Raw genomic sequence first — 144,179 nt, forward strand, 5'->3', positions numbered from 1 at the left:
AGAATGTCACTTGCAGATTGTCTGCCATAACGATTAACATGAAGTCCACGTTGTTCTTCAGAGCCTCATGATTTTCCAGCTTGAAATCACAGGATTAGGGAAGCTGCTCAAGATGTTTTGCTCACAATTAACTGAAGGTATTGTCTGTGGCTGCAGCTCTCTCCATAGAGAGCAGCAGGCACAACTTTGCCAGGCATTGTCCTGGGGAAGGATGTTAGAAGATCAGAGAAAATAATGAGAAACAATTCTTATCTTCACTTGCTGCACCTGTTGTTGTGAACATGTGGAATGTGGTATGGAGATTTGTTTACAAAAGGGTAATTTCTTAATTGGCCACTGGTGATGGTGTTTGGATTCAATTGACCAATCTGGTCTGTCTGTATCAGACTGTCTGTAAGGGCGATGAGTTTCTGTATAGTATAGTATAGTATAGTATAGTATAGTATAGTATAGTATAGTATAGTATAGTATAGTATAGTATAATAAAGTGATTGATCAGCCTTCTGGAATCACGGAGTCAATGCTAATTATTTCCTCGACAGGGATGCCATGCTGCGATAATTAACACCACCAGGTCCTCATTTGTTTTTATTTTCCAGGGTGAAATCTCCCTCTGATGGACACCTCCTACACTGTGCAAAAGCCCAGGTCACGTCACCTCCAGCTGTGGAAGAAACGGAGCTGCTCCAGAAGCTTTACCATCTCCTGGAAGCCAAGGGGTTTCAGACAAGGATGGAAGGAGTGGAACTCCTCCTAGACCTGTGCAAAACCAGCCCCCAGCTCATCTCCACTAACATTGCCCAAGTATGTAGGGTATCTTCACTGCTCCTTTCCTTTAGCTCCTTTCCTGAGCCTGTAGCAGCAAAGTCAATTCAGTGTGTCTTGGCACTCCATCCTGGCTGTTTGTGACACTCTGGTCCCTCTTACCCAGAAAAAATTTAATTCAGGTCCAGGCTTCCGGACAAGTTGTTTCAGTCCAGCTGTATTTGTCTGGCGGGTGCCTATTGATGCTGCTCATCAGATGATGGCAGAATTTTCTGCTGGTGTAACTGCTGCTCTCTCCTACTCCCAGCTGGGTGAAGTGAAGGGAATCCAGCCCCTGAAAGCATGGCAATTGTTCTCTAGACCAAAAATGGGTTTGCATAGGGAAGAGAAGTATCAGGCTGGGTTGGTTTAAACCCAGTTGCTTTTTTTAAGAACACTTCTATATACTCCATTTTGCCTTACACAGGCACAGCTCTGGCTACTCATTTCCCTCCTTGTTCCTATTCCTCTTGGTAAAGACAGTGCTCACCCTTCTTGGGGGTCTGTTTTTCTCTTTGGAAAAGGAGGAAAACAGCCAAAGACTCATCTCTGCCTTCTCCTCCCAGTAGCTGCTTTTTCCCTTTTTCCAGGAAAAGGTGCCTGATAATGAGGCTGTCAAGGGACTGAACCTGCTCCAATGAGAGCTGTGCAGCACATGACATTTCAGAAGTCTACTTGTTACTTAGAGAAATGGTCCGGATCCTGGAAGAGTTGATCATAGCCCTGCACTGCTCCAGACACTGGCTCTGAGACAAACAAAAGAACACTTAGATCTCCTCCAGCCATAGTTTTGGCAAAATCATAATTGCCCTCAGTACTTGAGGCAACTGTATAGAAAACCGGGCATTGTAAATATCTGCTTCCATTCAAAGCAAAGGTACTCTTTAGCATTAATAAATTGAATTAATTTAATGATTTATAGATGGAGAGAAATACCATAGGAACTATTCTGTCCCCAGCCAAACCTCTTAAAGACAGAAGAAAATCTTTCAACCAGCATGAGGTTGTGCCACCATTCCAGTGAGTGGCCCACAGGAAAACAGTGAAATTGTGCAAGCGAGTGCTGACCTGACAGAAAGAATCACTTTTATCTTTGACATTGCTGACTGCTACAGCCACTCTTCAAACAAGGACATTTGAATCCAGCTTTCACGTTGCTTGTTCTCTTCACAGATTTTTGAATATTTTGTCCTGAGAATATCTGACAGCCACAAGAAAGTGAAGCAGAAGGCACTGGACGTGCTGGCTGAAATCACAGGAGCCCTGAAAGATGCCTTGAACCCGGTGATCATTGGTTTGGTGGAAGGAATAACAAAGAACCTGAACTCAAAGGATCCCAGGGTTCGTGGGGCAGCTGTGAAAGCACTGGAAGAATCCATTGCTCATTTGGGTAAGGCTGAGCCCTGGCAGGGACTCTCCTCAGCTTCATCTCTGTCTCTCCTGCACAAGAGAGCACTGAGTGCCTTGACAGCTGCTCTTGTCTGTGGAACACTCCAGCTGACACCCACCAGAGGCTGTGCGGGTGCAGTCCTTATGCACCATCCCCAACAGGCTGGAATGGGATCAGCATTTCCCAACAGTCCCAGGAGCCCTTGGCTCTGTGCTGCTTGTCTGAAGGGCAAGTCCTGGACTGCAGCTCTGCTACAGTTCAGAGGCAAAGGGGGTTTGGAGTTTGCTTGGGCCCTGTCTGACTTCCCAAATGAACAGCTTTGCTGTTGGCATGAAGGGACACTGACCCACCAGAGCTTCTGCAGAGCAGCCACCTGCAAGGCTCTACATTAGAGGCATTAGCTGCCTATTTTCCACTTTTCTTCTTTTCTTCTATTTTCAAAGGGGAACTTGTGATTCACCAAGTTCATTTCTTTAGAACAAAGAGGTATAAACCCAGCTGTCAATGATGCCTTGTTCCACATGTTGTTTTGCATGGGGCAAGGTGGCCACAGCAATTAACTGCATAGGCAAGGGCTGGTCCAAATTCCTTTGCCACACACATTTATGTCAGCTCTGAAAATTCCGTACTGGTGGAATATGCCTGAACAAAGGAGTGTTGAAGAGGCAGGTCTTCAAGAGGAGTTTCCACTTTCTCCTCCCCAGCTGCTTTGTGATCTCAGGAACTGCCTGACTCAGTGCCTTTCTGTGACCCAAGTATGGGGCTCTTCCTTTTTGCTCTGGGATGCAAAACCTTTCCACTGCTTCCATGTGACTGAACTCTTGAGGTCCCTGATGTGAAATGTTTTAACACAGCTCCTGCTACAGCAGACAAGTTTGGATTTACAAAAGTGAAAGGAGAGCTTTTCTTTTGGAATTTAAAACCCTGCCAAGTATGCTGGAAGGAAAGAAGAATAGGATTCAAACATCTGCAGAAATGTGCTTGATTTTATTAAATGGGGTTGGCCCTGCCCTTTCTCCTATGACCTGAGGAAAGTGAGCAGAAACGTGTGTTTCCCTTGTAGATAAAAGTGTCACTGTTGAAAGAGTCCAGCCACCAATGGAATCACCTGAGTGGCCAAGCCCTGCTGGATGTCACCGAGCGCATCACAGGTATGGCCTCCCCTTCTGAGCCAAGAGCTCTTCCCAGGGAGCATTTACAGGGAATGCCTGTGAGCAGACAGCAGAGCAGCTCCTCCAAACCAGGAGGTGCTGAGCGTGTCCCTGCTGCCCCATAGCCAAGGCAGGTGGGTTTGGCAGGTTTTCCCTGGCTGCTGCAGATCTGGGCAGCACCTGAGATGGGGGCAGCGCTCGGCCTGGGGCTGAGCTCTCACTGGGGCATCTCAGAACCACCTCCAGCAAAGGGAGGGCTAAAAATGCCCCAGCTGGCTCCTCTCTGGGGAGCCCAGGGACGTCTGTGATCTTTGAGGGGAAATGGTGGCAAATGCTGTTTCAGGGCATCAGTTTGTTTTGTCCTCACAGAATTTCTGTTTTTCTCTTGGAAAGTTTTGAGGCTGAACCGTGCAGAGCCTGGGGGTCACAGCTTAGGCCAGAACTCAACAGAGGTATCAGAGGCACAGGTTTAGTGCAAGGCAGCCTCTGGGGCACAGGGACAGAAGCAGAGTGCTGAGGCTCCCTGCCTGTGCTGTCAGAGTGGCCTTGGACTGAGCCTTTCCGGGTGTGCAAACAGTGTCTGCCTGTGTCAGCACTGCCCAAACTGCTACAAATGCAGCTGATAATTGATTCCTTAGAGGAGCTTGCTATGTCAGCAAGAGCCAAGGAATGGAAAAAGGATAATCTCAATATATAGTAGAGAAGATGATTGATAGCCTTGTTTTAACTGGGGCTAAATCCACTGCTAATTATGCCAACATCTTTAAATTTAAAGGTTTAATACACTTTGTGTCTTCATTAGGAATCTGAAAAGGGCATGTTCAGCGATTGGGAATGTCAAAGGCCCTTTAAAGAGCATTTGAAAAATATAGATCTCCAGCAATAGGGCATTTAGTTTAGCAGTTCTTTTGATCTCTTTTTCAAATAAAGGAATTAACCATAAATTAGGACTACTTTAGGAAAAGCAGATGTTCTCTCTGAGATTTAGCAGGACCAGACAGCTGTTCCTCACATTCAGTAGTCACTGATGTCTTTAATTGCATTTAAATTCAAATGAATTCCCATTTTAAAATGGGTACCATAACCCTTTCCTGCTTAGCAGAATTGGTTTTGGGTACTTGCAGGAGCTCTTTCAATGTTGATGTCTGCTGGTGGATTAACAGCATAGAGAAAATGAAGTCTCTTCCGCCACAGAATATTAAATGGCTGCGAGATAACATTTTGTCCGATCAGAAAATAAGAATGGTCTCCAGAGCATTTCAGGTTTTCATCTCTTAGCCAAATGTGCCTGTTGCAAGGAGCCTGTTGCTACTAAACCTTTGTCCGTGTTTGATACAGTTCAGTTCAGAAAATGGGCAGAGAGATTTCAGAGACAATATGAGAAAACACTTGTGTTTTGGTTACATTTCAGTCCCCTGTGTAGCATTTTTCTTTCTCTATGCCCCTATTTCAGTGGACATATAAGAAAAAATGCCATTAACATTGGGAGGGGAAATGGCAATAAAATGTAGAGATGCCCAAATGCCAAGGCAATGGGGTATGGGTAATTCTCTAGAGATGCCCTGAGGTTTGAAACAGCTCTTTGTAGGAAGCCCCAAAAGCATTCTGCCAAAGACACCAGCTCGTCACTGATGTTTCTCATCCAGCTGTCAGGCAGCAGCCATCTCTGGTGGGCTGGAGTTTTGAGGTGAGTTCTAATCCTGCCCTTTGCTGTGTGCCACTGAGCACAGGGAAGAGCCAGATTAGGCATCTGGCACTTGACATCAAAGTTACAAAAATGGAATCATCCCTTTTATTAGAAATCTCTCCATTTCCTCTCTATGGTACATTTCCAAATCTTCAGTGTGGGTTTAGACAACTTCTTAATGGAAATCAAAGGCAATTGGACATTTCATTCATTGTTCATGCGGAGATTGTGAAATAATTTAGGAAAGGTAGGAAGTCTGCCACAGGGCCAAGGCTCTGGTTGGAGCAATTAGTGCTGAGGGGTTGGTGGTTCTGTTTCCAGGATGATCAGCTGCTTTGCCCGTTTCTGGATCAAGGGGCTCTGGGCGCTATTTTACTGCTCTTGGCCAGAGAGGCTGTCAAGAAGCAGAAGCAGAGGCGGATCCTTGTTTGCAGTGAGGCTGGTGGGTAAGGAGCTGTGTCTCTGTCCCGGCAGTGCTTGTGCAGGGGGTTCATGCCAGGAGCCCTGAAGTCGTCCAGCGCGACGCCCTGCCCGTGCTCTGGTCCTGCCTGGGGAACAAGGCGCTGCCTGTGCGGAGCGCCAACGTCCGCACTGTGGCCACCAAGCTCGCCTCTGCCCTCTGCAAGGTGATGGGCACCCAGCTGAAGAAATGTGCTGCCAGCAAGCTTCCACATGTGCGGGAAAACCTCTCCAAAATGTTGGGGTGGTGAAGGCGAGATGTTCTCCAGAAGGCTGAGGAAGCGCTGAGTTGGACACCTCTGGATTTGCCTTTTGTGCTGTGCCAAAAATGACAAAATCCTAAGGAAGGGTGTGCATCTGCCCCTGCTCTCTCCATCACATTTCCTAGTCATGGCATGGGGGGCCTGAAGCAGCTCCAGATGGAGGACAAGATGAAGGGCAGTCATGGCTCAGCCTCACACAGAGGTGAGGGGGGAGTTGGGCCAATCCCTGCTGGCAGGAAGGGTCTTGTGGCAGCCCAGAGAGGCTGTGCACATTGCCAGGGAACAGCTGTGCCCTGCATGTGCCCCTGCAATGAGCTGTGCTGCTGCCAGTGCCCCTGGAGCTGTAGGGCTGCTGAGCTGTGGGGCAGGCAGAGGAGCAGGAGGGTGCGTGTGCAGCTGAGCCATTCCTGGAGAGCACAGGGCTCTGGGCTCCCTGCTGTCCCAGGGCAGCCCAGAGGCCAGGCTGTGCCTGTGCCAGCTCTGGGCAAGTGGCTCAGGGTTTGCCCCGGCCTGCATCAGTGTCTGCCAGCAGGAGCATGTTTCCCTGTGCAGCTGTTTAGACATTTCCAGGAAATGTGTCCCAGGAATTATGGAGCTTCAGATTGCTTTAGGTTTACATGGTGGCCTCTGTTAAACTTTGCCTCTCTGTTAAACTTTGTGTCTCAGTTTTGCAGATCTGGCTGGTTACAGTCCTACCGAGAAGTTTTCTCCGGACACTTCCCAAGTTCCCTCACCCACAAAGTCCTCGCCTCCCGTCCAGAAGAGCTCTCTTTCCTCCAAGCTCAGGAAGAAGCTGCCGCCTGTGTGAAGAGTGTTTGAAGAATAGGACTGATGCGTTAGGCTTGATAGTTACAGCTGTACATATGTTCTGATCTTTAGATGTAGTTTTGAATTATTGTGTTTTGATTGTATCTTTAAAATTTGGTGACATATTTTTAATTGGATATATTTTATTTTGATGATGAAAAAAAAAATTAAAAAAATAAAATTTAAATAAACCAAGAGGAGAATGTGAGACCAGGACCTGCTAGCCTAGAGATTATGGGAGTGCAGCTCACTCAATGTGCCAGCGTCTCACCACATCCTTTCCTCATTGGGCCTCTCCTCTTCCTCTTTGGCCATGGTTTCTTTGTGTCATTTGTGCTGCTCTTTGTTACTTGGCATTACAACAGAGTCACCTGTTGACCTGTTTGGGGGACAATGGATCCAAAAGATCCTATCTAGTCAAAGGTTTTCTACCTAGGTGTGTTCTGTGCTCACCAAAGGCCTGAGCAAAGAAACCAAGAGAAGTGTGCCCAAATCCCAAAGCTTTGCTCCTTTGCAATCTCCCACGGCTCTGGCTCACAGGTGTCTTCAGTCACAATTCCATACGTAAGAAGAGGTAATGTATTTCACTGGGAAACGATGCACTGCTTTGGCAACATCACCTGTATGTATATTTGCCCGGGACAGCAGTGCAGCTGTGTTGTTTGCACCTTGTTTGCAGAAGGATGAGTGCACTGGGAGGCCAATAACAAGTGACAAGGGTTCCTCAAATCTGCACTGCAGCCTGGGTGCCATTCAGCCCAGAGCTAGGGGATCATTTGTTCCCATGGACCAGTGCTTGCCAGTGGAATTAATTCCTGCACAGCTGGAAGAAGCAATTCTGGATTCAGCTCCAGCTCTTGGTGGGCTGCATGATCATTGACAATGCTGCCCTTCCAGAAATTATTCTGCAGTTTCCTTTCATAGTCATTTGAAGCTTTGAAACTTCACATTTCAATTTGCTTTGCCTTAGGGAAAAACACTTCTGGGCCCAGTGCAAACTGTAACCTTTTGTCAGCAAAGTGCTCATGATTGCCAGCTTCTGATGTTACAGAATGTCACCTGGCTGCATGAGTTTGCTTAGCTCTGAGTCTAGTCCCGGCCTAGTAAAACAGTTGGTAGCTCTATACCTTCCTTTCTCTTCCTCCCTCTTTTTCCTTATTTTTCCCTTTTCCCCCAGTTCCTCCTCAATGCATTTTGCTGTGGTTATTCAATAAAGGTACATTTGTTTTGGTTATAGCAGCAACTCTCTGTACCGTGTCGGTGTTTTTTGCACTCTGAGATCAACCCACAAACTACCACAAAATCCGTTCGTAAGGATGGATCGTGACACTTGTATACATACTATAGAAACCTTCTATCAAACCTTAAAAATTCTTTACAAATTCATTTCCAACTTTGCTGGGTCTGGCACCGCCCAGTCTGGTGTTTGCTGCCACCACCAGTGCCCAGATCTGGAAATTCCCTTGTTCTGGCAGAGCCAAATCCAGCAATTTTCTGGTAAAGAAAGCCAAAATCTGGCAATTTCTGCTGCCGGCACCAGCAATGCCAAGATCTGGTGTTTGCTGCCACTGCCCGTACCCCAGTCTGGACATTTCTTATTCCAACACAGCCCAAGTGCAGCAATTCTTTGGAAAAAGAAGACAAAAGGCAGCAATTTCCTGGTGCCAAGACTGTCACCACCCAGACCTGGTGTTTGATGGCACCGCCCATGCCCAGATCTGGACATTTCCCTGTGCCGCCACAGCCCAAGTGCAGCAATTTGCTGGCAAAGAAAGCAAAACCAGGCAAATACCTGGTGCCCACACTACTCTGATCTCGTGTTTGCTGACACCGTCAGTGCCCAGATCCGGAATTTTTCAGATGCCTGTACAGCATAATTCTAGCAATTTCCGGGCACAGAAAGTTAATATTTGGCAATTTCTCAGTGCCAGCACAACCCAAATGCAGCAATTTTCTGGCAAAGAAAGGCAGAACCCAGCAGCTTCCCAGTGCTGCCACCAGCACCACCCAGGTCTGGTGTTTGCTGCGCAAGTGCCCAGATCTGGAAATTTCCCAGTGCTGGGAAATTGCCCAAGTGCAGCAATTTGCTGGCACAGAAAGCCAAAACCCGGCAACTTTCTGCTACTGGGTCTGGCACCGACCACATCTTGTGTTTGCTGCCCCAGTACCCAGATTTGGAAAATACCTGGTGCCAGCACAGCCCAAGTCCAGTAATTTGCTGGCACAGAAAGCCATAATTTTGAACTTTGCAGGTTCTGGCTCCAGCATCATCCAGCTCTGGTGTTTGCTGGGACCGCCAGTGCCCAGATTTGGAAATTTCCCAATGCCTTCACAGCCCAGGTCTAGCAATTTGGTTTTAGCTAGCTTAGGCAGAGAAGTTCCTTTGGACTGTGACTTTCCTTTTTCTTGGAACTGTTTAAACCTGCTCTGGACTGAAAACCCAGAAAAACACCGGCAGCAGCTCACACCTGTGGCCCACCAAGCTCTGGGACGCTGCATTCCAGCACCAGAAGGACTCAGGAGAGACCGAGTGAGCCAACTACAACCCACAAAAAGGACTTTCTGAATTTGCCATCTCTTCACCACTGTCAGAGGTTTGAGTTAATATTGTTCATTTTTCATGCTTGTGAATACTTTACTTGTGAAATAAACTGGGGTTTTTTCACTTTTCTCAAGGCAAATCTTTTCCTGAACTAGTAGGGGGAGAGGCCGCTTGAACTTGCTTTCTAGACGGACCCCTTTTGGAGGTTTCCTCCCAAAATTTGCCCTAAACCAGCACAAACAGTCACAATGAAAATTTCACCAGTGGTGTAATTTCCTGGTGGAAAGTCTTGTGACCGAAGCTCGACCTTGCTCTCCATGAGAGATTCTTGGGAAGAGCAGACAGGAGAAGATTCCTGGAAAACTGAAACAGCTTTCCAGAAGGGAAATGAAAATGAAGGAAACAATCCAAGATGTTTTCCTCTGTTAATTTCTATGCTCTCCTTTTCCATGTTGCACTACTTCTCCATCCCAGTAATTCCAGCTGCACCTCACCTCTCAGATCAGTGACTTATTGATTTTTAGGTGGTCGAAAATACCATGAGCCACACACAGTTTTCCTTCCCCTGTTTTTACTGGAAAGCAACACTGGAGATGTAAGTGCAGTGCTTGGGTCAGGTAGGAATCCTACCCCAAGGGAAGGTGCCCCGACAGTGTTCGACCCTCAGCAAGGACAATGCACAGCAGCAGGCGAGGGGATCGCTGTGCCAGAGTGCAGGAGTCAGGGCTCTGCATCCGGGCTCAAGGCTGCAAAGTTCCCGTGTTTGGGCAGACGGAGGGGCTGTCCCCGGGGCGCGCGGGGCTCGAACGTGGGGCTCGTGGGGCGAGCGGGGAACGGACACGGGGACGAACGGCCCCGGTGCTTCAGTTGCAGCGGCGGCAGCGGCAGCAGCGGCGGCAGCGGCGGCAGCAGCAGCGGAAGAAGCAGCAAAAAACAGATTCGTTTTCTCTCTTTCTTTCTCTTATTCTCTTTCTTTCTCTCTCTTTCCCTTTCCCGCTATCGGGCACCCTTCTCTCGGGGTCCCTTGCCCGGCGTCCCTCTCCCCTCCCCGCCTCCCCCCTCCCCGTGATGGGCCGGGCCATGCCCCCGGCCCGCCCCCGGCCCCGGGCGGGGCTGCCCCGAGCCCGGCCCCGGCCGTCCCGCCGCGGTCTCGCCTCCGCCCGGCTCTGGCTGTGGTGGCGGTTGCGCTGCCGGGCGGGCATCGGTGCCGGGGGCCGGGGCGGCATCGCCGCCCTTCGGCTCCGCCTGGCCCGAGCCCGGCCCCGGCCCCGAGGAAGGCTCCAGTCCCGGCCCCGGCTCCTCCCGGGGCCCGCGGAGGACACACCCGGCGCAGCCGCTCCCGCCGCCTCCGCTGCGGCTTCCCCGGCCCGAGCTCCGCCGCTCGGCAGCGCGGCCGCCGGCCCCGAGCCTCCCGTGCCGCGTTCCGAAGATGGAACGCCTGGGCATGGCCGGCCCGGGGCGGGTGAGGGGCGCTCGGGGGCCGTTGCTGGCCCCGGGCCGAGCGCTGACCGCCGCGTCCCGCCCGCAGGTGAGGCGCAGGAGGCCCTGCAGGAGCGGCACCGGCTGGGCTCGCTGCTGGGGCGTGCTCCAACAACAGCCATGGAGCAGAGAGCCCCGAGAGTGCCCAAGCTGGTCGGCGTGGAGGACGAGGAAGAAGGCCCTGGTGCTGCCCCAGTACAGGAGACCGAAGAGGTGGTGCCGTTCCAACCACCGCAGGAGGGTGAGTAGCAGAGCTGGGCTGCAGGGCTGGAGCCTGCAGCTAACTTGGCCCTATGCCATGCCATGCCATCCCATCTCATCCCATCCCCTGGGGACATGCCCATGGACAGGACGGAAGAGGGGCCAGGCAGACACCCCGTAGGAGCCGTGCTCCATCCCCCTGGAGCATCCCGGGGCTCTCCCTGCCTGGGGAGCGCAGGGCTGGGCTGTGTTCTCCGGCCTCTCCCGCAGCCCCTCAGCTCTGGCTGCGCTCACTCTTTGCCAGATGCAGCCCTGGAGCGCACACAGCAGCAGGAGCGCAGACGTGGCTGCTTCCGAAGAACAGCGCAGGTACCTGCAGCCACCCCACCTGGGCTGGGCCTGCTGTCCCTGCTCAGCCCAGCACCATGTGTGGAGCACTCCATGCAACATCCCCGGCTTCTTGCCCATCTGCTACAGATGGTGTGCAAATTCATGAAGAGGATTCGGGAGGAAGAGACCAGCGTCATGGGCACTGTGGTCAAAGTGTACCCTCCCATCTTCAAAACCAACACCAGTGCTGCCCTGCTGGATATGCTTGTGGAGGAGGGTCCTTCCAGTCCAAAGCAAGTAAGCAGCCTGTGGCCTGGCATCCATCCTCACAGCAATTGCTTGGCCTCCCAAGCCACGCCTGCTGCTCACTGTAAGCCTTGAGGCCATGGCGGTGTGCTGGCAAGGGAAGCACTTCTCTGGGGCAGCTGGGCACATGACTCCCTCTGGAAGCTTTCCAAGTCTCCCCTGCCTCTCCAGGTGCCTGCCATGATCAGGTACATCCACCAGTGGTTCGTGGCAAATGAGTTTCCTGAGTACAACCTGTACAGGCCCCTTCTGGATCTGACAGAGGCACAGCCCGCTGATGTGGTGATGGCTCTCCTGCATGTGGCCCCATCATGTGACAGGTACAGGGCCCACGGGCCCACAAGGCTCAGGGCTCAGCAGCTCATCACCCTGTAGAGCCTGTCCCAGTGGTCTGACACACAGAGAATTCCAGGGCCCTCTGGCTCCTCCCTTTGCCAGTCCCCAGTGTTCTGCCATGCTTCTTCCCTGCTCCTCAGGGGCCAGTCCCCATGGGGCTGGGCTGCCTGCGTGCTGAGGGCCAGTGGGCAGAGGCAGAGCTGGCAGCCAGCTCAGCTCCCCACTACGGCCCAGGCCACAGTGCTGTGTCCCAAACCCCCTGAGACAGAGCTCTAACCCCACAGAGCTGCTTTGACCATGTGGAAGACCATCATGTGCTCGTGCAGGACTGCAGAGACGGCCATGCTCGTACTCCTTGACGTTCTGGCCTACTGGCCAGAGCACAGCACGTGCACCTCCGATGGGGACCACACGGCTGTCCTTGCCCTGGCTGTGAGTTTCTGCAACTGGCCTTTGCTCAGCCCAAGCTCACCTCTCCATCAGGTCTCCATCCTCCCTCCACCACGGTGTCTTGCTGCCTCTCCCTGCTGGGCTGAAACCTGGCCCAGGGGCAGCTTCAGAGCCACCAGGCCCCGTGCTTCCCCTGTGTCTCCACTGGCCTCTCCCTGCCACATGGACACCTCGGCACTGAGCTCGGGCTGCTCTGTCCTTTGCAGGCAACTGTGGTGATGTGGAAGATCCTCCAGATGCCCTGTGTCCCACATGTGGTGACCATTCATTTCCCTCGCCTCTTTGTGTATCTGCTCTTCCAAGTGCTCTTCAGCACCTTGGATATGCCAGAGGCAGCCGATACCTTCTGGAAGGGATGCCAGCAGCAACACGGCCTTGCCACCAGCCCCAACAGGTGCTCCATCCCAGTCCTCCTGTCCCTGTCACGTGCCCAGGAGCCAGTGCTCCCAGCGTGACCTGGGCTTTTCTCTGCACCCAGCTTTGCAGAGCAGACCCTGAAGGCCCTGCTCTGCCGACTGCACTATGAGGATGTGGTGGTGGCAATGGAAGACAAGCATGGCTGGGACACACTGCTCTGTGCTGACACCCACCACTGTGCTGTGGGCATGCTGGCCAGGTGAGACGCCCTGCTCCCCAACTGCCCCTGGCATTTGTGCCCTGTTCCCGGGGTGCCCCACACAGTGGGGCCCCTTGGTCGTGGGCCACAAGGCCTTGTCACCAAGGGACAGCCAAGGAGACTGCAGAAGGCCGGGAGAGGGGCTCGGCTCCCCCTTGCTGGGTGCTGGAGAAAGGCCAGACCTCTGTGAGTCAGTCCTGGGAGAGCTTTAGCCCTGCTACCTCAGGGTTTTGCTTCCTGTTTCCTCCTACCAGAGAAATGCACCATGCATCTGAAGCCTTGTGTTCCACAATTGCATTCCACCTGCTTGGGCTGCTCTGCAAAGACACGTCATGCCGGGATTTGGCTGCCATGGCGTTCCTTGTGGAGGTGAGGCTGAAGGCCAGCACTGCCTGGCTGAGCTGCCTCCCGGCTCTGTGCCCTCTCGTGGCCGCAGCTGCCCGGGACGGTGCCCGCGCCCTGTGCTGCTGCCTGGGCCTGGCCCTGTGCGGCTCCCCCATCACCAGCCTTGTGCCTTTCAGACCCTGGACTGCCTGGACTTGAGTGAATGCCGTGACAGCATCCTGGAGGTCATGTCCAAGAAGCTGCAGAGCGAATGCAGGGAGATGCGTCGCTTGGCACTCAGAGGCCTCCTGGTGCTCGGCACCAGTGTCTCGGTGAGAAGAGGGCAGCGGCTGAAGCCATGCTGCCAGCGTGGGGCTGAGCAAGGCAGTCGCTTGCCCTTGCCTGGCCTTGGGGTGCTGAGGCAGCTGCTCCCAGCTCTCCTGCCTCCCGCTTCAGCTGCTCCAGTGCTTTGGCACAGGCCTTTGGCCTCTGGGCCCTGTGGCAGCAGGATGGCCTTTCACACACTCATGTTCCACGCAGGCCGCAATAAGAATGTGGAGTTTGCGTGAAAGGCTCGTGGAGCTGGTGCAGGAAAATGACAGCAACATGCTTAGGATGACCGTGGTTCTCCTCAGCCATTTATTCCTGTGCAATGGTGCCCCGCTAGCCAGCCCCCTCGCCCTGCAGCTGGCTGGGGCGCTCCTGCCGCTCTTTGACAACGTAAGGCTCTGCGCCTCCAGCCATGGCCACTGGCTGCTGCCTGCAAACTTTGTGCCCTGTGCATTTTCAGGCCTGTGCCCAGATGGGTGTGAAGCAGCCGATGCTGAGGTCTCTTCTTTCTTTCATACAGAATGATAGCCAGGTGCAGGTGTGCTCCATGTTCATTTTCAGAGAGATGCTGTATTTTTGGCCAGAAGAGGAAAAAAAGGCCCTGAAGTCACATGTGCGCCAGAGCCTGCTCCCACTGTTCTTCCACTGCCATGACAAGAACCAGCTTGTGGCAGAGGTGAGGACTCAGCGGCTGCTGCCGGCCCCCTGGCAGGGGGGCTTGGCTACCTCCTGCTCTGTGGCCTCGTGGGCTGCAGCCTCCTCCTGGCATTGGTACAGGGACCTGTGCGGGTCCTGGGCCCTGGGCTCTGGTGCCATCTCCAGGTCTCTGCTGCTCTCCAGGACTCCCGGGAAACGCTGCATTGTTCAGCCACATTCCTGCACAGAAAGGATCTCCAACACATGCTGCAGCTGGGTCAGACCTGGAGGTTCGGCGAGGCCCTGGTAAGGACGGCCTGCAAGCCCCAGCCTCAGGCTGGAGAAGCCCCCTGACCGCACTGCTCAGTGAGTGCGGCCGGCAGCTGAGCCCCTGCCCAGTGCTGCAGCCAGGGCCGCCAGCCTGCGCCCCACATGCCGCTGCCTTCCCTGAGCCACGCGGGCTCTGCTCCCGGCTCCCGTGTGTGGGATCTCAGTCTCTCAGAACTGGGGTGCAGGGTGAGCAAGACCCCCCCTGGGGGGCTCGGGAGTCCTGGAATGCTGCCAGAGATGTCTGGTGGCTGGACTTTGATCCCACATGGGAGATGACATCAGTATGAGGACGGGAGGATTTCACTGGGGTGAATGGTGAAGGGACAAGTTAATTGGAGTGTGAGATACAGGGTTTAAGATCCCTGTACAGGGGGGTCTAGAGAGGCAAGATGGAGGGATTGGGGCGTGCCCTTCTCCTTCTTCTTCTTCCTCTAGGCCTCCATCTTCTGTGGTGATGTTGGCACTCCGGGATTGGACCTTACTAGGGGAACACTGGTTAATAAGGGTAGAGGGTATTGGAGAAAAATGATAAATATTGTATACGTAACTCCGGGTATAAAGATAGGTGACCGCCCCAGGGGCTTTCAGTGTGTGCCCATGGCTGACTGCTGAGCAGAACTCTGTCAGGCCAAGAGAAAATCTTTTAGATAAGCAATTAATAAACACCAAGACCAAGAACAAATCTGAAGCTTCCTCTCGTCCTTTCGAACCCGGGGGCCCAAGGCCATCTTTGGGCTTTTCCCCAGACCATCTGAACAGCTGAGAAATCCCACAATTGGCGTCCGCTGTGCGGGCTATCTCCCACCAAACCTTTCGGGGGGGGGAAAGCCCTGAAGAGCTGAAGAGCCAAGAGAACAGCACTGATAACTCCAGAGGAGGGAAGCCTGAAGAAAGAAAGAAGAAAAAGAAAAAACCGGCCGGGAGAAGCTGCAAAAATCAGCAGTCACTGAGAAATCCCATCTCTCAGCTTCTGCTGAAGACAGCTCGTAGCAGAGCGGCCTGGACTGGGACCAGAAAGGCGCCTCTGATCCATCCCTCGTAATCTGCTGGACGGAGAACAAGGGCCTCCAGACCACTCTGACGACAGATTCGGTAAGAAGGCCAAAATAATACTATGGGGGCAACACTCTCCCAAGAACAACGGGAAATCTTATCCACCTTACAAAGTGTAGCAGAATTATATACAGAAGGGATCCCAAAGAAAGAATTAAAACAGCTGTTATTATGGGCAAGGCTCAATTACCCACTTGCAGAAACATATCTTTTGTTCGAAGTCGGGTTTTGGCAAGAGATTAATAGGCATTTATATATTTTAGCAACAAAAAAAGATGAGACAGCGTTAAAGCTACTCTCACCGGCAAGAATCATGTTACAAGGTATTGCAGTCCAGTCTAAAAAACTGGAAAAGCAGCGAGAAGCTGCGGCACCCTCAGAGGAGGGGGCGGAGCGACAGAGCTCCGGGAAAAAAATTGCTCTGGCTTTGAAAGGCCAGGGGGAAAGGGCTCTCGAAAAAAGAGAGCAGGAAAAAATATTAAAACCCCCGATCAAAAAATGCAACAAACCCCAAGGGCGTCCTGAAACTCCAGAGAGTGTGGAGGAGTCAGGAGCAGAAGGGGGGGAGCAGGAAGATAAGGGATCGGGGGGGGGGCCTGCTCGCGGCGAAAGCGGCGACGCGGCGGCGGCGGCGGGCGCGAGCAGCGCGGGTGAGGATGAGGACACGCGCGCGGAGGGCGAAACTCGCAAAAACCGGGGGATAGACTCACATACCAGCGCGGGGGCGGCGAGCGCGCAAGGCGGGCTGAGGGAAAACGCGCAGCCTCGGAGGGCCGCCGCGGCGGGACGAAGGAGGCGCGCGGGTGTGACGTCAGAGCCGGTGCAACGGTCAGCTCGAATCGCGGGTAGAGCCGGGGGGCCGGCGGGGGAGGCGAACACAACATCAGAGGAGGAGGGGTCGGATTCCGGGACAGACCGAGGGGCGGGAACCTCGGAGGTGAAACAGGGGGGAGACGATGATGACGTTACCTTGGGGGACACCGGAAGTAGCTCAGAGAGCACGCACGCGCAGAGAGTAAGACGCGGGCGGGCCCGAGCCCGGTCCCCTGTGACGTCGCGGGTGAGGAGGGGCCGTGCTAGGGATTCTACGTCCCAGGGCTCCACTCCGTCTCCAGATCTGGCGCCTTTGGTCCCGAGCCTCGGAGTTTCAGTTCCTTCCCCTCATGGGAGACGCCGAGCAGGAAGAGGAAGTAGGGTAGTCGAGCTTGCTTCGTCATCCGAGCCAGGGAGGCCGGTGACAGCGCCACCTAGTGGCAGGAGGGCAGAAGTGCACGACATGCCGGGTCGGCTCGGCGGAGCCACAGCGCCATCTCGTGGCGAGACTGCAACAATGCAGCAATTTTTTCCAACAATATATAAAAAGAAAAGCACCTCGAAGAAAACAATGTTAACACGACAAAGGGATTATCCATCTGATCCACCGATCGTGAGATATTTTCTAAACAACACACAGGCAAAGCTAAAGGGAGATCCTTTGGTTTTGATCAGAAACCCAGAGAACGGACAAATAGAGGGTCCTTTCAGACTAATCACTTGGGGAAAGGGTTTCGCTTGTATCTCCACAGATCGAGGTCTGAAGTGGGTGTCGGCACGGCACGTGAAGCCATTCCGAACGCGAGAACACGAGAATGCTGATCCAAGAAACAAAGAGACGAGTACTCAGACAGAAGTCGAGACTCGGGCTGCGAAAAACGACCCAGAAGAGAAATGAAAAGAAACTGAGGACTTTGGGGGGTTTTCACATAAAAGCAAAAAAAGGTCTTTTGGTGCAAACAGAAGGGGGAGATGTGGGATCTCAGTCTCTCAGAACTGGGGTGCAGGGTGAGCAAGACCCCCCCTGGGGGGCTCGGGAGTCCTGGAATGCTGCCAGAGATGTCTGGTGGCTGGACTTTGATCCCACATGGGAGATGACATCAGTATGAGGACGGGAGGATTTCACTGGGGTGAATGGTGAAGGGACAAGTTAATTGGAGTGTGAGATACAGGGTTTAAGATCCCTGTACAGGGGGGTCTAGAGAGGCAAGATGGAGGGATTGGGGCGTGCCCTTCTCCTTCTTCTTCTTCCTCTAGGCCTCCATCTTCTGTGGTGATGTTGGCACTCCGGGATTGGACCTTACTAGGGGAACACTGGTTAATAAGGGTAGAGGGTATTGGAGAAAAATGATAAATATTGTATACGTAACTCCGGGTATAAAGATAGGTGACCGCCCCAGGGGCTTTCAGTGTGTGCCCATGGCTGACTGCTGAGCAGAACTCTGTCAGGCCAAGAGAAAATCTTTTAGATAAGCAATTAATAAACACCAAGACCAAGAACAAATCTGAAGCTTCCTCTCGTCCTTTCGAACCCGGGGGCCCAAGGCCATCTTTGGGCTTTTCCCCAGACCATCTGAACAGCTGAGAAATCCCACACCCGTGGGCCAGAGCCAGGTGCCCATGGAGCCCCGGCCCGGGGGGGCTGCGGGCCGGCACTGCGGCTCCCCGGGCAGCACCCGGCCCGCTGCCCCCTCCCCTCGGGAGCCCTTGGCCAGCGGCTGCTGGCCGTGCCTCAGGGCTCTGCGGCCAGGGGAGGCCGGGGCTGGGCACAGGCAGCGCCCAGCCCAGGGGCTGAGCCCACACCAACCCTTCCCTCCTGCCGCTCTCTGCAGCTGGCAGAGGACAGGAGCCGAGTGGCCGAGCACCTGCGCCGGGCCCTGTGCTACATGGAGAGCCCACAGAAGTCCCTGCGAGAGGCGGCCGTCAGGTTCATGGGTGAGTCCCGAGCCCGGGCTGCCCTTCCCCTCCCCGGCCCGCCGCATCTCGGCCCCGGCCCCGCCTGCTGCCCCGGCAGTGCCAGCCGGGCCCGGCGCCGTGGAGCCCCGCCTGGCCCAGGCATTGCTGCTGCCGCCCTCTGGCAGCCATGCCCTGGGGCGGCAGCGTGCGGCAAGGGCCGGGCTGAGCCCTGCCGGGCCAGCAGCCCGTGTGGCCACAGCGCCAGCAGCGCCGCTGGCAGGGAGCTGTGCCGCTGGGGCCGTGACAGGCTCTGTGTTCACAGGCATGGCCGGGCGGCACCTTAGGGGGCAGCAGCAAGAGCTGCAGCTGATCTGCACTGGTGAGTGAGGGCAGCGTGCTGACAGCGGGGGCTGCTGGGGGGAGCTGCAAGCCCTGCTCCAGCTGCGGAGGGCTCAGCTCCCGTGGGCAGAGCACATGGAGCTTTCAGGGTGACGTGGGCCATTCGTGGCCAGCAGCTTCGGGCTGATTCCCTTGCTCCCTGCTCCCTCCTGGCCATGGCAAGAGCCGGCTGGGATGGCCCTTGCAGGGGCTCTTCTTGGCTCCCCGCAGATCCAGCTCTGACCTCTCCTCTGTTCCTCTCTCTTGCAGCCCTGGAATGCCTGATGGAGGACAGGAGCAGTGCCGTGTCACAGCTGGCACTTGAAACACTGCATGTCGTCCTGGCAATACAGCATGGGCGATATTCCACCATCCAGAGGCTGCAAGATCAGCTGCGCAGGGCATGGAGGACTCGGCCTCGCCTGTCGGGGCTCGACTGCCTGCTCTGCCGCATGACTTAGGAAGAGAGCTGATCCCGGAGGCTGTCTTTGCTGGGGCAACCTGTGCGAGGGGTAATTTTCCTTTTCTTCATTTCCCAGCTAGGGTCTGGGCTTTGGCCTAGCTGTGTGCCCTGCTGATTGTGAAGTGTGCCATCAGCTGCAGGGCTTTCTGGGCTAAAAATATCATCAAGTCACTTGGACTTGCTCTTTTTGGCCTCTAAAATCTGGATCCAATTTCGGGGCAAATTTGGAGACCTCATCTATGGGTGGATGGAGCACCTAGGATTTTCCCAGTTGCTGGGAATGGTTCTCCAGGTCCCTGGAATATCCATGGCCCTGGTAAGTTCCAGCTGCACACATGCCTTGGCAATCAGAAGCAAAGGAACCCAGCCCTTTTTGTGCTGCCAGTGTCACTGCACCGGGCTCATGGGATAGGAACATGCAGCCCTTGGGCTGGAGCTGAGCTGCTCTGCCCAGCACTGGTGGCCGCCATCCCAGCTGGTTTTGCTTGTCCTGGTTCCCTGACAGCTGGGGCCCTGGGCAGAGCCCTGAGAGCCTGGTCTGCCCCCAGTGAAGGAGAAGGAGCCCCTGGAGAAGCTGTACCGGGTGGGGATGCTGCTGCTGCTGCTGCTGCTGCTGCTGCTGCTGGAGACAGCGAGGATGACATCAAGGATGACAAGCTCTTCCTCAGCCTGGCCACGGGAGGCTGAAGGTGATGGACTTTTATTCTGGCACCTTCTTCAAAGCCAAACTCCACAGGGAATTTGCGGGTGAGTCCCACCCAGGCAAATTCTGCCAGATTTGGGCATGGCCCAGCCTGGTGGGGAACCAAAGGCTCCCCCCTTGCTGGGGGGAGATGCAACTCATTCTTCAGTCACTGCCCAGCTGCTTTTGGCAGGGCTGGGGGATGGGCTGGGGTGGGTACGAAATGGGAGCGGGCTCCTGGCCCTGCCAACAGCCCCCAGCACCCACCGTGCCCGGGGCTGGGGCTGGGGCTGGGGCTGGGGCAGCCAGCCCGACACAAACAAAGCCCCATGGTGGGAGCAGAGGTGGGACTCCAGAACCTGTGCACAGCTGCTTTGCTGTGCAGGCAAGGAAAGGCTTGGGCTGCTCCACTGCCCTTGTTTGCTTTGGGGTCACTGTGATTTTGGGGGGCAGTGCAGAGGGGAAGAGAGAAAGTGTGGGCTTCCCTCACCCATGGCTGGGTTTTTCCCTGGCATGTGGGGGTTGGGCCTTCCTCAAGGCCCTGACACACATAAGAGTTTTTACCGTTTTTCTTGTTTTCCCTTTTTGCATCTAATCTCTTTTCAATAATGTGTTGTTTATTTTTCCAGAGGAAGCATTCAAGGTGGTCCAGTGTGGATGGGGAAGTGCTTGGGAGCAGCTGTGGTGTGGATGGGCCATGCCCTTGGAGAAGGCTGAGGCCGTGGTTTGGGAGCAGCTTTTCTTCCAGCTGTGGCTGGTGTGAGGTGGGTCCCTGTGTGCTTGGCAGGGTGGGATCAGAGCTTTTGGGAGCTGGCAGCGAGCACAGGAGCCTCCTGCTCTGGGCAGCTGCTGAGGGCTGGATGTGCCGTGGCTGGCTGCAGGCTGGGCACATGTGCTGCCCTCCTGCTCTGCTGCCAAAGGCAGCAGGGATGGGCAGCTCTGGGCACAGCTCTGGGCACAGCCAGCATGGCCTGGGCACCGCAGGACTTGGCACAAGGGCACAGGAGCCCTCAGCTGATGGGCGGTTTCTGCTTTCTCTCCTTGCAGCCGGGCTCTGCGGGTGCTGAGGCTGCTCTGGGCTCTGCCAGGGCTCTGCTGGGCTCAGCCCTGGGCCCAGCTGGGCTGGCTCTGCCCTCACATTGCTCTGACAGCTCTGCATCAGACCAGCCCGTTGCGAGCACAGCGCCTGAGCTTTCTGCTTTGGCAGGTGAGTGAGACTCTGCTGCAGGCCCAGAGATTGCAGCTGGGGACACACATCCAACTGGCAAGGACCCAAACTCTCCACAGTCCCAGCTGAATGCCTGGATCTGTACAGGGTGTTTTGTCTGTCCCATTCTTCCTTCTTGATTGGCTGGAATTGTGCAATTGCACTTTCTTCCTCCTCCAGAAGTGCCACGAGTGGGCCAAAGCTGGCGAGTGGGCCGTGCTCCTGAGGCAGTGCAGTGTGGAGCTGGTGGATGGAGAATTGCCCTTCTGCACTTCCAAACCTGAGCAAAAAGCCGTAAGTGAGACTTTATGTCTCTAAGAAATCCCTGACAGTTTCAAAAGGAATGGGCAGCTCATTCCCAGGCTGAGAAGGAAGGTGATCTTCTAAAGGATTTGGGCTTTGACAGAGTTTCCATTCCCAGTCCTGCTTGGAGCTGGAATGGCACAAAGCAATTTCCTCTTGCTTCGACCACAATTTCAAATACCAATATTGGAAACAAAGCCCAAAATCTTTTAAGAGGCTTTTGAGGTCACAAAGATGGATCCCCGCCATCAGCACATTTACAATGTAAATAACTGAGTTGTCTTTTTAAAAAGATCATTTACCTCTTAATGCAAAGAATGTAATTTGGCATTTATGTTTTGTTTTTTTCATTAACTGTATGGGTTTTTTTTCACTAACACTTGGATTTTATTCTTATCTTTTACAATTTTTTTTTCTTTTTTCCTTTTTTTTTCCTTTAAATAGAAAACATGTCCTATCAAAGGATGTCCTTTGCTCCTGGTTTCCATGTGGAGCAGCTCCCTTCCTGCTGGCTTAGCTGCTCAGGCAGAGCCTGGCAGCTCCTGGCCCAGCAGGGCTGAGGCTTTTCCCCGTTGCTGGGCACAGACTGATGGAGCAGCACTGCTGAACACGGGCACACAGAGGGACCAGCAGCAGCTGCCTTTGGCCACCTGAGGCTCCAAGGCCCAAACTCTGAGCAGCCAGGGCTGGAAGAGACTGGCAGGATCTGATCCCTGACTCTGGGCAGACAGGGCTGCACAAACGACGCCACAGCAGCAGCAGCAGCAGCAGCAGCAGCAGCGGATGGAGCTGATTTGAGGACAGCCCCTGCCCCTCTTCCCTCCCGTGTGCAGCGGTGTCACAGCAGCCTGAGGCACCTGGGAGCCCCCAGTGCCAGCAGGGACTGGAGATGGCAGCCCTGGGCTCCTGGAGGCTGTGCAGGGAACAGAGCTGGGCACTCCCTGTCCATGGGGAGCTTCCAGATGGAAAAGGCGGCTGTGCCCAGGCAGCTCCAAGGGCACAGAAAGGAGGCTCTGGAGCACTGGATCTGTGCCAGTGCCACAGTCCTGGGCAGCAGCCAGCGAGCCCTGGGGGAACAGAGGGCACAGCAAGAGGGACAGAACCAGGCAAGGGCAGAGACTGGAGAGAGCCCGGCCCGGGAGCAGGAGCAGCTGCTCCATTGCACTCTTGGAGAAAGCTCTTGGCTGGTTCAAAGCGCTGTAAGGCGTGAAGGGCAGAGAGGAGGCCACAGCAAACAATGCTCCTGTTTGCACAGCCTCCCCTCTCCGTCTCCCAGAAGGAATTGCATGGACTGTGTTCTTCTCTCTGATTCGTCTCGTTCAGCAGGAGCAGCTCAGCACCAGGAGCTGAAGGAGCTGAAGCCTCAGGCCACAGGAGCTGGGCAAGAGGGAACTTTTGGAGCAAAGTAATGCTGCTAAAATAGACCCAGCTGAATGCAGTGGATAGAATCATGGAATCACAGAATCCTTTCTGTTGGAAAAGCCCTCCGAGCTCATCCAGTGCAGCCGCTCACCCAGCCGTGCCAAGCCCAGCAGTAAACCACGTCCCTGAAGTGCCAAGGCCTGGACACCAGCCCTGAGTGAGGCCTGGACAGCAGGCCCTGAGCCAAAGGTGGCCTCTGGATGAACCTTCCAAGCAAAGGTTGTCTTTGTATCTGCTCCCTGATGAAATGTGCATGGTCATTAGCACTGAGATAGATGTAGCCACTCATTAGTGAAACATGGATTGACCTTTGTGTATTTAGAAGCCAGACAAGGCCATGAAATCTGACATCTGGCCTTGTTTGGGGCTGTATGGTCAAAGTCACCTCCCTTGGTTCCTCCTTGAGCCCTGGCCAGGCTTTGGGAGGGACCCAAGAGGAGGATGAAAGCAGATGTTGCCACACTAGCAGTGCTGTCAGTTTGTTCATTCAGCACTGTCAGAGCTGGGCCCTCTCCCAGCGGGGTTGGAGCCTCACCTGGGGCTGGAGGCACCTGCAGGAATTCCCAGTGCCCAGGAGTGGCTCTGCAGCCCTTGGCTGTGACAGCTTCCCCAGCTGCTGTGTGGGTCTGGGGGATGGTAAAGGCTGAGGGTAAATGCTGCTGGATCTTTCTTAATCACTGCAGGTAGTCTTTGGTTGGGATGGTTGGGTGCATTGCTGAGCTGCTCCTGTTGTGATTCTTTGCTGCTATGAACTGCAGTGAATGATACTGATTCCTTCAGTTGGAGTCTGTGTCTCTGGTGCTGACTTTGGCCACTGCTAAAACAAAACTGGCACAGTCTGCTCAGATCCCAACAAAATGTCACTTGTTCAGTGTCAGTGTGAGGAATCAGTCCCATCAGAAATTCCCAGCTGGGAAGCCCTTCCCTGGAGTTCCCTTGCTCTGGAGTGGGCTGAGGTTGGAGCCCCGTGTGAGCAGTGAGACTGTTGGGTAAAAGAAGCTGCACCCCTGGATGGCTTCAAATGCATCCAAAAATTGTACATGGAAAAGGAAAAGACCTTGTGGATTTGGGCAGACAAAGATGAATTTGTTGAGAGTACATAGGAAACAGCACCTTCAGAAGGAACAATCATTGTTGGAATGCTCCCACATGGAGCAACAAAAGAAGGTTTTCATCTTGAGCTCAGATGCCCTTGTGCAAGTGAAATATCAATATAACAAATAACTATATACATATTTATAGTATAATAAGACCTTCCTGTTTATATTTATAGATTTTTATGTATATATGTCTATATCTACATGTCTATATCTGTATTTATATATAAATATGTACATATAATAATAATGTGAAATAGTGCTGACAATACTAATTTGGTATCTTTGGCTGCTCAGGGATGTAACACTAAATACCCTACAGAACAGGATTAGCCAGGACCCTCATGTCAGTGGTCAACTTTGTGAGATTGTATACAATGGAAAAAGGAGGAAGGGAGGAAATTGGTGATTTTTACAGGGTGTGCTGATACTGTGATGCAGAGTGCTTTGCCTGTTCCTGTGAAAAATACAGTGATTTTTCCTGCAGGGTTTTTCATGTACCAGACTATGCACAAGCTGCAGGATTGGTTGAAAGGGTGAAGGGGTTCTTAAAAGAGCAGTTGGAAAGATGAGGAGATGGGAACCGTTGCCCATGGAGAACCCATCTCCCAGATGTGCTCCATGCCCTTCACAATGGCCCACAGGGGAAATGAAACCCCCTGGCTGTGCACGGCTGCCCTCAATTTGCAAATCCAGCCATGGGCAGTGAGACTTGGGCTGCCTGGGAAATTGTTCTGGCTGTGATGGCCCCTGGCAGGGCCAGCCCAGAGGCTGCAGGGCTGGGCCTTCATGCATTGGAATTAATTAGGATAAATTCAAAGCAAATGAGAGCTATCAATACTGAAACAGGAATTCAGATTCCTTCAGGACACTTTGCTTTGGTAACTGCTGCCTTGGAGCTTGGCCTTGCAAAGTGTTCCTGTCATGGCTGGAGGAATTGATGCAGAATATCCAGGAAAAATTACAGTAATTCTGTTAAACAATAATGAACAAGATTGGATTATTCAACCCCATGACAGGGTAGCACAATTATTGATCTTGCAATTTTAAGAATGATTTTGAAAAAAAGAGATCCAGCTCCAATCACCACCGTTTGTGGAGATAAAGGGTTTGGATCCAGCAGCCCTAATAATGGAGCCAGTGTTGGTCCAGAGGCCAAATGGCCCTCCTAAGGCAGCTGAAGGAGCAGCTCCTGGGAAAGACAACTCTGAGTCCTGAAACCTGGGCAGGAACAATGGGAATGTGTCCCTGCAGCCAAGGATTCTGTGTGAGAACAAGTAGATCTGCCAGGATATTGTTTTACACATCCTGCCAGACCAGATCTCCCTGTTTGCCCCAAGGGCCCCTTTGGAAAATGCTCTGATCCACGGGGCTCCATGGGAAGGCTGCTGTGACACTGAGGGACTTGCACAGGAATTCCATCCAGGAGCCTGGGTGCCCCTCAGGGACTGGGGCCCGGCCCCTTCCAGCCAGAGGGGAAAGGGCCGCCCAAGCCTTGTTAGCCACAGACAGCATGGTAAAGCTGAACAGCAAAGAGCCTCGGGGCATTATTCTGGAATTAACATGGTGGCAGCTTCATGGACAACAGAATTCTTGTTCCTAATTGGAATGAGATTGAGAAAAAAGAATGAAGAACAGTGTCACTAAAGTACAGCTGATGTCTGTAAGGTGTACCTTGATAGTCAGCCAGAATCTTTGTCTGCCACAAACACCTCTGGTGTTTCACCAAGGGATTGGTCATCAAAATGTAATGATGGGTTATGATGGATTGCTGAGCTTCTTTTGTAATTCTTTGCTAATGATGATGTGCTTTGCTGAGCTTATCCTTTTGTAAATCTTGGCAGCTGTGCTCTATATAAATGACACAATTCCTTCAGTTGGTGTCTGTGTTTTTGGTAGTGACCCTGCCCACTGGTGAAACAGGGCCCCCTCTTGCCTAGGTGTTCCCTGGGAAGGCAAAAGCCCTCTCTCCCAAATTCCCCCCTTCCTCCCTGTTCCCCCGCTTCACACCCTGAGCATGATGTGCTCTGGTCTGGGCTATGCCTGGGGTCAGTTGGGCTCCTCTGTCCTTGCTGTGTCCCCTGCCCAGCTCCTCCGCAGCCCCAGCCCCTCCCCAGCGTGGCTGGACGAGGGGCAGGACAGGCCTTGGCTGTGCTGCGGCTCAGCAAGAACAAAACCATCTCTGTGTGCCCAGCCCTGTGCTCAGCACCCGGCCCAGCAGTGTCTCAGTGCCAGGGGCTGTGCCCTCAGTGCCTGCCAGGGGTTTCCATGGCAACTGCCAGGCCAGGTGACCCAGGTGTCCCCCCCAGTGCCGGTTGCCATGGCAACAGTTCCCAGCCCTGCCCCTTTCTGTCTGGCTGGCCTGGCCTTTGGCCCTGGCAGTGCCGTTGGCTGCTGGTTCCTGATGCCTGAGCGGCCAGCGCGGCACAGGGCAGGTGGCCATGGCACAGCCCCCAGCAAGGGATCCCCTCTGGCTCTGGGCACTGACACCAGCCCTGAGCAAGGGCCCAGGGCAGCTTTCCATGGCCACCAACCATCACAAGGGGGCCGGGCATTGGTTGCCATGGCACCAAACCAAGGAATGGTTCCTCATGGCCATTGCCATGGCACCTGGTGGCACCAAGGAGTGTGACTGCAATTGTACCTGGAACAGCCCTGGCACCGCTTTGTCCCAGGGTTGCCATGGCAACCGAGGGCAGCAACAGCTCTGCAGGCAAGTGGCCATGGAACCTGGCTGCAGAAATGGCTCCTTGAGCTGGTTTCCAAGGAAACCTGAACTGATGGGGGTTGCCATGGCACCCAGACACGGCATTGGGGTCCCTGAAGTGTCCGTGGAACAGTCCCTTGCAATGGCACCATTGCATGTTGGGATGATGATGCACCCTCACAGCTGGCCCGGGACAGGTCTGGAGTGCTCTGGGTGGCACCTTGGGCTTGGCACACACTTGAGGAGGATGTCTGTTTGCAGTGGGGAAACTCAGGAGTTTTAGATTGCTTCAAAAAGAAATGAAGAAAAATCCCTCTTTGGCTGTGTGCAGCCAGTTCTTCAAGCAAAGCAGGTCCCAGGTGAGTGAGGAGGGACACGATGGGCTTGAGGAATGTGGAGCAAGTTTGTCTACACTGGCTCAGAGCTCAAGACACAGCTTCTGTGAGCAGGCCAGACCTCCTTAGGAGAGTCCCTGCATCAATATCAGTCACTGAATGCTGCAATCATCTCTTGTGTAATAGGAACAGCAATAAAAGACACCCTTTAAAATAGGACTACATATTTCCTGGAAGCTCTTGGAACTATTTCTCCATAACTGTCAAAGGAAAACCTCCTAATGAACTACACTGGAGCAGAGGGAAATCAAGGCAGAGCCAGGGTTTGTCAGGACTTGCTTGATCCTCATGAGCCTCACTGTGCATTTGGAGCTGAGCCCTTGAACATCAGGGCCTGGGAGGAGATTGCACAAACCTTGCCAGGAGTCAAAGGCAGAGGAAACACCCAGAGTGTCTCCAGGCATTCATGGCTCCCACTGAGGTCCCTCTCCAACACAGGCTCCTCATGGACTCCTTGGAGGAAAGAATTGGTGGCCAGGATGGCACAGAAACCTCTCAGACACTCAGTGTGGGAAGGAAAATCCAAAGTACCTTCAACACATTGAAGTGTCTCAAAGCATTAATTGAGGCCACTGGGATGTGGGCTAGGGGGGGATGCTGAGGGCAGGACAAGGGGCTGCCAGTGCCCAGCCTGGCTGGGGCTGTGCCAGGAGGCCCCAGGGCCTCAGGACAAGGTGTCTCCTCACAGCCCTTGGTGGCACAGACCCTGCTGTGCCCCAGGGCACCAAGACTTGGCTTCTCTTTGTCCCCACCTGTTGTCACTTCCTCCAGTTCTCTGCTCTGCCTGGGGCCTGGGGACACTTTCTCAGTCGTGTCCCTGACAGGGATGTCTTCAAAGTACAAGAAACTTCAGTGTTTCAATGGAATTGAGTTCTTGAGGGTTCTTGAGGGTTCTGTGACATCACAGAGCTGGTGGTGACATCACAGAGCTGGCTGTGACATCACAGACCAGAGTGTGAGGCCATAGAGCAGAGTGTGCCATCATAGAGGGTGGCTCTGAGGCATCAGAGAATGGGTTGTGACATCACCTGGTGACTGTGTAACATCATAGAGGAGGCTATGACATCACAGAACAGATTGTGACATCACAGGATGACTTTGTGACATCAGTCTTCTGTGATGTCACAGCATTGCTGTATGAAATCACAGGGTGACATAGAGTTGGCCCTGTGACATCACAGGGTCAGTGTGACATCACAGGGGCAGTGTGACATCACAGAGATGGCTGTGTGATATCAAAGGGGCAGTGTGACATCACAGGGGCATTGTGACATCAAAGGGCAGTGTGACATCCCAGGGGCAGTGTGACATCACAGAGGAAGCTGTGTGACATCACAGGGGCTGTGTGAGGTCACAGGGGAGGTCACTCTACCCCGGCCCCCCTCACAGTTCTCCTCAGAGCATTCCAACCCTGCTCATGCACAGTGGGGTCCCCTGTCCCCCCAGGTCCCCCCGCCCCCGGCCCCGCAGCCTCCCCCAGAGGATGTTCCACGAGATCGACCCCAGAACCTGACACGGGGATGGGGGGACAGGGCCCTGGGGGTGGCACAGGGGGACAGGGACCCCCCAGCAGTGTCCCCATGTCCCCCAGGGCCAGAGCCTGGGCCAGGGCTCCTTCACCCTATTACCAATGAGGCCTTGAGAGCGCTGAAAAAATCTATGGCAAGGGATCAGCAAAAACCAGATTTAATATTAAGGGACAGCAGCACAAAGTTCCTTGGCAAGAGTCACTCTGCTCCTGACTGGAAACTTGAGGCACACCAAGGAAACAAAGCAACAACACCAAACAAAATCCAGGCAATCAAACCAGAAATGAACTGAGAACTGTCCCTGTGTGTGTGTATGACACATGCACAGTGAGGGCAAGGATAAAAGGAATATAGCCTAAAGCTTAACAGGCCTTACGCTTAACAGGACTTAACTTACACCTTAAATGTACCGATACCTTAAACATCAAAGTTTAGCAAAACAACAGCACTAAACAGTATTTAAATTTACTTATAGCCTATGACTTAGCAATTTAACAGAGGAATAACACCTAACAATATTTAATTTAGCTAACAACTTAAATTAAACATAAAAATTTTGCAAAAGAACAACTCTTAATAGAATTGAAGTTAGCTTAGACCTCATGACTTTACATTACTTACAGCTATCTGGATATCTGACTGACTCAGCTATCCAAGGCACTCAAACCCCTCAGAGAGCAGCATTTCTGCCACATTTCCCCAGCACAGGCACTCCTGTGTGCACACAAAGAGTCAGTGCAAGGCACCTGGGAGAAATTCCCCTGAGGGCAGAAAATGCTCCCTGTGGATCCTTTGGCATCTCCCCAGTGGGTGAAGGGTTGAGCCTGGAGGAGTGGGGGGATCGGCACAGGCTCTTTCGTTGTTCAGGATCCCCGAGTGCAGCAAACGGGAGAGTTCCCGGCTGGGAGAGGCCCCACTCAGAGGGAGTCGCTGGACCAGGAGAGCTCCAAGGGCTCCTTTTGGAGCGCTGAGTGCAGGGCCCCAAGAGAGGGGCTTCAGTCCCAGCAATGGTTCATCCTGGCCGCACTTGGCATCAACAGCTTTCTTTGTCAGTGTGAGAACAGGGATGTTGTGCCACTGAGGGAACAAAAACAGTTCCCAGGGCTGCTGCTAAAGGAACCAGGAGCTGGTTGGGCAGCAGCAGTGGCTGGAGCAGACAATGTTTGTGATGAGCTGCAGGGGACTGTGGAGACCATTGTGACACTTTGGGGTGTCATGGAACCAAGGGACCATTGTGACACTGTGAGATCCCATGGAGCCAAAGGTCCATTGTGACATTGCAAGGCCTCATGGAACCATGGACAGACTATTAAGATACATCACAGCCTCATGGAACCAAGGGGCCTTTGTCACACTGTGGGGCACCATGGAATCATGGAGAGCTCTGTGACATTGCTGGGCCTCATGGAAACATGGAGACCATTGTGACACTAAGAGGCCCCGTGGAATAAGCAAACCATTGGGACACTGTGAGGCCTCATGGAACCAGTGAGACCATGAGGAAGTCCATTGTGATACTATGGACCTCCTCATGGTGGCCCTGGGAGGACCATTGTGATACTGTGGGGCCTCATGAAACCAAGAGGCCTTTGTGACACTGCAGGGCTGCATGGAACCAAAGCTCCAGGGCAACACAGAGTGGTCTCATGTCATCAGTGGTCCATTGTGACACTGTGAAGCCAGAGGAGACCATTGTGACACAGCAAAGCCCCAGGGTCCAAAGGTCCATTGTGATATTGCAGACCTCATGGAACAGAGGAGTCCCATGACATTGTGGGGCCTGGGGAGCTATGGAGACCATTGTGACACTGCAAGGGCTCATGGAATCCTTGGGACCATTGTGACACTGTGGGGCCTTATGACACCTGGGGGCCACTGTGACATTGTGGGACCCAAAGGAACCTAGGGGCCAGTGTGACACTGCAGGTCTTCTTGTAATCAAGGGGCCATTGTGACACTGCTGGAACCCATGGAATCAAGTCACCATGATGACACGGCGGGGCTGCATGGATCCAAGGCACCATTGTGACACTATGGAGCCGCACAAAACCAAGGGAACACAGAACAGCTCTGGCTGGTTTGGCCTCCCATGGACTGCCTGACTGGTCCAGCTGACCTGTGCATGTTGAGGGTCACTTCTCATCTGCTGCTGAAACACTGGGGCTCTGTGCTTTCCTTCCCAATGGAAAAGAACTGTCCTTCTGCTCCAGGCACCCATGGCCAGAATTGGGATTTCACCTCCAGATTTCCTTATATCCTGAGATTGTTCCCATAGGAATATTGCCAGAACAAGTCTGGCTGGCAGTGGTTTCACAATAGTCACTTCTCATCTGTCCCCAAAACACTGAGGAAGGGTCCATGCTCTCCTTCCCATGGGAAAGAACTGTCCTGCCTCTCCAGGTGCCCATGGCTGAGATTGGTTTTCCACCTCCAAAATTCCCTAAATTCAAAGACTGCTTCCAAAAAAATCTGCCATTCCTGACACGTCTGGCTGGCCTTGGCCTACTGAGGCTCTCACCTGCCTTCCAAACCTTGGAGCTCTGTGCTTTCCTTCCTGTGGAAAATAACTGTCCTTCTAATCCAGGTGCCCATGGCCACAAATGGGATTTCACCTCCAACATTCCCTGTAGTGACAGACTGGAGGAGATTGTTGGCTCGAAACATTTTGTGTGGGGGGGAGGAAGAGGCAGGTCCAGCCTTGCCCTGCCCTGGAACCCCTGCCCTGCCCTGCCCTGTGACCCCAGTACCCCCAGAGCCTCTATCCCAGCCCAGCAGTGTCTGCCAGTCCCTGGCACAGCACAGGCAATGCTCCACAGCCACCTCTGCAGCCCCCAGCCCAGCTCCTGAGGGACCAAATGACCCCAAGGCCCACCTGGGGGAAGGGCCCAGGGAGACCAAGGGGTATTGAAGGCTGACCACAAGGCAAGCACACATCTTGACCCTACCTCCTCTTGGAACTTCTATCTGAACACTGCAGGAATCCAGGAGTTGGTAGCTGTGTGTGTGCTTCTCTGTATCTTCTTTGTCTTTCTCTCTTTTTAATTCACGCTTCTTGTAGAATTTGAGTAACTTAAAATTGATGAAGCTAAGAGTTTGTGAAGGTGAATGGGCCAAGTCAGTGCTTTGAGAATTGGTTTCTGTTGATTGAACGTCATACTAAACCTTTTGCCAAAGTTTCTCTGATTTTTCTAAAGTTCCCAGTAAAGGCTGTTTTGTTCTTTTGAGCTCCCAGCCACATTCCACACTCCATTTCCCAGCTGCAGCCCCTGCTGCCTCTGAGTTGTGCTGCCCTAGCCCCAGGGACGCTCTCCTTGTCTGCCCATTCCCCCACGGTCTCTGGGCAGGGATGGCCTCAGTGGGGGCTGCTGACATCCTCAGGAACTTGGAGGCTGCTGCTGAATTTTCCTGCTCCAGAGGCTTGTTCAGCCTTCAGCTCTTCAGTGCAGGAATTCAGTGTCCCAGGGCTCATTAACATTCAGAACACTTTAACAAGCCAAGCCTCTGGGGATAATTTGATTTCAGTTTTCAAATCTTGTGTGGTTAATTAGGCAGATTTCAGAAGTGCATTCAAACTGAATATATTCTATTTTAAAAAACAGTGAGAAAAGATTTCTTAGGTCCCGTTTAGGTTTTTTTCCCTGTTAAGAAATTGATATGTGCAATCTTCAATTGACACTGAATCCAAGTACATCCTCATGCTATTTGAATAGATATGAAAATCAAGATCCTTCATGGCTGACAATCAATCAGACTCTGTCCCTACCCCCACCCCACCATTTCCCCCATCCCAGCCCTGGCACTCAGAGCAGCCTTGTGCAAATCTGATCTCCCTCCAGCCCAGGCTGCACCTGCAGCTTTCAGCTCCTTGGCTCCAACTCCCACCTGCTTTCCTTGGAGAAGGAGCTGCCCAAGACACAGAGGGATGTTCATTTCTTGTCAGCCAACAAAGCCAAGGGAAGGCACAGCTCCATCAAATGCAAAAGTCATCCTTCTGCTGGATATTAAGTCCACTTTCCACAGCAGGCAGCCTCAGAGCAATGGAAAACACTTTCTGTGCCCAGCACAGATCCCAAGGTCTCCCCAAACCCTCCCTGCCCCGATTCTGCCCAGATTTGCTCTTTGCACACACAAGTCACACACTGAAGTCAGGAGCTCCCTCCATGCCCAGAGGGAGGAAAAGAGAGAAAGGGGATGAAGAGCTCTCCTGTGCAGAGCCAAGGTCCACGTGCTCTGGGATGTCCCAGCACCATCTGACATGTCCACCATCCCCCAGAGATTTCCGTACAGTAACAGTTTCAGACAAAGACAAAAGAAAAGGTAATTCTGTGAGATATAAACACAATTAAGATGTTGACTAATATGCTATTTTTTTGAGCTTCAGAAATATTAGGCAATTCCCTGAAGCTCAAAGCATGAAACAAGTCAGCTGAAGGGCACTTGAATGACCAGAAAGCATTGGGAGGAGTGTTGAGGGTTTTTTGCAGGACAATGGACATATGCAACATATGCACAATCCAGCCTTCATAGAAACTGAGTAAGGTCTCTATGCCCTTGAAGGACACAAAAGGAGAAGAACATGCTCAGCAGCAGATGGTTCAGGATGCAAAGGCACACAAGAAAACCTGCAGCAAGATGCCTGAAGAAGAAAGATTAACTAAAATTAACTGAAATGTCAAAATGCGTGCGTAAAAAGGATTTAACCAATCACGTATTAGCTTGAGGTGTGAACAATAGAGAACAGTATAAAGATGGCTTGCTTTTTGTAATAAATTGGCTTCACTTGATCATATTGATCATGGTGTGATGTCCCGTTAATGATCCTCTGCACCTGGGGACCAGAAATGCATGCAAGCCTCCACCCCAAGAGACATTATGAATCCAAAAAACATGACCATTAACTGCTTGATACCAACACAGAGTAATGGCAACCAAAATGCAGTCAGCCAAGGGTTTTTTCCACTCTCTCTCAAGCCCCATGCATTGGGCGCCAAATTTTGTCCTGGTTTAGGGCAAATTTGGGAGAAAACCTCCAAAGGGGCCCCTCCAGAAAGGAAACCCACACAGCCCCTCTCCCCAACCGGGTCGGGAAGGATTCCCTGGAGAGAAGTGGAAAGAACCTGTTCATTTAACAGGCAAAGCACCCCCAGCACACAAAATGAACAATACCAGGTGACAACACTCTTTCACCACTCTGAAAAAGATGACAAATTCAGAAAGTCTCTCCTGGGGGTGGTCGCTCTGTTATCAGTCCCTCTGGTGCTGGGGCAGCTGCTACAGCCACAAGGTGCAAACTCTCGGTGTTTCCCAGGTCCCAGTCCAGAGCAGGTTTGAGTGGTTCCAAAAAAGAGAAAGGAAAACAGTCCAGGCAAAAATTCAGACTGCTTAGCTAAACTAACTAATGAGCAGAAACAAAAGCAAGAGCAAAGCATAAAGCCAAGCAAAAAGCAAAAGCAGCACCATGTACTGCCCCGTCTCTGTGTCCTGCCAGCCATGGGGGAGCGGCTGATAACAAAACCAAAACAAAACTTCACTCTTCAGAGCGAGTCTTGAAGGCACAGAACATAATATCCAGCATAAACAGAACAGACAGCTGGGGATACAAGCGTCCTAATGTCACCCTAGGACAGCACAGTTATTCCAAACTGCCCCCCAGCAGCCCCCTCCTCACCGATGCCATCTGCTGGGGCTGTGCCAGCTTCAGGAGATGCCTCCAGGACTAATTTCTTTAAGTAGTGTGTTAAATCTAGTTTTAGGTTATACCATAATGTTGAAATAGAAACTATGCTATGTAAGATACTTTTATAATTAGAGTATTAATAATTTGGACAATTTGAACTAGGACAATATGAGATAATAGAAACAAAGAATTACAGACGTCTGGGTAACTTCTTCTGGGCAGCATAAGCCTGAAAAAGGACACACTTTAACAGAGAATTAACCCTTAAAAACAATAGCCTGTTGCATATTCATACCCCTCATACACGATGCATAAATTCTATTCAAACACAGGATTCTGTCTTCTTCCTCTGAATCCTGACGGCGTCTTCATAGCTGAGCAGGCAGGAAGAAGTTAGTTTCTTCTGATAAGAGAGCAATAAATTCTCTTTCTCTGAAAGATTTAGGTGTCCTGTGGCCGCTATCTCGTTGCGAGTCCTTTCTTTAAAAAAAGTATTTTACATAGCATAGTTTTTATTTTAACATTATGTTATACCCTAAAACTAGATTTAACATACTACTTAAGAAAATTAATACAGCATAACTTTCTGACACAACATATATAATATTCATTTTAATATTTGCAAAAAGGCAATCATAAAATACGCATTTTTCCCACGGGAGGACTGCCCCCCCCCAGTTATTCCCTGTACCGGCGGTACCACCCCCCCCCTTCCCCTCCGAGCTCTCCCGCGCTGAGGGGCCGCTGCCGCTTCCCGCCCTTCGCGCCCGCCCTCAGCGGCCGCTGGGAACTGGGGCCGCCCCGCCCGCCCTTTTATCGGAGCCATGGAGAAGGAAAACCGCTTTAAATTGTTTATGCCGCCGCGCCTGAGCGCTGGGCAGGTGTCTGCGGGCAGATCCCAGGTGAGCGCTCGGCCGCGGGGCCGCTGAGGGCGGCCCATACCACACCCGCCCCCGACCCCGGCCGCCTCCTCGGGCTGTGCTGCTCTGGAGGCCGCGGCTGAGGAGGGGACAGGGGGAAAGCGCAGGGGCCCTTCCCGGGGACACGGGGACAGTGCTGGGCCCGGGGAGTGCTCCGGCAGAGCCCCGAGCTGGAGCACACACACACCTGCCCCTTGCCCCGGGCTGGAGCACACACCCACCTGCCCCTGCATAGGCCGGGACGGCTCCTGCACTCGACTCATTTCTGTGCGTATGCCTAGAGTGGCACATGCACAGACATCTTCAGTTTGAATTTCAAAGACTTTTGTTGTTGTGTTCTCTCAAAACTGAAGGGAGTCATCTTCTGGAGCATCCGCTCTGTGTTGTAAGTCCGCATTTGCTGTGGGTAATTCAGCCCAGAGAGCTAGCAGGGCTCCATCGCCGGCCGGGCTCTGTGTACAAATCACCAACAGGATGGGGCTGCTGAGGAACTGCCTTGAGCTGTTTTATTTTCCAGCATCAGTCTCATTACGTGGTTATGACAATGGGAAGATGCCAGCAGCTCACATCCCAGGCAGCAGACAAAGAACTTAATGTGACAACTTACTTTAAAAGTTTTTTGACCAATCACACCAAGCAAAAGCATATTGACAGCAGTTCTATCCAACCACTATAAGCACAGGTACCTTTGGTTAAAACAATGCTTGCCTTTTTTGAATACAATACCTGCTTGTAAGCCTTGAAACACAATGCACAGAGCTCCATTATTAAGCTTAGAACTTTCTAATATCTTGCTAGATAAACTTTTCTGTAGCTTAGGGAGTTATTCTAGCCAAGCATTAATACACAGACCATTGTTGTATTTGTCATTACTTTTCTACTTTTTGCATAATTTTTCTGCTGACCTATGTCATGGCTACTGCTTGGCACTAATCACAGTTCTGCTGTCTCTGAGGCCTGCCTTTTGCAGCTTTCTGAAACCCCTCTGATTTTATGGATTCCCACAGGCCCCACTCAGATGCTCGCACTGGCATTGGCGTCTTGGTCTCACCAGATCAGGTGTGCAGTGAAAATGTTCTGTCCCCACACTGAGTTATGGGAATTCAACAAGTTATTTTTTCATGTCAAAGCTCCTTATGAAATATGTTGAGATTCAAACAGGATATTCTGACAGCAGATGAGTTAGCTGTTTACAGGATGAACTTCTGTGACTTAAAAAACTTGTAAAAGGGTATTTTCATACTGAAACATAATCAGATATCGTTTAGAAGTGCCCTTGGAAGTAAAGCAAAAAAGAAATATCAACTACTGAAAAGTCTTCAGAAAAGTAATTTGTCTCCTTGAGTCCTTTGCCATGCACCAGTGCCCAGACAGGCAGGAGCTGCTGAGTTCCCTGCATTGAAAGCTCCCCTTTGGCCACAGTCTGTAAATCAAACTGCAGAACACCAACAGTTTGATCAACCACTGGGAAGTAAGAAGTGAGTTCCAAAGCCATTACCAATACCTTGGGCTTTGAAAATTGTAGGCAGCTGTTTAATTAATGACACATTCTATTTTCACATCATCTGTAGGGATTTTTTCTGGCTTTTATAATTCTTCTTTGCAAATCTACTCTTAAGGAACTAATTTTTAAATTTGTGCAGGGTATTAACAGACGCTCAGATGATGACTTTAAGCTGCCATTCGATGTGTTGAGCCATGGAGAAATCACTGATTCAGGTACGATTGGAATATTTGCCATGCACCTTCTTTAGATTTTTATATATTGTCAAGTTTTAATTTTCATGAGTAGTCTCACAGTTTCATGTCTGTAACTGTTAAATACAGTTTCACTGTTACTTTTTTTAGAAATACATTGATCAAAATCTCTTCATGTTTCAGATACAATTTCACAGCAAGTGAAACTTTGCTCTGAAGTAGGTGAAGAGGTCAGCTAAGTATCAACTCTGCACATCTCATTCCTTGGGGTCTTTTGAATTTGTTCCCAAACAGTGCCTAAAGCATTATTCAGTAAATATTTCAGGCCTAAAGGAAGTAGTCAAAAGGGAATAATGTTTTCTGTCTCGTGTTTAAAGCTGAATCACTTAGAGGAGATACTTGTGATTTAGTGAACACACCTGGAAATTAATCTTTAAAAATTAAGGTGATTGCAATATTGTTGTTGTTTTTTTCTTTGTTTGAAGTGTCTGCAAAGTCCATGAGCTTTAATTAGAGTAAGATTTAAACACTTAAGTATCCTTGTCGAACTGCTGCTGAATCTTCTGTTGAGGGGCAGAAGGGTTGAAGTCAGAGTATTCTTTGGAAAACTGAAGTAGATGATCCCAATTGTGTTGTCTGGCTTTAATTTATCTGTAAAACAATGAATTCAGTGGTTTCCTCAAGCACTGGATTCCTTTCACAGTGTCTTTACCAGCAGATCTCTGCTTTAGCACAACTCAGTACAGCTCAGCTTTTTTGCAATAGCTTCTCTACTTTGCAGCTACAAAACACTGTTTGCTACCACAAAAATAAAACACATTTCTTGTGCTCTCTCTGCTGTTTTTCATATCCCTGACAACTTTTTAGACTTTTTTAATCCTAAACTATTAAAGTACCATCAGGACTGTAACAAAACTGTGATGCAGCCAAAACAAGGGTGGTGTTTGGGGCTGTTGTAAGTGAACCAAAGTGCCCTTGGGACTCGTGTGTTGCTCTCCCTGCCTCAACCACTGGCCCAGCACTGCTTGTAGGGCACTTTCAAGGTGCTGTAAGGGCACAGGGGTGGTGGTTTTCCTTCCTGCTCTGTGTGTGAGCAGAGAACTGCTGGGACACTTGGATATTTATAAATCCCTGGTTCCAGATGGGATCCATGCCAGGGTGATGAGGGAGCTGGCAGATGAGCTTGCCAAGCCTCTCTCCATCATTTATCAGGAGTTGTGGCTCACTGTGAGGTTCCAGAGATTGGACACTGGCCAGTGTGACACCCATGTACAAAAAAAGTAGGAAGGAGGATCCTGGTAATTCCAGGCCAGTCAGCCTGGCCCCAGTGTCAGGTGAGATTATGGAGCAGTTCACACTGAGTGCTATCACACAGCACTCACAGCATGGCCAGGCTATCAGACCCAGCCAGCAGGGCTTTACCAAGGGTGGGTCATGTCTGACCAATCTGGGCTCCTTCTGTGAGCAGGTGACTGCCTGGTGCATGCAGAAAAGGCTGTGGGTGTTGTGTGTCTGGGCTCCAGCAAGGCCTTTGGCACTGTCTCCCACAGCACACTCCTGGAGAAGCTGCAGCCATGGCTGGGACAGGAGCTCTCTGTGCTGGGCTCAGAACTGGCTGCATGGCCGGGCCAGAGAGTGGTGGTGAATGGTGCTGCATCCAGCTGGCAGCCAGGCACCAGTGCTGTCCCTCAGGGCTCTGTACTGGGACCAGTCCTGTTTAATGTTTTTATAGACGACATGGGTGAGGGCATCGAGTCCTTCATCAGTAAATTTGCAAAGGACACTAAGCTGGGAGCTTGTGTTGATCTGTTGGGAGGAAGGAGGGCTCTGCAGAGAGACTTAGATCAATTGGATGGATGGGCAGAGTCCAGCAGCATGAAGTTTAATCAGTCCAAGTGCTGAGTTCCACATTTTGGCCACAAAAATCTCCTACAGCATTCCAAGCTGGGGACAGTGTGGCTGGACAGTGCTCAGGCAGAAAGGGCCCTGGGGGTGCTGGTGACAGCCGGTTGAACATGAGCCAGCAGTGTGCCCTGGTGGCCAAGAAGGCCAATGGCTCCTGGCCTGGGTCAGGAATGGTGTGGCCAGCAGGAGCAGGGAGCTCATTCTGCCCCTGTTCTGGGCACTACTGAGGCTGCACCTTGAGTGCTGTGTCCAGTTCTGGGCCCTCAGTTTAGGAAGGACGTTGAGATGCTGGAGCACATCCAGAGGAGGGCAGCAAGGCTGGTGAGGGGTTTGGAACACAAGCCCTGTGAGGAACGTTTGAAGGAGCTGGGGCTGTTTAGCCGGGAGAAGAGGAGGCTCAGGAGTGACCTTATTGCTCTCTACAGCTTCCTGCAGGGAGGTTGGAGCCAGGTGGGGTTGGTCTCTTCCACCGGGCAGCACTGACAGAACCAGAGGACACAGCCTCCAGCTACAGCAGGGAAGGGATAGGTTGGATATTAGGGAAAAAAATTTCACCAAAGGAATAATGAAGCACTGGAATGCTCTTCCCAGGGAGGTGGTAGAATCACCATCTCTGTATGTGTTTAAGAAAAGACTGGACATGGCACTTGGTGCTGCAGTTGAGGTGTCAGGGGATAGGTTGGACTCGATGATCTGAGAGGTCTCTTCCAGCCTCATTATTCTGTGATTCTGTGATTCTGTCTCCATGGCAATATCACAGGTACTCCTGGGCAAAGTCTCTGAAGCTGCTTTTACTTAACTCAGCAGTGTCTGTCAGAAGGAGAGGACAGAAATGAGGTGAAGAACCTGCTAGAAGGAAATTTGGCTTCACTGATAATTCTGTCAAAATTTTTATTGATTTTGGTGGATTGCAGTTATCCGTGTCTTTAAGCCCATCTATTTGGTGATGTCTGAAGGGGGTTTGGGATATTTCATTGTATTTGTATCTCCTATGTCCCTCTAATGCCTTTTGATACATACACAGAGGATGCACAAAGATTTAAACTTGGGCTCCTGATCATATATAAGCTTATATCACCATCTGTAGAAAAATATTACTCTTGTGATGTTTCTAAGAGATAAATACATTATCTACAACAGTATTAATTAGATATTATATACTATTAATTAGATAGCATTTGAGATTAACTTGTGGAACCTATTCTAATAGAATCCAGAAACAACGAATGAATTGTTCTCAAAACTCTACAAAGAGGCTGAGAAGATCAAGCAGTGGAAACTGACTGTGGAAACTGAACTAAACCAGAAAGAAAGAAAACTCCAAGAGAATAGAAAGATTATTGAAGCACAGAATAAAGCCATTCAAGAACTGCAGGCCAGTATTGTATAGTGTACATTGAATAGATGAAGTTCAGTGCTTCCTGATTCAGTATGACACTATTATTGATACAATAAATATTAAAGACTGTTGCAGTTTGGTTTGTGCCTTGAGAAAATGATTATTTTGAGAAGTTGCAGGCACCTGTCCTGTGTGAGGGTGGGTATGAAGAATATACCTGTAAGTGTCTCATTTGCTGGTAAATTATTGTTCATTAATTATTGTATATTTCATGCAAAAGATGACTCAGCATGTAATACCAGATAAAACAGACTTCTGTCTACTGATGCCCCAAGTGACTTTTTCATGAGGGATTTGAGAAGTTCAAGTGCATTTCTAATATATTTTTCAATAACAGTGTCTTTTTGCATCTGTTCCCCATGAAATCAGTTTGAAAATGAGAAACTCCATTTGAAACTGGAAGATGAGATATGTGAAAATAAAGATCTCTTGAAAGAGTAAGTAATAGAACCAAGGATATATTTTTGTGGTGGAAATAATCAGTTTCCATGTGGGCAGTTTTATGTAGCTGTTAAATTTTGAAGGTCATTTCCATTGTTACTCCTTAGGTGCACAAAGCACTGTGCACTCCTGTGCAAACATGATATTTTTCCCTCCTTTAGAGCTGCTGCTTCGAGGCATCTGTGTAATCTGCTCAAGGAAACCTGCACTCGCTTCACAGAGAAGACCAGCAAATGTAAATGCTTTTTTAGTTTTTATTTATCAGATAAATGTACTTCTAGCTTGCTCTGAATTCACAAACAGAAGCAAGAAGAAGAAATTTCTCGTGCTGTTCAGAAAAGTTCTACAGTTGAGATCCAATGGATGTGGCTCTCAGAATGAGAAGTGAATTTTAAGTGGCTCACAAAATTGGAAGTGAAGCCCCAGGTCTAACAGATTTGTGGTTTGTAATGCTGAATGCAGAGGGCTTTTGAAGGCAGTGAGATTGTTTGCTGCAAGGTTGCCAGCCTGGCAGCTCCTTGGGTGCCCAAACAGTGCTCCAGGTTTGAGGCAGTGCCCACAGCCCTGACTGGCACTGGAGCCACTGCAGAGCAGGGCAGGGCTCCCCAAGGCTGCTCAGCCCATTGAAGCTTTGCAGTCCCAGCCACACTCTGGGAATGTATTCAGACATGAGAAGTGACACTTCATGCCTGGTTTTAGGCAGTAGAATCTACTCTGAATTCCCAGCACTCTGTAACAAATTTCCAGAGCTGACCTTTCCTGTTTTCAGCCATCACACATTTGTGGGGAAAAAAGGTCTGAACCCCAAGGTATAATGAGCAACTGGAATTCTTCTCATGAAACTGAACAAGCCAAGACAGTTGGATAACTTAATGAAGTTTAAATTCTTGAGGTTTTAAAATATGTTATTGATTGGGAATTTTACTTTATATGCAATTTAGAATTGTTATTATAATCATTATAATTTTACTAACTTGATCCTGGATACTTAAGAAGTGTCTATCTCTTTTTAGCCTTAATTCTAGAAACACTTGTATATAGTTGTACTGTTCTTTTTTGATAGCTGTTTCTTTTACTGTTCTCTTTTTAATTGTTTTCTTAGGAAAAAATAGTATCAATTACAAAAGTGAAAGGAAAGAAGGAAAATATGGACATGGAGTGTTGCAATTTTATAATGACAGTTCAGATGCTCTATCAGCATCTGCTGATAGGAAGAAATTAAGTGCTAAATCCTAGATTACAGTTTATAAATACTAACAGTTTTGATACGTTATTATTCAACAGCATTAATACTATAATAATTAATATGGTCGCATAAACTGATCCAGAATTACACTTTTCACAGAAAAAAATATCTTGGGAAGGAAATTTAAAAGTTGAGCTTGCTTAATGTTTCAATGAAATACACATTTTCCCTAGATTCTGTAACTTTTGGCACCATGTTTCACAATGACTTATTTAGTAAGAATGGAGCTGATGATTCCTTTGTTAATTCATTATGCTGATTAAAAATTATGACTTGGGCAGCTGGCATTCTTGTTCAAAAGAAAAACTTTCTTATATGTGCTTGCTTTGATAGATGAACAGGAAAAGGAAGCAACAATACAATTGTATGAGGAACTTCACAGCAACGTAGAAGTAAGCGAGCAAGCTTGATGAAAGGAATGTGAGTTATGTGAGCTGAGCTGAGTTCCATGTTTATGTTGGGATACTGTTTGTGTCCATCATGTGTGGGTATCATGTCATGTGTGATGCATGAAGTTGGGTTTTCAATCCCTTTTCAAGAGTGATTTTTGTGTTCTATAAAGCACATTCAATGGAGAAGGTGCAGCAGTGTGTGGGATGTAGATCCCTGTGATCTGGGTGATGTGTGCTTAGTGCTGGGTCACTGCCACAGCTTCTGGCTTCTTTCTGGGCTCTGTTTCACCTCTCTGCTGGTTCCTCAGAATGGCTGAGGTGGGCAGCAGCCCCTGGAGAAGTTCCAGGGTTTCCAGTATTGAACTTCAAATATTAAATTTTGTTTTTAGAGAATGACGGTGGCATTTGAAGAGCTTCGTGTGCAAGCAGAGAACGACAGATTGGAAATGAGTTTCAAATGTGAGAATTCTGTTTATTGAGTTTATGCAGCTGGCTCATTTTTGTACTTCATAGCTTGTGTTACACATGCAGTGTCAGGGCAGCCAGATGTGAAGTGCTGGAATGGTGAGCAGCTCACACTGAGACACTGGGACCCTTCTTTTATTCATGCTGCCTTTGGTCACTGCCTGGCCCCTTCTGTTGCTGTTCCACTGGGCCAAAGCTGGAACTTTATTTCTCAAACAGTCACTCAAAATTGAAGTTTTGTCTGTGAAGTACAGTCTAGAGATCAGTACTTACTTCCCATAGTTTGTTTATTTAAATGATAATGCACGAGTGTATAGCTACAGAAACTTTAGCTAAATGCTCTCTCTCTGTATGTATAGCCTGCTATGTTCCTGTTTCATTCTCACATGCTCTTTTCTGTTTGTATTTTCATTATAAATCAAACATTGCCTCAGCAATTACTCTTGGGAAACAAATGGTACAGCTGTACAATTCCAGGCAACCTTAAACTGGAAGTTGTATTGAGCTTGGAGTTTATTTCAGCTAGAATGTTAACTATGGATGTTACTGTATCTCCAAAGTAAAAGAAGAAGCAGAAAAAGTGGACAAGTTTGAAAAAGAATGCAGACTGGAAGTCAGTCAAAAGGAAAAGCAGGTTTGCTCATTTTACCATCTAAGATGTAGAGCTTTATTTGGAACTAATGGGGCAATGCAAGAGCCAAGAAGTGTTTCTGGGTATTAGTAAAAATGACAAAATAACATCTGAAGCTGCATTTAAGTCAAATTCTGCTAAGTTCAGTGATGTTTCAGTACCTTTAGTCTACTGGAATTTATGGTTTGATTTTGAATTGGAGAACTTTTTTGTTTAGATTTATGTGACTTGATCAATATTTGGCTAAGATTATATCTAGACAAATATTATCTATCTATCTATCTATCTATCTAATCTTATCTATCTATCTAATCTAATCTATCTATCTAATCTAACTTGAATGACAGCAAAATGGCTGCTTAACATACCTAGAGTACAAATGAAAATTAATATCTGTCCCTTTTCCAGACTTCATGATGATATTTCTTGCATTTTTCTAGATTTTAGCTCTTACCATACAGAGAGATGAAAAAGATGATGTCATAAAAGACATCAAGGCTCAGCTGCAGATGTCACAAAATAAGATTGCTGACTTAATGGAAGCAAAATGTAAGAGTTCTGCCTGCTGTGTTTAAATGTAATTGTTTCTAGAATTGAAATGTAATTGTTTATGATTGTTTATTTATTATATGTAATTGTTTATAGAAGCATAGGAAACAGGGCCATGATAGTCTTATTCTGTTGCTGGTTGGCAGAATTTTGGGGCCTTGAAGGCCTTATTTTTGTTTGGAGCAGGAGCTGCTCATGTGGGAGCAGGACTGGCAGGGCAGTTTTTAGGGGGAGTCAAGCATTGAGAGCTCTTGAAAATTGCAAGGGGAAAATATGTTGCTTCAGTTTTGCAAATGTACAGTCAGGCAGATGTCACTGAGGACACTTTTCAGAACTTGATTTTCAATATTTTTAAGCCATCTATATTCAAATTTGATATATTACTTTATAGTATATGATGTCAGTACCATTGGTCTCTGTTAAATTCTTTAAATGTATGTAATTTTCCATTTTTAGCAGCATTTTTTAGTAAATATCCTATTTTAAAAATATAAACATCTTTTTTTGTTTAGTACATAATGAAGAAATGTTAAAGGAGTCCCAAGTCAGTAAAGAACATTTTAGGGCAGAGCTGGAAGAGGCTAAAATTTCATTGCAAAAGGCAGAGGTACCCCTTGCTTATAGTTTTACAGTACAAATAGACTAGATGAGTATTTGCATAAGTAATTATGGATACTTTGAACATGAAACAGCTGTAGCTCTTTGTTGCAAAACATGTTTAGAAATTATATCATGTCTTGAAGGCTACTCAAAAGAACTTGGAAACTGAATTCCAGACTACAGTGAAAACATTAATTCAGGTCACTGGAGAAAAGGAAGAGCAGGAGGAAGAATGAAGACTTTGCTTGCAGCCCTGACAGAGGAGTTTGAGACTTCTGTTGCCAATTTGAAAAGCTTGCTGCAAGAAGAACAAAATAGGTAAATTAATGAGTTTAAATTCCAAGAGTGATCTTACAGGTTGCAGTCTGAAATCAATACATGACGAAATCAATAACAATTGGAAATGAAGCTGGAATTTTTTTCACACAGTGGTCTAAATGCAGAGAATTTAATGTATTTTTTTTGTTTGTGATAGTTGATACTGTAAAAAAAGTAATCTTTTGCCCCCTCCAACTTTCATAATTCTGTCTTTAAGAAATACAGATTTCTGTAGGTATATATTTGTTTACTTTTATGTCTACTCTTCTGAGGTTTTAAAAGTGAAATTTGATGTGTGTTGCAGGCAGATCTATCACCTGCCTGTTGAAAGATAAATGTTCTTAAAGTGCTTGTGCTAAGACTTTGTCTTATTGTCCTGTAAGTTTCAAATGCAGTGCTTTGTACCCTACATTTGGGATTTTTCATTTACCATTTCCTTAGATTAAAGAAATCTGAAGATGATTCAAAGCTGCTTATCTTGGAGCTCCAGAATAAATCTGCTGAACTGGGTAAGGCTTGTAGAAAGGCAGAAAATGAGCTGGGCAGTAATAAAAATGTTTTCTGCTCTTTTCTGGAAATGGACTGTCTCTAGTAGCTGGAGAAATGATTTTACAGTGCCTGTACCTGTCAGGAATGCCTGGATTTATTTTTACTCAGTTGATCCCTTTTCTTTGGGGGTCATTGGTGCTGGCAGCAGCCAAAGGGCAGTGCTGTGCACAGCTCCAATAGTCAGACCATTCATGCATGAATTCTTCTGGAGGTAATTTTGGTTTGCAGCTCAGAGCAGCAGCACTGCAGGTGCCAGTAGTGACTTGTGCAGCAGAGACAAAACCTCCCATGGAGGTTTCTGTGACCCTCCCCATGCTGGAAGTGGAATGATGCTGGCAGGGGTTGTCTTTAAATATCATCAATTTGATATCCTGTGGTTTCTAGGGATGTGCTCCTTAGTCCCCGGAATAAGAGCTCTGCCTTGCTGTTGAGTACTTGCAAAAAATACCAGAATTGTGAAAGTGCACATAGAAACCATTTGGAAGTTAGTAACAACTGGTTTCCTTTCTCAGCATATCCATGTGATACCATATCCGGCAGTTCAGATTTTTTTTCTGGAACAATGCAGGTGCATCAATACTTGGACAATACTCTAGTCTTACAGTCCATGGTTTATTTGAAGTTGTAATTGTGGAAAACATAATAGGCTCTAAATTTTTTTGAACATAATATTTAGTTTCTCTTCAGATATAGATTTGCTAATGTCTGAATCATTTTTTCAAGTCTACATTTAGATTAAGTCATAAATGAGCTTTTCAGTTTTTTAACTTAATCCAACAAGTTTTGAGAACTGGGTATTGCAAAAGGGGAAATGTTTTATACTGCCTGCTAAATATGAAAAATCATTTCTGTTCCATTAATTTTACATTCCATGTGCTGTAGAAGAGATGACAAAAGTAAAATGTGATAAAGAAGTGCAACTTCAAGAGCTGTCAGAAACTCTGGTAAATGTTCATTTTATTAATCTCATGGCATTTGCTCTTCATATGAAATTCCTCTTGCTTTGTAAGTATCTTAAATGTCATAAGTAAACTCCATCTGGTCTACCTTAACATTTCTACTAAACTTTCTCACACACAATTTCAGTGTTTTCTTTGAAGAATTCTTTATTGCCTCTGTTTTTCTTCTCTCCTGTGCTTTTGGTTTTTCTTGTCTCCCATGGTTTTGGTTTTCCTTCTCAAGGTTTTTGGTTATTTCCTTCTTTGTTCATGCCCATTCAAATGCCACTCCCTCTGGATATAAAGTTTTCCCATTTTTTCTTCCTTCCAGGAAGGTAATTAGCTCTGGCCTCTGTGAACCCTGCTGTGCTGTGACACAGGCCCATTTTCTGTCACAGAAGTCTAAGCTATATGAAATACACTCTTAACAGAGGTTTATTTTCATTATGATTTTATATTTACAAGTCTAACAAGAATCCATATAAACTAAAGTTAAGATAGTGTGAAATCAGGTGTGCATTTTACTGTGTCTGCTTGTTGTTATAATCTGTGCATTGAGTGTTCTGAACTGAGTTTCACTCATTTTCTAAAATGGGTAAATTGGAGCACTTTTACTGAAGAAGGATCTTGAGGCTAGTTCAGAAAATTTGCAGAGAGAGAAACATTTGGAGAGAGAAATGAAAATGCTCTCCAAATGAGAGAGGTCTGAAGAAAGGCAACAGTTACATGTTTTTAGAAATAGTGAAGTTGCACATTATGACTTGGATTCAAGTTTATACATAAGAAACAGCACCCAGAGCAGGGTCCCACCCGAATTTTGCAGCCCAGGTAATGAAACTCACAGCAGAGGACAGACATGAACAGCACTGGTGTCACAGTTCACTATCTCACACCACTTCCAGATCCCAGCAGAGACTGGAAAGATCCAATCTTGATATTCCATGGCATGGATGTTGTTTGGTTCTTCTGAAAGCCTTGTGCTCTTAGTTCATGTCTGATAACCTCCAGCAGTTGGAGTTTGCGCATGGGAACTCAAAACTCTTCCTTTTCATTTTGCAGAAAGAATTCCATGGTTTGAAAGCACAGCTGACAAGAACAGCTAAGAAGGAACAAGATTATTTAAAGCAGCTTGTGACTCTGAAAACAGATCTTGAACAAGAGGCGTATGACCATTTTGAAAATGGGATATTTCATTAGTTTTGATGTAATATAGAAGTTGCTTTAATCCACAGTGAAATGAACTATGATTGTTTTCTAATGGAAATTTTGAACCACATATATGCCATTAATTATATACTTACATTTCTAAATTCCACTTTCTCTATTTATGTGTATTCTATGGCATATGTAGTTGTTCTTTCACTTATTTAACAAGAAGAGAAAGTTTCTGAATTCATTGTTAATCTTGCTGTAAAATACATAATCTTCACTAACCATTATATATATATAAAAGTTGGCTCTGATTTTCTTTCCTTCTTCTGTCACCTTCTTGCATCTCTCTGACTCTGCTGCAAAGCTTATATTTGTAGATAAAGGCCTGGACTTCTTTCAGCATGGAATAACACTTGATAATGGGTATTTTTAATTTAAAAGGAGATTTCAAAATGCATCTTCTTATTCCTCTTGGCCATTTGTTTTAAATTAGGTTAAAGAATGAACAGCTAACAGTGTATCTCAGTAAGCTTTCACTAGAGAAAGAACAAACAGCACAAGAGAAAAATGCTGTGGCTCCAGAACTCCAGAAGCTGCAAGAACAACAAGAGGCAAGTTGCAAACTTCCAGCTTTCTTGAAAGGACAATACTCAATTTGGCAAATGACTCAGTTTCACAAATTAGATGATGAGCTGCAACATGACTTGGATCTGAGCAATTTTTTTTTGTGTTTGAATTGGAAAGGAAGTGTATTTACACTTGTGAAATAGGCAGATCTGTGTGCTTTGGATGGCTTTGAATTTTTTAAGAAGTCACTTTGAATTTTATTTCTTTGCTGACACATGGGTCTTTATTTAGGATAGTAAGAAAAAAGAAGACAATACAAAGCAGTTAGTTGAGAATCTAGAAGAGGCAAATAGCCAGCTAAGGCAAGTAAAACCAAATATTAATAACTGATATTGTTAAAGGAAGTAGACTCAAATAGTTAGTTGTGTTCAAATGTTGCTTTCTGGGATTTTTTGATTAATGTTTTTTTAGATTACATAGCCAAACAGAAACTATTCAGAACTGCTGTTGGCCAAGTAGAAATTTTCTCAGATAGAAATACCAATTGCTGCAGGAACAATGTTTGCCATCATTTTGTATTCCATAGTAGGAGCTGTCTTGTTTTGCATTAGACATCTCAGGTGTGAAGGAAATTCAAATGGAAGCTGAAGGTTATGGATGAAATGTGACAAGGCAAAACTGGATCAGAGTTACTCTCTGTATCCCCAGTTCAACAGACAGGCAGCTCCCATGTTTCACAGCTGCACTGCAATAGTCCAGGTCAGGATGTATTTTCCTTGGGTTCCTGGAACATCTTTTCCTACTTACAAGAAGTATGGACAGTTCACATATTGACTTACTGGGCCTGTTGCTGCATTTTAAGAACATTTTCATTGAGCAGCTTATGTGAAGTTCCCATCAACATTAGCAGCTCTTTTCAGAAAATAAAATATGGGTTTATTAGAAGTACTGAAAATAAGTTAAAGGCAATAAGGAAATATTTACTAATGCTTGTTAATTTGGCACTTAGAAATGAACTGGAGTCTTTGAAGGAGAAAATGGCAAAGACAGGTGAAGAGATGAAAAGTACACTGGATGAAAGAGAAGAAAATGTATGTCCTGTGTCAGGAAGATATCTTACAGAACCTGCAGGGCAGCGTTCAATGTAAAATCTTTGTTAGGTTTTTTTTCTGCAGAGCTCTGCCTGGGGGATGTGATCTCTGCCAGAGGTTTCTTCTTTCCCAGCTGCTGCCAGCTGTGCCATTGTGTGTCCCCATGTGAGCCCCGGTATTTCAAAAGACAAGCACAGTCACTGGGATGTTCACTCTTTGCTGGAAGTTTAATATTAAAGATTTGTTTGTTTTCAGGCAAACAGAGAACCTGCTTTTCTGTTTTTCATATACCCACTCAGTGATGGATGGGCTCTGGATTAGCTTTTTATATGTAGTGTGAGTTTGAGCTGAAATAGATTCAAACATTTTTACTTTTCTTTCTATTGGTTCAAAGCAACCTGGGGTTTTTAGCAAATTTCAAAATTTCATTGTAAAAGTCAAAGATTTACAATTTAATTTCAGGTTAAGAGAACTGAAAATGAAATTTCAAGAAAGGAAAAGCCATTGAAGATTCTAGAAAATAATTGGGAAAATTCATTTTTTCATGGATGTAGGGAACTTCATACAAGTGCATTTTTTAAATTGTGAAGATCTTGGGGTTTTTTTCTTCTTCTTTCTTAACTCCATAACCACTAAGGAACTAGTTCACTGCTATTAATTAACATCTTGTGGTACTTTATGGCTAAAACTCTGATTATTCTGACATGGCAGCTGGTGTTTCAGTCCCATTGGAACAAACCAGACTGGTGCAAGGGCAGGTTTGAGAACATCTACAGGAATTGCTCGCATAGGGAGTCATTTGTAGAACTTACTAATTCATGTCTGAAATATCTCTTTCAGATGAATAATTTAAAGAAACAGATGGAAAATAAAACCAAATGCATTGAAGAGTTGCAGCAGGAGGTGTGTAGAGATTTTAAATGTCACAAATACATAAACACATTATACTCTGGGTTGCCTTTTCAGCAGGTTTTTGTCTGCTGTGATGTCTTTAGATACACCTATGTAACTTAAACATTTTCCTTTCTTATCCTAACCCTGAGCAAATTAGAGAGTCATCTTAGGGATCACTTGATTTGTTAAATGAGCCTTAATTTGAAAAGAGCAATTACAAAAATAATATCTTTAATAAACTTCTACTCTTTTTCATTTAGTGCATAGTGTTATTTATGTACGTGTATGAATATCTCAGTTACCACTAGTAGAAAAGAATTCGGCACTGGCACAAACTGTAGTAACTTCACTGTAAAAATAAATAACTTGTATTTTTGGTCATGACATCTTCACACCTTCTGTCAGCAGCATCTTAGTTTTAATTCCCATTCTGCACCTCATTTGTTATTCCCTGCTGCTGCTCAGGAGGAGCCTTTCTGAAGGTCATGAAGAAACAGTAATTATCACAGAAATTAGCTGAACATTCATTTGTTTGAAGAATTGTTCTGGAACCTGAGCTGCACAACAAAGAGTTATTTGCCTGATGAAAGCTGGAATATCTTGATGCAGTTAAACCATGACATAATTCTATTAACTTATTAAGGTACAGTGCTTGTTTTGTTTTATTTCAACAGAATAAGGTGCTGAAAAAGAAAATTACTGCAGAAAGCAAGAAAAGCAATACTTATGAAGGGAAGGTAGGTTTAAATAACATCGTGTAGAAGATGAGGTGAGTGTTTTTAACTTCCTGTGTAGGTAATGATAATACTTGTTATACATTCTGAGCTGGCTTATGGATCTAGGATCCAGACTTTGCAGGAATGAGCTCATAGTTCCTAGAAGATGATTACATTTTTAATCATTGGGCACTGACTACTGGACATTTAAGAGATGGATTCACATTGTAATTAATGATGTTTCCAATGTGTTCCTTTTTTTTTTTCTTTTGTTGATAGTGGACTGAACAGGGTTCAGCAACCTCATTGTAACAGAAAAGCATTTAAAAGAAATATATATATATATAAATATATTACTCTTTTTAGGCTGTTCTTTAAATGTGTTCTTCAGTGGCAATCCCTCTGATGGGAATATTGTGTCCAGCTTTGGGTACTGCACTTGAAGAAAAGTGGACTTTTTTGAGGATATTCATATGAAAAACTTAAAAGGAAAAACTGTAGTCAAAATGCACAGCTGGGAGAAAATGTACCATAAAACCTGTGAAAATCTGATACAGATTTACAAGAGAGGGAATAAAATCTCCATCTGTATTTGTTTTTTTTCCAAGGCATTCACAGCATTTAGGGTGACTGCTTAGGGCAGTCTTCCCCATTGTGCTGTTGCCATTGTTCCTTTGAATATTTTCTAACTCACTTCAGGCCAAAGTTCAACTCTTTATTAAAAAAAACCCTGAACTTTTAAATAGGAACAACTTGAATCATATACCTGAAAAGTAACAGAGTGTTTGTGCTCAAAAATAAGAGGTAAGAAAAAATAATCAACATAGTAATTCCTAAACAAATAACAGCAGCAATTCTGCTTTCTCCAAAGGTGAATAAATTGCAGTTAGAGATGGAAAATATGAACAAGCAACATAAGGAAGAAGTTGACATCTATCAAAAAGACATAGAAGCAAGAAAAGTAAATGAAAATAAACTTCGTGAAGAGGTGAGAGGTGTTAATTTTTACTACAATTTATTTTTTTTTAGTTTAAAATGTTGTTCTGAAGCTTTAATATCCAGAGTCCTTGCTCATATTTCAGTCTTATCAACATAAATGGAACTTGTTTTGTATGCCTGTGAGCAAAGCTTTAGTACATTAGGTGCTTAGGTTGAAATATTTGAATATGTCTTTGACAATGAGAACTCCATTAAAAATTCCTTCTTTCAAGATATAGTTTAAAGAAATTCCACCCTTGGTATAAAGTCAGCCCAATTAAATTAGATTATAACTTCTCCCATATTAGGATTTTTCCACCCACACGTCTTTGATGGCAATGCTAAGAAATGTTAGGGCAGAGGGCTTGAAATGGCCTTTTGGTTTGCAGTGAGCTTGCCTGCCATGGCTGTACCTTTGATCTTGCCCATTTTAACAATCTGCAGAAAAGATGAGGGATTTGAAAGGGATCTTAAAAGCAAATAAAGCCCAAGTGGGACTGCAAACTTTGCACCCACAGGGGGAAGAAGAAACTGAGATTTAAAAGAAATATATTTTTATGCTGATGAATGAAATGCAATTTATTACTGACAGGTAGAAAAGATGAGGTTGCTTTGTGATGAAACTGCAATGATACAGAGAGAAACTGATGCCAGATGTCAGCACAAGATAACTGAGATGATGGCACTGATGGAAAAACACAAGGTCAGAGATTTTCCTGCTTGCTGTGGTTTGCAATGGGTGATACCATGTCAATACCATGTTTATAACTTGTGACACCACGTTAATGACCTTTCAAAAGCAGAAACAGGCCTGAGTCTGGGAAAAGGAAGATGAACACATGCTGGACTTTGCATCATCTAAAATCAAATTCATTTGAAGAATATGAACACATTCCTATGGGCAGATACATTCCCTTCATCTAAACTTTTGGGATTTTTAGATTTTTTTTTCAATTCAGGCTTCCTTTGATACCATCTGAATGCAATATTTTTCAGTATCAGTTTGGCCTCTTTCTCAGAGGTTACCTAGTGACTGTCAGCAGTTTAGCCTGACACATTTTAGTTTACCTTTCTATTCCTCATTTTGCAATATCTTTAGCAGCTACATTAATAAAGATGGCACAGCTGGCTCTTAGTGCTGAGCACATATTGCTGCACAGAAATAAAGCACTCTCTGCCAGTCCACAAAATAATACTTGAATTGAGCATTTCCTGTTTTACAGTTTCTGCAGAAGCATCAATGAATCTTTTCTTTATGAATCTTAAGAGCCTGGTTTGAAAAAATGATGTTTTAAGACTGGATAACTCTATATTGCAACATTTAGTCACATGTTTTGAGTTTGTTGTTGGTTTGATTTTTTTACCACAGAATGAATATGATAAAATGGTTGAAGAAAAAGATGCAGAGTTAAAAGTATATAAAATGAAACAGCAAAAGCAGTTCTCATCAGAAAGGGCACTGGTAAGGAGCACTTTGCAATGGTCAATAATTCAGTGAAGGGGCTGATGTCCTTGTGTAGTGGTTTTATACTGGCTAAGTGCCAGGCACACACAAAAAAACATTCACTCATTTTTCTCTGCTATTGTTGAGCACAGGAGGGGAAAGAAAAATTCAAGGACTGAGTTGAGATAAAGATTAGGAGAAAAACACTTTGAGGGTAAAGCAGATTCAAACTTAAATAGTGTAAAAAAATTATTATTAATAGAATTAAAAGTGAGTAATGATAATTAAACGAAATCCTTAAAACACCTTTTTTCCCAATCCCTCCCTCTTGCCCACCGACAGCACAGAGAGACAAGAGATGTGATCTTCAGTCAGTTTGTGACTTCTAAAAATCTTTTTTCAGTTTGCTTAGAGAGTTTCTTTTTTCTGCTGTGCTCTGGGGTCTTTCCCACCAGAAACATTCTCTGGGAACTCTTCCAATGTGCTTTTAATTTTTACCCGCAGCAGTCCCACCCAACCTGCTGCAACAGATCTTATTCTGGGCGCTAAAAACTCCAAATGTTTCTAAAAATAAATTGGAGTGGCGGTGTGTTTGTGTCTGCTCCTCCAGGTAGTGGGTCGTGTTCTGACTTCCCACTTTGAATAGATAACTTTTGTTTTAAATATTTAGATTGTGCCCTCTCACCCCTGTTCTCCCAAGGGTTTTAAGGTATTACCTTGAACACTTCTGATCAAGTACCTGTTTCTTACAATGCTTCAGTCTTTGTTAAACAAGCTAAAGCAAAGCTTCAAGTATAGGGCTGAAAAGCAAATAGAATTATCTTGTGTATCTAATGAGTGTCCCTGTTAATTACTGCCTCACTTGGGACTGTTTTCCTTTTTCTGGGCTGTGCAGAGTTAACCCTGCCCTTTATTTAATGGTTTGTAGGAAAATGAGCTGTCATGTTTGAAAAGGGAACTGTCCTCCCTTAAGGAACAGCTGAGAGCAGAAATGGGAGAAAAGGTGGAGTTTTTTATTCCCTGAGCAGTGGGGGTGAGAGGTGTGGCCTGGGCTTGTGCTGTGGGAGGAGTTGGGTAAGAAATGAAACTGAACAGAAAAACAGTGACTTTGGAATGCTGGGGTTGTGCTAAATCTGGTCATGTATTTGTGTGAACGTTGTAACAGTCTGTGATTATAGATTACATATAAATAAACAAACAACAAAACAAAACTCTCCTTTATTTTAGTTAATTTTAACTAGCTAAAGCAAAAAAGTTCCCTAAACTGAAGGGGTTTTTCAGTGACTTTTGAAGGCTGGGGTTGTACCAAACCTGGTCATATTTTTGTGTGAACTTTGTAGCAGTCTGTGATTATAGACTGTGCTCTGTAATTAGACCAAGAAGATTTTTAACAACTGAATCTAAATCAATATTTCCTTCCTGTCACATAACTCTTTTGTAGGAGAATCTTGTAAAAGAGCACTCTGGCAGTGTGATTCCTGAAAGTGAAAAGAAACACAAGGTAACTTTAACTTTTTAATTGCTTTTAGAATTTGGTAGTATTTATATGTGTAGAATCAATTGAAGTGCCATGATAATTTATTTCCATTCAACAAAAGACATTAGAATGCTTTAGACTTAAAATTTTAAATTATAGAAAATACAAATTGATGTTCCTGGGACTCCTAAACCTTGTTTAGATCTATGCAGTGAATCTATTCATGTAAAAAATAGAAACTCTCCAAATTATATTCCCAGGGGAAAAAAAAAAAAAAAGTCTTCTTCAGTACAGGAAGCCCCTTGGGCAGTCCAACATTGAAGTTTTGTAACTCCTAACAGTGAATTTTTCTTGTTGCATTTTTCTGCCTGTATTTCTTACTTCTCTGTAGATGATTTTTTTTTTTCCTCCTGGGATAAGAAGGGATTTTAAAGGGTCACACCATTCCATGGAGATATTAGACAGCAGTTTCTGGAAGGGCTCCCAGTGTGTAATTTTTCTTGCTCAGTTGTTGATTTTTTTATGTCTCTAGAATTATTTTACATAGTCTTAAAAGTGTCCATTTGTAAAGGCACTTTTCCTCTATGGAAGAGAAAAAAGCTGATATAGCTGTAAAAATGATCAAAGTAGTCCTGACTGCAGAACTGACCCTTCTTCTGTGTCAGGAGTTCACTTGTGGTTTTCACATTGGAACAATGGAATCCAGCACCATTTTGATGTTATCTGTCTAAAAAAGGACTGCACTGGACCATTCAATGCTTCTCAGTTTCACTTCTAGTGAAAAGACTATTTTAAGAAACACCAATCTTGATGTAGCTACCAATCTTTCTTTGAAAGCCTTCTCCTGCAGTTTTGTTTGTTCCCATTTTCTTTGATGTTTGATAGAGTCCAATGTAGTGGCTAAAGTTCAGAATAACCTGAATTTCTGCAGATAAGCACGGAGAACTTAAATACAATGTGCCATGAAACTCAGCTCTTCCATAGCTTCCCCTTCATTCTCCTCATTTGGCAACAAAAATAATATAAAAAATGATATTTCCACCCCACCCCACTTTGTTTGGGTCTTTGCTCCATCTTTGGATGGAAAGATCAGAGTTCCACCATTTCTCTCAGGTGAATTCTTGGACACTCAGACTGTAAACTGAGTCCTGAGTTTGGCTTTAGATTCCATACTTACCCCATAAAATATAATCTAAAAATAGAAACATTTTCTTTCCCAGACATATGTTATAAAGACTCCTCCAAAGGATAAAATGCAGAGTGGAAGAAGCACTAACCTGCCTGCAGAGCAGAGCAGCAGGAAAAAGCAGAAAGTGCTTGTGCAGCTGGACACTCAGTCAGACAGCTCTGAGCACACTGACCTCCTGGTAAGAGCCAGAGAACAAATCGTGGGCTGAGCAGCTCTTTGTGCTCACTGCTGGGGCTGAGATTGGAAATAAAGAGTTTGGGCTTCCACATTCAAGCCAATATTTATGTATATTTTTAATTTATTGGTTCTTTCTGGAATTGTAGTTGTATGTACATAATTAACATTCTTTTTATTGAACTGTTATGCCTCATAATGACAACTTTTCTTTTTCATAATTTAATATCCTTAGGCAGAAAGAAAAAGTAATTTTAATATAGTGTGACTAAGTAACTTTTAATTTAACTTTCAACTTTTAATCATATAGAGCATAGTCTCGGAAGAAGAAACATTTAAAAATTTGTACAAAGATTATCCACAAGCTTCACAGTTACATTCCACAGCACCAAAAAAGGTATGTTAGCCTTTCCTAAGATTAAAGCAAGCAGTTAATCAGATTGTTTACAGAAACGAAAGGATGGCTTTATTTTCCTTCCCAGAGCCCAGCTCCATGCAGTGTGAAATCTCCAGGCTCTGCTCTGAAACTCAAAACCATGAGGAGGATGCGCGAGGCGGGCTGGACTGCGCTCTCCACAATGGACAGGAAAAGGAAAATTAAAGATGCTGTAAAGCTCTTTGCTTAAAATTCAGAAATGCCCAGTGCTGTGGCATTGCTTGCACGGTTGTTCTTCTCTCAGAGTTAGGAATTTGTTGCTTTTTTCTGTCATACTCAGTGTGTTCAATACTTCAAAATGTTGGGACAAAAATGAGCCAATTTTAAATTTTGAAATAAATAGAACTACATGGAAAGTTGTTTCAAAGCTGTTTCTGGCATTATAAACTCTGGTTTAAAAACTTCTGTTCTTTTACATTTGCTCTGTTTTTCTTAACACATAAATACTTAGTGGAAGAAATGTAGCTGTTAAATGAATGTTCTTTTACCTAAAGTCCTCTTGCTTTTTCCTGCATTTTAATGGCTGTTAGACCTGTCTTTTTAGACTGTTTTGTTTTCAGTATGTTAAAATGGTTTTGAAACTTTTAAAATTTCAGTAGAATTACTTGTATTTAAAAAGATTTCAGCTTCACAAGGAGTAAAATATGCACATTATAAGATTGTGAAAACAATGTTAAGATGCCATTAAATTCTTTATCTGAAATATAAAGTGTGGGACTATTTGTTGTTGCTTTAAATATTTGAACACAGACAGAAATCACCCACCAGCCTTCCTAGGACCAGCAGAAGTGCAAGGATAGATTAGAACATCTATTTCTGTATTAATCCCTGATTAATCTTTGTCAGGGTCTCTAGCTGGTCAGAGTGACCCCGAGAACAGTTCCAAAGTCTCTTTTCCCAGCCCAGCGCTTGAAGAAGGAGTCAGGGCTCTTCATTTCTCAGTCTCAAGGTTGTTTCATTTATCTTATCTGTAAAAAATTTTCTCATTTATCTTATCTGTAAAAAATTTTCTCCTGCCCTGCCAAGATCAGCTTAGCAGGACAGTCTGAGGCATTCTGCCTCCCCCGGGGCAGTGTTATGTCTTATTACTACAAACTACATGTACAATGTTTACAATTACTTTCCAATACCTATCATCTATGTTAGACAGTGAGCTTCTACTCTAAACCAATCTGTAAGTGCCACCATCACAGCAGAAGAAGAAGGAGAAAGCTGGACACACACAGTTCCCTCCATCTTGCCCCCTGAACCCCCATACCAGAAACCCCAAAATCTACTTTTTCACCCCATAATAGCTTCACTAATATGCTACCTAAACTGTTGTGGCTTGCTGATCTTCATAGAAGGTTGGTAACTTGCTCCATGGGTCATAATCAAAACCACAGGGGCATTCTGGGCTCTGTGCCAGGGTCTCTGAGCCCCCTGGCAGGGGTCTGGGCTGCTCAGGACAGCCAGAGAGATGTCCTGGGTCCTGACAAATCTTGGTTCCACAACAATGACAAACCCTCATTCAGAGCCCAGACATAAGAAAACTACAAGTACATCTTAATCCCCGAGCCCCCTGCCCATCGCTGGGGGCTCTGGGGGTTTCTCCCCCTGCCCCAGTGTAGGATTGATGGGGGTAGCACGATCAGGACGCATGGAGATGAGAGATCTCTGCAGCCAGGTCGTGGAACTTGGGGTTTATTGCAAAGGGCCTGTGTGCAGGGCCCTGCTGGGATTTGGGGTTTATTGCAAAAGGCGTGGGTGCAGGGCCCTGCTGGGATTTGGGGTTTATTGCAAAGGGCCTGTGTGCAGGGGCCCGCTGGGATTTGGGGTTTATTGCGAAGGGCCTGGGTGCAGGGCCCTGCTGGGATTTGGGGTTTATTGCGAAGGGCCTGGGTGCAGGGCCCTGCTGGGATTTGGGGTTTATTGCAAAGGGCCTGGGTGCAGGGCCCTACTGGGAGCTGCAGCCACAGCTCGGAGCAGGCCTAAGAGAAGAGAGGGGGAGAGAAGATGAGAAGGTAAGAGAGTAAAAGCATAAGAGAGTAAAAGGGGTAAGAGCATCAAAGGCAAGAGCTAAGAGACAAGAGGTAAGAGCAAGAGTTAGAGAGGTAAGAGCTAAGACAGCGAAGTTCCCGTTACAATACAATAAATCTTCTTCTGTGTTGAATATTCTGATTCTCACTAACCAATCTAGTACAATATAGAAATCCTACAGCATTTCCATACCACCTATAAGAATCATTACATTACCATACTGTGCTACATTTTAAACCCTAAAAACTCCTCTTTGGACCCCTTCAGTAGGGGCTGCTCTGACCCTGGGACCTGCCTGCAAGCAGAAGGAATTGTTCCATCAAAAGGGAGTTACTTTCAGCGGCCACACCGTTGTTTTCCTGTTGTTCAGTAACTAAGGGATCTCATAGCTTGCTTTCATTTCAATCTCGCTTATAGTTTCCATATTCTCAAAATCTTTTGCCAGACAATCATATTTGTAAGGCTTTCCTGTTTCATCTTCCCCAACATCCCAGAGCCGGCGCTGCTCCGGCCGTGGGGCAGAGAGGGTGCGAAAGGGGGATCCGGGCTTGGAGCGGGAGGAAGGGGAGGGAGAGGAGAAGGGGAGGAGCAGGAACAGGAGCAGCACGGAGGGAGCAGCCCGAGGAGGAGCAGCAGCCGGGCAAGGAGCATTGCGGGGTTCCACGGCGAGCCCGCAGCTCGGCTGGGCCCGGCAGCATCGCATTGCCCCGCGTCCCGCAGGTGAGCGCCGAGGGGAAGCGGCAGCTCCGGGAGGGTTTTTTGGGGGAAGAGGGGGATTCTGCTGCGGTTTGGACCTTGCCGATTCCGGAGTTGTGAAAAGTGCGTATTGTATGGGTCTATGCAGATATTTACTGTGGGAATCCATAGAATCAGAGTCTTTTGGGAAAGCTGCAAAAGGCAGGCCTCAGAGACAGCAGAACTGTGAGTAGAGCACAGCCATGAGATAGGTCAGCAGAAAAATTATTTAAACTGTAGAAAAAGCAAGGGCAAATAGAACAATGGCCGGTGTATTAACGCTTGTGTGAATAGCTCTCTAAGCTGCAGAAAGTTTATTTAGCAAGATATTAGAAAAGTTGAAGCTTAAGAATGGAGCTCTGTGCGTTGTGTTTTAAGGCTTACAAGCAGGTATTGTATTCGAAATAAGCAAGCATTGTTTTAAGCAAACATGGTGTGTGAAAAACGGCAATCACTTGTTTTTAAAATTTTAAAAGTTTAATAGTAATAAAATAGTTCTGCAAATAGTAATACAATTAGAGTAATAATAATTTGGACAATTTGAATTAGGACAATATGAGACAACAAATATAAAGAGTTACGGACATCTGGGTACCTTTTTCTGGGCAGCACGAGCGTGAAAAAGGACACCCGTTAGCAAAGGATTAACCCTTAAAAACAATAACCCGTTGCATATTCATGCACCTCATAGATGATGCATAAATTCCATTCAAACACAGGATTCTGTCTGGCCATCATCAACCTCTTCCCTCTAATCCTAACAGCCCCTTTGAGGTGGGAAGAAGTTCATTTCTTCTGATAAGAGAGCAATAAATTCTTTTCTCTGAAAGATTTAGGTGTCCTGTGGCTGCTATCTTGCTGCACAGGAGTTGAGTCCCAAATATATTTTGGTGTCGCTGAGAGAGGTATTTTTAATTCATTTGATGAGGGGATATTTTTGGATCTCTCAGAAATGCAAAGGGCAGCAGGGGAAGCATTGAGTGCCTGGAGTGGAGGGATGCTGGGGAAAGGGGACCCTGGAACACCTGATATAAAATTTCAATGTTCAATCCAAATTTTACTTCTATACCTTTTATTTTAAAGCAAGCAAGCGGCGCTGGGTGGCCAGGGAGTCACTGCTCCACTCACAGCACACATAGTTCAGTAAAGTATATATACTGTTTTTAAGCCTACAAAGCAGTTTCTAATGTGCTTGGTTAGTCCAAATTAGCAAATATCAATAAGCTGGGAGCAGTAATTTCATAATATTTCTAGGTTGTCCTTGATTCCTATCCTTGTGGTTGTCTGGAGGGAGGCCTTACACTGGTGTCTGCTACATGATTTTGTCAAGTGCATCAAGCTTTTTATTATACATAAGCTTTTAATTGCTTTGTTGCAGTATCTCTTAGCTTTACCCCAACTTCCTCTAATTTATTCTAAGCATCAGCCATCTTGCTACCTCATCTCTTTTGCTCTACTATACTTCTTTGATTTTGATGCTTTTTTTGGCTGTTTGGTCAGAAAGTTTCAAAACCTTTCTTTGTGTCTATTTTGGACACAGCAGATAGAAGCATTTGCTGATTCCATTGCCAATTGGCACAAATCACAAAAACAATTTCCACAGAATCAGGGGAGGGTGAGCCCTGGGACCCCCCCAAAACCCCCTCATCATGTCTGAGCAGGACCTGGGAGACGGGGGGATGCCCAGGACCCACGGGCCCTCCAGCAGCTCTGAGAAGAGGGACCCCCATAACCCCAAAGTGAGGACACTGGAAACAGGGAACTCCTGGAAGAGGTTTTTGGACTCCTTGATTTTTGGAGTTATTTCTGGCCACCAGACACGCGGTGACTTCTGGAGATGGACTTGGCCAGTGGGACCATCAAAGGCAGTGCACTCACATCTTGTTTTTTCCCCAAACCAGGATTTCCCATTCCCAAACCTCATCTGGATGGAGAAGGCTGTGAAGAAGAGGAAGATGCTCCAGGGCACTGAGGCAGGTGAGGAGGAAGTCAGTGTCCCTTTCCCCTCTGTCCTGCTCCATCTCCCAGCCCAGCACGGCCCCAGCTGCAGCACAGCCCCACTGCTGATGCTGTCCAGCCAGGGACGCACTGGGGGGATCTCCTTCCCCTTCCCTCTGGCATGGAGGCAAATCCCATCCTGTCCTTGTCCTTCCTCCCCCAGGGAAGGAGCTGAGGATGGAGACCAGGGAGGACAAATCCCCACAGCAGAACCTAGTGGAAGAGGCCGTTTTGAGTGGCTCCAGGGCACAGGAATCCACCGGGGAGGAAAAGCCCCAGAGATTCCTCAGGAGGAGGGGCTGCAAACCCAGCCCAGGGTGCTCCGAGGAGGAAAGACTCAGCCTGTGCCAGGAAGGCAGCCAGAGATGTGGCCAGAGCGCTGAGGTGGTGGTCCATGAGCAGCTTGATGATGGCAAGAAGCCCCACCAGTGCTTGGAATGTGGGAAGAGTTTCGGCAGGAGCGACCATCTGCTCATCCACCAGAGGACCCACACTGGGGAACAGCCCTATGAGTGTGGGGAATGTGGGAAGAGCTTCAAGTTCAGCTCCCACCTCATTGTCCACCAGAGGATCCACACCAATGAACGGCCCCACGAGTGTGGGGAATGTGGGAAGAGCTTCAGGATCAGCTCCAACCTCTTCACCCACCAGAGGATCCACACCAATGAATGGCCTTATAAATGTGGAGAATGTGGGAAAGGGTTCAGGAGGAGCTCCAGCCTGAAACTCCACCAGATGATCCACACTGGGATACGACCCTTTGTGTGTGGGGAGTGTGGGAAGGGCTTCCGTGACAGCTCCTGCCTGATCATCCACCAGACAGTGCACACTGGGGAGTGCCCCTACACGTGCTCAGAGTGTGGGAAGAGCTTCATTGAGAACTCCGGCCTGATTCTGCACCAGAGGATCCACACTGGAGAGAGGCCCTACAAGTGCAGGGAATGTGGGAAAAGCTTTAGGCAGAGCTGCCATCTGAATGCCCACCAGAGGATCCACACTGGGGAGAGGCCCTATGCTGGGAATGTGGGAAAAGCTTCATCGACCCCTCCGGCCTGAGTGTCCACCAGAGGATCCACACTGGGGAGAGGCCCTACAAGTGCAGGGAATGTGGGAAAAGCTTCAGTCAGAGCACTAGGCTGATTCTGCACCAGATGATCCACACTGGGGAGAGGCCTTACAGGTATGGCGAATGTGGGAAATGCTTCAGGCAGAACTCTAAGCTGATTGCCCACCCGAGAATCCACACTGGGGAGAGACCCTATGAGTGTTCTGAGTGTGGGGAGAGGTTTCAGAGCCGATACCATCTCCTCAAGCATCAGTGGATTCACACAGAATAGAGGCCCTTCTGGTGCCCTGACTGCAGGAAGGGCTTTTAGAAAAACTCCACCCTCGTCACCCACCAGTGGATCCACACTGGGGAGAGGCCCTGACAGTGTCCCAAGTGTGGGAAGAGCTTCTCCCAGAACTCTGCTGTGACCCAACACCAAGGGAGGCAGCAGTAAGGGATGCCCAACAAGTGCCCTGTGTGCAGGAAGAGTGTTACCTTGATTTTTAAAGATTTTCTGAGCCTTCTAATGTTTACATTCTTGTAGCAAACTTTCTCAAACACTTTCTGTAAATAACTTCTCATTTGGCATTCTTTTATGGAAGAAGAAAAATTTGATGGACTGTTGGTTTGTCCAGTGTCATTGGAGAGGTGGCACTCTCACCCTCCAATCCACGGTCGCTTTTAGAAAACTATAAATGTTGGAGTCAGGAAATAAACTTCCCTTTTCTTCCCCTTGAGAGCAGCAGTGTGTGCGCTCGTGTTGTTATGTGTCCTACAGTGACAGGAAGAGCTTTGAGCGCTGCTTCAACTCCATCCCCCATTGGGGACCCCCACTGGATGGTCCACAGTGATCCTCGCTGGGCAGAGACTTGGTCATCCATGATCCTGGTGATCCATGTTGGGAAGACACCTGGCTGGTGGTCTCCACGTCTTTCTGGCTCCCCTTGGGCACTTGGACACGGCCAGAGAAAAATCCATTGGGATGCAAACAGACATCAGAATTTCATAGTGGACAGCACAGTTTTTTACTTTCGACCCCAAAAAAGTCTCACCTTTTACATCCAATCATTGCTTCAAGTGGCATCCAGAATTCCAAATGGTGTTGGAGGTCTTTTCCAACCTGAATCATTCCATGATTCTAATTCTCTCTGGCCCACCAGCATCTTCCACAGCCAAATGGTGATTGACTGGGGCAAAACCCAGGATTTTGGAGACAATGGAGTGGAAATCTTTCTAGAAAAGGTCCTTTCTACCCGCCCAGGCACACGGATACTCAGCCAGCATGGACATGTAAATGCTTTTATTTTGGCCTTTATTTTCTTTAATTTTTCATTATCCTTCACCCAACATTGGGTTAAATATAAAGACATTTAACTCACACACACATGATGACATTGTGGGACATGGGTGGGGACATGGTAGGGATGGGGACAAGAACGTGGGTGGGGACATGGTGGGGATGGGGACAAGGACCTGGGTGGGGATGTGGTGGGGATGGGGACAAGGACATGGCTGTGGATGGTGATATTGGGCATGGGGGGTGTCACAGATAGAGATGGTGACATGGGGCTCTATGGCCATGGATGAGGAAATGGGGGACATGGCCATGGATGGTGACACAAGTGGCCTAGAGACAAGTCCATGGGTTGACGTGTCCATGCCATGGGGTGTCCCATGGCCAAGGACAACACATCCCCACCACCACCATGATACTGTCCCTTTCATGCTACCATTTATTCCCTGCTCCTCCCCATTGTCACCCCACTGTGAACCCAGCCAGGGACAGAGGTGACATTTGGGGACACTCCTGTCCCCACTTCAGCACATGCCTGGGGCCAGCAGAGAAGGGGATGAAGGACGACGGGGACCGTTCCTTGCTGTTCTCCAGACTGAACCTTAGAGGACTGAACACCTGGGGTGACACCGACACAGTCACACTGAGGGGACACAGCTGTCACCACCATGGTGACAGGGACACCTCATAGGGTGGCCTTACCTCAGGCTTGGGCCAGAGGTCTGGGTTGTGGTGGGTCCTGTAGATGCTCATCAGGCAGATGACCCCTGGTGGGATGGGAATGGCCACTTTAGGGACAGCAGATGAGGGTGGGTGGTGACACTGGGGACACCCTGGCCATGCCATACCCTTGGGGATGACACAGCCATCACACAGGGGGATGTCCTTGGTGCAGCGCCGGGACACAGCAGTGACAGGAGGGTGCAGCCGCAGGCTCTCTTTGATGCACATGGTGGTGAAGGGCAGCTGGGACAGGTCGTCCCTGGGGACAAGCGGGGGTGGCACCGTGTCCCCGAGCCACATGACTGGGGTGGCCCTGGGGACATCTCACCATTCAATGTCTGCAGTGTCCTGGCCAGCCAGGAGCTCCTGGACCTGCTGGTGGCATCGCTCCTGGTGCTCAGGATGGCCGGCCAGGTTGTAGAAGAGCCATGCCAGGCCACTGGCCATGGTGTCATGTCACTGGGTGAGTGAGGGGACGCTGGAGTGGCTCTTCCCCAATGGCACCTGTGAGCTCATGCTCACCCTCAAACATGAAGGTGTCAGCCTCAGCCGCGATGTCCTCGTCCGATAGGGTGTGGCCATTCTCGTCCTGCAGGGGCAAGATGAGCCACAGGCCACTGGGGCCACCAGTCTGTGGGCCACCTGGGGCCAAATCCCATCCATGGCCACCACCCTATGGCACCACCATCCCACTGGCCACCAGCTGTATGGTCAATGCTGCCCACGGCCACCACTGTTCTCCTGTGGCCACCAGTCTATGTCCAAGCCTCCCATGGCCACCAGCATCCTACTGGCCTCTGTGGCCAATCCTTCCATGGCCACCACCACTCTCTTGACCACTTTCATGCCCCATGGCCACCAGCCCCACCTTGGTGAGCAGCAGGATGTACTCGCTGGGCCGTCTGCACCAGGGACAATGGGGGGACACTGTGGCCACCAGCATGGATGATAGCAGGACCATTGGGGCCACCAGAATGGCCAACAGGGACAGTGATTGGACAGGATGGCCAGTGGGGACCATGGCAGAGCCAGCACAGCCACCAGGATGACCAGCAGGGATAATGGTAGGGTCACCAGGGCCACCAGGATGGTGTCATGATCCGCTCGTACAAGCGGGGATCATGATGGTTTGTTAACTGATCTCAGAGTGCAAAAGCAACACGGAAGGGGATTTTGGTATTAATCAAAACAAATGCACCTTTAATTGAGTGCCCACAGCAGATGTGATGGAAGGATTAGAAAGGAGAATAAAGGATAGAGAGAGAGAGAGGGGAGGAATAGCTGCCAATGGAGAGATGAAACCCTCGTGGTCCAGCCAATAGATCCGTCTTGTCACGTCAGGGAGAATCTCAAAGTCTTGGTTCTATTGTAGTCCTCCACCAAGGGGGGAACAAGTAAGTCTATTGAAACCACCAAGAGGGAACAGGTAAGTTTACAGACAGTCCATGTTCTCAGCAGTGAGCGAGACCAATTGTTTTCTTGGTCCAGGGAACACACCTGCAGGCAACACTTGGCAAACATCTCGCTTCCGTCCGGCCAGCCCCTGTGTTAGAGTTATAGGGGTGTCAGTCTCAGCCCTTGGGAGGGGGCTTCAGTCTCCGTCCATCACAGTGGTCGTGAGGCAGCTGAGGGAAACCTCAGAATGTCTCTTACAGATGATCAGTGGGGACAGGTGACAATCACTCCTGGCAGTGGCTCTCGTGGCTGAAGATGCACTTCTGGAGTGTGTCCAGGGTGAGGAGGCTCAGGGGCTGCAGCTCCTCCAACTCCACTGGCCCTCCACCAGCTGCCACTGCTGCTGCTGCCCACTTGTGGGCAAGGACTGGGTTGGGGAGGGAACAGGGAGGGGATCAGGGACAGGGGATAAATTTGGGGGTGGGACGGGGTGGGAGAGGGGGAGGAGTTGAAGAGAGGGTGTGGAACAGGAATGTGGTGATGAATGAGGGGTGGGGTTGGGGTTTGGGGGCAGCTTTGAGTTTGGGGTATGGGACAGTACAGAATTTGGGTACAGGACGGGGCTCGGGGTGCAGGACAGGACTCAGGATGCAGCAGTCGGTGCAGGACAGAATTTTGGGTGCAGGACTGTCCTACGGTGACATTATGATGCTTGTATCCCCATCTATGTGTTCTGTTTATGCTGGATATTATGTTCTGTGCCTTCAAGACTGGCTCTAAAGAGTGAATGTTTTGTTTTGGTTTTGTTATCAGCCGCTCCCCCACGGCTGGTGGGACAAACAGACAGGGCAGTACATGGTGCTGCTTTTGCTTTTTGCTTGGCTTTTTGCTTTGCTCTTGCTTTTGTTTCTGCTTATTAGTTAGTTTAGCTAAGCACTCTGAATTTTTCCCTGGACTGTTTTTCCTTTCCCTTTTTTGGAACCACTCAAACCTGCTCCAGACTGGGACCTGGGAAACACCGAGAGTTTGCACCTTGTGGCTGTAGCAGCTGCCCCAGCACCGGAGGGACTGATAACAGAGCGACCACCCCAAGAGAGACTTTCTGAATTTGTCATCTTTTTCAGAGTGGTGAAAGAGTGTTGTCACCTGGTATTGTTCATTTTGTGTGCTGGGGGGGCTGTGCCTGTTAAATGAACAGGTTCTTTCCACTTCTCTCCAGGGAATCCTTCCTGACCCAGTTGTGGGGAGGGGAAATGTGCGTTTGCTTTCTGGAGGAGCCCCTTTGGAGGTTTTCTCCCAAATTTGCCCTAAACCAGGACAAAATTCGGTGCCCAATGTGTGGGGCTTGAGAGAGAGTGGAAAAAACCCTGTTCTGACTGCATTTTGGTTGCCATTACTCTGTGTTGGTATCAAGCAGTTAATGGCCATGTTTTCTGAATTCATAATGTCTCTTGGGGTGGAGGCTTGCATGCATTTCTGGTCCCTAGGTGCAGAGGATCATTAACAGGACATCACACCATGATCAATATGATCAAGTGAAGCCAATTTATTACAAAAAGCAAGCCATCTTTATACTGTTCTCTATTGTTCACACCTCAAGCTAATACATGATTGGTTAAATCCTTTTTACGCACGCATTTTGATATTTCAGTTAAATTTAGTCAGTCTTTCTTCTTCATGCATCTTGCTGTGGTTTTCTTATGTTCCTTTGCATCCTGAACCATCTGCTGCTGAGCATGTTCTTCTTTTGTGTCCTTCAAGGGCATGTTGACCTTACTCAGTTTCTATGAAGGCTGGATTGTGAACATGTTGCATATGTCCATTGTCCTGCAAAAAACCCTCAACACTCCTCCCAATGCTTTTTGGTCATTCAAGTGCCCTTTAGCTGAGTGGTTTCATGCTTTGAGCTTCAGGGAATTGCCCAATCTTTCTGAAGTTCAAATAAATATCATATTAGTCAACATCTTAATTGTGTTTATATCTCACAGAATTGCCTTTTCTTTTGCCTTTGTCTAAAACTGCTCCTGTACAGAAATATCTGGGGCATGGTAGACATGTCAGATGGTGCTGGGACATCCCAGAGCACTTGGACCTTGGCTCTGCACAGGAGAGCTCTTCATCCCCTTTCTCTCTTTTCCTCCCTCTGGGCATGGAGGGAGCTCCTGACTTCAGCATGTGACTTGTGTGTGCAAAGAGCAAATCTGGGCAGAATCAGGGCAGGGAGGGTTTGGGGGGACCTTGGGATATGTACTGGGCACAGAAGGTGTTTTCCATTGCTCTGAGGCTTTCTGCTTTGCAAAGTGGATTTAATATCTAGCAGAGGAATGACTTTTGCATTTGATGGAGCTGTGCCTTCCCTTGGCTTTGCTGGCTGAAAAGATACAGAGAAGCACACACACAGCTACCAGCTCCTGGATTCCAGCAGTGTTCAGATAGAAATTCCAACAGGAGGTAGGGTCAAGATGTGTGCTTGCCTTGTGGTCAGCCTTCAATACCCCTTGGTCTTGCTGGGTCCTTCTGCCAGGTGGGGCTTGGGCTCATTTGGTCCCTCAGGAGCTGGGCTGGGGGCTGCAGAGGTGGCTGTGGAGCATTGCCTGTGCTGTGCCAGGGACTGGCAGCCACTGCTGGGCTGGGATAGAGGCTCTGGGGGGATTGGGGTTCCAGGGCAGGGCTGGGGTTCCAGGGCAGGGCCAGGCTGGATCTGCCCCCTCCTCCCTCACATACGAAATGTTTCTAGCCAACAATCTCCTCCAGTCTGTCACAACAGGGAATGCTGGAAGTGAAATCCCAATTGTGGCCATGGGCACCTGGCTGAGAAGGACAGTTCTTTTCCATAGGAAGGAAAGCACAGAGCCTTAGTGTTTGCAAGGCAGGTGAGAGTCTCACTAGGCAAGGCCAGCCAGACTTTTCAGAAATGGCAGATTTTTGTCTGGGAGCAGTCTTTGGATATAGGGAATTCTGGAGGTGGAACCCAATCTCAGCCATGCATGCCTGGAGAAGTAGGACAGTTCTTTCTCATAGGGAGGAAAGCACAGAGCCTTCCCCAGTGTTTTGGGGACAGATGGGAGGTGACTCTCCTGAAACCACTGCCTGCCACACTTGTCCTGGCAATATTCCTATGGGAAAAATTTGGAGTTGAAATCCCAGTTCTGACCATGTGTACTTAGAAGAGATTGACAGTTCTTTTCCAAAGACTGCATCCCAACATCAGCCAGAGCTGTCCGGTGGCCCCTGGGAGGCCAAGCAAGCCAGGCCTGTTCCATGTTCCCTCAGTTCCATGGGAGCCAATGGTCCCTTGCTTCCATGTGTCCCTGAGGTGCCATAATGCTCCCTTGCAACGAGGCCCTGAAGGGTCCCAATGGTCTCCATGGTTCCATCAGGCCCCACAGAGCCATAATGGTCTCTGGATTCCATGAAGCTCCGATGTGTCACCAAGGCCCCTTGGCTCCATGGGCTCCAGTGGTGCCACAATGATCCCCTTGGTTCCATGAGGTTCCCTAGTGTCACCACGGTGTCCTTGGACCCTCTGAGACTCTCAGTATGTTCCCAGTCACCCCCAGTATGGTTACAGACACTCCCAGTATATCCCAGTTGCCCTCAGCACACTCACAGTCATTCCCAGTCACATCCACTTGGCCCAGTAAGGTTCCACTTTCCACCAGTATGATCCCAGTCACTCCCAGTGAAGGGAGGGGACCGTGACAGACTGGGACAGGCTGGGATGGACTGGGACACTGGGATACACCAGGATAAACTGGGATACACTGGGATACACCGGGACACACCGGGATATACTCGGATACACCGGGACATACCAAGACACACCAGGATACTCCAGGATACACCAGGACACTCTGGGATTCACCGTGCCCAGCACTGGGACCCACTGGGAGCAGGATCAGAGCACACTGGGACTCAGCAGGGCCAGAACTGGGGCAACAGGGATCATAGTGGGACCAACTGGGATATACTGGGAGTGACTGTAACCATACTGGGGGTGACTGGGAACACACTGAGAGCGACTGGAGTAACTGAGTCTACACTGGGGGCAACTGGGATTGACTGGGACTATGCTGGGGAAGACTGGGATCACAGTGGCTTCCGACTGGGGTCATACTGGGAGTGACTGGGTCTGTGCTAGGGTGTCGTGGTTTTGGTTTGCTAATTTAAGATCTCTTTAATTTTGAGATTTTTTTGGCTAATGCACTAAAGAATGTGGTGGGTTTGGTGTTGGTTAATTACTAATACACTTATTTTTGGTTGTGAGATAGGATTAGGAGAAAGGTAAAGCAGGCTCAAAACTTTAAAAGGGTAGAAAGAAAAATTTTAATAATAGTAAGTAAAAAGAAAAAAAAAGGTAGTAAGAATCAAAGCAGACTTTTTAGAATACTTCTCCCCACAACTTTTTCTTTCTCACTGACAATGTAAAGAAACTAAGCTTAAGATTTCTAGTCAGTTTATTACCTCTCAAAGAGTCTTTTTTTAGTTCAGTTAGGGAGAGAAGTCCCTCTTGTTAAAGTTATGGAGACTTTTCTACAAAAGGAAAAAACAGTTTTCTCATAATTCTCAATTTTGTCATGAATAACAACTGCCAGGGGAACCTTGCTATCGTAAAATCTTTCTTATTTCTACCTTATTTCTACCTTCCCACAGCTTGGAGATGGGCTATGTTGATTGATGGGGTATTGTTTTAAAGATGAGCTGTTCAAAGGCAAAAGTTCTCATTATGTATCTCTAAAATCATCTTCATCTCTGGGAGCAGAGATCTTCATTTTTAGAAGCACAAGACTGCGCTCTTTCTTTGTGCAAACTTCTCATGAGATTACAGCTATTTCAACATCTGCTTACTTTAACATAGAAGCCTTTACCTAATATCAATTCAAATACTTTCATTTCCTTATAGTTTTATGTGTTATAAGGTAAAAGAGTAGTTTCTTTATAGCTTACAAGAGGATTTCAGCTCTAAAAACAAAGCATCTTCTCACCCCTCCCATCTGGGACTTACTTACCTTCTTCTTTATTACCTTTAATGTCTTCATCTTGTTTTTAATATACTTGCATGTTGTTCTTTTCTCTCACTCAAAAGAAGATTGAAGCACTGAAAAAGTTAACATCACACCTGAAGCCTACCCACCAATAACTTGTAACAGAAAGCTGTGGCTCAGTTGTGTTCAGATCAACTTTATAATTAGTGTTTAGTTTTCTACACCAGCCACAGAAGTCTCTGGTCTCAGCCACGCTAAGAAGAAGAAGAAGCAGCCTGACAGCGAGATCTTCACAGCCACAGCCAGCCCTGCTCTGCCTAAAGCTCCGCAGCCTCCCCTGTCTCCTTGCCCAGCAGCTGCTGAAGCCCAGCCCAGCCAAACCAGAGCCCATGGAGAGAGAAGCCAGCAAGCAGCCCAGAAAATAGAAAAGAAGTCCAGCCTGCAGCAAGACTGCCCAGCCTAGCCCAGCCCAGCCCAGCTCAGCCCAGCCGAGCCACAGAGCAGAAGCCAAAACCCAGCAGCTCCCTGCTGACCAACAAAGAAAAAAAAGTTTCTGAATTTTTTGGTCTTTACCATATGTGTTTCGCAAAAGCATGTCTTAGCTTTTCAGCAGCTCAACAGACTGTCAGATACACAAAAAACTTTGCATCACTTCCCTAAATTTCCTCCCATTCCAAAACATAACACAGGGGCCACTGGGAGCAACTGGGAGCAGACTGGGAGGAAATGGGAACAACTAGGACGAAGCTGGGAGCAACTGGGAGCAGCTAGGACCAAGCTGGGAGCAACTGTGATCATCATGGCATCAGAGTAGGATCATACTGGGAGGGACTGGGTCTGTGCTAGAGCCAACTGGGATCATACTGGGAGGAAATGGAACTATGCTGGGATAAATAGGATCATACTGGGAGCAACTGGCACCACACTGAGGGTGACTGGGATCCTTCTGGAATCATACTGGAAGTGACTAGGGGTAGGCTGAGGGCAACTGGGACCATGGTGGAGCAACTGGGATATACAGGAAGTGACTGGAATCATGCTGGAGGTGACTGGGAGTGGCTGTGAGCAAATGGAATCATACTGGAAGCTACTGGGAGCAACTGGGAGTGAGTGGAAACACATTAGGGACAACTGGGATGTACTGGAAGAGACCAGGAATGACTGGAATCACAAAAGAACCATAAAGGAAGTTACTGGAATAACACTGGGAGTATCTGGGAGTGACTGGAATCCTACTGGGAGTGACTGGAATCATACTGGGTGACTTGGAGTGACTGGGACCATCCTGGGGGCAAATGGCACCGTACTGAGAGTGACTGGGTTCATCTTGGAATCATACTGGGAAGGACTTGAACCATACTGGGAGTGCCTGGAACTATAGTAGGGGTGAATGGGAACACCTCGGATCATACTGGGATCATACTGGGATCATGGTGGGAGTGACTGGGATGATACTGGGAACACACTGAGTGTAACTGGAAGTGACTGGGAGCATCCTGGGGGTGACTGGGAGCCACAGGGCCCATGCTAGGAGTGACCTGGGGGGAACTGGGGGAACTGGCGCAGCTGGGGCTCAGGGTTGTTCTCCCCCAGGGCTGCCCCGGGTCCTGCTGCTGTCCCTGGCCCCACAGAGCCGAGGGACAGGGGACAGCTGAGGGACAGGAGACAGGGGCAGGGACGTGGAGAGGTAGAAGGGAGTTCCAGGGGGTCCTTGAGCCCAGGAAATGGGAGTCCAGGGTTTCCCAAAAAGGGGGGACCAGGGTGGGGAAACTCAGAATGTTCAGGAAGGGGCAGTTCAGCGGGTCTCTGGTTTTGCACAAAGCTGGGGCTGGGGGCTGGGAAAGGCAGGAAGGGGGGTCCAAGGCATTCCAGGGCGTCCCAGGGTCAAGCCAATGGCCAGTCTGGAGGCTGGGAGCCGTGGGACGGTCAGGAAAAGGGGAGCAGGGGGTCCTCATGTCCAGAAATGGGGTGTGAAAAATGCATGTATTTTATGATTGGCTTTTTGCAAATATTACAATGAATATTATATGTGTTGTGTTAGAAAATAATGCTGTATTAATTTTCTTCAGTACTGTGTTAAATATAGTTTTAGGTTATAAAAAATGTTAAAATAGAAACGATGCTATGTAAGATGCTTTGTTTAAAAGAAAGGACTTGCAGCAAGATAGCAGCCACAGGACACCTAGATCTTTCAGAGAAAAAGAATTTATGGCCTTCTTATTGGAAGAAACAAACTTCTTCCCACCTTGGAGGCACTATTAGGATTAGAGGGAAGAAGTTGACACTGATCAGACAGAATCCTGTGTTTGAATGGAATTTATGCATCATGTAAGAAGTGTATGAATATGCAACGGGCTATTGTTCTTAAGGGTTAATCCTTTGTTACTGGGGGTCCTTTTTCGGGCCCATGATGCCCAGAAAAAGGTACCTGCACGTCCGTAACTCTTTGTTTTTATTGTCTCATATTGTCTTAATTCAATTTGTCCAAATTGTTATTACTCTAATTGTGTTACTATATAACCATCTTATTACTATTAAACTTTAAAAAATTTAAAAACAAGTTATTGGCGTTTTTCACAATTTGGTAGCAGAGGATGGTTACTAACACATCGGTGCCGGTGCTTTGGGAGAGTCAGGGTGGAGAAAGCGCGCCCTGCCCCATTTGGCAGCCTCGCTCTATTTCCCTTGGGGTGACCGGCAGACGCAGGTTACGATCTGTGGACAAAAGGAGGCAATAAAACAAAGAGAAGGGAAAAAGGCTCCCTACAACCGCGGCAATTGGCCCTCTAAGACTAGTAGTGTGCACGAAGAACCCAGGAAGGAAAAAGGATTGGTAAGTACTTCTCGGAGGGCAGGTGTGGGGGGATGAATCTGTGTGAATGAGAGGTGGGCTGGTTGTCCCAGACCTGCCAAGTGAGTGCTGGAGTCTCCCATGCCGTGTTTTCGTCTTTTCGCAAGAAAAGCAGCCAGTAAAGAGACGAAGTGATTCATAAGAGAGTGAAAGAATCCCCCAGGGTAACTGGGACTGGGTCTCAGGGAGGGGTTGGACCCCTCGGAGGTAGGGAGCAAGGTTTCCTAGCCCAATCCACTAGAAAACGGGACAGGAGGGGCCCCTAAAACCTGCTGGGTTGAGGGATTTCTATTCCAAGAGCATCCAAGAGCAGGGTTGAGCAGAATTCTGTCGGAGTGAGGATATGCCCAAGAACACTCAGGGTGGGACAACACAGCTAGATTGGGGGATGAAAATTTTGCCCAACAGCATCCGGGGTTGGACAACACAGCTAGATTGAGGGATGAAAATTTTGCCTAACAGTATCCAGGGTTGGACAACACAGCTACATTGAGGGAAAAATTTTTGCCTAACAAGATCCAGGGTTGAACAACACAGCCGGATTGAGGGATAAAAAAATGCCCAAGAACATCCAGGGTTGGACAACACAGCAAAACAAATTAAATGCCCAAGAGCATCTGTAGTTGTACCACACCGCTGGGTTGAGGGACAGAAAATGCCCAAGAGCATCTGGGGTTGAACAGCACAGCTGGATTGAGGGAAAAATACTCAAAAGCATCTGGGGTTGGACAACACTGCAGGACTGAAGGAAAATTACCCAAGAGCATCTGGGGTTGGACAACACGGCAGGATTGAGGGAAAAATTGCCCAAGAGCATTTGGGGTTGGATAACACAGCTGGGTTGAGGGATATCCAATAGCACCGGGACTGGCCAGTAACACCTAAACTTGTAATAGGTGATGTGAAAGTGAAAGGTACCTTATTGTTGTTTTGTGGTGTGTGAGAGTGAGACACACACAAAGTCAGCCTCAGTTTCCTGGGCAGGTGGGAAGGGGGAGGCAGTGGAAAGAGGAGTGAGTGACCTGCACACCAGGCTGTAGCTCCCGGGTAGGTGGGGACTTCTGGGCCGAAGAGGAGTGAGTGACCTGCGAATCAAGCCAGTGTTCCCTGGGTGTGTGAGGGGCTGTAGCTGAAGAGTGTGAAAGACACGCAGACAGCCTCACAGGGGAACGGACACCAGAGGCAGCCAGAGTCAGGGCCCTTCTAGGGGGCCTGGTGACACTGAGACCTGGAGGTAAACCCCAAAGCGAAAGAGGGAACCACAAGGAGCCGTGATTTTCTAGCAATAAGGATCCACTTTGTGTCTTGGGAGTGTGAAGGAATATGTGAAAGTGAATGAGAAATAAAAGTGAGTGAATGTAGATGAATGAAAGTATAGGTCATGTCGATTGTGCATTTTAAGCCTTACCATATCTCCTTGGAGGGAGGTGGATTGTATTGAAAAGCAGTGTGAGAAAAAAAGATTTTTGGGTGTAAGTAGTTGAAAGAAAACTGGTATTTAAGTTGTTAGTAAAAAGTGAAAAATGGAAGCAGGGGAGGAATAGATAGAATATTGAAAAATGAGACAAAAATCCAGTAAGGTGGATACAGGAAAGAAAAGCAGGAGAAAAAAAAATTACCAACAGAAATACTCCAAGATAGCACTTTGGGAGTTATGTTAACAAACAGAAATACAACTCCTTGCAAAATACAGGGTATGCAGAAGTTGATGAGAAAAAACATGCAAACTTGTGAATTATATACTTAAAAAGAGCATTAGAAAATTTAACACAGAAGGAAGGAGTTATATATTGATTGAAGGTATGCCTTTGGAGTAGGACATACCTTAAGAAAAATTTAAAAAGGGAGATTACTTAATTAAAGAAGAAAAAGATTAGTACATGAGAAACTTATTTTCGAGGTTTTAGAGGCATTAAAATTATCTCAGAGAGATCGTAATAATACACATTAAAGGACACCAAAAGGTAAAAACCCAGAAATAAGAAAAAATAATTGGCAGATCAAGAAGCTAAAGATGCGGCAGAAAATAGAGCTGAAAGAGTTAATATTAACTCCAAATGAAGAAAAATTGGAAATTCCCAAGTTTAGAGAAGAAAAAAAAAAGGAGGAATTAAAACAAGATAGGTGGCGAACAAGAGAAATCGGGGAAATAGAAACATCTTGATGGAAGACAATTAGATAATAAAACCCTTACTAGGGAATAGCAGAGGACATGTTTCAAAAAGCCCGGTGGGATACTCAGGCTTTGGGTGATCATTTTTTTAAAAGAATTATGGGTGCACTGAGACTTTAAGAGTAGAAAAACAAGTACCTGAAACATGTATAATTTGTCAAAAGATAAATTAAAGGGTGATGAGAAAACCAATATGAGAAGGTCGTGAGTTAGCTCGTCAACCATTTCAAAGCATCCAAGCAGAAGTTTAGATTTAAGTTAAGTTAAGCTCTGGATTTATTTGTAAAAACCGATTAATCCAGAAGAAAAAGAGAAAACCACATGCTGGGGAGGGGGGAGGCTGTAAGAAAATAACATTTTTGAAAGGCAAAAAAAGCAAAACGGGGAAAGTATAAAGCTGAAAACAAATTACCTCATCCATTCCCGTTCGTTCCCCCACTCGTTGGCAGCTGCACCACCCCTCCCAGCCCCTGTGCCAGCTCCGGCAGAGTCCGTCTGTCCCGGTCCGTCTGTCCCGGTCCGTCTGCCCGGGTCCGTCTGTCCCAGTCCGGCCTCCTGGCCCGTGGTCTCTCCGCTGGCCGTGCCGGGGCTGGGGGTCTGTCCTGCCGTGTGCACCGTGGTTACCGCGCTGACCGCACCGAGGGGGGTCCCGTCTGTCCCGTCTGTCCCATCCCCGGCTGCCCTGGCTCTGTCGGCTCCCGCCGCTGCAGCCGGGGTCAGTCCCGGCTTTGTCTGTGCCGGATCAGCCACCGTGAGCCGCGTGGGGGCGATCCCCGCTCCAGCTCGGCCTGCACCGGAACGGCCCCGCGGGCTATCCCGGCTGCAGACCCCGCCTTTGGAGCCCCCAGACCCTGAGCTGGGCCGATCCCCTCGGGCCATCCCGGCTGCAGACCCCGCCTTTGGAGCACCCAGACCCTGAGCTGGGCCGATCCCCTCGGGCCATCCCGGCTGCAGACCCCGCCTTTGGAGCACCCAGACCCTGAGCTGTTCCGAGTTCTCCCGTCCTGCCCTGAGCTCCGTTCCCTCGGTAACCACAGCTCCGGCTGCTCAGGGAAACTCTCTAAAGGAATCACTTTATCGAAACACTAAAAGTTCAGTTAGAAGAAAGCCCTCTCCTGATTCTTCCTAAAAATACGGGAGAAAGGCTATAGAAGATAAAAATCCAAAAAGAATGGGATAAAGAGATTGGTCTATTTCCATTACGAAAGGTTCTCATAGGAGGGGATGGATCAGAGTTTGTAAATGCTCCTTTGACTTTGTCTGAGGTCTGAAATTTTAAGAAATAAATACAAGGGATATTTGGAGAATCCCATAGGCATAGCTGAACAATTAGACCAACTTTTAAGTCCAAACATTTATACTTGAGAAGAGATGTGGTCGGTAATGAAAATAATATTTTTCTTAGGAAGAAAAGCAATTAATCAGAGCAATTGAAATAAAAGCTTAAGAAAAAGATAATCCGCAGGGACCCCCAGAGAAGACAAAACGCCAACTGCACCTCCTGAGTGGGGTTAAAATAATGAGGAGGGGAGTAAACACATAAATAATGATCGTAATTGCATAACCAAGAGAATAAATGAGACAGCATATCAAAGGCGAAATGTGAAAACAAAAGGTTCTTAAGGGACAGCGTTTAGAGGGGAAAGAAGAAACTCCAACTAAATAGATGAAAAAACTTGAGACTAAAAAGGAAAATGGTCCTAAGTAAGCAGAAGATCTGAAAATCTTTAAAGAAATGAGCACATAAAAAAATAAAAAAGTCATAGGTTCTAATTTTTTGGGGGGGACAAACACCATTTAGAGCCTGTGATAACTTTAAAAATGGGTCCCCGAGAAGAAGAATTGGAATTTGTAATAGACACAGGGGGAGAGAGAACCTGCCTGTTAAATGTTCCAAAAGGTTATTGTGTGAGCAAACATATAGTGAAAGTAACAGGGGAAAAAGAGAAAGTTTTACATTTCTAGTCATTAAACATGTGGTAATTGAGGGAAGAAACTAATATTTAGATGGGAGATGTGTTATTGGTCCCAGGGCAGGTAGCAATTTATTAGGAAGAGTCTTAAAAGTGCAATTAAGAATAAGAGTTATATCAGAAAATGGGAAAATGACAGCTAGAGTGTTGAAATTAGGCCAAGAAGATGAAGAAAAAAAAAATCAACAAAGAAGTTTGGGTCAGAGAAGGAAATAGGGGAGGATTAAATAGCGACCCCATAAGGGTTACAATTGAGAGAGAAGAAAGAGAGAAGTTGAAGTAGAGAGGTAGTTAGGAAACTCTAAGATGTTGGAATGTGAAGTGATGACATCTTGGTGCTAGAAGAGAGCAGAAGTGTGAATGGAGTTTTTTGCATGAAAGGCAGGGAAGTGTCTTAACACATGGTTGTTAGGAGGTTATTCAATGCCACACTGGGGTCCAGAAAGGGTTTAGCAGAACAGGCCCTGCTTGAAGAGAAAAGACGATAAGTTGACTAGAGAAAGAAAAAGAATGTCAGGAGCACCCGGGGACGCCAAGTTTGGGGTTATCAAAGTTGGGAGGTGTCTGAGCGCTCCCTACGAGCGGCGGGGTCTCGGGGGCTGCGGCAGGGACCGATCCATGGAGGTGACCAGCGGTGGTGCTGGCAGCAGAAGACACTGGTTTGCGGCCAGGAGCGGGCTGGCTCCATGGCAGAACTGCCGGGGGGGGTCCCAGACTGTCGGGGTCCCGAGTCCAGGATGGCAGCATCGGCCCGGGAAGGGGCCAAGAGAGAGAAGGGGAGTGAGGGAGAGAGAGAGAAGAAGAGAAAGAGAGAGAGGGAGAGAGGGAGAGAGGGAGAGAGAGAGAGAGAGAGAGGGAGAGAGAGAGGAGAGAGAAGGAAAGAGGAAGAGAGAGAAGAAGAGAGAGAGAGACAGGGGGCAAGACAGACCCAGGGCAGCCCCAGGGTCCCCATGCCTGTGGTTCCTCTCCCCTGCTCCGGCCCTGCAGCCAAGGGGCAGCACCAGGGGAAGGACGAAGAACAGCACTGACAGCAAGGCTGTGAAAAGAGGGGCAGAGGGGCCAGCACTAAACTCAGGCCGCAGGAGCTGGGAAAGAGAGAACTTTTGGAGCAAAGGAATGCTGCTAAAATAGCCCCAGTTGAATGCAGTGGATAGAATCATGGAATCACAGAATCCTTTCTGTTGGAAAAGCCCTCTGAGCTCACCCAGTGCAGCCGCTCACCCAGCAGTGCCAAGCCCAGCAGTAAACCACGTCCCTGAAGTGCCAAGGCCTGGACACCAGCCCTGAGTGAGGCCTGGACAGCAGGCCCTGAGCCAAAGGTGGCCTCTGGATGAACCTTCCAACCAAAGGTTATCTTTGTATCTGCTCCCTGATGAAATATGCATGGTCATTAGCAGTGTGATAGATGTAGCCACTCATTAGTGAAACATGTATTGACCTTTGTGTATTTAGAAGCCAGACAAGGCCATGAAATCTGACATCTGGCCTTGTTTGGGGCTGTATGGTCAAAGTCAGCTCCCTTGGTTCCTCCTTGAGCCCTGGCCAGGCTTTGGGAGGGACCCAAGAGGAGGATGAAAGCAGATGTTGCCACACTAGCAGTGCTGTCAGTTTGTTCATTCAGCACTGTCAGAGCTGGGCCCTCTCCCAGCGGGGTTGGAGCCTCACCTGGGGCTGGAGGCACCTGCAGGAATTCCCAGTGCCCAGGAGTGGCTCTGCAGCCCTTGGCTGTGACAGCTTCCCCAGCTGCTGTGTGGGTCTGGGGGATGGTAAAGGCTGAGGGTAAATGCTGCTGGATCTTTCTTAATCACTGCAGGCAATCTTTGGTGGGGATGGTTGGGTGCATTGCTGAGCTGCTCCTGTTGTGATTCTTTGCTGCTCTGAACTGCAGGAAATGACACTGTTTCCTCCAGTTGGAGTCTGTGTCTTTGGTGTTGACCCTGCCCACTGGTAAAACAAAACTGGCACAGTCTGGCCAGATCCCAACAAAATGTCACTTGTTCAGTGTCAGTGTGAGGAATCAGTCTCATCAGAAATTCCCAGCTGAGAAGCCCTTCCCTGGAGTTTCTTGGCTCTGGAGTGGGCTGAGGTGGGACCCCTGTGGCAGCAGTGGGGCAGTTGGGTAAAAGAAGCTGCACCCCTGGATGGCTTCAAATGCATCCAAAAATTGCACATGGAAAAGGAAAAGACCTTGTGGGTTTGGGCAGACAAAGATGAATTTATTGAGAGTACATAGGAAACAGCACCTTCAGAAGGAACAATTATTGTTGGAATTCTCCCACTGGAGCAAGAGAAGAAGGTTTTAATCTTGAGCTCAGATGCATTTGTGCAAGTGAAATATCTATATACATAATAATATATATGTATTTATAGTATAATAAGACCTCAATATATATATTTATATATGTCTGTATCTCCCTGTATCTGTATTTCTATATCACTATCTACATAAAAAATTATAATAATAATGTGAAATAGTGCTGACAATACTAATTTGGTAGCTTTGGCTGCTCAGGGATGTAACACTAAATACCCTACAGAACAGGATTGGCCAGGACCCTCATGTCAGTGGTCAACTTTGTGAGGTTGTATACAATGAAAATGGAGGAAGGGAGGAAATTGGCTATTTTTACAGGGTGTGCTGATACTGTGATGCAGAGTGCTTTGTCTCTTCCTGTGAAAAATACAGTGGTCTTGCCTGCAGGGTTTTTCATGTACCAGACTATCCACAAGCTGCAGGATTGGCTGTGTGGGTGAAGGGGTTGTTAAAAGAGCAGTTTGAAAAATGAGGAGATGGGAACCTTTGCCCATGGAGAACCCATCTCCCAGATGTGCTCCATGCCCTTCACAATGGCCCACAGGGAAAATGAAACCCCCTGGCTGTGCACGGCTGCCCCCAATTTGCACATCCAACCATTGGCAGTGAGACTTGGGCTGCGTGGGAAATTGTTCTGGCTGTGATGGCCCCTGGCAAGGCCAGCCCACAGGCTGCAGGGCTGGGCCTTCATGCATTGGAATTGATTAGGAGAAATTCAGAGCAAATGACAGCTATCAATTCTGAAACAGGAATTCAGATTCCTCCAGGACACTTTGCTTTGGTAACTGCTCCCTTGGAGCTTGGCCTTGCAAAGTGTTCCTGTCATGGCTGGAGGAATTGATGCAGAATATCCAGGAGAAATTACAGTAATTCTGTTAAACAATAATGAACAAGATTGCATTATTCAACCCCATGACAGGGTAGCACAATTATTGATCTTGCAATTTTAAGAACAGTTGTGAAAAAAGGAGATCCACCTCCAGTCAACACCGTTTGTGGAGATAAAGGGTTTGGATGCAGCAGCCCTAATAATGGAACCAGAGTGTGGGTCCAGAGGCGAAAAGGCCCTCCCGAGGCAGCTGAAGGGGCAGATCCTAGGAAAGACAACTCGGAATCCTGAAACCCTGGGCCGGAACAATGGGAATGTGTCCCTGCAGCCAAGGATTCTGTGTGAGAACAAGTAGATCTGCCAGGATATTGTTTTACACATCCTGCCAGACCAGATCTCCCTGTTTGCCCCAAGGGCCCCTTTGGAAAATGCTCTGATCCACAGGGCTCAATATGAAGGCTGCTGTGACACTGAGGGACTTGCACAGGAATTCCATCCAGGAGCCTGGGTGCCCCTCAGGGACTGGGACCCGGCCCCTTCCAGCCAGAGGGGAAAGGGCCCCCCAGGCCCTGTTAGCCATACACAGCATGGTAAAGCTGAACAGCAAAGGGCCTGGGGGCATTTTTCTGGAATTAAAAAGGTGCCAGCTCCAGGCACAACAGAATTCTTGTTCCTAATTGGAATGAGATTGAGAAAAAAGAATGAAGAATGGTGTCACTAAAGTATTTCTGATGTCTGTAAGGTGTACCTTGATAGTGAACCAGAATTTTTGTCTGCCACAAACACCTCTGGTGTTTCACCAAGGGATTGGTCATCAAAATGTAATGATGGGTTATGTTTGATTGCTGAGCTTTTTTTGTAATTCTTTGCTAATGATGATGTGCTTTGCTGAGCTTATCCTTTTGTAAATCTTTGAGCTGTGCATGATATAAATGACACAATTCCTTAAGTTGGTGTCTGTGTCTTCTGCCCACTGGTGAAACGGGGCCCCCTCTTGCCAAAGTGTTCCCTGGGAAGGCAAAAGCCCTCCCTCTAAAATTCCCCCCTTCCTGTTCACCCCTTCATACCCTGAGCATGATGTCCTCTGGTCTGGGGTATGCCCGGGGTCAGTTGGGGTCCCCTGTCCTGGCAGTGTCCCCTGCCCAGCTCCCCCGCAGCCCCAGCCCCTCCCCAGCGTGGCTGGACGAGGGGCAGGACAGGCCTTGGCTGTTCTGCAGCTCAGCAAGAACAAAACCATCTCTGCGTGCTCAGCCCTGTGCTCAGCACCCAGCCCAGCAGTGTCTCAGTGCCAGGGGCTGTGCCCTCAGTGCCTGCCAGGGGTTTCCATGGCAACTGCCAGGCCAGGTGACCCAGGTGTCTCCCCCAGTGCTGGTTGCCATGGCAACAGTGCCCAGCCCTGCCCCTTTCTGTCTGGCTGACCTGGCCTTTGGCCCTGGCAGTGCCGTTGGCTGCTGGTTCCTGATGCCTGAGCGGCCAGCGCGGCACAAGGCAGGTGGCCATGGCACAGCCCCCAGCAAGGGATCCCCTCTGGCTCTGGGCATTGACACCAGCCCTGAGCAAGGGGCCAGAGCACCTTCCCATGGCCACCAACCACAACAACGGCTCCGGGCATTGGTTGCCATGGCACCAAACCAAGGACTGGTCCCCGTGGCCATTGCCATGGCACCTGGTGGCACCAATGAGTGTCACTGCAATTGTACCTGGAACAGCCCTGGCACCACTTTGTCCTAAGGGTTGCCATGGCAGTTGAGGACAGACACAGCTGGTGCTCTGCAAGGGCCCTGGGGCAGACGGGAAGGAGCAGCACAGCAGAGACTGGTCCATCCCCAGTGCGCTGGACAGCCCAGGGCAGCGTCCCAGAGCATCCTCATGCAGCTGCCAACAACATCTCCCCTCTGCAGCCCTGGCCTCTCCCCAGCTCACACAGGTGCCCCATCCTTGCAGGCACAGACACGGCAGCACTGGCTCAGCAGCCCCTGTTTGCATTGCACACAGCAGGGGGAGCACCCCCATGCTGTTGGTGTGGGGACATGAACCTGAGGGAGCACAAATGCCATCAGCTTCTGGGGCCAGCAAGGGCTGGGGCACACCAGGGAAACCACTCATCTTTGTCTTGGCCTCTGCAGTCAGCCAGAAAGTTTGTTCCCCTGAGCTGGGTGTTTCCTGTGCCACTGCAGACGCTGTTGCTCAGAGCCAGGGCTGCCTGGCAGCCACCCCCAAACTGCCCGGAGCATTTCCTTGGCTTCACCTTTGCTTTCTTTACTCTTCCTGATACAAATTTCTTCCCATTGCCGACCCCTGTTCCCTCCCCTGCAAACAGCCCATTCCTGTTTGCCCTTTCCTCTCTGGCTCCACTCCCCATTGCAGTTCCTGACTTGGCCCAATGGGAACGTCCCTTGGGCAGCAGGATCATCCTACAAGTGCTGCAGGAATTGTCTGCAGGCTCCTGCAGTGCCTCCTGCTGCTCCCTTGACAGAGGTACCCCAGGCCAGGGGGGCACATCTGGGCTGCTGTGTCTGGCTCTGGGGCTCCCTGTTCTGGGCAGTGAGGAGGAGCTGCAGAGGCTCTGCAGGACTGACAGGATGGGCTTTGGGGCTGGCAGGAGAAGCTGAGGGACCTGGGCTGCTGGAGCTCCTGAAGAGGAGGCCCAGGGCTCATCCTGCAACTGCTCCAAGGGTGGTTCCAGAGAATCCCAGAATCAGCAAGGGTGGAACAGGCCATGGAGATCAAGTCCAACCTGTGCCCTGACACCACCTTGTCTCCTCTGAGCCTCCTCCAGGATAAGCAACCCCAGCTCCCTCAGCTGCTCCTCAAAGCTCTTGTGCTCCTACCCCAGTCTTGTTGCCCATCTCTGGACACGCTCCAGCCCCCCAGCGTCCTTCCTAAATTGGGGGCCCCAGAACTGCAAACAGCATTCGAGGTGCTGCCCAAGCAGTGCTGAGCACAGGGGAAGAATCCCTGCTCTGCTCCTGCGGGCCACATCATTCCTGAGCCAGGCCAGGAGCCATTGGCCTTCTTCACCACCTGGACACACTGCTGGCTCATGTCCAGCCGGCTGTCCATCAGCCCCTGCAGGTCCCTTTCTGCCTGGCTGCTGTCCAGCCCCTCTGTCCCCAGCCTGTATTGCTGCAGGGTTTGTTGTGGCCAAAGTGCAGGACCCAGCACTTGGACTTGTTAAACCTCACCTTGTTGGATTTGGGCCCTGGATCCAGCCTGTCCAGGGACCTGTGCAGAGCCCTCCTACCCTCCAGGAGATCCACACTCACACCCAGCTTGGTGTCATCTGCAAATTTGGTGATTTTCTATTCTTTTTCACACATTTGATAATCATTTCCTCAAAAATCATTAACACATTTCCCCTCCCCTTTACCCATGTGTTCTTCTGTCCCGGGGGTCTCTCTGGTGGTCCATGGTGCTCGTGGACCCCAATGTTCCCGTGGGCCTAGCTGAGCTGGGAGGACACTGAGGCTGCTGAACTTCCAGTTCCCCTTCTCAAACAATGGGCATTGTGGGGTTTCCATGGGCCTGGGGGTGTGGAGAACAAGATCCAGGTGTCAGCTCAGCTGGTGGGGACAATTCATCATCTGGTAACATGAGGTTACAGAGAGGGCTGTGACATCACAGAGTGCATGATATGAGGTCATCGAGCAGCCGTGGCATCATAGACTGCCTCTGTGACATCAGCGATCCAGCTGTGAAAACACAGAGCAGAGGTCTGACATCACAGTGCAGACTATGACAGCACAGAGTTGGCTGTGACGTCAGAGACCAGCTGTGTGACATTAGAGAATAGGATGTGACATCACAGAGCAGGCTGTGACATCCCAGAGGGGCTGTGTGACATCCCAGCAGGGCTGTGTGAGGTCACTGGGTTGGTCACTCCGCCCCAGCTCCCCCTCACAGTTTCTCCCAACAAGTCCAATGCTGTTCATGCCCAGCAGGGTCCCTGTCCCCCAGGATCCCCCAAGCCCACCTGGAGCCACAGCCTCCACCAAAGGATGTTCCACAGAATCCACCCCAGAGACTGACATGGGGACAAGGGACCAGGGCTGTGTGACCAGGACATCAAGGATGTGGATTATCCAGGTCACTGTGGCCTGGGTTGGGTTCCCCAGGGCCGGAAAGATGCCTGGCAGCTGTAGCAGGGTCTGGGAAGGGCCTCCAAGGTGGGGCTGGAGCCCTTGGGCTGTGATCAGAGGCTGAGGGAGCTGGGCTGGTCCAGCCTGGAGCAGGGAAGGCTGAGGGGCTCCTCATCCCAGCCTGGCAGTGCCAGCCAGGAGGGGATGGAGAACACAGAGCCAGGCTCTTCACAGGGGGCCTGGGGGCAGACAAAAGCCAATGGGTGGAAGGGGAAAGAGGGGAGATCAGCCAGAGCATGAGGAGATGAAATGAGTCAGGCTGGTTGCAACATTTCCTCATCACCAAGAGCAGCCTGACCTCCCTTCTCCATCCACCACTGGCAGCTTTGCAAGTCAGGAATTGTTTGTGCTGTTTTGCCCCCACTCCAGGAGGAGCATGCTGATACAAGGCCTTAATTGTGTTTATATCTACTACCACATTTGTCTGAAATGAATTTTAGTATGGAAATGTCTTGTGGAGGGTGCACTCATCATACACTGCTGGGACATCACACATAGCTCAGTGAAGAACGTAATTGTTATTAAATTGCGTCCTGTTCAACTGTGGTCTGCTGGCCATGAAGAGAAACTTTCTGTGCCTCTGAGTGTCACCAGTTCCTGACCCCCAAAGGACACTAACCTGGTGAGTTCTGGTTCCCACTCTAGTGGTGGCACTTGCATCTCCCTCCATAGCCAGAGCAGAGCTCCCTTGTCCCAGAAAGTCCCTGGCAATGCAGGGATGAAGGAATCGGGACAGGCTGTGGGGGTCAGGGGCAGGGCACAGCCAGGGATTTGGGGTGGTTGTAAGCCCAGGGTAGGACCGGGCCCTTGGCCTTGGTGAACCTCATCCCATTGTCCTGGGCCCATGGCTCCAGCCTGGCCAGATCCCTCTGCAGAGCTTCCTGCCCTCCAGCACAGCCACACTCCCACCCAGCTTGGGCTCACCTGGGAACTGACTGAGGGTGCCCTCGATGGCCTCGTCCAGATCAGCAATAAAGATATTTCACTGACCTGGCCCCAGTCCTGAGCCCTGGGGACACCCCTGGATGTGACCCCATTCCTCAGCTGCTCTGAGTGCCAGGGTTGGATGAGGGAAATGGTGGGGAGGGGGTAGGGACAAAGTGTGACTGATTGTCAGCCACGAAGGGTCTTGATTTTCATATCTGTTCAGTCTGCATGAGGAGGTGCTGGGGATCAATATACACTGGGGATTGCTAATAGCAATCTATAAACAGGGAAAGAACACTTAACAGGACAAAATAATTATCTCTTCATTGTTTTCAGTATCGTAGATTCACTTTGAATACACTTCTGAAATCTGTCTAATTAACCACAGAAGAATTCAAGATTTGATTTATTCCCATGGGCTTATTTTTTTTGGGTGTTTTGAACAAATGTTTATGAGCCTTTTTCACTGAATTTCTGAAATGAGAAGTTCAAGAAAGAAGAGGCCTCTGGAAAAGTAAAATTCATCACCAACCTGCAAGTGGCTGAAGATCCATCCTGATCAGAGCAGGGATGAACAGAAATGGGCACAGCTTTGTGGCTGCCCCAGCTTTGGGATGGGCCCTGGGCCTGGGCCAGGAGCAGCTCTTGAGGGCCCCAAGGCCACGGCTCTTGTGCTGCCCTGGGCAGATGGGAGGGCAGCAGGGGCTGCAGAGCTCTCAGCACCTCAGGCAGAGGGGTGCAGGGCAGCCAGGGAGCCTCCTTTGGCCTTGGCCAAGCACCTTCCCCCATGGCTGGGGCTGAGTCCTGTGGCAGCTGCAGCTGCTGCTGTGCCCTTGCCAGGGGCTGAGGCCGTGGGGCAGTGCCCAGAGCAGCCTGGCCTGAGCAGAGCTGTGAGGCTGGGCTGGGCTGGGGAGAGACCCTTGGTGCTGCCCAGAGCTCAGGGCAGCTGGCAGAGCTTGCAGGGAGCTGGGCTGGGCTCAGAGAGCCTGGCCCAGAAACCATCAGTGTCCATCTCAGCCTGGCTGAGCGTGCAGGGGCAGGACTCAGGCCAGGCCTTGTGGGGCAGGGCCAGCGCCTGTGCAAGGCATTGCAAACAGGCAAGTGGCCCAGAGAGGAGGCTGCTCTGTGCCCTTGGTGGCATGGACAGAGCAGGGAGGGGGGCCAGGACATTTGTCAGCACCAGCCTCTGTCCCCATGTGTTGGCAGCCCTGGCTGCTGAGCCCAGCTTTGGTCTGGACTGAGTTTGTCTGTGGCCCAGCTCCATCCTCCTCCGGGGCTCAGGGCCTGTTCCTAGCCATGGCCAGCCCTGGCCGGCCACTCTGCTGGCCCAGAGGCTGGCAGAGCCCAGGGCAGGGCTGTCTGTGCAGCCCCACAGGTGCCACCGGCTCTGCAGGAGCTGGCAGAGGCTGTCCAGCAGGGAGGCCATGGGGCACAGAGCCCCAAGGCTGCTGTGGGCACCACGGCACAAGGGCCGTTCCCAGCTGCAATGCTCCTGGCCTGGGCTGGGCCTGCACAGGGGCTGGGCCACCATGGCTGGGCCATCACAGGGCCACACAGGGGCCACGCAGCCGCTGCTGGGGCTGACAGCAAGGCCAGGCACACACAAGCAATTGCTGAGCATGGCCTGCGCTGGCCAGGCCTGACTGTGCCAAAGGCAGAGCTCAGCTGCCCTTGGGGGCTGCAGGAACAGTCCAGAGCCCAAAGAGCCTCCATGGCTGTGCTGGAGACCAAGGCTGCAGGAGGGAAATGCAGGGCTGCTGCGGGACAGGGAGGACATTGAATTCCAGCACACACCTCAGCTCTCTGATGATCCCGGCACCATGCTGGGCCCTGTTTCAGACTGGAGCAGAGCAGATGTTGATGGGACAGGAGCCCTGTGGGGCTGTCAGGGACCTGCAGCTTGCAAGGTGCTCTGCTCTCCCTCAGGTGCTCTCAGAGAGATCCAATTCCAGCTGGGAACCTCAGGGTACAAGTGTCACTGCCTTTTCATGGGCACACAGCTGATGTCTGCCTGGAAAAGGGGCATAGGTATATATATTTACAATACTTGTGCATTTCATAATATGGAAGCACATTTTTATTATCTGATCCACTTGAGTGCTTTTAAGGAATGGCGAAGTTTTCTCACCAGGAATAGGAATTTCCCTAAGTGTACTGATGGCAGAAGGAGAAATACTGATCTTCCTGTCTATTTCTGTCACCATAATTTAATCAATTATTTCCTCTCCCTCTTCCTTCAGGAGTTTGCAGCTCTCCTGTTTAAATGGCCATGGCTAAGGACATCTCTTCACTAGACCAGATGGATCTATGCCTTTCCCATTGCTCTCAGAATTCTTCTTCCAGATGCTCTCTGGTCATTCAAGTGCCTCTCAACTGACTGGTTTCATGCTTTGAGCAGCAGGGAGTTGCCAGATCTTTCTGATGTTCAAATAAATACCACATTAGTCAACATCTTAATTGTGTTTATCACAGAATTGATGATCATATGTCTTTGTCTATAACTGTTCCTGTCTGGAAATCTCTCTGGGATGGTGGGCATGTCAGATGCTGCTGGGACATCCCAGAGAGCTCAGGGAAGAGCTGTGATGGTTATTAAACTGATCAAATATACAACTTGTGTTTGTTGGCAAGAAACCTTTCTGTGCCTCTGAGTGTCACCAAGCCCTGAGCCCAAAGGACACAAACCTGATGAGTTGTGGTTCCCACTGCAGGGGCTGCACTTGGACCTTGGCTCTGCACAGGAGAGCTCTTCATCCCCTTTCTCTCTTTTCCCCCCTCTGGGCATGGAGGGAGCTCCTGACTTCAGCGTGTGACTCGTGTGTGCAAAGAGCAAATCTGGGCAGAACTCGGGCAGGAAGGGTTTGGGGGGACCTTGGGATCTGTGCTGGGCACAGAAGGTGTTTTCCATTGCTTTGAGACTGTCTGCTGTGGAAAATGGATTTAATATCCTGCAGAGGAATGGCTTTAGCATTTGATAGAGCCGTGCCTTCCCTTGGCTTTGTTGGCAGACGAGATACGAACATCCCTCTGTGTCTCGGGCAGCTCCTTCTCCAAGGAAAGCAGGTGGGAGTTGGAGCCAAGGAGCTGAAAGCTGCAGGTGCAGCCTGGGCTGGAGCGAGCTCAGATTTGCACAAGGCTGCTCTGAGTGCCAGGGCTTGGATGGGGGAAATGGTGGGGTGGGGGTAGGGACAGATCTGATTGATTGTCAGCCATGAAGGGTCTTGATTTTCATATCTATTCAAACTGCATGAGGAGGTACCTGGATTCAGTGTCAGCTGGAGATTGCACCTATCAATAAATTAACAGGGAGAAGAAACCTAAATTGGACCTAAGAAATCTTTTCTCACTGTCTCTTTAAATAGAATCTATTCAACTTGAATACACTACTGGAATTCGTCTAATTAACCACAAAAGATTTGAAAATTAAATCAAATTACCCCCAGAGGCTTGGCTTGTTAAGGTGTTCTGAATGTTAATGAGCCCTGGGACACTGAATTCCTGCACTCAAGAGCTGAAGGCTGAAGAAGCCTCTGGAGCACGAAAATTCAGCAGCAGCCTCCAAGGTGCTGAGGATGTCAGCAGCCCCCACTGAGGCCATCCCTGCCCAGAGACCGTGGGGGAATGGGCAAACAAGGAGAGCGTCCCTGGGGCTGGGGCAGCACAACTCAGAGGCACCAGCGGCTCCAGCTGGGAAATGGAGTGTGCAATGTGGCTGGGAAAGGCCTGCCTGGGCTGTGCCAAGCAGGACACACAAGCCCTGACTCCCATCCCCCAAACAATTCTCTCAAGGAGACATTTAAAAGGAATTACCATTGTTTGTGTGCTCTGATTTGGACTCCCTGAAGAAATACCAACAAGAGATTCTCAGGAGCCCAAACCAACCAAACAGCCTTTACTGGCAGCTTTAGAAAATCAGAGAAACTTTGGCAAAGTGTTAATGATAACATGGTAACATTGTAGTGGTTTTGTTTTGGTAATTTAAGATTTTTCCCATCTTGAGATTTCTTAATTAATGGATTGATGAGTGTGATCGGTTTTAGTGTCGGTTAATTATTTATGTGTTCATTTTGTTGTGAGATAGGATTACGAGAAAGGTAAAGTAGACTTAAAATTTTAAAAAGGTATAAAGAAAATTTTATTAAAAGCAAATAAAAGAAAAAACGTAGTATGAATTAAAATAAATTCTTTTTCTTTACAAATTTTTTTTAACCTGACAATATAAAGAAACTAAACTTAAAATTTCTAGTGGTTTACTATTTCTAGAATTGTCTTTTTTTCAGTTTTAGGGTGATAACTTTTTCTTGCTAAGATTATGGAGGTTTTTTACAGGAGGAAATTTTTTTTTTTGTGGTACTTAATTTTGTCATGGATAACAGTTGTCTGGGGAACTTCGCTATTGTGAAGTTGTCTTTATAACTACAAGCTTTTTTACAGCTTGTTGATGGGCCATGTTGACTTGTGGGGTATTGTTTTAAAGATGAGTTATAATAAAGTTTTTATTATTTACTTTTAAAATTATTTTTATTTCTGGGAATAGAGATCTTCTCTTGGGGATACTGGATTACTTTTTTTTTTCCTGTTTAAACTTCTCATGAAATTGCAGGTTTTTAACATTTGTTTATTTTAGCATGGAGGTTTTTGTTTGATACAAATTTGAATTTTTAAAATAGTTTTGTGAAGAAGAAGAGTTGTTTCTTTATAGTTTATAGGAGGATTTTAGTTTTAAGATTAAGGTATTTTTTTCTTTCTTTTAAATTAGGATTTCATTTCTTCTTTACTGACTTTGATGGTTTTATGTTTTTTTTATATGCTTGCATTTTGTTTTTTCTTTAACTCGAGGGAGGATTGAAGTATTGAAAGGGTTAATATCTGACCTGCCAGTAACTTGTGGTGGAAGTCGTGGTTGTGTTGTGCTACAATTGGTTTTATGGTTGGTTTTTGGCTTTTTTTATGTTTAAGTTTTTAGTTGTAAGGTTATTTTGTATGGGTTGTAGGTTGTAGGGGTTTTTTGTTTTAGTTGTGTTGGGGGGAGGGGACTTGGTAAGATTTCAATAGCTGTGCCTTGCTTTGTTCTGGTTGGGGTTTTGTAGCCTCTTTTGTTTTCCTATTTGGTAGTTGTTGGGGTTTGGTTTGGTTAGAATGGGGCCAATGTGGAGAGAGGCAGCCTGGGGAGGGGAGAAGGGGCTCAGCCCACGGCAGGGTTCCTTGGTTTGGTTTGGTTTGGTTTGGTTTGGTTGAGATGGGGGCCAGGGCCAGGGCCCACTGCTTCTTTGTTGACTGGAAAAGAAAGAGGAGGTTCCTGGACTTTTTCATCTTTAACATTTGTGATTCACAGAGACGTGTTCAGTATCTCAGTGGTTTTACAGATTGTCACTTACACAAAGAGTTTTGTATTACTTTTTAAAATTCTTCTCATCTCAAATTACAACAGACATCCAATCAACAAAAAACACTTCTCAAAGCATTGACTTGGCCCACTCAACTTCACAAACTCTCAGCCTGTTCAATTTAATGTTAATCAAAATTTCCAGGAGCACAGAAATAGAAGAAGACACAGAAAGAGAGCAAGGCAAAAAAGATACAGAGAAGCACACACAGCTACCAACTCCTGGATTCCAGCAGTGTTCAGATGGAAATTCCAAGAGGAGGTAGGGCCAAGATGTGTGCTTGCCTTGTGGTCAGCCACCAATACCCCTTGATCTTCCTGGGCCCTTCCCCCAGGTGGGCCTTGGGCTCATTTGGTCCCTCAGGAGCTGGGCTGGGGGCTGCAGAGGTGGCTGTGGAGCATTGCCTGTGCTGTGCCAGGGACTGGCAGTCACTGCTGGGCTGGGATAGAGGCTCTGGGGGGATTGGGGTTCCAGGGCAGGGCAGGGCTGGGCTTACAGGGCAGGGCAAGGCTGGAGACTGCCTTTCTTCCCCCACACAAAATATTTTTAGCCAGCAATCTCCTCCAGTTTGTCACAATAGGCAATGTTGGAGGTGGAACACAAATTTGCCCATGGGCACCTGGAGAAGCAGGACAATTCCTCTCCATAGGAAGGAAACCACAAAGCCTTTGCCAGAGTTTTGTGGACAGATGAGAGATGACCTCTGTGAAACCACTGCCAGCCAGACTTGTTCTGGCAATATTCCTATGGGAACAATCCCTGGATATAAGGGAATTTGGTGGTGAAATCACAGTTCTGGCCATGGGTGCCTGGAGCAGAAGGACAGTTCTTTTCCATAGGAAGGAAAGCACAGAGCCCCAGTGTTTCATTTGCAGATGAGAAGCGACCTTCAACATGCCAAGATCAGTTGGACCAGTCAGGCAGTCCATGGGAGGCCAAACCAGTCAGACATGCTCTGTGTCTCCTTGTTTTTAAGTGGCCCCATAATGTCACAATGGTGCCTTGATTCCATGGGGTCCAGCAGTGTCATAATGGACCCTTGGTTCAGTGGAGTCGCACAATGTCAAAGTGGCCCCCAGGTTCCAGAAGACCCCAAGTGTCAGAATGGTCCAAATTATTCCATGAGGCCTTGCAGTGTCACAATGGTCTCTGTGGTTCCCCAGGCCCCACAATAACATGTGACTCTTCTGTTCCATGAGCCCTGAATGTCACAATGGACCTTGGGGGTTTGCGGAGTCACAATGGTCTCCTTTGGCTCCACAATGTCTCAATGGACAATTGATGAAAGGAGGCCCCTCTGTGTCATCCTGGAGCTTTGATTCCATGCAGCCCTGCAGTGTCACAAAAGCCTCTTGGTTTCATGAGGCCCCACAGTATCACCATGGTCCTCTTGGTTCTGTGGGGACCCCCAGGGCCACAATGGTCTCACTGGTTCCATGAGTCCTCTCAGTTTCACAATGGTCTCCATGATTCCATGAGTCTCCTCAGTGTTACAATGATCTCCTTGGTTCCATGGTGCCCAATGATGTCACAATGGCCCCTTGGTTCCATGAGGCTGTGAAGTGTCTTAATGGTCTCTCCATGGTTCCATGAGGCCTTGAAACATCACAATGGACCTTTGACTCCATTGAGTCTTGCAGTGTCACAATGGCCCCTTGGTTCCATGACGCCCCAAAGCATCACAATGGTCTCCATGTCTCCATGAGGCCCCGTGGTGTCACAATGGACCCCTGGTTTGATGGGGGCTCTCAGTGTCACAATGATTCCTACACTCCATGGAGCCACACAGTGTCAGTACAGCCCGCTCAGTTCCATGAAGCCCAGAAATGTCACAGTGGTCTCCATGGATTCCATGAGATACCACATTGTCAGATTGGTCCCTTGGTGTCACAGGGCCCCACAGTGTCACAATGGTCCCTTGGTCTCACAGGGCGCCACAGTGTCACAATGGTCCCTTGGTTCCATGGTCCCTGCGCTGCTGCATTCCCCCCTCCCCTTCTCAGGCCGCCCTGGCAGCTGAGAAATGCTCCTTGGGCCTCGGCCTTGGCCAACAGCTCCTGGGCTCAGCTCCTCTGCAGCTCATCACAAACACTGTCTGCTCCAGGCACTGCTGCTGCCCAACCAGCTCCTGGTTTCTGGAGGAGCAGCCTTGGGAACTGTTTTTGTTCCCTCAGTGGCACAACATCGCTGTTCTCACACTGCCAAAGAAAGCTGTTGGTGCCAAGTGCGGTCAGGATGAACCATTGCTGGGACTGAAGCCCCTCTCTTGGGGCCCTGCACACAGCGCTCCAAAAGGAGCCCTTGGAGCTCTCCTGGGCCAGCGACTCCCTCTGAGTGGGGCCTCTCCCAGCCGGGAACTCTCCCGTTTGCTGCACTCGGGGATCCTGAACAATGACAGAGCCTGGGCCAATCCCCCCACTCCTCCAGGCTCAGCCCTTGGCCTGCTGGGAAGATGCCAAAGGATCCACAGGGAGCATTGCCTGTCCTCAGGTGAATTTCTCCCAAGTGCCTTGCACTGACTATTGGTGTCTGTGTGTATACAGGAGTGCCTGTGCTGGGGAAATGTGGCAGAAATGCTCCTTTCTGAGGGGTTGGAGCGCCTTGAATAGCTGAGTCAGTCTGGCCTGTAGGTAAGGTAAAGTCATGAAGTCTCAGCTAAGTCAAATGCTGCTAAGAGTTGTTCTTTTGCTAAGTTGTTATGTTTAATATAACTTATAAGCTAAGTTGAATATTGTTAAGTGTTATTCCTCTGTTAAATTTCTGACATAGGTTTTCAGTTAGGTTAAATACTGTTAAGTGCTTTTCTTTTGCTAAATTGTGAACTTGACTGTATCAGTTAAATATAAGGTATAAGATAAGTCCTGTTAAGTTTGAGGTCTGTTAAGCTTTTAAGCCATATTCCTTTTATCCTTGCCCTTGCTGTCCTTGTGTCACACACACAGACAGGGACAGTTCTCAGTTCATTTCTGGTTTGATTGCCTGGATTATGTTTGGTTTTTTTGTTGCTTTGTTTCTTTGATGTGCCTGAAGTGTCCAGTCAGGAGTAGAGTGACTCTTGCCAAGGAACTTTGTGCTGCTGTCCCTTAATATTAAATCTGGTTATTGCTGATCGCTTGCTGGGGATTTTTTCAGTGCTTTCAAGGCCTCGTTCGTAATAGGGTAAAGGAGCCCTGGCCCAGGCTCTGGCCCCGGGGGACATGGGGACACGTCTGGGGGGTCCCTGTCCCCCTTTGCCACCCCCAGGGCCCTGGCCCCCCATCCCCGTGTCAGGCTCTGGGGTCGATCTCGGGGAACATCCTCTGGGGGAGGCTGCGGGGCTGGGGGCGGGGGGACCCGGGGGGACAGGGGACTCTGCTGTGCACGAGCAGGGTTGGACTGCTCTGTGGAGAACTGTGAGGGGGGCCGGGGCAGAGTTACCTCCCCTGTGACCTCACACGGCCCCTGTGATGTCACACTGCCCCTGTGATGTCACACAGCCCCTGTGATGTCATAGAACCACCTGTCATGTCACACAGCCTCCTGGGATGTCACATAGCTATCTCTGTGATATCATACTACCCCTGTGACATCAGAACGCCCACCTTGATGTCACATGGACATCTCTGTGATGTCATACTGCCCCTTTGATGTCGCAAAGCCTCCAGAGGTGACACAAAGACCATGTGATGTCACAGAGCCAACTCTATGATGTCACCCTGTGATGTCATACAGCAGTGCTGCAATGTCACAGAAGACTTCTATGTCACAAAGTTACACTGTGATATCACAGTCTGATCTGTGATGTCACAGCCTCCTCTATGATATTACGCAGCCACCTGGTGATGTTACAGCCCACTATCTGATGCCACAGAGCCACACTCTATGATGGCAGAGTCTGCTCTATGGCATTTCACCCTACTCTGTGACATCACAGCCAGTTCTGTGATCTCATAGAAGACTCAAGAACTCAGTGACATTGAAACACTGAAGTTTCTTGTACTTTGAAGAGATCGCTTTCAGGGACACAACTGAGAAAGTGTCCCCAGGTTCCAGGTAGAGCAGAACACTGGAGGCAGTGATGACAGCTGGGGACAAGCAAGGCAAAGGGGTCTCTGATGCTGAGCAAAACCTGGCTGTGTTTCAGGAATGCAAAGGGCCAAGGCCTGAGCCCCAGCCCCTGGCCAGGCAGATCCTGTCCCTCCCTCCTTGCTCAGGGCTCTTGCCAGGATGGGCACTAGCATGTGGGGATGTGCAACGCCAAGGGCAGGAGCATGGGGCGGCCCCTGCCAGGCTGCTGAGCAGGGACAAGGAGGCAATGAGACCCCAGGCCTGCAAGGGTCACTTGTCCCCTCGTGGCCTCAAGCCCAGGGCCAGCAGCCATGGCCAAAGTGCTGCCCAAGTTGGCTCTGGCAGGGCTGTCTTGCAGCTGCTACCCATCCCTGTGTCCTGTGCAGCCCAGGCTGTCCCACGGTGTCCTTGCTCTGCGCCTCTGTCCCTGCAGGCTGTCGGCATCCCCCGGCTGCCCCACCTGGCTGGGCCCTTCCTTTGCTGACAGCTCTGCCTCCTGCCTGCCTCTGCCTGCCCACACAGAGCCTTGAGCTGCTCCAGGTTCCTGCTGGGGATGTGGGGCACCACAGTCCTGCCCTGGCAGGGAAATTCCTTTCTCCTGGTGTCCAGTCTGGGCCTCCCTATGTTCCTTTGGTGCCACTGTTTCCTTTTCATGCTTATATCCTCCATGAATAAAATCTCCAGAATCTGTGGAACCACCCTTCCATTCCTCCCAGGCTACTCCTGTTCTGTCCTCATTCTCCACACCGCTGAGCCCAGAGCCCTCAGCCTCTCCCTGATGCTTATGTGATGAGGCCTCCAAACCCCATCTTGATTTACATTTGTTAGAAGGAGGAAATATTTTACAAGTATGAGAAAGTGTATTTCCAGAGAAGTGGATGTCCAATCCCAGGAATTGTCCAAGAGCAGGACTTTTGTGCAACCTGACCCACTGAAACCCTCTTATCCCTAAGGACAGAATTCCCGTTCTCTGTGTTCTCTGATGTGCTGGGTGCCCTCACAGCGCTTCTGGCCAGAATGTCTGCTGAGGGCAACCAGGCTGCTGCAGGGGCAGTGACCTCACAGCCATCACCATGGCAGCCCTGTCCCCTGGGCCTGGCTCTCCCCTTTCCTCTGCCCCTGCCTTGGCTCTGCTGCCATTAAGTTTTGTCATTAATATCTCTTCCCCAAGGTGCTGGGGCCAATGGCTTCCCAGTCAGGCTCCTGGAGCAGAAGTGGCTTTTCAGAGCCCAGCCAGGAATGAGCCCTGAGGCAGCAGCTCTGCAGTGGTGGCCACCAGGCCAGGCTGCCAAGGGAGGCTTCTGGCCATAGCCTGCAAGCAGCTGCTGCTGCCAAGGTGCCTTTGGTGCCTCAGGCTCTACCTGGCAAAGCTCCCAGCAAGGCACTCTGCCCCCTTGTGCTGGGGCTGGTCTGGTGCTTTTCCTGCAGTGGGACCTGCCCTGCTCATGGCACAGGAAAGGCAGTTCCTGCTGGAGCAGGAGGCTCTGCTTGCAATGGGCTCCAACAACTCCAGCAGGGCCCTGTTGACTTCAAAACTGCTTCCTAGAGCACTTTATTCTAATATTAGTTATAGCTCCTGAACTGCGGAGTAAGTAACTCTAGTAAAGATCTTTCTGTCCAGTCATGATCAGAATCAGCTAGAGCCATATTTATATAAATTTAACTGGGATTCCATTAATAATCCTGTGGGACAAATTGGGTTAAAGTTCAATTCCACCTGTCCAATATTTTACATATAAACCTTTGACAAAGCCTGGGGCTGGGATTGGATCCAGCCACTTACAGTCTCTTCTCTTAGAAGGAATTGTAGAAGTCTAGGGGCCCTACAGGGTTTGAGGATCCATGGTGGCTGTTGAGTGTCATTTCTCCACATCATGATTTAGCCGGAGTTTCTCCAATAAAGAAATAAAGCTTTTGCCTGAAGCTCCCATTGTGCCCATGACAGGAACCCCTGTGAGTGTCTGAGCCATCCCGGCTCTCTGGCTGCCTGGGGACTCCTGGGATGTCACCAAAAAGCCCCCGTGAGTGCCTGTGACAGATTGGTGCCTTTGCAGCCCAAGGTGTCCTGGGATGTCACCATGGAATGGCTGTGACTGCCTCTGACCACACGGCACTTTACAGTCCCCAGAAATGCCTGGGAGGTCTCCATGGAGCCCCTCTCTCTACCTGTGACATTCCAGCTCTGGAACAGCCTGGAGACTCTTGGAAAGTCCCAATGGAACCCTTCTGAGGGCCTCTGACAAATCCAACCCTTGGAAGGCAACCATCACCATGACGCTGTTGTTATGGTCAGTTTCCATGGCAACCATCACCAGCCCCCTATTGCTATGGTCAGTTTCCATGGCAACCGTCCCCAGCCCCCTGTTGCTATGGTGAGTTTCCATGGCAACCATCCCCAGCCCTGTGTTGCTATGGTCAGTTTCCATGGCAGCTCCATGGAGACCCCATACCAGGGGTGGTTGCCATGGACACCAGCTCAGGCCTGCAGCCAGGGCCCGTTGCCATGGCAACCATTGGCAGCCCCATCCCCAGGCTCATGGGATCCCAGAACCACAGAATTGGCTGAGCTGGGAGGGACCCATCAGGATCCTCCAGTCCAACTGCTGGCCCTGCACAGGACACCCCAACAATGCCAGCCTGGGCCTGGCAGCGCTGTCCAAACGCTGCTGCAGCTCAGAGAGCCCTGGAGCTGGGACCCTTCCCTGGGGAGCCTGGGCAGGGCCCCAGCAGCCTCTGGGCAAAACCTTTTCCTGACATCCAGCCTAAGCCTGCCCCGACTCATCTGCAGCCGTTCCCTCCACTCCTGTTCCTGGGCACCAGAGGGAAGAGGTTCCCACAGCCCCAGCCAGGGACCCGCTCCCAAGGCTGTTGCCATGGCCACCAGGGCTGGAACCAGCTGGGATGCTCGGTTTCCACAGGCAGGGTTTCAGGAATGGGATTCCCCAAATTCCTGCTCCTGCTAAAACCGCGCTGCCCTCGCTGCCCTTCCGCCTCCCATGGAAAGCACGAAAGGCAAAGATCCTGGGCTGGAATAAGAACAATTTATTGGGAACAGCAACGAGATAAGGAACAAACACAAACAGAAACAATATTGATAACAGGAGGGATAAGAAAAAGGACTTACAGGGAAAACTACTACACAACTGCCTGGCTCTTCCCAGCAATGTATTTCTTCCTGCCTGGAAAAGACACCCTTCTCTTCAGGGAGAGAGAGAGTCCCTTTCCTGCCCCTGGCAATGATCTGAGGTGGGAGTGAATGTAATGACAGGGCCATGGCCAGGCCCTCACATGCTTCAGTCCCACCTCATGTCATTGATAGGGACAGGAAAATGGACACGTGTCTTCCCAGCATGGATCACAGGGAATATGCATCACCAGGGCTCTTCCCAATGTGGGTCTTCCAATGGTGGATGAAGCCAGAGCAGTGCACGAAGCTCTTCCTGCACTCGCAGGGCTTCCCTTACCTGTGCCTCCACTGGTGTATGGTCAAGGCATAGTTGTGGTTGAAGCTCTTCCCACACTGGGGAAGCTTGTAGGGCCTCTCCCTAGTGTGGATGTGCTGCTGGGTCATGAGGTTGGAGTTGCAGTTGAAGCCCTTCCCGCACTCAGGGCAGTAGAATGGCCTCACCTTCGTGTGAATCCGCTGGTGCAGGAGGAGATTGGAGCTAGTGTGAAACCACTTCCCACACTTGGGACACTCATAGGGCCTCTTCCCAGTGTGGATCTTTTGATGCCTGATGAATTCTGAGCTGCAGTTGAAGCCCTTCCCACACTCCCCACACTCATAGGGCCTTTCCCCAGTGTGGATCATCTGGTGGCTGATCAGGTGGTTGCTCCTGCTAGAGCTCTTCCCACACTCCAAGCACTTGTAGCACTTCTCCCCATCATTAAGCTGCTTATGGGCCACCAGCCCTGAGCTCTGGCTGAAACTCTTCCCACCGTCCTGGCTCAGGATGGGTCTTTCTTCCTCAGAGGACCCTGAGCTGTGTTTGCAGCCCCTCCTCCTGTGGGATCTCCATGGTATTTCCTCCATGTTGTATTCCTGTGCCATGGAGTTGCTCAAAACGGCCTCTTCCACGAGGTTCTGCCATGGAGATTTTTCCTCCCTGGTCTCCATCCTCAGCTCCTTGTCTAGGGGAGGAAGGACAAGGACAGAAAGGGATTTTCTTCCATGCCAGAGAGAAGGGGAAAGAGATCCCTCCAGGGATTTCCCAGCAGGATGGCATTGACCCCAGGTTTATCCTGCAACCAGGGGCAGTGCTGGGCTGGGAGATAGAGCAGGAGAGAGGGGGAAAGGGGCACTGACTTCCTCCTCACCTGACTGGGTGTTCCGGGGCTCCTTCCTTTTCGTCACAGCCTCCTCCTCCATCTGGCACAGTTCTGGGCATTGGAAATTCTGGTTTTGGAGGAAAACAAGGAATGAGTACATTAAATTTTGCAGTGGTTTTAAGGTAAACCTGGAAGCCTCTAAAGCAGAATTAAAATTTAAAAGAAAATGAAGATCAAGGCAATGATACAGAAACACTGCCTTAAACTGTCAGAGTCAGAAAATAACCTGACACCCTGTTGGTCAGGGTGGTGGCAGCAGTCCCATTAAATGGTGACTGCAGTCCTGTTGGAGTGATTACCATGATTATGTCGAGGCAGTGATCCTACAGAAGGGTCTGGTCTTCCTCTGAAGTTATAGAGCTCTTGTCCTCTGGCAATCCAGTAGGCAAGCTGCTCCTGGTCTTTCATACCTCAGCTTATATCCAGGTAGGAATGCTTGGTTCCTCCCCCTGGGCGGAGCATCCCACAATGGGATGATGGAATTTTATCAGTCCTGCAGTGACACTCAATGGCCCATTCACAGAAGATATCTCCCCTGGAGGGCATTATCAGGGGTGAGTCATGGAAGAGACAAAGAACATTGCCCCACCTGTTTATACCAGTTGATGAAGATGGGGATTGAAAACCTGCATTTGGTTACATCTTACATTGCAACCTGAAACAGTGGGGTAATCCCTGCTCAAGGGGGTGAACACCACCCCCCTTACCCAAACTGGCTCAGATGTAAAACTCCCACTCCAGGAAGGCCACACACACAAGGGACAATGTCACACTTGGCCCCCTCTAGAGGAGGTCTCTGTCCCTGTCACTTTGCTCTTCCCCCTTTACTCTTTCTTTCCATCTCTCTCTCTACCTCACATTTACTGTTCAATAAATTCCATTTTAGATTTGGTCTCGTTAGCACTGTAACTGGGGCAGAGGTATCTCTCTAACAATTTTCTTAACCAGATTGTGACATTATTTTGGCACAGTAAATTTAGGCACTGTTCTCTGACCCCAAGTGCCTTTGACAACAGCATGGTTCCCTCCTCTGAGGAGGTTGTGGTTCTCTCTGGAGGAACTCTTGGAAAATTGGACACAGCTTCCTCTGAGCAACTTATGGGAGAACTGATGAGGAAAATGGCTGTTGTGGGCCCAGAATGTACACAAAATATTTTGTTGTCTTTGCTTGAAAAGTTTGTTTAAATCACTGGAGGAAAGGGAGCAAACGTTACCAGCGAGACTGATACGGTTCATTCAACCCATGGTGAGGAACCCAAGGCTGCTAAAAGTCCTACAGGAAGCCCAGCTCAAGTATGTAGATTCCTGAATAACAACTGAATTCCCAGGTTTGGGTTCTTTGTCAAATGTGAGAATCATTATTCTCTTTGTCACTGTCACCTTTGTGACAGCTACTAAGGGCTTCTCCTTCCTTTTAATAATATGTATTGTGCCAAATTTACACTTTTCTTTTATTGGAACCTGCCAGCAGCTGAGCTGGAGCTGTGCAGGAACCGATGAATCTTGGAATTGCCACAGAATTGCTTCTATTGTTGGTGTATTAATATTTGGGATTTGTTTGTGTTTTCATCACATGACTTGTGGGAAAAGCAAATGTTCATCGAAGTATTTTATGCAGAGTTAAGTTTGATTTCTGCCAAGTTTATTTTGTCCAGTTCCCAGAGGATGCTCAACGGGTCTCTGTCCCTCTTGCCCTGGGGGATGCTTGAGAGGGGCTTGGGAGGGTTGTCCCAGTCCCTGTCACCCCAGGCCATTCCCCAGGGGGTGTCCCTGTCACCCCAGGCCATTCCCCAGGGGTGTCCCTGTCTCTGTCACCCAAGGCCATTCCCCAGGGAGTCTCCATCATTCCCACCCCAGGGAATGCCTGGGGGGTCTCCCTCCCACTCCTCCCTGTGCCAGGGGGTGCTCAGGGCAGTCTCTGTCCCCTCGTCCTGAGGGATGCTTGGGGGGTCTCCATCCCTCTGGCCTCAGGGAATGCCTGTGCAGGGCTGGGGACCAGGGGCTCTGTGTCCCTCTCGCCGCTGAGGGTGCTTGGGGCTGGGGGGGCTCTCCGACCTTCTCACACCTGGGGAAGCCGGGGGGGGGGGGGGTTCTCTGTCCCTCTCAGCCCTGCTGTGACCCCACCCAAACATTTTTGGGGTCAGAGGGACAGAGACACCCCCAAAGCCCCAGAAGGGCTGAACCTGGGATTTGGTTTGGGGCTGAGGACTTAGGAAGGGACTGGAATTGGGGCTGGGCTTGGACTTGGGGCAGAGATTTAGATTAGAGCTGGGATTGGGGTTAAGGCTAGACATGGGATTGGCTTTATGGCTGGGGTTGGGATTTGGTCTGGGGCTAGACAAGTCTGGGACTGGGATGAGGTTAAATACAGAACTGGGAGTGTGCCTAAACATGGAGTGAGATTGAGACCAGGATCAAGGTCAGGTTTGGGACTGAGCTCACCCAGAGCTGGACAGGGGGGATGTCACTGCAGGATGTCCCTGGCATCATCCCAGCCCTCCTCAGGCACCTCCAAACATGGGGGGCAGTTGGGTGCTCCAATATCCAGGTGCTCCCATGCTGCCCCTCAATACCAGGTGAGCATTCCCTGAGGGCAGCCCTGACTGTGACCCTTGGGGCTCTGGGATCAGCCCTCACATCCCTGTGGGAGCATCTCGAGGCAGGGCGAGAGATTTCTGCCCCCCCGTCTTCCCTGTGGAAGGATGAAGCCCAGCTGCCCTTTTCTTCTGGTGCATCCTCCTCTCCTTCGGCATGGATATCCAGGAACAGGAGTGGAGGGAACGGCTGCAGCTGAGTCGGGGCAGGCTTAGGTTGGATGTCAGGAAAAGGTTTTTGCCCAGAGGCTGCTGGGGCCCTGCCCAGGCTCCCCAGGGAAGGGTCCCAGCTCCACGGCTTTCGGAGCTCCAGCAGCATTTGGACAGCACTGCCAGGCCCAGGCTGGCATTGTTGGGGTGTCCTGTGCAGGGCCAGCAGTTGGACTGGAGGATCCTGATGGGTCCCTCCCAGCTCAGCCAATTCTGTGGTTCTGGGATCCCATGAGCCTGGGGATGGGGCTGCCAATGGTTGCCATAGCAACGGGCCCTGGCTGCAGGCCTGAGCTGGTGTCCATGGCAACCACCCCTGGTATGGGGTCTCCATGGAGCTGCCAAAGGACTGACCATGGCAACAGGGGGCAGGTGATGGTTGCCATGGAAATTCACCATAGCAACAGGATCCTGGTGATGATTGCCATGGGAACTTACCATAGCAACAGGGTCCTGGTGATGGTTGCCTGCTAAGGGTCAGATTTGTCAGAGGCCCTCAGAAGGGTTCCATCGGGACTTTCCAAGAGTCTCCAGGCTGTTCCAGAGCTGGAATGTCACAGGCAGAGAGAGGGGCTCCATGGAGACCTCCCAGGCATTTCTGGGGACTGTAAAGTGCCGTGTGGTCAGAGGCAGTCACAGCCATTCCATGGTGACATCCCAGGACACCTTGGGCTGCAAAGGCACCAATCTGTCACAGGCACTCACGGGGGCTTTTTGGTGACATCCCAGGAGTCCCCAGGCTGCCAAAGAGCCAGGATGTCCCAGACACTCACAGGGGTTCCTGTCATGGGCACAGTGAGACCTTCAGGCAAAATTTATTAGGGAAAATCCTGTTGGGTCACAATGTGCAGAAAGGATTCCCAAAGCCCCCATAGATGCCCAAATGTCACCATTGAATCAGAGATGACACAGACTCACATCAGAAGGCTAAGGGCTAAAACCTACCCATTTATTCAATCATCTACTTTTACATCTTGGTTTGCTACAGGTGGACCTTACTGGTCCTTTAATCAACACATTTCACATGATTGGCCAATTAAGACAACACCCTTCAGTAAACAATTTTATGGAAAAAAAGCAAACTTATTCCAAACATTGTCAGCCAAGTGTTTCCTTAAAAATCCACTCAGATAACACCATTTATAGATGCTTGTTTTATGTTGGGCCTTTCTTGGGGGTCCCTGGATGGGGGAATCCCTCCTGTAGCAGTTCTATACCAGGTAAAAAGGAGATGCACGGGACTTTTTCTATCTTCAGCTTCTTGTTTATTGTTATCTTATCTAAAGTTTTGCATTGCTGTCCACACCAGGCTCAGTGCACTGGAAAAGCACTGCAAAATGGCCCCAAAACGTACAGTTTCAAGCTCTTTTAACATTGTCTCATCCAATAAACACTTGAAAGGTGCATTATTTCTACTTATCTACCAATAACTCATCCCTTGACTGTCCACATAACCTCTACACTGTGCTTTCCTTGACCAATCACCCTGTGCTACCAACAGTGCAGAAAATAGAGCAGATGAAGAAGACAGGGACTACACCCCAATTCCTCCATCTTGCTTCCTATCTACACCACACTAATAACCCCAAAACCTAAATTTTTCACCCAAGGAACATAGTATAGTACTCTCTATTATCTGTTTAACAGTTTGGTGAATTTTAATTTATCTCAAAGTCTTGGAAGTCCTCTCCATGGGTGAAGTTGAAAGGCAGTGTTTCTCTGGGGGGTCAGGACCCCTCAGAGCAGACAGAGAAATATTCCCTGTGCCTTGGATTCCCACACATTTAACCAAAAATCCTTTAACCCTTAGTATGTGAAGTTGCCCAAAAATGTTCCAGGTAAGTAGGATTAGGAGGAGAAAGAGAGAACAACAGAAAGACAGAAGATCCATAGAACAACATGCACATAGGTACCAACTGCAAGGGTTCCAGCATCGCGAAGAGAGGAACCACAGGAAAAGGCAGGATCCAGACCCTAGACTGCCCTCGTGCCCCGGCTTTTAACCTCCTGGGCCTTCATGGGCCCGCCCCTGGGGTGGGACTGCCACTTGCATGTCCAATCAGAGCCATGGTAGGCACCAGCAGCTGGTGTGTGATTGATTGACAGCTCAACCAATCAGAACTATCAGTTAGCACTGCCCGTACTGTGTGATTGAAAGCTCTGCCAGGCCAGGGTTGGGGGCAGGGCTCTGTCCCACCACAAACCAAGGCCTGACCCCGCCCTGGCCCCACATGGGCATTCCGAGCATCCCAAGGTGTCTCGGGACATCGATCTCATACAGCCTCTGACAGCAACCACAATGACAGTACAGAACCTCATGGAATCAAGGGTCAGTTGTGACCTCATGGTGCCTCATGGAATCAAGGAGACCATTGTGCAACTCAGGGGCAGTATGGATGCAAGGGTCAAAAATCACACTGGGGCCCATAGAAACAAGGAACCATTGTGACACAATGGGGCCACATGGAGCCAAGGGAACCCTGTGACTCTGTTGGGGCTCATGAAACCAAGAAGCCATTGTGACACTGCAAGACTTCATGGAATCAAGGACAGTGTGGGGACCCATGAAATCAAGGAACCATGGAACAGGTCTGCCTGTTTTGACCTCCTGGGGACTGTCTGGCAGGTCCCACTGAATTTGACATGTCAAGGGCCATTTCTCATCTGACCATGAAGCACTGGGGCTCTGGGCTTTTCTTCCTATGGAAAAGAGCTCTCTTTCTTGTCTAGGCTTCTATGCCTGAAATTAGGATTCCACCTCTAAAATTCCCTATATGCAAGGGTTTCTCCCAAACAAAATCTGCCAATACAGTCAAGTGTGGCAAGACTCGGCCTCTGGTGTTTGCCTCTCATCTGCCCTGGTGCTCGGTTGTTTCCTTCCTATGGAGACTATTGTGACAATGTGGGGGGTTGTGAAGCCAAAGGTCATTGTTACACTGTAGGAACTTGTGGAACCAATGGAATCTTTGTGACACTGTGAGTACCATGGATCCAAGGGGCCATTATGACTCTGTGGAGTCTTGAGGAACTATGAGGGCCATTGTGACACTTTGGAGTCTTCTGAAATGCAGGGAACATTGTGACACTGCAGAGTACCACGGATCCAAGGGACCATTGTGACACTGTGGAGCCTCATGGAACCAAGGACATCACTGTGGTTCTGTTGGGCCGCATGGTCTCAAGGGGCCAATGTGAAGCCATGGGGCTTTGTGGAACCAAGAGACAATTGTAGCATTTCAGGGCCTCATGGAGCCAAAGGGCCATTGTGATCCTGCAGGGCACCGTGGATCCGTGGAGAAAATTGTGGCATTGCAAGGCCCCATGGAATCATGGAGACCATTGTGACACTGCAGGGCCTCACAGAACCAAAGGGCCATTGTGACCCTGTAGGGCCTCATGGAGGGAAGGGGCCATTGTGACACTATGGGAACTTGTGGAGCCAAGGGGATCATTGTGGTACCACTAGAGCCCATGGAACCAAGGGACCATGGTGACACAGAGGAGCTTCATGGAACCAATAGATCATTATGATAGCCTGGGCTTTTGGAACCATGGAGACCATTTAGATCCCTTAAGACTTGTGTAACCAAGGTGCCATTATGACAGCCGAGGGCATCATGGAAGCAAGAGAACCATTGTGACACTGCAGGGCCCTGTAGAACCAAGGCAACATGAAATAGGTGTGGCTGCCTTGGACTCCCAGGGTTCACCTGACAGGTCTGGCCGACCTTGGAATGTGGAAGGCCACTCCCCTGAAACACTGGGGCTCTGGACTTTCCTTTGTATAGACAAGAACTGTCCATCTTTTCCAGGTATCTATGCCTAAAATTTGGATTCCACCTCCAAATTTCTGTGTATCCAAGGAATACTACCTGAGAAAAGTTGCCAGGACAGACAGGTCTGGCTGGTCTTTGATTCCTGAGTGCCAGCACTTACCTGTTTTGCAAACACTGGAAAGGGCTCTGTGCTTTTCTTTTTATGGAAGAAAAACATCCGTCTTCTCCAGGCACAAATTAAGTCTGAAATTAAGTCTGAAAAGACTTCTCCAGTCTGAAATTAAGATTCCACATTCATAATTTCAAATATCCAAGGGTTGGTCCAAGCAAACCCGCCAGGACAGACAGGTCAGGCTTGCCTTGGCCTCTGGTGGTTGCCACTCATCAGCTTCTGAAACATGGGGGCTCCGTGGTTTCCTTCCTATGGAGACCAATGTGACATGTCGGAGCCTTGTGAAATGAAGGGGCCATTGTGACACTGCAGAGCACCATGGATCAAAGGGACATTGTGACACTGTGGAGCCTCGTGGAACCAAGGACATCATTGTGGCTCTGTTGGGCTGCATGGTCCCAAGGGACCATTGCAAATCAGCAATGTGAGAGTTAGCCCAGCTGTAACTCAGAGTCAACCAGATTTTACCCCAGAAGAACTGGGCGTGAGTTTCAAGTCCTAGGAGTCATTCTTTTAACTTAGGCTGAGCTTGAGAAGTCCCCCATAAGCCTTCAGTGTTGTTATGCTAAGTTGTCCAAGTTCTCCTCCCCTATTGGTTTATTGGTTACTTATTTCTTCTATATGTTATTGTTCTAGTTTTCTAGCCCCAAGTATCTATGTTGTTGCTCCCCCCTTGACTCAGGTTTTAGGATCCTACCCTTCATACTGTTCTTGATGTCTCCATGTTTATTGTTTTTCACCCTGTTATTAAAGTTCCTTTTAAACAACTCCATTGATCCTGCTCCTTTTCATTTTCACCACCCTTGCCCTGAAGTCAGGGAACCAGAGAGGTTTATTGCAGCCACTCTCATTGGAACATTTGGTGCCCGAACAGGGACCATGACATTCAGGACTCCCTGTGTCAGTCATGTCAGCTGGGGTTAGCTGATGGATAGGTCAGTGCTCCCTGGGATTTTGGATTGTGCCAGGCTCGGCAGATTCATCACTGCTTCAAGGGACCTTGCCCAGGATCAGCAGGGACAATGACGGTTTCACCTGCATAGGATAGCAGGTGGGTTTGGGGAAATGCAAGACATTTATTGCCCATTTAGTCACTGTGTTTTTACAGTATTCACCCATGTCCCATAATTAATTTGGAGTGTTCCAGTGGCTCTTCCCTGTTGGGGATTTAGCTGACTAGAGACTGGAAAAGTACAAAGCCGTGGCTAATTCTAAGTACACCTGCAAGATAGAGTGTCTTTGGGCCTAGCTGTAATATGATAACAAATAGTGAAAGAGACATGAGAAAAGAGAGATGTAACCCCTAAGGAATGGGGAAGAGCTGATGTTGTGGTGTGGCCAATGGACGGTGTAAATTACAGAATATTCATGAGCTTATTATTTGCTGTATAAGTGTTTGATGCTTTCTTCAATAAACTGGACCTGTGATGAACCAGCTGGTGTCCTGGTCCCCTTCCTTCGACAAATGGTGACCTCGAACGTTAACCCCCTCTTCTCGCACTAAAAGAAAAAGGGGGAGAACACGCCACATTCCAGGAAGTTGGAGTTGGGTCCTATTTGCAGCCAGGACGGTGCCGGAATTTTGAAGCACCCTCGGGGTTCACATCAGTGACTCGAGCCATACGTGTCTGCCGAAGCCTGGAAAGCTGCAAAGAGCACGCTCACGAATAGGTATGAATAGGCAAGCAGCACATAATTTATTCGCCACGTATTTAGAAAGGCGAGGGGTAAAGGGGATAGATTTAAAAAAGGAGCTACCAGGGTTATTAGCCTACAGATACACTAAGGGGGTTTTCCTTAACCCACATACAGTCCATGAACTCTCAGAATGGAGAAAATTTGGGGATATACTATGGGAAGTGGTGTTAGAAGATGATAAGACAGCAAAGAAATCGAGCAAGCCATGGCGGGTGATGCACAATAGACTGCTTCAGCTCGTCTCTGAGCGCAAGGCAGCAGCTGCGGCTCAGGGCGCCTGCAGGGCTGTGCCACTCCAAACTTGGCATGGGCGCTGCACCATGGAGAGCATCTGCGGGGGGAACAGAGCTGCCATGGGGGGAGCGACCTGCACCGCCACAGCTGCAGTGCTGGGTGCGGCTCACGCTGCCGGCAAGTCTCGCGAAACAAGGAGCCCAGCGCGGGGGGGTCACCCACTCCGACACAAGCGGCGCAGGACCAGAGCGCTTTTCTAGCGCCAGCGTTTTTCCCTCTGCCCCGCGGCCGGCAAAAAGCTTCAGTTTTAGACCTAACAGCCATAATAAATGTGACTCTTGTCAACAAAAGAAAAGATCCCTACTGCAATTAAGAAACCAGTGATAATAAACAAGCGACACCAAAGACCATTACTATCAAGACGTTCCTCACCTAAATTAAAAAGACTTTTTGTTCTTCCTGGCAGAGATTGTGAAAGAGAAATCAGCATAGTGAATGCGTGGGCCAAATTTCGGCCAATTTGGCTTAGCATCCGTTATGCTGTCAAAATCACCTGTATTAACACAGACTTTAAACACCAGAAGCCTAAATAACTCAGTCGGTGGAACATTAAACTCTGAAATTGTATTTTAAAAATGTTAAAGATGTGTTAAAGTGATTGTATAAGTAAGATGTAATAAGTAAGTTATAGTAAATGCTATATTCTATTTCTATAGTAAGTTTTATTTGTTACTAAGTAGTTTAAGTTAAATTATCTATTAAGTGCCATTAAATGTTAAATACTGTTAAAGTTAAGTTTTGTTTAGTTTATCTCCTGTTAAGTTTAAGTGCTGTTCAGTTTAATTTTTGTTAAGTTTAAGTGTTATTAAGTTCAAGTAAAGTTAGATTCTGTTAAGTTTAAATTATATTAGGTTTAAGTTATGTAAAATTTAAAGTCAGTTAAGTTTTGTTAAAGTAAAGTTTTGTTAGATTTAAGTGATTTTACATGTAAGTTCTGTTGATTTAAAAATCTGTTAAATTTAAGTTCAGTTAAGGTTAAGTTTTGTTAAAGTTAAGGTTTGTTAAACTTAAGTTCTGCTGAGTTAAAGTTTTGTTGAGTTTAATTTCTGTTAAGTTTAAGTAAAGATAAGTTTAAGTGATGTTAAGTTCTGTTAAGTTTAAATATTTTAAGTTTAAGTATTTTAAGTCTAAGTGCTATTAAGTTTAAGTGATGTTAGATAGATTTATGCTTTTATGTTAGGCGTTTATTTTATTTTATTTTATTTTGTGTGCAAAGTGTTGTCGTGAGCATCAGAGAAACTCTAGTTAAAAGGGACAATTAGAAGCATTTATAAGTAGAGCCGTTTCTGTTTGAAGTATATCTGCTGTTTGAAAATAGAAAGCACACTTACCAGACAATCGTTGCAGATGAAACCTGTGCACATGTTACTACTTTAGCTTATTTTTGTAAGTTGCATTAGCACACCTGAGTTTTGTTTGAGCCTTGTAGCACATAGAATCCTTTTTGTATCTGTCGTATAGCATATCCTATAAATAGTGATAGCCTTTTCGGTTTGTTTCCCTGGCTTATGATCCCTTATAAGAGAGAAACCTTGCTAGCTGAGAATACTGTTTATAATATAATAGTTGTTAGAATTGCCTATTTTTGTGTTGCAAAGAGTGTGACACAGTTAGCCCATAGAACTTTGCTTTTTTTTAAAAAAAAAAAACAAAACAGGGGAAATGTTGGGAATTTAGCTGACTAGAGACTGGAAAAGTACAAAGCCGTGGCTAATTCTAAGTCCTGCACCTGCAAGATAGTGTGTCCTTGGGCCTAGCTGTAGTATGATAACAAATAGTGAAAAAGACATGAGAAAAGAGAGATGTAACCCCTAAGGAATGGGGAAGAGCTGATGTTGTGGTGTGGCCAATGGACGGTGTAAATTACAGAATATTCATGAGCTTATTATTTGCTGTATAAGTGTTTGATGCTTTCTTCAATAAACTGGACCTGTGATGAACCAGCTGGTGTCCTGGTCCCCTTCCTTCGACACTTCCCCATAAGGCAGAGAAAGAGAAAAATGGGCAGCCAGATGTTCAAAGTAGAAAGGAGCATATATGGATGCTGTCATTCTCACTGATCATGACAAATATTTTCAAAGAACAAATTAAAATCAATCATGAGGTGGATCATTAACAATTTTCCAGATGCCTCTGCTGATGGAAGCCATACCACTGAATTTTAGGTCTCAGTGGGAGTTAAACTGTACAATTTTTGATCAAAAGGGACCCCATCGCACCCTGCGTGCTCCCCATCTTCCACACCACACTTGACCAGCAAGCAGTGTGTTGAAAACTCAATCCGTTGATAACTCCTAACTCGGGAACTCTCCTCAAACCTGCCTTTCTCAAACCTTTAATGATGGTCCAAGATGGCAATGGCCATGCTGTCTTGGAGCATCATGCCCTGGAGACTCAAGACAGAACGAGTCAAAATATGGCTCAGGAGCCTGACCACCCTCCCTCCATCTTGGCTCCTCCACTTCCTGCTACCACAACTTTCGCCTCTGCCCTGAAAAAAGCTCCAGACTCCACTCCCACAACTGCGGGTCCTGCTCTCACTGTAAATCATTCCCTCTCCACCCTGGACCATGCCTCCAGTTAAGGAAGAAGACTGGCAAATAGCCTCAAAATTCCTCATTGCCCTGTTATGTTATGAAAAAAGGGGGCAGAATCCAAGGTATCAGCCACTGGTTTGCAGGGAAATCAAGGATCTTTGTATCTAAAGACCATAGGAAGGACTTACCTTGCTTTAATGACCTAATGAGGGCCATGTTTACAGCACATGTCTCAACCACATATGATTTAAAATATATTATGTTGTTGTCACCTACAGAATACACCCGGTGGGAAGAGGGATGGAAGTGTTTATTATGCTAATAGCAATGACTATGCTAATAATGAGGCAAGGGCGGAATTGACAATCAACCATCTAGCTGGAGAAGGACAACACAGCCTACCAGATGATCAAGCAGTAGGTATCGCCAGAGAAGTATTGAATGATATCAAAGAGATGGCTTTGAAAGCTTTAATCCAGGTATCAGATGGTTGCACCCTCAATTTGAAATACTTTGGGTGGCTGCAGCTAAAGCTTTAGGACCATTAGACCATGTTGGGTGCCTGTTAAGTAAGCAAACCAATGCTACCTCCCTCACATTGAGTGGCCTGCTCTCAGACATAGAGACCATCAGACATGCCACCTTGTAGAACAGCGATAGAGTTTTTACTCTGGGCACATGGGCATGGCTGTGTAGACTCTGAGGGCATGTGTTGCATGAACCTCTCCATCCACAGCGAGTTAATCCACAAGAGCATTCAGGTACTGAAGGAAGGGTTCAAGAAGCTTCAAGTGTGTCATAGGAAGGAGACCAGGACACCAGATGGTTCATCACAGGTCCAGTTTATTAAAGAAAGCATCAAACACTTGTACAGCAAATAATAAGCTCATGAATATTCTGTAAGCCAAGCAATCTATTGGTTAAACTATACCATTAACTCATCCACATTCCTTTGGGCCTACATTCTCTACTTCTCACACCTCGCTCTCCATTTCTTTATCATCCTCTGCTAGGCCCAAGGACACGTTATCTTTGCAGGTGCAAGATTTGGAATTAACCACTGTCTTGTACTTTTCCATTCTTTAGCCTGCTACTTTCTCCACAGACACCCTGCCTGCAAAAAGGCCTCTGCCCAAGTTAGCACATCTTTACCAAATCAATTCGGCTGTGTCCTCTCTCTTCAAGCCACTCTTTGACAAAACTCTCCACACTTCCCCCGTTTTGTTCTTGGGCAAGAAGGCTAGTCTGCCAGGTTCTTTCTATCATTTGGCTAACCATATTTTGAATACAATTAAAAATACAAGGCAAAATAAGCAAAAGCAGCAATATCACACCCAGTAACCCTATAGCATATATCACAAGGTTTCTCAGCCACGGTCCAAGTCCTAAGCTTTTAGGCCATTCGTCAATTCCTAAACCGTCTTCTTCTTTGAGATTGTAAAGTCCCTGCTGTAATTCTTTTATCTTCGCATGAATAGACACAGAGTGATCAGACAAATTCATGCAACACATTCCCTCAAACTCTTCACATCCATGACCTTGTGCTAAAAGCAAAAAATCTATAGCAGCTCTATTTTGCAAAACAGCATGATTAACACTTTGCACATCTGCAGTTAGCATATCTAAAATTTGTGACATCTTGTCTAGCTCATCCCTGGCCCAGCATCCCAACTGCTTTGCAAAGTTCATAGCTTTATTTGCAGCTCCTCCTGGCAAAATAGTTGAGACTACCACTTGTTTAAACTCACTCCAAAACCGTGGGCCTCCTATCCGGCTGCAGTCTAAGTTATGCAGGCTACGTCTCCTCCTGCTTGAATTTTGACTGAGTTGCATTAATGAAGACACACTGGGGTGAAACAATGACAATTTCCCCAAATAGCAAGGTCCACCCTCTGGTCTGACTGGTATACCATTCCAAGCTCTGTCTCCACAGATTAGAAATATCCCTGCAGGTAATTTCCTCGGTGCCCTAATGTTAGTGCCTTTACATTGGCTATAAACATGTTTGGATACTGTATCCAAACTGAGGGATGAATCCAGGGTAGCCCATATGTCTCTAGGCCGATGTAAATTCTGTGGATCTAAGGGCTAAAAACGGAACCATCCGCCATTTGACATGTTAGTTATACTGGCATTTGCACTTCCAAAGAGATCTAGTTCCTCTGGAGGAGAATGCAGGGTAGTATTAAGCGATAAGATTATTAAGCATTGGCGGTAACTGTCACTTTGACCTGCGGTGTAACCTGGCGTGGGTGGTTTAATGTTTGTCATATTACGCATGCATAGAATTTGATTATTGATCAGACTGCAAAATTCCTGAGGAGACCATATTGGAAGACCCACCAAGCATGTTCGAAATGGATAAGTAACCCCCCCAAGGCTAAGACAAAGCCAAGATTGGTTAGTTTGATTAGCAAGTGTTATCCATATGTTATCTCTTGGCTGATTAAAGCGCGTTACTTCTACTGCCCCATCCGCCACAGCACTGAGCAGTATAACAAAAGTAAGCCTCATTTTTCTGGTTTCTTTCTCGCTCTCTTTTTCTTATCTGTTTTTAACCTCACCGATCCTAACTCTTGCAATCCAAATTCATGAAGACTCTCAATGCAGGAGTCCAGTGCCTCATCGGGATCTCCTTTAATGGGTCCTATTACAGAATGCTGTGTTAAAGGCACCAATTTTCTACACCTGACAGAAGCTATGTATGACTTACTTTGAGCCTTAACTCTTTTCACAATACACTGTACCTCCCACCAGTAGTAGGCCAAGATTTTCTGCTCAGGAGACTCATAAAGATTTAAAGCTAGAGCCGTACCTAGCCCCGTCTGTCTCCTTAGTTCCCTTTGCCAGTCTTCCCCCCATGTGTAGTCATACTTGCAGGTGTTACACCATAAACCCCAGATCCCGGACTGTTCTAACCAAAAGGTTTTACCACAACCCCCACAATATAAAGCTACCCACGCAGCACAACAGGGGCTGCGACACTCAAGGCAGCGTTCCCTCACTGGTCCTTTTATGTGGAAGGCTGATAGTGCTTCAACCATGTCAATCAGCTCCCTGGCTGTCTGATAGTGGCGTGTCATTGCTCTGTCCACTGCTTTCGAGTGTCCTCTCAGTTGCAGCAACAAGGGTTGTAAGATCAGCGGCAGCTTCTTCTTCAGGCGCTTCTTGTCCCCCTCCGTAAGGTTGTTCACCAGATGCTGCATTAAAGACAGGTTTAGTCCACTTGGCAGGCACCCACAGAGGCCCTGTTGGTGAGGAAACACAAAGATATCCCCAACCCCAATATAACATTTTTGCGGGTTTTTCCCATATCCCTGTGCTTGGGTTCTTATACTTCACCCAGGCCTCTGTTTCCTTAATAGTTTCCTGACTTGATCTCGGGTGATGTTTAACTGCAGGGGGGGCATCGTCCTCCCCAAAGACACATAAATGACTGATCACATACAAAACCTTAGTCAGGCATGCTTGTGGGTCCTTTAAATCCTGGTGTTTGTCAATATATTGTTTGAGGGTACCATTTGCTCTTTCTACTATCGCCTGTCCTGTGGGGGAATGTGGAATACCTGTCACATGCTTCACAGACCATTGGTCCAAAAACTTTCGGACTCTAGCACTTGTGTAAGCCGGACCATTATCCGTTTTGATACCTTTTGGGACTCCCATGACAGCAAAGCAGCTCAATAAGTGCCTGATCACATGTATCGCTTTCTCTCCTCCCTGAGCTGTAGCCCATATGTAGTGGCTATATGTATCTATAGTAATATGCACATATTTGAGCCTACCAAACCTAGCTACATGTGTGACATCCATTTGCCATTTCTCATTCATTTCTAAACCTCGAGGATCAACTCCGCAGCCCAGACCTATTCCCCCATTATGATAGCTGCATATTGGATAAGCCCTGACAATGGCCTTGGCTTCTGATAAGCCCAAATCAAAGATCCTCGCCAACCCTTTTGCATTTTGATGATATCTACTATGGGCTTCTCTTGCTAAGGTATGCTTATCAACAGGACAAGAGTTATCAATGGGTAAGGTAACCAATTTATCTGCACGCTCATTCCCTTCTCCTAGGCCCTCAGACCACTTATGGCTCCTGATATGGATTACAGAGTACACCGCACTTGTATCCCGGAGAGCTTTCCTTAATTGAACCAGTAACTCATACAGCCATTTGTTATTCACTTCCTTAATTGCTGCTCCTTCTATACGTCTGGCTACTCCCGCGACATACATAGAGTCTGTGACCACATTCAAGGGCTCATGCAGGTTGGACATTGCCCATACTACTGCTAACAATTCTAAGGTTTGTAGGCTGTCTGCAGGGTCTGCTGTAAGAAGTTGATGCTTCCATTGTCCTTTTTCTTGCCAAGTAATAGCAGCACATCTCGATTTCTTCCCTGCATCTGTAAAGGCTGTGGTCGCTCCTTCTATGGGTCGGTCTCTTCTCAGTGGCCGAGTGATCCAGTCCCATTCTGTCATCCATTGCAGGACCCTGGGCACTAACTTGCTTGTCTCCACCTTTGCAGATGATGTCAATAATGCTTCCTGTAAGTCCACTGAATTAACCAGGTACCAGTCCAGCGTCTCTTTTTCCATGGGTAGCCTAATGGTGGCAGGTTCTCGACCGTCCACTTCAGTAATTCTGAGACGGCCTTTTTTAATCAACGCAGCCAATTGTTCAATTTTTGAAAATATTGTTCTTTTATGTTGTAATGGTGGTGACAGCCATTCCAACACCCGTATCTCCCCCGTTTTGTTCTCATATTGGGAGAGAGCACCAAGCAGATGACAAGGACTATTCCAAACGGTGAGATGAATAGGGCAATCTAGCTGTCGACGGGACACATATCCTTGTTGTACACAATTACTGATTTGCTGTAGGGCAGTATGCTGTTCCTTCGTGAGGCATATAGGGGTAGTGGGATCAGTACCCTTTAACAAGGGTCGTAGGGTCTCCAACAAGTGATTTGGTACTCCCACAATGGGTTTTAGCCACTGTAAGTCTCCTAGCAACTTTTGAGCATCATGTAAAGTCTTAATGTCCAAGTGCAGTTCTAATTTTTGGAGTACCACTGTTTGGTCCATTAGAGTCCATCCCAAATACTTCCATGGCTTCGTGGTCTGAATTTTCTCTGTGGCAATAACAAGTGAAGATGCTGCAAGAGTGTCGCTGATGTTGTCAACCTGTAAAGGGGAAAATGGCTGTTGCTACGCAAAAAAAATATCATCCATGTAATGATATATTATGGTAGCTGGCCACTGCTGACGTAATGGCTGTAATGCAGCGTCAACGTAAAGCTGGCACAACGTGGGGGAGTTCCGCGTGCCCTGTGGAAGTGTCGTCCATTCAAATCTTTTGTCTGGTTCCCCACGATTTATTGCTGGTAGGGTAAAGGCAAACCTCTTCATGTCATCGGGATGCAGTCAAATAGTAAAAAAACAATCCTCTAAATCGATGATTAAAAGCGGCCAATCTTGAGGGATCAGGGCTGGATTCGGAAGACCAGGTTGCAAGGCCCCCATCGGTTCCATTCTGGTCATTCACAGCTTGTAGATCGTGTACCAGGCGGTATTTCCTTGACTTCTTCTTGATCACAAAAATGGGCGTGTTCCACGGACTCGTTGAGAGTTGTAAATGTCCTTGCTCGTATTGTTCCTTCACCAATTCATGGGCATGCATAAGACTCTCCCCTTTCAAGGGCCATTGCTTAACTATCACCGGTGTATCTGTTTTCCAGGTGAGTGGAATGGGGAAAGTCCAAGCAATGGCAATTACCCCAAAGGGTGGTGATTGGTCAACACCACCCCCAGCTGTGTTAAAACATCCCTGCCAATCAGGCAAGAGACTGTAGGGGGCAACTGAACAACTGAACACACAACAGACACTTGTTGCCCATCAATGTGCACCGACAGGAGTGGTGTTTTGCTTGCCAAAGTGTGTCCTCCTACTCCCGTGAGCATGTTTGTTGATGGGAGCAGGGGCCAATGCTGTGGCCATGCTTCTGGCGATATGATGCTGGTGTCTGCTCCCGTATCCAATAATCCATAAAGGGTTATGGTCTGATGTCCATGGGTAATTTCAACTTTTTGTTTTGGCCTCTCTTGAAGATCTACAGTCAGGAGTGTAACACCAGTAGAGCCAAAACCCTTTCCATCCCGCTTCTGTCCAGTAAACGATGGTATACCCGATGTCATCTGTGGTAGTGGTACCAATTGTGCGATGCGTTGTCCTTTGGTTATCTTTATCGGGGGATAAGGGGTGTAAGCCATGATTTGTATTTCTCCAGTATAGTCCGCATCTATGACCCCAGGTAATACAAATAGTCCCAGCATGGATGTTGAGGAGCGTCCCAGCAATAAGGCTCCAAATTTTTGCCCTTGTAGCGAGAGAGGACCGTTTAGTCCAGTTGGTATCCTTTCAGGCCGGTTCGTCATTAACATGACATCTACTGCTGCTGATATGTCCAAGCCGAGGCTCCCTGCTGTTGCTGGCTGCAGACAGGAGGTGGCGCTGATGTCATGGCGGCAACTTGTGTCTGGGCGAGGCCGGCAATCACGCTCCGCCGTTCGTTTCCCGATCGGCGCCGGCAAGCCGAGGTGTTGTGGTAGCTGGATTGGCAGTTTTGGCACCACAAGCCAGTCGCTCTGCATTCTCGGCGCATGTGTCCCCCACTGCCACATCGGTAACATTTGGGGTATGTTCTCAAGCCTCCCTGCGTGACTGCCATTGAGCCATTTTGGAGAGGAGCAAGAGCGGCCAACACCTGATTTTGAGTGGATTCTGCTTGTTTTTGCAGCCCTACTCCTAATTCCTTTATTGCATCTACCAAGAATACTTGTGAGGCTGTTGGCTGTAATGCCATTCGCTCTAGCACTTCCTCAATGGTCCAATTTGCTCCCAGAGTGGCTAGCACCCTTTGCGTGGCCGGATTGCTATTCTGTAAGGGACACTGCTTCAATAGCGCCCCCTTCATATATTCTGCAATGCCAGCCCGGTCTATAGCCGCAGCTGCTTTGTCAATAAAACTCCCGAACGATTCCTCTCTGCCTTGTTTTATGCCCATGTACGCCGGCAGCCCTCCTGGCTCTTTAACTCTTTCTATGGCTGTACGCACCAACCGCATGGCTTCTCTAAGCTTATCTGCTCCTGATATCAACTGTGCCTCCGTGCGCAAGTATGCCCCCAAGCCCATGAGCTCATCCATTGTCACTCCATGCAGTGGGTCCCCCTGAGCTCGCTGTGTCGCGACCGACTCATTAACCAAAGCTTGCCAATGTGTATTAAACAACAACTGTTGATGCTGAGTAAATATTAGCCGCACTATTCCCCTCAAATCATTCGGGCACAAAATTTGCGTATTAAAGAGGTAATCTAGCATCTGCCTAACAGGTTCACTTTTCACCCTGAACTGACTAACCGTGGACCGCAACTGGGATAACAACTTCCAGTCTAAAGGAGTGTACTCCGCCAGATTCTGTGTGTGGTTACCCTGAGCATCATACTGGGGCGTGTATGTAATCGGACAGGCCACAGCAGAAGCGGCCTCCATTGCCTCATGATCCCCCATTTGCATTGCCTCTTTTGCCAGAGCAGCCCAAGCCTCTCTCCTTTGTTTAGCCATCTCCCACCATGGGTCACTGAGTGCCCCTGGGATAGGATCTGACTCTCGGAGAGTTTTGCGCTGTTGCCGTCTCTGCGCGGGCCGTTCGGGTGGGGGAGGTGGCAAGCTCGGCTCACGCTCTCTGCGGGGAGGCGGCAAGCTCGGCTCACGTTTCCTGCGGGGGGGCGGCTGGCTTAGCCCGCGTTCCCTGCGGGGGGACAGTGGGCTCGGCTTGCTCTCTCTGTGGGGGGGCAGTGGGCTTTGTCTGCGCTCTCTTCTATCCTCCAGCTCGTCCTCCTCCTCCGACAGAGGAGGTGCAGACGGCCCACCCGCGCCTGTAACAGGATCCTCCATCCCAGACTGTTGTGAACCCATCGGTATTAACACCTTGCTTACCAAAGGCACGAGAGGATCGTCCTCGCGACCGTACCCTATATTTTTCTTATGAGCTTCTGTCGCCCTTTCTCCCACCTTACGCTCAGAGACATGTTGAAGTAGTGCGTTGTGAACCACGCGCCATAGCTTGCCCAATTTCTTTGCTGTTTTATCATCTTCTAACACCGCCTCCCACAATATATCCCCAAACTTTCTCCGTTCAGTAAGTTCATGAACTTTATGTGGGTTAAGGAAAACGCCTTTAGCTAAACCGTATGCTAGCAACCCTGGGAGTTCCTTTTTTAAATCTATCCCCTTTACCCCTTGCCTTTCTAAATACGCAGTGAAGAGTTTGTATGCTGCTTGCTTATCCATACCGCTTTTTTCGTGAGCGCTCTTGCAGCTTTCCAGGCTCCGGCAGCACGTGAATGGCTTGAGTCACCGATGTGAACCCCAAGGGTGCTTCAAAACTCCGGCACCGTCCCGGCTGCGAACAGGATCCAGCTCCAACTTCCTCAACCGTGGGACGTTCTCTCCCCCTTTCTCTTTAAGTCGAGACGAGGGGTCAGCATTATGGGTGACCATGTGTCGTAGGAAGGAGACCAGGACACCAGATGGTTCATCACAGGTCCAGTTTATTAAAGAAAGCATCAAACACTTGTACAGCAAATAATAAGCTCATGAATATTCTGTAAGCCAAGCAATCTATTGGTTAAACTATACCATTAACTCATCCACATTCCTTTGGGCCTACATTCTCTACTTCTCACACCTCGCTGTCCATTTCTTTATCATCCTCCGCTAGGCCCAAGGACACGTTATCTTTGCAGGTGCAAGATTTGGAATTAACCACTGTCTTGTACTTTTCCATTCTTTAGCCTGCTACTTTCTCCAAAGACACCCTGCCTGCAAAAAGGCCTCTGCCCAAGTTAGGACATCTTTACCAAATCAATTTGGCTGTGTCCTCTCTCCTCAAGCCACTCTTTGACAAAACTCTCCACACAAGTGGAAAACAATGACTGGTTCAATAAACTCTTCCAATACAAGGGACTAAAGGGTTGAATGATGTCTAGCTAAAACAGGACTATTCATTCTGTTAGTGGTTGTTGCTGTATTGTTAATTGTCCCATATTTGTTTGGATGCTTTTACAAAGTCTTACAAAATTCTTTCAGTTCCATCTTTGTTGTAAAACAGAAAGGGGGAAGATACCCAACACAGGATCCTCATGGACACCTTGGACAAGAGAATTGGAGGCCAGGATTGCACAAAAACCTCTCAGACACTCAATTTTGGAAGGAAATTCCTTAAAAGTACCTAAAAGTATACTTAAATCCATAAAGTACCTTAAAAACCTTGAGTATCTCAAGGCATTAATGAGCCCCACTGAGTGTCAGTACAAAGCTCTCCAGGGACTCTATAAAGCAGATAACTGGGGCCATGATTGCACAAACCTCTCAGACAGTGTGTATCAAAAGTGAAACACCAAGTACCTTAAAATAACTTAAGTACCCTGTAGTATTAATGAGCCCCACTGAGTGTTATTACTGACAAAGCCTCTCCAGGGACTAATCGCAGCAGATAATAGAAGACCGTGATTGCACAAACCTCTCAGAGACTCCAAGGCAAAAGCCAAACCCAAAGTCCTTTCAAAAACCTGCAGTCCCTGGGAGCATTCAGGAGCTCCCAGGGCCATTGCTGAGCAAGGCTCCCCAGGGACTCCTTCTAGCAGATCCCTGAGGCCCCTGGGATGTGGGCTAGGGGGGGATGCTGAGGGCAGGACAAGGGGCTGACAAGCCTGCCCCACAGGAGGCCCCAGGGCCTCAGAACAAGGTGGCTCATCACAGCCCTTGGAGGCACAGACCCTGCTGCTGTGCCCCAGGGCACCAAGACTTTGCTTCTCTTTGTCCCCTCCTGCCATCACTGCCTGCAGTTCTCTGCTGTGCCAGGGGCCTGGGGACACTTTCTCAGTCATTAACCTCAGTGGGACTCATTAAATGTCCAAGAAATTTTGGAGTGTGATTCTGACTTATATTTCTGGAGAGGTTTCTTCAGCTCCCTCTCAGGGACTGATGCTCAGGGCCTGAGCACAAAGCCCCAGAGGCTCATTAAAGTCTTTGTGCTGTGTCTGTGCTGCTGAGCTGGGCTGGGCTCCTGGCACAGAGGCAGCTCCTGGTAACCAAGAAGAGCTTCAAAAGCACATTTCTCTCAATGAGCAGCTTTTCTCCAGCCCAGCAGGGCTGGGGCACTGCCTGCAGCCATCCCGGGCACAGCACAGAGGCACAGAGAGCTTCAATCAGTCAGGGCTGGGAAGGTGCAGAGAAGTGCCTGGGGCAGAATCACTGCCAGCCCTTGGCACAGGAACCTCTGGCTGCAGGACAATGCAGCTGCAGCTCCTGGAATGATCTCTGAAAACTGGAACATCCCAATGCGTACAGACTCTCTGAGTACAATTCTGGGTATTTCTGGTGCAGGGGAGGTAAAATGCTCATGAAGCTCTGACATGCAGAGGTGTTCTGCTAAGTCATAGAATATTTCCAAGAGGGATTTTTTGACAAAAATGCGGAAATGTCCTAAGACTTTGTATTCAGTTTCCCACTATTGGAGACTAACAGGACGGGAGGATTAAATATTAAAGATAGTATGTGTTATAAGTTATGAATTTGGACAAGTGCCTAAGACATCTGAACTGTTCCTCTTAGTGATCAATAGGTTCACAGGAGATCCCTAATTTGCTTTCAGCCACTCTGCCCATGGAAAGCACCCGCATCACCTTTGCTCTTAACCATCAGGCTCAGTCTGAGCTGTCCTTTCTCCAAGCTGCAAACAGAACCTGCCCCCAGCAAGCGCCCTGCAAACAGACAGGGTTCTGTCAGTCTAAGGAGAGTGCACAGAGAATTGGGGTCTGTGAGTGCTAGCAGGGAGAGATCAGGCACAGGCAAACACCTGCGGGAGGGAAAATCTGCAGGAAGCAGAGAGAAGATCAGGCAATGAGAGAAAACAAAACCCAGCAATGCTGTGGCAGGGAGAGTTTAGAGATGTCCACAGGATCCCCTCCAGTGCAGCCCCTCCCTCTGAACAAGCCTCCTCTCTCCTGTGCCCCAGCCAAGCCTCTGCCCTCAGAGCCGGGGCTCCAAGGCGTGCAGCCCCTCCTCTGAAGGCAGAGCTGCAGCAGAGCCGTGGGGCAGATCTGCAGCCCTGGGCCCCAGTTCCCTCTGCAGAGCACAGGGCTGGGAGCAGCTGCCCGGCACTGGGGGCTCTGGCAGGGGGCCCAGCTGGCTCAGGGTGATGCTGTCCCCAGTGCCCGGTTCTGGGCAATGCTGTCAGTGCAGCCAGGGAAGGAGCTGCATCTCCCTTCATCCAATGTCATCATAAGGACACTTGCAAGTCCCTCTGAGATTTCAGTCCAGGCTGGGAGCTTCAACCCAGAATGCAAACCTGTCCTAGAACATCTCAGAGTTTTAAGATTGATGGGGAAAGACAGAGGTGTTGTGACACTGAAAATGCTGCTGGGTTGGTGGAATGAGCAACGTGAGTCCTTTGCTACAAAAATGGAGCTGGGCTATGGTGGATCTATCTGCTCTCAGAAGTGCCTGGGGGTTTTTAAGAGAAACATGGGAGTGTGAACATCCTCCACCCGAGAAAAGTGAGAGCCCAGAGAAACTGCAAAGAGTATGAAGTGACAGATCATCTGCCCCCAGTTTCCACTCATTATCTTGCCTCAGGGAAATCACTCTGTTCTATCAGCTCCTGCACTTCTGCCTCTTGCTGGGCATCTCCCTGGCTGCCCTCCTGGCCAACGGCCTCATCATCAGCGCCGTAGCCTGCGGCCACCACCTGCACACACCCATGTTCTTCTTCCTGCTCAACCTGGCCCTCACTGACCTGGGCTCCATCTGCACCACTGTCCCCAAAGCCATGCACAATTGCATCTGGGATCTCAGGACCATCTCCTACAAAGGATGTGCTGCTCAGCTATTTCTGCTCATCTTCTTTCTTTGGATCAGAGTATTTCCTCCTGACCATCATGTGCTATGACCGCTACGTGTCCATCTGCAAACCCCTGCACTACGGGACCCTCCTGGGCAGCAGAGCTTGTGTCCACATGGTAGCAGCTGCCTGGGCCAGTGCCTTCCTCAATGCTCTCATGCTCTCATGTACACGGCCAATACATTTTCCCTCCCTCTTTGCAAGGGCAATGCCCTGGGCCATTTGTTCTGTGAAATCCCTCGGATCCTCAAGCTCTCCTTTGCCAAACCATATCTTAGGGTACTTCAGCTTCTTGCTGTTAGTGCCTGTTTATTTTCTGGATGTTTTATGTTCATTGTTTTATCCTATGTACAGATCTTCAGGGCTGTGCTGAGGATCCCATCTGAGCAGGGACTGCACAAAGCCTTTTCCACCTGCCTCCCTCACCTGGCAGTGGTCTCTTTGTTCATCACCACTGCAGTGTTTTCTCACTCGAAACCCCCTTCGATCTCCTCCCCATCCCTGGATGTGACCCTGTCAGTTCTCTACTCAGTGGTGCCTCCAGCCCTGAATCCCCTCATCTACAGCCTGAGAAACCAGGAGCTCCAGGCTGCAGTGTGGAAACTCATGACTGGATGGTTTCAGAAACAATAAACTGCTGGCCAATTTCTGCAAATCACTTGAAATTAAAGTCATCTTTGATCCTTCTTGTTGTTTTCATTTTGGAGGTTCTTTCGCTTTTTATTTTACTTTTTAAATCTTCTCCACTAATAAATATAATTGCTTTTGCCATTTCTCATTTTGTTTCTCTCCACCTTCCCTGTGGCCACAGACTGTGTCAATGAGATCTTGGTGACTTTAAATTAACTAAAGGATCTCCCAGCAGAGTTTTCTGCAGAGATGCCCTTTTGTTCCTTCTCTGGAGCTGCAGCAGCAATGTCTGTGTGCAGAGCTGGGGGCAGATCAGTGCTGGTCCAGCAGCTGTGCCCAGCAGCAGCAGCAGCACTTGGTGTTGCCAGTACTGCTGCCATGGCCCTGTCCTGCTGCCCTGGTGGCCCTGGTGTTCCTCTAGGGCCTGAGTGCTCTCAGGGCTGGACACAGCCCTGGGGGTGGCAGTGCCAGGGCTGCAGCAGGGACAGGCCATGGGCACTGCTGGGGCAGCCCTGACGCCTCAGCCCAGGGCCTGGGGGCTCCAAGCTCCCTGCCCAGGCTCTCTCAAGAACATGGCCAGGCCAATGCTCAGCACAGAAAAGCCCCGTGAGCAGCCCCAGGCTGGCCGTGGGCAGGCTGGGGGCAAACAGCATGGCTGGGGCTCTGCAAGGGCCCTGGGACAGAAGGGAAGGAGCAGCACAGCAGGGGTTGATCCATCCCCAGTGCGCTGGACAGCCTAGGGCAGCGTCCCAGAGCGTCCTCATGGAGCTGCCAACAACATCCCCCCTCTGCAGCCCTGGCCTCTCCCCCCGCTCACACAGGTGCCCCATCCTTGCAGGCACACACACAGTAGCACTGGCTCAGCAGCCCCTGTTTGCATTGCACAGAGCAGGGGGAGCACCCCAATGCTGTTGCTGTGGGGACATGAACCTGAGGGAGCACAAATGCCATCGGCCCCTGGGGCCAGCAAGGGCTGGGGACACGAGGGAAACCACTCAGCTTTGTCCTGGCCTCTGCAGTCATTCAGAAAGTTTGTTCCCATCAGCTGGGAGTTTCCTGCCCCACTGCAGAAACTGTTGCTCAGAGCCAGGGCTCCCTGGCAGCCACCCCTAATCTGCCCTGACCATTTTCTTTGCTTCATCTTTGCTTTTTTACTCTTTCCTGCTACAAATTTCTTCCTCTTTCACACCCCAGGGGGCCCAGAACTGCACACATTACTTGAGGTGTTGCACAACCAGTGCTGAGCACAGGGGAAGAATCACTGCCCTGGTCCTACTGGCCACACCATTCCTGATCCAAGCCAGGAGACATTGGCCTTGTTTGCCACTTGGGCACACTGCTGGCTCATGTCCAGTCTGCTGTCCATCAGTGCCCCCAGGTCCCTTTCTGCCTGGCTGCTCTCCAGCCACTCTGTCCCCAGCCTGTAGTGTTGCAGGGGTTGTTGTGGCCAAAGTGTAGGACCTGGCACTTGGACTTGTTAAACCTCACCTTGTGGGATTTGGGCCCTGGATCCAGCCTGTCCAGGGCCCCATGCAGAGCCCTTCTACCTCCTGCAGATCAACACTCACACCCAGCTTGGTGTCACCATGCTTCCATAAGGCCCCAGAGTGTCACAATGGTCTCCATGATTCCACGAGGCCTACCAGTGTCACAATGTCCCTTTGGTTCCATGGGACCCCTTGGTGTCACAAAGTCCCTTGGATCCTTGGGCCCTGCAGTGTCACAATGGCACCCTGGTCCCCCAAGGCCCTGCAGTGTCACAATGGATCCTTGGTTCCATGAGTTGTGACAGTGCAGCAATACTCTCCTTGGTTCCACAGTGTCACAATGGCCTCTTGGACCCAAGGGCCATTATGGTGTCAAACATGTTTCCTTCATTCCAGGAACCCCTGAGGAACAGCACTGGCCCCTTTGTTCCATGGGGCCCTGCAGTGTCACCATGGCTGTTACCTTCTCAAGGCGTGGCGACCTGGTTCTTAGTCCGGCACAGTGGCCCAAACCCCAGGGTCACTCGGTCCATATGCTCCTGACACCAACGTGGTGGACAGCAAATGGTGTTTATTGAGGGGTCACAAGGGTTTTTATAGCTTGGGCAGTCAGTATCATTTCCTTCTGCTCACGTCCAGTTGGGTGCGACCAGGTACGGGGCAAAGGTCTGACTGCAGGGAGGGGGGGATGTCCTGACTGACCGTACAGCCAGATTTCTTCCGCACACAGATCCCTGACTCTACACATTTGCCCCCTCCCTCATGATTAGTAAAAATCATATAAAAATATGAAATCTAGAGGTTACAAAATTTCATGGGTTAGTAAAATTAGTATAAAATTGTAAGTGTGTTAGTAACTGGCACGCCTTAAAGTAATTGTCGGCGCTCAACAAACATAATGTTAACTGTTTCTAAACGCTTTTTAACTAATAGCACCAGTTTGTTTAATATGCAAGGCCCGAAGATTAGGGTTAGTAAGATTATAGTGAGTGGGCCTATTAGGGTAGAAATCAGGGTGGTGAGCCATGGGGACCAGTTGAACCACAACTCGAACCAGCCCTGTTGAGCTTCTCAGGTGATGTCGGGTTGCTCGGTGGTCTCTCTCTCTTTCCTGGTAGTGGGGCGTATGGGTTGCGGGGGCGTCCGATGATCCAGTCCTGCAAACAAAGTCGCACAATTCTCATGAGTTCCACTCTGAAGGGCTGGTTTAATAGATTTGAGTGGACACCATTTAATGTCCCCATCTTTTTTAACGGCCGCATACCCATGCCCCGTGAGCACTAGTCTCCAACCTTGTTCCCACTCCCCTAGCTCATTTTTGATCACAACCCGTGGGCCTTCCTCTAGTGCTCGAGTGGCCCAGTGTCTCTGGGCTGGACTGTTTGTTTCATCCCCCCTAGGGAATTGATTTAACGCTAGCAGTGCAGTTGCTAGTATGCGCGCCTGGTCACTCGGGGGAATGGCATTGGTGAAGCCTTCTGTCTTTGCGAGTACTTCCAGTTTAGTTTTCAGAGTCTGGTTTGCTCTTTCGACGATGGCTTGTCCGGTGCTGTTGTATGGGATGCCATGTACCAAGGCGATGTTCCATTTTGAGATGAATGCTTGGACCGTCTTTGAGATGAAGTTTGAGCCGTTGTCTGTTTTGATTTGTTTTGGAACTCCAAGCCATGCCATGGCTGTTAGCCAATGTTGGATGGTCGCTTTGGAATCGGTCTTGAGATGCTGTGTGGCCACAATCATACTGCTGTACGTATCTACGGTAACTGCAAGCCACGCTCGGGGTTTCAACAGCTGGCATTGTGTAAAGTCTGTTTGCCATATTTCTGAGGCTTTGAGGCCTCTGGGGTTGACGCCACTTGACCACAGCGGTGACTTCTGGCAGTGGGGCACGTGGCGACAACATGCTTTGCGTCCGTGGTAGAAATCCTGCACTTTTTCGCAAGTGCTTTAGCTCCGATGTGAAGGGATTCGTGCAACTGACGAGCTTCTTTCAGTGTCCATATGCCTTTTGTGGCAGCGTCAGCCTTGTCATTGCCAATTTGGTAGAATCCTTTGATCGGGTCATGGCTGTTGACATGGATGATTGATATGGTGTCTTTCCGTGAATAGAGCGCTTCCTCCAACATCGTTGCCACTGTGGACACTGACACACCTGGTCCGGACATGGCTAGGCAGAGCTTGGCCACAAATATAGAGTCAGGTGATCCCTGAACCCCAGGCGGTGATCATTTCCCGAGGTTTCAGCACCAGATGTTGCCTTCTCAAGGCGTGGCGACCTGGTTCTTAGTCCGGCACGGTGGCCCAAACCCCAGGGTCACTCGGTCCATATGCTCCTGACACCAACGTGGTGGACAGCAAATGGTGTTTATTGAGGGGTCACAAGGGTTTTTATAGCTTGGGCAGTCAGTGTCATTTCCTTCTGCTCACGTCCAGCTGGGTGCGACCAGGTACGGGGCAAAGGTCTGACTGCAGGGGAAGGGATGTCCTGACTGACCGTACAGCACGATTTCTTCCGCACGCATATCCCTAACTCTCCACAAAGGGCTAAGTTACAATTTGCTGAAGAGGAAGTGAAATATCTAGGTCACTGGCTAAATAAAGGAACAAAGAAACTGGATCCTGAGAGAATATCGGGAATACTGAGTCTGCCTTCCCCTAATACCAAAAGGGAAGCACCACCACTCTTAGGGTTATTGCGATATTGTAGACAATACATAGATAGATATAGTTAAAATGTGAAATTTTTGTATGAAAAACTAACAGTCAATACAGTGAAATGGAACCAGGAGGATGAAAAACAATTTAAGAGTTTGAAAGATGCTCTAATTCAAGCCCCAGTACTCAGCCTACCTAACTTAGGTAAACCTTTTCAATCATTTCTAAATACTGCTGAGCAAACTGCTTATAGAGTTCTTACCCAGCACTGGGGAGGAGACAAAAAGCCGGTGGGGTATTATTCAAAGTTACAGGGCCCTGTTAGTTGCGGATCGCCAATATGTCTACAAGCTTTAGTAGCAACAGCTCTTCTGGTAGAAGAAGCAAAGAAAGTTACATTTGGAGCTCCTTTAATAATATATACCCCCCACAACGTTAGAAGCATACTGCATCAAAAAGCAGAGAAGTGGCTCACTGATAGCCGGATTTTAAAGTATGAAGCTATCTTGATACATTCCTCTGAACTGGAACTTAGAGTCACTCCAGCTCAGAACCCTGCTCAATTTCTCTATGGGGAGCCAGCTGAAGAGCTTGTTCATAACTGTGTGGAATTAATTGAATTACAAACAAAAGTGAGACCAGATTTAAGTGAGATGGAGATATCTAGTGGGGAAAAATATTTTATTGATGGCTCATCAAGGGTGATAGGAGGGAAAAGAAATTCAGGATAAGCTGTCGTAGGAAGGGGACCAGGACACCAGCTGGTTCATCACAGGTCCAGTTTATTGAAGAAAGCATCAAACACTTATACAGCAAATAATAAGCTTATGAATATTCTGTAAGCCAAGCAATCTATTGGTTAAACTATACCATGAACTCTTCCTCATTCCTTAGGGGTTACACCTCTCTTTTCTCATGTCTCTTTCACCACTTGTTATCATACTACAGCTAGGCCCAAGGACACACTATCTTGCAGGTGCAGGACTTAGAATTAGCCACGGCTTTGTACTTTTCCAGTCTCTAGTCAGCTAAATTCCCAACATTTCCCCTGTTTTGTTTTTTTTTTTTTTTTTGAAAAAAGCAAAATTCTATGGGCTAACTGTGTCACACTCTTTGCAACACAAAAATAGGCAATTCTAACAACTATTATATTATAAACAGTATTCTCAGCTAGCAAGGTTTCTCTCTTATAAGGGATCTAAGCCAGGGAAACAAACCGAAAAGGCTATCACTATTTATAGGATATGCTATATGACAGATACAAAAAGGATTCTATGTGCTACAAGGCTCAAACGAAACTCAGGTGTGCTAATACAACCTACAAAAATAAGTTAAAGGAGTAACATATGCGCAGGTTTCATCTGCGTAACTAAAGTTTCTCTGATGTTCACAACAACACTTTGCACACACGTCATAAAATAAACACCTATCATAAAAGTATAAATCTATCTAACATCACTTAACTTAATAACACTTATACTTAAAATACTTTAACTTAAAATATTTAAACTTAACAAAACTTAACAGTATCTAACATTTAACGGCACTTAATAGATAATTTAACTTAAACTACTTAATAACAAATAAAACTTACTATAGAGATAGAATATAGCATTTACTATAACTTACTTACAGGCCTGATTCTAAAATACTAAACGAAAACAAGTTTCTTCACGTATTTGCTGCAGCATTTTTATCCTTGAATGCACTTAAACATAAGAAGTTTATTCATGGTATACCTGTGGAAAAATTCTTTTGAATTCAGTGCTTGCTTTTACATATATCACATCCAAACAAATCTAAAAGAATACAAAAAGCATACTCATTACATCTTACTTATACAATCTTTTTAACACATCTTTAACATTTTTAAATTTTTCAAAATATAATTTTAGAGTCTGATGTTTCACCGACTGAGTTATTTATGCTTCTGATGTTTAAAGTCCATGTTCTTTCACAGTCTCTGCCAGGAAAAACAAAAGGTCTTTTTAACTTAGGTGAGAAACGTCTCTTGATAGTAATGGTCCTTGGTGTCGCTTGTTTATTATCACTGGTTTCTAAATTGCAGTAGGGGTCTTTTCTTTTGTTGACAAAATCACATTTATTACAACTGTCTAAAACTGAAGCTTCGGAGCAGGCGAACCCCCCCACGCTGGGCTCTTTGTTTCGCGAAACCCCCCCCGCAGGCTGAATCACTGCGTGCGCTGCACCTGTGGCTCCCCCCACGGCTGCCGTCGCTACCGCCGCTGCGCCCATGCCGAGTTCGGAGCGGCAAAGCCCCACAGCCGCTGTGAGCCGCGGCTGCTGCTTTGCATTCAGAGACATACTGAAGCAGTGTATTGTACATCACCTGCCATGGCTTGCTCGGTTTCTTTGCTGACTTATAATCTTCTAACACTGCTTCCCACAGTATATCCCCAACTTTTCTCCATTCCGAAAGTTCATGTGGGTTAAGGAAAGTCCCCTTTACTCCTCACCTTTCTAAACACGCAGTGAATAAATTATATGCTGCTTGCCTTTTCATACCTCTTTCGTGAGCACTCTTGCAGCTTTCCAGGCTCCGGCAGCACGTAAATGGCTTGAGTCACTGATGTGAACCCCAAGGGTGCTTCAAAATTCCGGCACCATCCCGGCTGCAAAGAGGACCCAGCTCCAACTTCCTCAACCGTGGTGTGTTCTCCCCTTTTTTTCTTTTAGATGAGACAAGCGGTCAACGTTCGAAGTCACCATGTGTCGTAGGAAGGGGACCAGGACACCAGCTGGTTCATCACAGGTCCAGTTTAATGAAGAAAGCATCAAACACTTATACAGCAAATAATAAGCTTATGAATATTCTGTAAGCCAAGCAATCTATTGGTTAAACTATACCATGAACTCTTCCTCATTCCTTAGGGGTTACATCTCTCTTTTCTCATGTCTCTTTCACCACTTGTTATCATACTACAGCTAGGCCCAAAGGCACACTATCTAGCAGGTGTAGGATTTGGAATTAGCCATGGCTTTGTACTTTTCCAGTCTCTAACCACCTAAATTTCCCAACAATAAGCTATTGTAGAAGGAGAAAATATGTCTGTAATAGAACGAGGAAAAATAAGTGCAAGCTGGTCAGCTCAGGCTTGTGAATTATTTGCCTTATACTGAGCTTTTAAAAGATAAGGTGGGCACTATTTACACAGACTCAAAATATGCCTTTGGAATTGCACACACATTTGGAAAAATCTGGATGGAAATAGGTTTGATAAACACTCAAAGGAAGAAACCAATCCATTAGGAGTTAGTAATCAGAGTGCTTGAAGCCCTGAAAGAACCTAAGAGAATAGCTGTAGTACATGTAAGAGGTCATCAACGAGGGTCAAGCTACTTAGCAAGAGGAAACAACACAGCTGACCAAGCTGCAAAGGAGGCAGTATGTAAATTAAAAGAAACTATCCAGCTGAACACTATAGCGGAAATTCAAGAGGAGCTGCCAAAAAGCTATAGTACTCAAGAGGAAGAAAAAGCTATAAAGAGATTAGAAGCTAAGAAAGAGCTGGGAAAATGGGTACTGCCAGATGGGAGAGAAATTTTACCTAAGGCTTACGCTAGAAGGATTCTAAGCCAGTTACACCAACATACTCATTGGGGGAAAAGACCCTTATGTGATCATTTTTTAAAATATTATGGATGTATTGGAATTTTTGAGCTAGCAAAACAAATAACACAGGGGTATTTGACTTGTCAAAGAGTTAGCAAAAAGGTAATGAGACAAGCTTCAACTGGCGGTAGAAAAATAGCCTACGGACCATTTAAATGGTTCAGGTAAAAGATACTGAATTACCAAGGGTGGGCAGATGGAAATACTTGTTAGTATTAGTAGATCCACTAACTCATTGAGTGGAGGCCTACCCGGCTGTCTGAGCCACAGCGAAGTTTGTAGTTAAAATATTGTTGGATCAAATCATTCCTCAATTTAATGTTATCAGGGCCAATGATTCTGATCAGGACTCCCACTTTACTTCCAGCATCATAAAAGGAGTATAACAGGCCATGGGTATTTCCTGGGAATATCACACCCCTTGGCACCCCCAGAGCTCTGGGAGGGTGAAAAGAATGAACCTAACTATAAAACAGCAGTTAACAAAATTAATGATTGAGACCCAAATGTCATGGGCAAAATGTTTATATTTAGAATTGCTTAATATAAGGGCACTTCCAAATGCAGATACGGGACTTTCTGCATGTGAGATGCTTTATGGGATGCCTTATTCCCTGGAAGTACCCCAAACATCAGTAATCATAGCCGATATGACTATTCAAAAATACATCCAGAAGATGGGACAACATGTCCTTGAACTAAGGGAGAAAGGGGTAATTGCTCAATCAGCCCCTCTCGGATTTAGCATACATCAAATAAAACCAGGTGACTGGGTGCTGATTAAAAGCTGGAAAGAAGAAAGTTTGTCCCCTAGGTGGGAAGGTCCATATTTAACTCTGCTGACCACTGATACAGTTGTCTGAACTGTGGAAAAAGGCTGGACCCAGGCGTCGCAGGTCAAAGGACCAGGGGAACCACCGACAGAGACGGAACCAACGACAGAGATGCCTGCTGAGTCCCAGTGGAGAATTGCATCTACCCCTGGAGAACTGAAAATCAAGTTAAAAAAAGACTGATGTATGTCACGAAAACGCTCCTATCTTAAGCTGCAAAACCAATTGTACTCACGAGAGGTAGAATGTACTACTCCAAACTTTAAGTGTTATCCATGGGGTTGTTTTAAGTGCATAGAGTGTGAAGAATTTTGGTATACAAACCTACCAAGGGGACAGATCCCTAATGCTCTCTGCTGTAATTGTATGAAAGAAATAGAGAAAGAAACTGATAAAACTTTGTGGGGTGCAGTAAGGAAAGGATATATTGAAACAGGAGATAAAGATTGGTAGAGAACTTGGGTACACAGAACAAGAGCAGGAATTGATTTGCAGGAAGTACCAAAGGCCAAATTAGAAAAAGTAGAGTGTGACAAGGGCAATTGGATACCGGATGAACATCAAATTAAAGCAAAAGAGTGGCAAGAAGACAAGTATCGCTGGAAGAGGGGGAGGCACATACACCAACCCTATTGTAGTCGCACATCCCCCGAACTCAGGGGCCAATTGGCCTGAATTAAAAAGAATCAGACCACAACCATGATAAATAGAGATCTGAAGGCTCATGAGGCGAAAGGCAAAAATGAAACAAAAGATATCAGTGACTAAATCCCAAGGTATAAACTCTGCTACCCAGAAGATCTACATCTCGGCCCTTGGATGCAACCCAAGGGGCCTTGAGAGAGGTAGTGAGTTAAACTCCTTGAGGATTATTCTCACTGTATTGATCATTGCATCCCAGGCAATGGGCATTAATAGCCTCACTCCTGAACTCCACAAAATCCATGAGCAAGCTGCAGGATCAGAGCCTATGGCTCCAGCTGTCTGTGACAAATGCAATCACACTGTCTGGTTCGGGGGAAAAATGGAATCAATGTTCATGGCACATTCCCATGTTAGTGAAGTGCGCTATGACCACAACCAATTAAAGATGTGCACTATGGGTGGAAAATTATACTGGGTTGGAGAAAATTTAAAACATGCCAAGATTTCTATCAAGGATGGACCTGTGTTGACCAATCTTCTCAAAGATGATGATGAACGAATTTGTCTGCGATATGCCAAATTCTTTTGTTTAGCAAGGGACAGAGAAGGAAGAGACCCAGAGAGTAAAAAAAAACAAATGACTCAAAAATTACAAAAGCAAGAATTAGTAGCAAAAAAGAAATGGGCAGAACAAGAAAGGCTAAAGAAATTGAGTGAAAAATACAAACAGTTAGAACAGCAATATGGTGATTGGGGTTTTCTGACTTCAAATAAGAACCTTTTTGTAGATCTAATGCAAGAAATTGACACAGAATTAGAGTTATCCAACTGTTGGATTTGTGGGAGATTAAAATCAGCTGAAAAATGGCCATGGAGAGGTGAGAGTCTAGCTCCAGAGCAATTTCTAAAATACAACCATACTCAAATTTCCAAAACATTGAAACGGCCTTAGAAATGGATTTTAAATCATCGAATAATTGGGACAGTTTGCATCAGCAGGGAGGGGAGAAAATATACTGAAGTGGTGGGGTATACTCCCTGCACATCTACTTTAGCCGTAAATTCAAACAATAATGCTAGAACTCGGCAGCCGACACCTCCTGCTAGATACTGGAGCTTAAATAAAGAGAAAATTTGCGAATGGAACAACAAAACGTTGTTGTGCTGGCATAAAAGTCCTGGAGCTAACCCTTACCAATCCCTGGAGACCCTAAGAATATACTGAGAAAAACCTGAGGCTGTAAATGACCCATGGAAAGCCCCAAATGGTATATATTCGATTTGTGGGCAAAAAGCTTACAGTGAACTGCCCTGTAGATGGAAAGGATCCTGTACTTTGGGGATTATACAACCCTCCTCCTTTGTACTGCCAAAGTCCAAGAGTAACCTGTTAGGAGCACCCTTATATGAAAACCTGAACAGGGAAAAAAGAGAATTGAAACTTGAGTTTCCAAGGGCAGGAGGGGACCAAAAATGGGGAGAAGAAGAGTGGCCAGCAGAAAGAATAATTATGGGCCAGCCACTTGGGCTCAAGATGGAAGCTGGGGATATAGGACCCCAATTTACCTGTTGAATAGGTTGATTAGACTGCAAGCAGTGGTAGAGGTAGTCTCGAACCACTCCTCAGAGGCCCTGGACTTGTTAAGCCGGCGGCACATTCAGGTGCGGGCTTTTCTGTATCAGAATTTAATAGCCTTGGACTAATTGCTGGCCGAAGAAGGGAGAGTGTGCGGGAAATTCGATGAGTCAGAATGCTGTGTTGAGATTCATGATTACAGAGAAACCATCTGGGGTTTGGCAGCAGAGATCAAAAGGGTAGCTCATGTCCCTGTCCAAAAATGAAATTCCATTCTTCAAGCCTCATGGTGGGACCAGATGCTTGAAGGGGGAACTTGGTGGAAGAAAATAGGGTTCCTGATATTGTGCTCATTAGCTGGATTATTGTTTCTACCTTGCCTTATTCCATGTTTTATCCGACTAATCCACTCAGTCATTCAAAGCGTGCAGATTGCAGTAACCGACTCGGAATTGGCTACCGGAGAAGATAGTCAATTTGAGAAAACACCTAAGATAACCAAAATAATGAAATTAAAGAAAAGAGACCAAAAAGAGAAAGCTTCCAAAGTTTTGGCCAGATTTGAAGCCCAGACAAGAATGAGTAAGATAAATGAAAATTTATACAAGCAGAATAGGGACTGTGAGATGCAAAGCTGTGTTTCGTATCAGGTACAAACAGGCGATGTGTGTATTTGTCATTGCGATATGTGTAGAGACCAACAATGGGATAGTTGTGAATTCTAATAATAACTGAGGAAAAAAAAAGCATAGAGAAAGGCCTTTGGACCTATCTTTTGTTTGCAATTAACCCTGATTCATTGAGGATCATTGGAATTAAGGTGTTAAAGATGTTGCTTTTTGTTTGCATTTAATCCATAAAAAAGCTCTGCAATAATAACCTTTTGAAGTATAATTTTAGACTATTACTTGTATCCTTGAAACTATAGCTTTGGAATATATATAAAAGAAATATACTTATCTCATGCCTTATTGAAGCAGAGAAAAACAGCTTGAGAAAGGAAGATGAACATCACCTCAAAGGTTTGTGGTTTTGACCAAAGGGAAGCTGGACATCACTGTTATGAGATTTATAGTCTCTGCAATTAAAAGGTGGACACATCTGGGGAGCTGGACTCCGCCAGATGGGATTTGTCTTTATTCTTTCGGAAACCGAACCGTCACCATCTGGGGATACTCCTTTGTGATACATCCTGAGAAATTAAAATCACAACAGTGTAGAGAATTGTGATGTAATATTTTGGAATAAAAATTGCTGATGAGTAAAAAATTGGAAATAGAAACAGCTGAAAAAAAGCTGATGAGTACCCCTATAAATACCTGTAACCATCAATTATCGGTGTGCAGTTGGAGGGGAAACTTTCCCCACTGTACCCAGCGCTGTATTGCTCATACTTTACCATATTAAATATTAAATTGATTGCTGCTTGAATATTGGCTAGTCAAGCTTCTTATTCATAACACACAGCAGGAGCACGGCACGAGAAATCAGAGGCAAAGGAAACAAGGAAGGATCACTTGTCTGAGTTTCCAAGGAGGCTTTGTCTGAATTTCCAAGGAGGCTTTATTCCTGAAAGGGGTCAGCTGCAAGTCACAAAAAAAGTGGGTCCGACAAGCATTTTTCAAGAGGGGATGGTCCAATGGGTGGATACAACTCTCACCCAAGGAGGGGATCTTAGGGGAGGAACACATCACTTAGCAACTCCAATAAGGATCATTCAGGGGAGGGAAGAAGCCTCACAAACCAATCAACCATCAAGACATAGCTGACTGACACAGAACATTCGAGAATACAAGGGGAGTGACTACAGAGACTGACAAGAATAAGGGTAGTACAAGTGAGATTGACAAGGGTTTACAAGGGAATGAGGGGAGGAGCAGGGAGACTGACACACTGATGGGCAGACAAGTGGTGGGAAAACTTTGTGGTAAACAACATAGGAAGAGCCATCAGGGAGAACAGAATGGGGTACATGGGAGAAACCATTAGGGTACATGGGAGAAACCATTATAACTGACTAACATAGGAAATCTAACTTTTATGTTAAAACACCTGTAAAACACCAACTACCACAGGTAGGGTCTGAGGGCTGGAGGGAGGGAGCTGTCAACAGGGAGGGAGAAGGCAGGAGCTATGGGAGCTTCCCACAGGCTCAGCTGTGCCAATCATCAGCTGTGCCTGGAGCTCCAGCTGGTCTCCTCTGATCTCCAGGAGGTCTCACCTTCCAAGGGATCTGGAGGTCTTAAAGAGACACTGGTTCTTGTGAGTCAGCAGATGAAAGTAATTCTGCAGGTCTTCCCTCAAGCATCACCTGAACAAATGTACTTATGTGGAAAGGGCTGTTGTCTTCACTCAGGGCTTGAAGGGCTCGAAGAGAGAGGAACAGAGCCATGGTCAGAACCTGGATCTGCAGGAATCCAAGGAGACCTTTCTGCCAGGGCCATCCCACCCAGTTCTTTCCGTGGCCACAAGAGAGGAGGGGCCAAGGGGATCAGCTGCAAGGTGCTGGCCATGAATCCCTTCACCCATGTCCCTGAAACCTCTGTGTGCTCTGCCCACGCCACGCCTCGTCCACACAAGGATCAAAGCCCACCGCAGCCGGGGCAGGGATTGCAACTCCCTGCTCAGGCATTGCAGCTCACCCAGCCAGCCCCCACTGACAGCCCGCTGCCCTCATCACCCTCACAGAGGGCCTGGATCTCTTCCTTCTGCCCCATCAGGAGCACCCCAGCCATCCCTGGGAACACAGGCTAACCATAACTAAGGCTGCTGTGGCTATTATCCAGTTTGCTTTATGGCTTAATGAGGTGAGGGATTCATGGATTTTTAACTTCCCCTGGAAGGCAGGCACATGGATTCAGAGCTATCACACACTAACTGTGTGGTTTTGGGCTTACTTTAATAATGGTACTTACTTTGAGGAAATGACACCGGTGGACATTTTCTCCCAACCCTTCACCCAGCTCTTTGGGCCTGCCCCACCAGTTTTCAAAGGGTTCAGATCCACTCTAAATGCTAATGATATCGTACAGTGATTGGTGTTGCTGATAGGCCTGTTCTATTTAGCATTCAGAGATGAGGGAAAATTAACCTGGATAAAACCACGCTGACACCAACCCCAGAGACAAGGGATGCTGCTGCCCCAGAGCCTGACCCTGTCCCACAGCCCACCTCAGAAATGAACCACCCAGACTGGATGGTGGTTCTGGTGAAGGAGATGGGCCAGATGCTGAAGGAGCACATTTCCCCAGCTGGTGAGAAACCCTCCCCCTGCCTCAAAGAGAGAGAGTCTGAGGGTACAGCAGTGGAACCCACAGATGTTACAACTGTCCAGGTTCCAGCTGAACTGCAAAGGCAGACACAGCCAGCAGCAGTCGCTCCTGTGGAAACAAGGAGATCTAAAATGAAATCGGAGCACCCAGGCAAGGATAAGAAAGGAGGGCCTTCACAACCCACAGGGGAGCCAATGGTTGAGATCATCACCAAGTCCCTGATGTACAAAAGTCCCTGTAATCTGCACAAAGACACTGTACGATGGGGACGTGAGGCTTATACAACCTGGTTACTCTGGGTCTGGGACCTCGTGGGTACAGGCCTGCGACTGGATGGTGGTGAGGCAAGGAATTTGGGGCCCTTGACCCAGGATTCAGGTGAGAATCAGATTTTTGTAAGGGAGTAAGGGTCCCTTTCCCTCTGGGAGCAGCTTTTAATGAATGTCAGAGAGAGGTTTGTCCACAGGGAGAGAATGCAGGAGCACCACCATAGAATGTGCTGGAAGGCCCTCGAGGAAGGGATCCAGCAGCTGAGAGAAGTGGCAGTATTGGAGATACTCTTTGGGAGGGATGGACAGCATGATACTGACCCTGACAAGGTCAGGTGCACAGGGCAAATGTTGTGGAGTCTGGCAAATCTGGGGCCATCCCAATATACTCCCTTCATTGCAACAATTAATGCTGATAACAAACGCGAGACAGTGGGTTCTGTCACCAACAAGCTTAGATATTGTGAGAGTATGATCAATGGCCCCATGCAGGTTCATGTCTCTACTGTGATCAAGGACCTCAAAGAGGAGATAAGGGAGATGAAGGAGGAGGTGAGGAAGATACATGTGGCACCCGGGCGAGTCACAGGCCCCAAAGTCAGAGCCCAACATCCCCCAGCCAGAGAGAGAGGGTACACCCCATGGGCTGACCTGTGGTTCTTCCTGCATGACCATGGGGAAGACATGGGAAGGTGGGTTGAGAAACCCACTTCTGTCCTAGCAGCACGGGTGCATCAACTCAAGGAGGGAAACACTAACTGAGGGAGTTCCACCCAAATGAAAGTAGCCTCAGCCTCCCACGATTGAGCTTGTGGACACTACAAGCTGGGAGGACGATCTGTTGGATTACCTTGAAGGAAACTCGACCATGTATGCCCAGGAAAGAAATAATAGCCAGGGCTAGAGGAGACCTGCCTCTAGTCAGGAAGAGGCATGGGACAGTGTTGATCCGATGGCCTGGCACATCAGAACCACAAAAATATGAAGCCTTAGTTGATACTGGTGCGCAGTGTACCCTGTAACCATCAGGAAATGTGGGGGCAGAACCTGTTTCCATTGCTGGGGTGATGGGGGGATCACAGCAATTGACCCTGTTGGGAGCCCAGGTGAGCCTGACTGGGAAGGAGTGGCAGAAACATCCTATTGTGACTGGCCCAGAGGCCCCATGGATTCTGGGCATAGACTTCCTCTGGAACAGCTTTACAAAGACCCAGAGGGACTCAGGTGAGCTTTTGGAATAGCTGCTGTAGAGGCAGAGAACATTAGGCAGTTGAACACCTTGCCTGGACTATCAGAAAGCCCATCTGCAGTACGACTCCTAAAGGGTGGAAGAGCAGGAAGTGCCAATTGTCACCTTGACTGTGCGCCGCTGGCGATACTGAACAAATTGAAGTGCCATGATCCCCATTCACAAAATGATCCGTGAGCTGGAGAGCCAAGGGGTGGTCAGCAAAACCCACTCACCCTTCAACATCCCCATCTGGCCTGTGCACAAGTCTGACAGAGAATGGAGATTGACTGTGGACTATTGTGGCTTGAATGAAGTGACTCCACCACTGAGTGCTCCCGTGCCGGACATGCTGGAACTCCAGTACGAGCTGGAGTCCAAGGCAGCAAAGAGGTACACCACTATAGACATTGCCAATGCATTTTTCTCCATTCCTCTGGCTGCAGAATGCAGGCCTCAGTTTGCTTTCACATGGAGAGACGTGCAGTACACCTGGAACCGACTGCCCCAGGGGTGGAAGCACAGCCCCACCATCTGCCATGGACTGATCCAAGCTGCACTGGAAAAGGGTGAAGCTCCAGAACATCTGCAGTACATCGAGGACATAATTGTGTGGGGGAACACGGCAATCGAAGTGTTTGAGAAAGGAGAGAGGATCATCCAGATTCTGCTGGAAACCCACCTCACCATCAAGAAGAGCAAAATGAAAGGACCTGCCCGAGAGATCCAGTTCCTGGGAGTGAAGTGGCAAGATGGATGGTGTCAGATTCCCACTGAGGTCATCAATAAGATCCCCACGATGTCTCCATCAACCAGCAAAAAGGAAACACAAGCTTTCTTAGGTGCCATAGGCTTTTGGGGAATGCACATTCCCGAGTACAGCCAGATTGTGAACCCTCTATACCTGGTCACCTGCAAGAAGAACGATTTCCACTGGGGCCATGAACAGCAAGAAGCCTTTGCCCAGATCAAGCAGGAGATCACTCATGCAGTAGCCCTTGGCCCAGTCAGGACAGGACCAGAGGTGAAGAACGTGCTCTACTCTGCAGCCGGGAACCACGGCTTGTCCTGGAGCCTTTGGCAGAAGGTGCCTGGGGAGACTCGGGGTCGACCACTGGGATTCTGTAGCCAAAGCTACAGAGGTTCTGAAGCCAACTACACTCCCACAGAGAAGGAAATCTTGGCCACCTATGAAGTAGTTCAAGGGGGCTTAGAGTTGACTGGTACAGAAGCACAACTCCTCCCTGGCACCCTGAATACCAGTGCTGGGGTGAATGTTTAAAGGAAAGGTTCCCACTACCGACCACGCCACTGACCCCACATGGAGCAAATGGATTGCCCTCATCACACAGCACGCCTGCATTGGGAACCTGAACCACCCTGGGGTTTTAGAGATAATTACAAACTGGCCCAAAGGTGAGAACTTTGGTCTCACTGATGAAGAGAAACAAGTGACAAGGCTAAAGAAGCTCCACCATACAATTAGCTACCAGCAGAGGAAGTGCACCATGCTCTTTTCACTGACGGTTCCTGTCGTATTGTAGGGATGAGCCAGGAATGAAAAGCAGCCGTATGGAGCCCCACACAACATTTGCACAAGCTACTGAAGGAGAAGGTGGATCAAGTCAACTTACTGAACTCAAGGCCGTTCAGCTGTCCCTGGACATTGCTGAGAGAGAGAAGTGGCCAAAGCTCTACCTTTATACTGATTTGTGGATGGTAGCCAATGCTCTGTCAGGTTGGCTGGAAAGGTGGAAAAAGGCCAGCTGGCAGAGTAGAGGAAAACCAATCTGGGCTGCTGATGAGTGCAAAGACATTGCCTCTTGGGTAGAAAATCTAGCTGTGAATGTCCACCATGTAGATGCCCATGTCCCCAAGAGTAGAGCCAATGAGGAGCACCAAAACAATGAGCAGGTAGGTCAGGCTGCAAAGATAGAGGTGCCAAATATAGACCTAGACTGGGAGCATAAGGGGGAGTTGTTCCTAGCTCAATGGGCCCATCATGCCTCAGGTCATCAAGGCAGGGATGCCACCTATAAGTGGGCACGAGACGAGGGGTGGTTTTAACCATGCACAGTATTTCTCAGGTTATCCATGACTGTGAGACGTGTGCTGCCATCAAGCAGGCCAAGTGAGTGAAGCCCCTATGGTACGGTGGGCAGTGGTCCAAGTACAAGTATGGGGAGGCCTGGCAGATTGACTCCATCACAATGCCCCAGACACGCCAAGGCAAGCGCTATGTGCTGACCATGGTGGAAGCCACCACTGGATGGCTGGAGACCTACCCTGTGCCTCACACCACTGCCCTTAACACCATCCTGGGCCTGGAAAAGCAAATCCTGTGGAGACCTGGTGTGGGAGGATCATCGTCTATTTGTCCCAGGTGTCCACAGGGTTGGGTTTCTTACCTAGGTACGAGCAGTCATTTGGTGACAGGGGGACTCCCACCAGGCATGTTGAGAGCAGAGCATCTACGCTTCCCATGACCATACAAAGATTGGCTTTAATGACTTCACCAAAGTGACCCAGATGTTTTGTTTTGGCTGAGGGACGATCCAGCTGGTGGTCATTTGGATACGGATGAGGGCGCTGATAAAGACAATGGCAACGGTGGCACTGCTGCGGGGTGCCCTGGAAGGTATCACAGAAAGAATCATACTTCTTCTTTCCCACTGGGTAGTTTTCACTTGTGGATGGTAAAAACACACATTAGTTGACTTATTTTAAGTCCTTCTTAAATATTCTTAAGTTTTCCCTATAGTTCTTACCAACTCCTCCCAATTATTCCCTTCTCTTTTTTTGAGGGAAGTTTGAGGCAGGGAAAAAGGAGTAGTTTCAAGAGGGGAAAGAGGGAGGGAGTAGGGATAAAGGGTCACTGGTAGAGAGATGGTGGAAAAGGCAGGAGTATGTCTGCATTTCAGATTGACATGGACATTATCAGTGGGATATATCTACATGTGATGAGTGTCCTTGCCACAATGTTTGGATATGTGAATTTCTTTTTTCTTCATCTCCAAGAGAAAGCTGCTTCTGTGGCATGGTGGGAGAGGGAGCTGACTTCCTGTTCATTTGAGGGGTTGTCTTCAGATCTGTGGCTACGTAGGGACTGATAAATCTTCTGGGAATCCACCGGGGTCCTGTATCTGTAGAAACACAAGCATATTCTGTCCCCCACATAATGAGAGGCTATGGCCCTTCAACAATTTTAGATTCATGATTCTGATCAAGTACTGGAGGTCTTTCTTTGAGGTGTATGTACATGTTCTGAAAGTGCCTTAAGACAGGGGGGTTTGATTCATTTTTGAGAGCAATTATTGAAATATATATGATATTAGAATTCATGAAATTCGAATAATGAAAAGTACTTTGCACAGTCTCTCTTGTATAGAGAAAGCCGGGGGCTATGTACAAATCACAAACAGGAAGGAACTGCTGTGGAATGCGCCTCGAGCTGTTTTATTTTTCAGCATCAGTCTCATTACATGGTTATGACAATGGGAAGATGCCAGCAGCTCATATCCTGAGCGGCAGACCAAGAACTTAATGTTACAACTTACTTTATAAGTTTTTTGACCAATCACACAAAAGCACATTGACAGCAGTTCTATCCAACCACTATAAGCAGAAGTACCTTTGGTAAAAACAATGCTTGCTTATTTCTTATGCAATACCTGCTTGTAAGCCTTAAAACACAATGCACAGAGCTCCATTATTAAGCTTCAAACTTCCTAATATCTTGCTAGAAAAACTTTTCTGTATCTTAGGGGGTTATTCTAGACAAGCGTTAATACACCAACCATTTTTGTATTTGTCCTTGCTTTTCTACTTTTTAAATAATTTTTCTGCTGACCTATCTCATGGCTACTGCTTAGCTCTAATCACAGTTCTGCTGTCTCTGAGGCCTGCCTTTTGCAGCTTCCCCAAAACCCTCTGATTTTGTGGATTCCCTCACTGAACACAAGTTCAGCTATTTTAAATCAAATTCTCACTGATGTAGATAGTATTAGACATGGCACACTGCAAAATGGAGCTGCTATAGATTTTTTGCTGTTAGCACATGGGCACAAGTGTGAGAGTTCTGAAGGAATGTGTTTTATGAACCTCTCTTTCATTCACAGTAAACTGAAACAACTACAAGACAACATGAAGAAATTGACTGTGAACGATTTGGGCTTGGATGAATGGTTTGAGGGATGGGGAATACTTGGATGATTGAAAGATATCTTAAAGGGAGCTTTGTTATTACTAGTAGTTATTATTGTATTGCTTTGTGCTATTCCATGCATAGTGAAATTGGTGACCCGCTTGGTAGAAAATACAGTGAAAAGGTTTTGGCTGGTGCAAGAAGAAGGGGGAATTGTAGCAATGTATATGAACAACTTAGGCCACACTGTGCACCAGCCATATTGCTTGTATTTGTTCCTATCAGATCCCTCTAGAATTCATCAAGGTTACTAACACATAAACTGTGCTACATGAAGAAAGAAAACGCTGAGAAACAGAATACCAAGACCACAAGAACTTGTTAACAGAGGGCTGAGAACCACCTGAACTGTAACCAGTCACATACTCTGAGAAGTGCATGCAGAAAACAAGGACAAGAGAGAGGCATCAATGAAGAGATGTGTGATCAGTGTATGCAGTAGAGTTAGAATGTATAAATAAGTATATTTATGCAGACGTATATATATAAAAATGTATAAATAAGTGCATAATGTAAGCAATAAATGGCTTCTGCTTGATCATACTAGTTAGTTGTATGGGAGTCCTGTTTCCCACAATGGGTGCCTGGGAAAGAGGGATGGTTCTTTTCCATAAAAGGAAAGCATTGAGCCAGGAGCAGGAGACAAGTGACCCTTGCAGGCCTGGGGCCTCATTGCCTCCTTGTCCCTGCTCAGCAGCCTGGCAGGGGCCGCCCCATGCTCCTGCCCTTGCCATTGCACATCCCCACATGCCAGTGCCCATCCCGGGAAGAGCCCTGAGCAAGGAGGGAGGGGCAGCATCTGCCTGGCCAGGGGCTGGGGCTCAGCCCTTGGCCCTTAGCATTCCTGAAACACATCCAGCTTTGCTCAGCACCAGAGACACCTTTGCCTTGCTTGTCCCCAGCTGTCATCACTGCCTCCAGTGTTCTGCTCTAACTGGAAACTGGGGACACTTTCCCAGTTGTGTTCCTCAGTGGAACCCATTAAAACTTTAAGAAAGTTTAGAATTTAAATTTAATTTTGAGTTCTTGAGAAGTTTTTTCAAGACACTCTCAGGGACTGAGTCTGATGCAAACAACACCAAATCCCCTAGAGGCTC

This window comes from Melozone crissalis, unplaced genomic scaffold (genome assembly GCF_028551555.1).
Source record: "Melozone crissalis strain CALT ecotype California unplaced genomic scaffold, PUWL_Pcris_2 ptg000079l_1, whole genome shotgun sequence".
Classification (NCBI taxonomy): Eukaryota; Metazoa; Chordata; class Aves; order Passeriformes; family Passerellidae; genus Melozone; species Melozone crissalis.